Raw genomic sequence first — 144,179 nt, 5'->3', positions numbered from 1 at the left:
TGCCTATCTTGTCATATGCCTCCAGGTACTCTGTAACCTCATCCTTGACAATCAACTCCAACAACTTCCCAACCACCGACGTCAAGCTAAAAGGTCTATAATTTCCTTTTTGCTTCCTTGCCACCTTCTTAAATAGCGGAGTGACATTTGCAATCTTCCAGTCTTCCAGAACAATGCCAGAATCTATCGACTTTTGAAAGATCATCGCTAATGCCTCCGCAATCTCCACAGCTACTTCCTTCAGAACACAAGGGTGCATTCCATCTGGTCCACCAGATTTATCGACCTTTAGCCTATTCAGCTTCCTGAGTACCTTCTCTGTCGTAATTGTGACTGCGCACACTTCTCTTCCCTGCCACCCTTGAGTGTCCGGTATCCTGCTATCTTCCTCAGTGAAGACTGATGCAAAATACTTGTTCAGTTCCTCTGCCATCTCCTCATCTCCCATTACAATTTCTCCAGTATCATTTTCTATCGGTCCTATATCTACTCTCACCTGTCTTTTACTCTTTATATACTTGAAAAAGTTTTTAGTATCCTCTTTGATATTATTTGCTAGTTTCCTTTCATAGTTAATCTTTTCTCTCTTAATGACCTTCTTGGTTTCCTTTTGTAAGGTTTTAAAGACTTCCCAATCCTCTGTCTTCCCACTAATTTTTGCTTCCTTGTATGCCCTCTCCTTAGCTTTAACTTTGGCTTTGACTTCTCTTGTCAACCATGGTTGCATCCTTTTTCCTCTCGAAAACTTCTTCTTTTTTGGAATATACCTGTCTTACACATTCCTCATTTCTCGCATAAACTCCAGCCACTGCTGCTCTGCCGTCTTTCCCGCCAGTGTCCCTTTCCAGTCAACTTTGGCCAGTTCCTCTCTCATGCCACTGTAGTTTCCTTTACTCCACTGAAACACCGACACATCAGATTTCGGCTTCTCTTTTTCTAATTCCACAGTGAACTCAATCATGTTATGATCACTGTCTCCTAAGGGTTCCTTCACCTCAATCTCTCTAATCACCTTTGGTTCATTACACAATACCCAATCCAGTACAGCCGATCCCCTAGTGGGCTCAACAACAAGCTGTTCTAAAAAGCCATCTCGCAGACATTCTACAAATTCTCTCTCTTGAGATCCAGTGCTGAACTGATTTTCCCAATCTACTCGCATGTTAAAATCCCCCACAATTATCATAACACTGCCCTTCTGACAGGCCTTTTCTATTTCCAGTTGTAATTTGTAGTCCACATCCCTGCAGCTGTTTGGAGGCCTATAAATAACTGCCATCAGGGTCCTTTTACCCCTGCTATTCCTTAGCTCAACCCATAAAGATTCTGCACCTTCCGATCCTACATCACCTCTTTCTAATGATTTAATATCATTTCTTACCAATAAAGCCACGCCTCCCCCTCTGCCTATCTTCCTATCCTTCCGATACATCGTGTATCCTTGGACGTTCAGCTCCCAGAGACATGCATCCTTTAGCCACGTCTCAGTGATGGCCACAATATCATACCTGCCAATCTGTAGCTGTACAACAAGATCATCCACCTTATTCCTTATGCTGTGTGCATTTAAGTACAACACCTTAAGACCAGTATTTGATACTTTTTGCTTTGATTTCATTGCAACTTTATTGCACTGCAACTCATCCCAATGGCTACACATTTGCCCCATCACCTGCCTGTCTTTCCTGACATCTTCACTGCTCACTATCTTAGATTTATTTCTGTTTTCCCCTTCCTCCGCTCTATCATTCCAGTTCCCATCCCCCTGCCAAATTAGTTTAAACCCTCCCTAACAGCTCTATTAAACTTTCCCGCCAGGATATTGGTCCCCTTCGGGTTCAGGTGTAACCTGTCCTTTTTGAACAGGTCATACTTCCCCCAGAAGAGATCCCAATTATCCAAGAATCTGAAGCCCTGCCCCCTACACCAGTCTCTCAGCCAGGCATTCATCTGCCTGATCCGACTACTCTTGCCCTCGCTAGCACGTGGCACAGGTAGCAATCCTGAGATTACTACCCTGGAGGTCCTGCTTCTCAGCTTCCTTCCTAACTCCCAGAAATCTCTCTTCAGGACCTCCTCCTTTGTCCTATCTATGTCATTGGTACCAACATTTACCAAGAGAACTGGCTGCTCACCCTCCCCCTTCAGAATATTCAGGACCTGATCCGAGACATCCCGTACCCTGGCACCTGGGAGGCAACACACCATGCGGGTATCTCTGTCAGGCTCACAGAATCTCCTGTCCGTTCCCCTGACTATGGAATCCCCCATGACTACCGCATTTCCCTTCTCCCTCCTTCTCTCCTGCACAACAGCGCCAGGCTCAGTCCCAGAGACCCGGTCACCGTGGGTGTCCCCTGTCAGGTCATCCCCCTCAACAGCATCCAGAACAAGATATTTGTTGCTGAGGGGGACAGCCCAGGTGTGCTCTCCACTATCCGGGCATTTCCCTTCCCTCTCTTGACAGTGACCCAGTGTTCTGACTCCTGTAGCCTAGGGATGACTACCTCCCTGTAGCTCCTGTCTATCACCTCTTCACTTTCCCTGATATGTAAATAATGCCAGTAAATTATGAAATAAGTCCAGGACCAGCCTATCGGCTCAGGGTGTCTGACCCTCCAAGGGAGGAGTTGTAAAGTTTGATGGCCACAGGCAGGAATGACTTCCTATGACGCTCTGTGTTGCATCTCGGTGTAATGAGTCTCTGGCTGAATGTACTCCTGTGCCCACCCAGTACATTATGTAGTGGATGGGAGACATTGTCCAAGATGGCATGCAACTTAGACAGCATCCTCTTTTCAGATACCACCGTGAGAGAGGCCAGTTCCATCCCCACAACATCACTGGCCTGACGAGTGAGTTTGTTGATTCTGCTGGTGTCTGCTACCCTCAGCCTGCTGCCCCAGCACACAACAGCAAACATGATAGCACTGGCCACCACAGACTCGTAGAACATCCTCAGCATCATCCGGCAGATGTTAAAGGACCTCAGTCTCCTCAGGAAATAGAGACGGCTTTGACCCTTCTTATAGACAGCCTCAGTGTTCTTTGACCAGTCCAGTTTATTGTCAATTCATATCCCCAGGTATTTGTAATCCTCCACCATGTCCACACTGACCCCCTGGATGGAAACAGGAGTCACCGGTACCTTAGCTCTCCTCGGGTCTACCACCAGCTCCTTAGTCTTTTTCACATTAAGCTGCAGATAATTCTGCTCACACCATATGACAGTTTCCTACTGTAGCCCTGTACTCAGCCTCATCTCCCTTGCTGATGCATTCAATTGTGGCAGAGTCATCAGAAATCTTCTGAAGATGGCAAGACTCTGTGCAGTAGTTGAAGTCCGAGGTGTAAATGGTGAAGAGAAAGGGAGACAAGACAGTCCCCTGTGGAGCCCCAGTGCTGCTGATCACTCTGTCAGACACACAGTGTTGCAAGCACACGTACTGTGGTCTGCCAGTCAGGTAATCAAGAATCCATGACACCAGGGAAGCATCCACCTGCATCGCTGTCAGCTTCTCCCCCAGCAGAGCAGGGCAGATGGTGTTGAATGCACTGGAGAAGTCAAAAAACATGACCCTCACAGTGCTCGCTGGCTTGTCCAGGTGGGCGTAAACACGGTTCATCAGGTAGACGATGGCATCTTCAACTCCTAGTCAGGGCTGGTAGGCAAACTGGAGGGGATCTAAGTGTGGCCTGACCATAGGCCGGAGCAGATCTAGAACAAGTCTCTCCAGGGTCTTCATGATGTGGGAGGTCAATGCCACCGATCTGTAGTCACTGACGCCGCTGGGGCGCCGTATCTTCGGCACAGGGACGAGGCAGGACGTCTTCCACAGTACAGGACCCCTCCGGAGCCTCAGGCTCAGGTTGAATACATGGTGAAGTACTCCACATAGCTGAGGGGCACAGGCTTTGAGCACCCTGGTGCTGACACCATCCGGTCCTGCAGCCTTGCTTGGGTTGAGACGTTTCAGCTGTCTTCTCACCTGTTCAGCCGTGAAGCCCACCATGGTGGTTTTGTGTGGGGAAGGGGTATAGTCATGAGAGCAGGGCGGGGGACTGTGAGGAGGGGTAGGAGGGGAGAGTGGAATATGTGTTGGTTGGGGGCCGACAACAGATGGCTCATGTGGTGGATGGGCAGGGGTCACAATGTCAAATCTGTTAAAGAACAGGTTAAGTTTGTTGGCCCTGTCCACACTGCTTTCAGCTCCTCTGTTGCTAGTTTACTGGAACCCAGTGATGGTCCTCATCCCCCTCCAGACCTCTCTCATGTTGTTCTGCTGGAGTTTCTACTCAAGCTTCCTCCTGTACCTGTCTTTAGCCTCCCTGATCCTCATTGTCCTTACAGCCATTCTTAAATAAAGGCGTGACATTATCTACCCTGCGGCCTTCTGGTATGTTGCCTGTGGCTAAGGGAGATACAAAAACCATTGCCAAAGCCCCAGTACTTTCTTTCCTGGCTTCCCACGTCATCCTAGGATGCACTTGGTCAAAATCAAAGTCAAGCTAAATCCATTAACAAAGCACCTGTACAGTATGTCACCACAGATCACCTTGAGATTCATTTTCTTGCAGGCATTTATATGAAAATAAAGGAACACAATATTTATGAACAACTAGCTATTTATGAATAGCCAGCTTGAAAAAGTCACTAAATAATTATCATCAACAAATCACTTGTAATACCAGAGGAACTAACACACTGGATCACTGTTACACTAAGATCAAGCACTATCCCACCTCACACTTCGGCAAGTCTGATCACCTGGCTGTACTTCTACTCCCTGAGTACAGGCAGAGACTGAAGACTGCAGCACCAGCAGTGAGGACCGAGAAGGTTTGGACAAGGGAAGCACGGGAGCGCCTACAGGACTGCTTTGAATCGGTGGACTGGACTGTATTCAGGGATTCATCTTTGAATCTGGATAAGTATGCAGCGTTTGTTTCTGATTTCATTGAAACCTGTGCGGATGAGTGTGTGCCTATGAAATTTTGCTGTACCTTCTCAAACCAAAACTCGTGGATGAACCAGGCGATTTGTGGTCTGCTGAGGGCTAGGTCTGTGGCATTTAAGTCTGGCGACCTAGACAGAAAACCAGGTATGATGTGTGGAGGGCTACTTCAAGAGTGAAGAAACAATTCCAAGCGAGGTTGGAGGCAACATCAGATGGACATCAACTCTAGCTTAACTTACTAACATTAACTTACTACAAGGCCTGAATGGCAGTGACGCTTCACTACCAGATGAACTCAACGCCTTTTATGCCTGCTTGGAAAGGGAGGATGTAACTACAGCTGTGAAGATCCCTGCTGTACCCAGTGACCCTGTGACACCTGTCTTGGAGGCCAATGACAGGTTGTCTTTCAGGAGGGTGAACCCTCACAAGGCAGCAGGCCCCGATGGAGTACCCAGTAAGGCTTCGAAAACTTGTGCCAACCAACTGTCGGGTGTATTAAAGGAATTTTTCAACCTCTCTTTGCTACGGTTGGAAATTCCCACCTGCTTCAAAAAGGCAAAAAATTATACCAATACCCAAGAGTAGTGTGAACTGCCTTAATAACTATCGCCTAGTAGCACTCACATCTATGGTGATGAAATGCTTTGAGAGGTTGGTCATGGCTAGAATCAACTCCTGCCTCAGCAAGGACCTGGACCCACTGCAATTTGCCTCTTGCCACAATAGGTCAACAGCAGATGCAATCTCAGTGGCTCTTCACGCGGCCTTAGATCACCTGGACAGTACAAACACCCAGGGCAGGATGCTGTTTATTGACTATACCTCAGCGTATAACACCATCATTCCTACAGTCCTGATTGATAAGCTACAGAATCTGGGTCTCTGTAGCTCCCTCTATAATTAGATCCTTGACTTCCTAACCGGAAGACCACAATCTGTGTGGATTGGTGATAACATCTCCTCCTCGCTGACGATCAACACCGGCACACCTCAGGGATGAGTGCTTAGCCCCTACTCTACTCTCTCTATATCCATGACTGTGTGGTTAAGTATAGCCGATGGTGATACAAATACTGTTGGCAGAATCTCAGATGGAGACGAAAGGGCATATTGGAGCGAGATATACCAGCTAGCTGAGTGATGTTGTAGCAACAACCTTGCACTCAATGTCAGTAAGACCAAAGAGCTGATTGTGGATTTCAGAAAGGACAGGACAAGGGAACACAAACCAATCGTCATAGAGGGATCAGAAGTGGAGAGAGTGAGCAATTTCATGTACCTGGGTGTCAAGATCTCTGAGGATCTAACCTGGTCCCAACATATTGATGCAGCTATAAAGAATGCAAAACGGCAGCTATATTTCATTAGGTATTTCATCTAGTCAAGAAGAAATGAAAAGCTCACAAAAAGTTCAAAAAACTAGATGATAGAGATCTGGAAGATTTTAAAGCTAGCAGGAAGAAGCTTAAGAATGAAATTAGGAGAGCCAAAATGGCTGGAGACAGGAGACTAGAGGCGAGGCCGGAGGCTGGAGAATAGAGGCGACGCTGGAGTCTGTAGAGTAGAGGCAAGGCTGGAGGCTGGAGACTAGAGGAGAGGTTGGAGGCTGGAGGCTGGAGGCAGGAGACTAGAGGCGAGGCTGGAGTCTGGAGAGTAGATGCAAGGCTGGAGGCTGAAGACTAGAGGAGAGGCTGGAGGCTGGAGGCTGGAGACTAGAGGCGAGGCTGGAGGCTGGAGACAGGAGACTGGAGGCGACGCTGGAGGCTGGAGGCTGGAGACTAGAGGCGAGGCTGGAGGCTGGAGACAGGAGACTAGAGGCGAGGCTGGAGGCTGGAGGCTGGAGACTAGAGGCGAGGCTGGAGGCTGGAGACTGGAGACTAGAGGCGAGGCTGGAGGCTGGAGACAGGTGACTAGAGGCGAGGCTGGAGGTTGGAGACGAGAGGCCAGGCTGGAGACTGGAGGCAGGAGACTAGAGGCAAGGCTGGAGTCTGGAGGCGGGAGACTAGAAATGAGGCTGGAGGCAGGAGACTAGATGCGAGGCTGGAGGCAGGAGACAAGAGGCGAGGCTGGAGGCTGGAGGCAGGAGACAAGATGTGAGGCTGGAGGCAGGAGACTGGAGGCGTGGCTGTAGGCTGGAGGCAGGAGATTAGAAACGAGGCTGGAGGCAGGAGACTAGAGGCGAGGCTGGAGGTTAGATGCACGGGACTAGACTGAAGGCTGGAGGCTGGAGGCAGGAGATTAGAGGTGAGCCTGGAGGCTGGAGACTAGAGGCGAGGCTGGAGTCTGGAGAGTAGAGGCAAGGCTGGAGGCAGGAGACTAAAGGAGAGGCTGGAGGCTGGAGGCAGGAGACTAGAGGCGAGTCTGGAGACTGGAGGCAGGAGACTAGAGGCGAGACTGGAGGCAGGAGACGAGAGGCCAGGCTGGAGACTGGAGGCCGGAGACTAGAGGCAAGGCTGGAGGCTGGAGGCAGGAGACTAGAAACGAGGCTGGAGGCAGGAGACGAGATGCGAGGCTGGAGGCTTGAGGCAGGAGACAAGAGGCGAGGCTGGAGGCTGGAGGCAGGAGACAAGAGGCGAGGCTGGAGGCTTGAGGCAGGGGACTAGAGGCAAGGCTGGAAGCAGGAGACTGGAGGCGAGGCTGTAGGCTGGATGCAGGAGACTAGAAGCGAGGCTGGAGGCAGGAGACTAGAGGCGAGGCTAGAGGTTGGATGCAGGGGACTAGAGTCAAGGCTGGAGGCTGGAGGAAGGAGATTAGAGGTGAGGCTGGAGGCTGGAAACTAGAGGCGAGGCTGGAGTCAGGAGAGTAGAGGCAAGGCTGGAGGCTGGAGACTAGAGGAGAGGCTGGAGGCTGGAGGCTGGAGGCAGGAGACTAGAGGCGAGTCTGGTGGCTCGAGGCAGGAGACTAGAGGCGAGGCTGGAGTCTGGAGAGTAGAGGCAAGGCTGGAGGCTGAAGACTAGAGGAGAGGCTGGAGGTTGGAGGCTGGAGACTAGAGGCGAGGCTGGAGTCTGGAGACAGGAGACTAGAGGCGAGGCTGGAGGCTGGAGGCTGGAGACTAGAGGCGAGGCTGGAGGCTGGAGACAGGAGACTAGAGGCGAGGCTGGAGGCTGGAGGCTGTAGAGGCGAGGCTGGAGGCTGGAGACAGGAGACTAGAGGCTGGAGGCTGGAGGCTGGAGACTAGAGGCGAGGCTGGAGGCTGGAGGTTGGAGACTAGAGGCGAGGCTGGAGGCTGGAGACAGGTGACTAGAGGCGAGGCTGGAGGCTGGAGACGAGAGGCCAGGCTGGAGACTGGAGGCAGGAGACTAGAGGCAAGGCTGGAGGCTGGAGGCAGGAGACTAGATGCGAGGCTGGAGGCAGGAGACTAGATGCGAGGCTGGAGGCTGGAGAATAGAGGCAAGGCTGGAGGCTGGAGACTAGAGGAGAGGCTGGAGGCTGGAGGCTGGAGACTAGAGGCGAGGCTGGAGGCTGGAGAGTAGAGGCAAGGCTGGAGGCTGAAGACTAGAGGAGAGGCTGGAGGCTGGAGGCTGGAGGCAGGAGACTAGAGGCGCGTCGGGAGTCTGGAAGCAGGAGACGAGAGGCGAGGCTGGAGGCAGGAGGCAGGAAACTAGAGGTCAGTCTGGAGTCTAGAGCAGGAGACTAGAAGCGAGTCTGGAGGATGGAGGCAGGAGACTAGAGGCGAGTCTGGAGGCAGGAGCTGAGAGTCGAGTCTGGAGGCAGGAGACTAGAGGCGAGGCTAGAGGTTGGAGCTAGGAAACTAGAGGGGAGGCTTGAGGCTGGAGGCAGGAGACTGGACGCGAGGCTTGAGGCTGGAGGCAGGAGACTAGAGGCGAGGCTGGAGGCCCGAGACGAGAGGCCAGGCTGGAGGCCCGAGACGAGAGGCCAGGCTGGAGGCTGAAGGCAGGAGACTAGCAGCAAGGCTTGAGGCTGGAGGCAGGAGACTAGAGGCGAGGCTGGAGGCAGGAGACTAGAAGCGAGGCTGGAGGCAGGAGATTAGAGGCGAGGCTGGAGGCAGGAGACTAGAGGTGAGGCTGGAGGCAGGAGATGAAAGGCGAAGCTGGAGGCTGGAGGCAGGAGATTAGAAGCGAGGCAGGAGGCAGGAGACGAGAGGCGAGGCTGGAGGCTGGAGAGGAGAGGCGAGGCTGGAGGCTGGAGACGAGAGGCGAGGCTGGAGGCAGGAGACGAGAGGCGAGGCTGGAGTCTGGAGACAGGAGTCTAGAGGCGATTATGGAGGCTGGAGGCAGGAGACTAGAGGCGAGGCTGGAGGCCGGAGACTAGAGACGAGGCTGGAGGCTGGGGGCAGGAGACTAGAAGCGAGGCTGGAGGCAGGAGACTAGAGGCGAGGCTGAAGGCTCGAGGCAGGGGACTAGAGGCAAGGTTGGAGGCTGGAGGCAGGAGACTAGAGGCGAGGCTGGAGGCAGGAGACGAGAGGCGAGGCTGGAGTCTGGAGACAGGAGTCTAGAGGCGATTATGGAGGCTGGAGGCAGGAGACTAGAGACGAGTCTGGAGGCTGGAGCCAGGAGACAAGAGGCAAGGCTGGAGGCAGAAGACTAGAGGTGAGGCTGGAGGCTGGAGGCAGGAGACTAGAGGCGAGGCTGGAGGCAGGATGCTAGAGGCAGGAGACTAGAGGCGAGTCTGGAGGCTGGAGGCAGGAGACTAGAGGCACGTCTGGAGGCAGGAGACTCAAGGCGAGGCTGGAGGCTAGAGGCAGGAGACTAGAGGGGAGGCTGGAGGCCGGAGACTAGACACGAGGCTGGAGGCTGGGGGCAGGAGACTAGAAGCGAGGCTGGAGGTAGGAGACTAGAGGCGAGGCTGAAGGCTCGAGGCAGTGGACTAGAGGCAAGGTTGGAGGCTGGAGGCAGGAGACTAGAGGCGAGGCTGGAGGCTGGAGACTAGAGGCGACGCTGGAGGCTGGAGACTAGAGGCAAGGCTGGAGGCTGGAGGCTGGAGGCAGGAGACGAGAGGCGATGCTGGAGGCTGGAGGCTGGAGACTAGAGGCAAGGCTGGAGGCTGGAGGCAGGAGGTAGGAGACTAGAGGCGAGGCTGGAGGCTGGAGGCGAAGCTGGAGAACAGAGGATAGAGGCTGGAGGCTGGAGACTAGAGGCAACGCTGGAGGCTGGAGACTAGAGGCAAGGCTGGAGGCTGGAGGCTGGAGGCTGGAGGCTGGAGGCTGGAGGTAGGAGACTAGAGGCGAGGCTGAAGACTCGAGGCAGTGGACTAGAGGCAAGGTTGGAGGCTGGAGGCAGGAGACTAGAGGCGAGGCTGGAGGCTGGAGACTAGAGGCGACGCTGGAGGCTCGAGGCAGGGGACTAGAGGCAATGTTGGAGGCTGGAGGCAGGAGACTAGAGGCGAGGCTGGAGGCAGGAGACTCGAGGTGAGGCTGGAGACAAGGCGAGGCTGGAGGCAGGAGACTAGAGGTGAGGCTGGAGGTTGGAGGCAGGGGACTAGAGGGAAGGCTGCAGGCTGGAGGCAGGAGATTAGAGGTGAAGCTGGAGGCTGGAGACTAGAGGCGAGGTTGGAGTCTGGAGACTAGAGGCGAGGCTGGAGTCTGCAGGCTAGAGGCGAGGCTGGAGGCTGGAGACTAGAGGAAAGGCTGGAGGTTGGAGGCTGGAGGCAGGAGACTAGAGGTGAGTCTGGAGGCTGGAGGCAGGAGACGAGAGGCGAGGCTGGAGGCAGGAGGTAGGAAACTAGAGGCGAGGCTGGAGGCTGGAGGCAGGAGACTAGAGGCGAGGCTGGAGGCAGCAGGCAGCAGACAAGAGGCGAGGCTGGTGGCTGGAGGCAGGAGACTAGAAGCGAGTCTGCAAGCAGGAGGCAGAGGACGAGAGGCGAGGTTGGAGGCTGGAGGCAGGAGACTAGAGGCGAATCTGGAGGCAGGAGACAAGAGGCGAGGCTGGAGGCAGGAGACGAGAAGCGAGGCTGGAGGCTGGAGGCAGGAGATTAGAGGCAAGGCTAGAGGCTGGAGGCTGGAGGCAGGAGACTAGAGGTGAGGCTGGAGGCTGGAGGCAGGAGACTAGAGGCGAGGCTGGAGGCTGGAGGCAGGAGATTAGAGGTGAGCCTGGAGGCTGGAGACTGGAGGCGAGTCTGGAGTCTGGAGAGTAGAGGCAAGGCTGGAGGCTGGAGACTAGAGGAGAGGCTGGAGGCTGGAGGCTGGAGGCAGGAGACTAGAGGCAATGGTGAAGGCTGGAGGCAGGAGACTAGAGGCGAGGCTGGAGGCTGGAAGCAGGAGACTAGAGGCGAGGCTGGAGGCTGGAGGCAGGGGACTGGAGGCAAGTCTGGTGGCTGGAGGCAGGAGACTAGAGGTGAGGCTGGAGGCAGCAGACTAGAGGCGAGTCTGGAAACTGGAGGCAGGAGACTAGAGGCGAGACTGGAGGCAGGAGACTAGAGGCGAGGCTGGAGGCAGGAGGTAGGAAACTAGAGGCGAGGCTGGAGGCTGGAGGCAGGAGACTAGTGGCGAGTCTGGAGCCAGAAGACAAGAGGCGAGGCTGGAGGCAGGAAACGAGAGGCGAGGCTGGAGGCAGGAGGTATGAGACTAGAAGCGCGGCTGGAGGCAGGAGACTGGAGGCGAGGCTGTAGGCTGGAGGCAGGAGGCATGAGACTAGAAGCGAGGCTGGAGCTGTTTCCCTGGGATAAAGGCTCAGCTCAAGATTAGGGAGAGAATCAGGATTGGGGAAGAGCCCAAGATCATAAGACCATAAGACAAAGGAGCTGAAGTCAGCCATTCGGCCCATCAAGTCTGCTCTGCCATTTTATCATGAGCTGATCCATTCTCCCTTTTAGTCCCACTCCCCCACCTTCTCACCATAACCTTTGATGCCCTAGCTACTCAGATACATATCAATCTCTGCCTTAAATACACCCAATGACTTGGCATCCACTGCTACCCGTGGCAACAAATTCCATAGATTCACCATCCTCTGGCTAAAAATATTTCTTCGCATTTCTGTTCTGAATGGGCGCCCTTCAAGCCTTAAGTAATGCCCTGTAGTATTAGACTCCCCCATCATGGGAAACAACTTTGCCACATCCTCTCTGTCCATGCCTTTCAACATTCGAAATGTTTCTATGAGGTCCCCCCTCATTTTTCTAAACTCCAAGGAATACAGTCCAAGAGCGGACAAACTTTCCTCATATGTTAACCCTCTCATTCCTGTAATCATTCTAGTGAATCTTCTCTGTACCCTCTCCAACATCAGCACATCCTTTCTTAAATAAGGAGCCCAAAACTGCCCACAGTACTCCAAGTGAGGTCTCACCAGCGCCTTATAGAGCCTCAACATCACATCCCTGCTCCTATACTCTATTCCTCTAGAAATGAATGCCAACATTGCATTCGCCTTCTTCACTACTGACTGAACCTGGAGGTTAACCTTAAGGGTATCCTGCACGAGGACTCCCAAGTCCCGTTGCATCTAAGAACTTTGAATTCTTTCCCCATTTAAATAATAGTCTGCCCGTTTATTTCTTCTGCCAAAGTACATAACCATATACTTTCCAACATTGTATTTCATTTGCCACTTCATTGCCCATTCTTCTAATCTATCCCAGTCTCTCTACAGACTCTTTGTTTCCTCAGCACTACCGGCCCCTCCACCTAACTTTGTATCATCAGCAAACTTAGCCACAAAGCCATCTATTCCATAATCCAAGTCATTGATGTACAACATAAAAAGAAGCCGCCCGAACACGGACCCCTGTGGAACACCACTGGTAACCGGCAGCCAACCAGAATAGGATCCCTTTATTCCCACTCTCTGTTTCCTGCCAATCAGCCAACGCTCTATCCACGTATGTAACTTTCCTGTAATTCCATGGGCTCTTATCTTGTTAAGCAGCCTCATGTGTGGCACCTTGTCAAAGGCCTTCTGAAAATCCAAATATACAACATCCACTGCATCTCCCTTGTCTAGCCTACTGGTAATTTCCTCAAAAAATTGTAACATGTTTGTCAGGCAGGTTTTTCCTTGAAAGAAACCATGCTGAGTTCTGCCTATCTTGTCATATGCCTCCAGGTACTCTGTAACCTCATCCTTGATAATTGACTCCAACAACTTCCCAACCACCAACGTCAAGCTAACAGGTCTATAATTTCATTTTTGCTTCCTTGCCCCCTTCTTAAATAGCGGAGTGACATTTGCAATCTTCCAGTCCTCCGGAACCATGCCAGAATCTATCGACTTTTGAAAGATCATCGTTAATGCCTCCGTAATCTCCACAGCTACTTCCTTCAGAACACGAGGGTGCATTCCATCTGGTCCGGGAGATTTATCTACCCTTAGACTATTCAGCTTCCTGAATACTTTCTCTGTTGTAATTGTGATTGCGCACACTTCCCTTCCCTGCCACCCTTGAGTGTCCGGTATACTGCTGATGTCTTCCTCAGTGAAGACTGATGCAAAATACTCGTTCAGTTCCTCTGCCATCTCCTCATCTCCCATTACAATTTCTCCAGCATCATTTTCTATCGGTCCTATATCTACTCTCACCTGTCTTTTACTCTTTATATACTTGAAAAAGCTTTTCGTATCCTCTTTGATATTATTTGCTAGCTTCCTCTCATAGTTCATCTTTTACCTCTTAATGACCTTCTTAATTTCCTTTTAAAAACGCAAACACGAAGAATTCTGCAGATGCTGGAAATTCAAGCAACACACATCAAAGTTGCTGGTGAACACAGCAGGCCTGCTGCATTCACCAGCAACTTTGATGTGTGTTGCTTTGGTTTCCTTTTGTAAGCTTTTAAAAACTTCCTGTTACATAACCGGCAACAATGAATATCAATCGAGACAGGTTATATAAAAACAACCAAACGATAAGGAAAAAACAAACGAAAACTTTAACCGGAAGTTAACCGTTATGCAGCCGTTCACCAACTCGTCACTCGGCACTGGTTCTTAAAGCGTTAAATGCAAAAACAGTTCTTAAAGTGATACCGTCAGATATAGTTCATAAAGCAATAAATTCGAAATTCCAACAGATTTATACATTCAATTGGGAGAGACTTCTCTGGAGAAGGATTTCTTCACAGATGCGACTTTCCTGCTGGTTCTGTCCACAGGATTCACGATGCCAAAAATAAACAGTTTAAACCAACTGACCTTAAATTCCCTTAGAGAGAGAGCAAACCTTTGCATGAACTCCTTGCTCTTTTTGGCAAGATTTATCCTCGATGCAGGTCGCTACTCCTCCAACGAAGACTCAATAAGGTCGATCCTTTATTAAACTGCCAAACGATGCTGACTCCTCTCGATCCTTCAATCCTGTGCTTCGATAAATTCTTCACTCTCCCTTCTACTGTTGGAATTGGGTAAAATCAACACATCTAGCAAAAATTTCCAGTCCAATAATATGGTATCTTGCAATAGAACACAATACTCCATTTTAAAAATGAAACTGCATCACAAAAACAAACACGCAACAGAAATGGAGACACAGCATGTTCGACCTGGAAATCTACAAACTAAAAACCTACTGCATCACCTAGGTCGACCCTTATATACCCATGGTGCACATGTGACTTCACATCGGCGTGAAAATCACATCAGGTGACCTCCAAAAGACCATTGTATCATTCTCACAAAATAAAACAGATCTCCTTGAGCATGTAACACCTGCCTCCAAAAAATATTTTGGTCTTTTAAAGAACAAAATTTTAACAATTAACAATTTATACAAAAAAAATACAAAGGTATAAAATTTACAAAATACACAATATATACAATCTTATCTTTCAGCCATTTACAAACTAATGTACAGTAGGAGTGTTACAAATGTTAAAATATCACTCCAAAAAAACAAATTTTCATTGTACATTTAACATCTATACAAACAATCAGCGATCACATTGTCTTTACCCTTAATATGAGTGATGAAAATATTGTACTCCTGTAACAGTAGATTCCAATTTAATAATCTTCTATTTTTGTTTTTCATCTTACTCAAAAACACTAATAGATTGTGATCGGAATAAACTGTGAGTGGTTTATGAGTAGTACCAACTTACACTTCAAAATGTTGTACAGCCAAAACAAGAGATAACAATTCTTTTTTTATTGTTGAGTAATTTCTTTGATGGGCATTAAATTTCTTAGAAAAATAAGCTACTGGACATTCAACTTCATCACCATCATCTTTTTGAAGTAACACTGTTCCTGTAGCTTAATCACTAGCATCTACAGCTAACGAAAATGGTTTTCCAAAGTCAGGAGATTTAAGTACAGGTTGACTACATATTTTATAGCTTTCAATTTATCAAATGCCTTCTGACAAGACTCTGTCCAAACAAACTTCTCATTTTTCTTCAAAGGATTAGTTGATGGAAGAGCAACGTTTGCAAAATCCTTACAAAATTTTCTGTAATATCCTACCATACCCAAGAATCTTCTGAGAGTTTTTCTACCAGTTGGAGCGGGTACTTCTAAAATTGCCTGAACTTTTGCTTGAACAGGTGCTAATTTTCCCTGACCCACAACATAACCAAGGTAAGTCACTGTGACATGACCAAATTCACTTTTAGCTAAGTTAATAGTTAAGTTAGCTTTTGAAAGTCTCTCAAATAATTTCTCCACAGCCATAATATATGCTTTCCATGTATTATTTCCTGTAACTAAATCAGCAGGGTATCTTTTAATCCCTGAATCACGCTACTAATCATCCTCTGAAAAGTACCTGGTGCATTCTTCATCCCAAATGGAAGAACATTATATTCATAGAACCCAGATGGGGTTACAAATGCTGAAACCTCTCTACCTCTATCCGTCAATGGAACACACCAATAACCTTTTAACAAATCAATTTTTGTAAGGAATTTGGCCTGTCCAACTTTATCCACACAATCATCTACTCTAGGGGTTGGATATGCATCAGATTTTGTCACAGCATTCACCTTTCTGTAATCTGTACAAAACCTAATACTATTGTCTGGCTTAGGCACCATAACACACGGTGAAGTCCAATTCGAATTAGAATGTCCAATAATATCATTCTCTAACATATACTTGTCTGTCTGTTCAGCAAGTTCACGTTTTTCCCTGTTCATTTGATACGGATGTTGTGTTATGGGTTTTGCATCTCCAACATCTACATCATGCGTAGCTGCGGTGGTTCTTCCAGGGACATCTGGAAATAAATCTCTATATTTAAAAATTAACTGTTTCATCTGCTCTCTCTGCTCTGGCTGTAAATGAGCTAATTTTTTATCAATATTTTCCAGGATTTTTGAATTTGGTAACTTGGCTGAAATAATGTTGGGTTTAAAATGGGTTTCGGATGAATCCTCTATTAAGTTTCTATCAAGATCAGACTCATTATTGATCACAACAGTCATAGTATAGTAGCAACTTCTCTCTCATAATACGGTTTTATCATATTTATATGACACAGCTGTATTGTCTTTCTCCGATCTGGGGTTTTTACCGCATAATCCATATCATTTACCTTAGATTTAATTTCATAAAGACCATGAAATTTGGCTTGTAATGGGTTCGTTTGCACTGGAAAAAGAACCAACACCTTATCTCCAGGCTTAAATGACCTCATCCTAGCTTCCTTATCATACCACGTCTTCACCTTCTCCTGAGCTAACTTTAAATTTTCCTTGGCCAAACTACAAGCTTTATACAATCTTTCTTTAAATTTCAAAACATAATCTCGCAAATTAGTATGTACTTCTTTATTAATCCACTGTTCCTTCAACAAAGCCAAAGGTCCTTGAACACTATGCCCAAACACAAGTTCAAAAGGACTAAAACCTAATGATTCCTGTACTGCCTCCCTTACTGCAAAAAGTAGTAAATGTATACCTTCATCCCAGTCCTTTTCATTTTCCACACAATATGTCCTAATCATAGTTTTTAGTGTACAATGAAATCTCTCCAAGGCTCCTTGTGATTCTGGATGATGGGCTGAGGAAATAATCTGTTTTGCTCCCAGTTTATAAACTATCTGCTGAAACAACCCAGACATAAAATTACTACTTTGATCTGTTTGTATTTCCTCAGGCAACCCAAAATAAGTAAAGAATTTTATAAGAGCCTTTGTCACAGTTTTGGCTGTTATATTCCTAAGAGGTACTGCCTCTGGAAACCTAGATGCTGTGCACATAATAGTTAATAAATATTGATGCCCAGTTTTAGTTTTTGGCAAAGGACCTACACAGTCTACAATGATTTTTGAGAACGGCTCACCAAATACAGGAATTGGTTGCAGTGGGGCCACTGGAGTAACCTGATTAGGTTTACCCACAATTTGACACGTATGACACATTCTACAAAATGTCGCCACATCTTGTCTTAAACTAAACCAATAAAAATGTTTAGAAACTTTGTTCATAGTATTCTTTACACCTAAATGACCACCCAAAGGAATACTATGAGCCATAGTTAAAATCTCATTTTGGTAAATTTTAGGAACAACAACCTGATGATTAACTTCCCATTCCTCACTAGCAGGAATTGTAGGCGATCTTCACTTTCTCATTAATACCCCCTTTTCAAAATAATATCCAACTGGTACTTTTTCAATTTCACTATCTGGAAGAGCTTGTTCTTTTAATTTAACTATCTCAGGATCTCTACCCTGCTCTGCTATCATCTCCTTCCGAGATAAAGACAAATCTTCCTGGTCAGACTTACCACCAAATTCCTGATCAAATAATGTAGGTAAGAAAGTTTCTGATACATCCTCAAAATTCGAATCTTGATTTGAACTGTCATGGGTAACAACCTCATCCTTTACGTCAGTCTTTTTAACCATAGCTCTTGTTACAACACAGGAAGAATCTGTGTTAGAATCCCTCTGTGGTTCCTCAGAATTTGAATTTATTGTCAAATGCACTTCAGGAAAAACTTGTCCACCTGCTAAATCATTCCCTAACAAAAGAGAAACATCCTTCACAAGTAAACTGGATTGTAATCCTACTTTAACAACTCCTGTAACTAATCCTGACCTTAAATTTACTCTATGTAAATGTACTGGCATAAGGGCACTCCCAACTCCTCTTATATAATTTACCTCAGCAATGTCAGACTCATCACTAAACCTTAGCACACTGTCTAATATTAGTGATTGCGAAGCTCCAGTATCTCTAAGTATCCTTATTGGTACTGAATTGGATCCTTCTTTCAAGGATACAAATCCTTCTGTTATAAAAGCTTCAAATCCCTTCTTAACTTGGTCAGACTCTGACACATCTTCATTAGTATTTTCTAAACCCTGTGGTTTTACAGGTTTTCCAATATGCTGCACACAAGTATCTGGGACCACTTCTTTCTCTTTCCTCTTCAATTGGAAGCAATTAGCTACTACATGTCCAGGTTTCTTATAATAATTACAAATAATACCAAAATGTTTTTCCTTCACATGTCTCCCTTCATCCTTAATTTTCTCACTAACTTCAGATTTACTTTCTGGTTTACTTTCTCTGTGCTGTTTTTCCTTTTAAAAATTTTACCTGGAGAAAATTTATTCTTGTGAATTAAAACATACTCATCAGCTAATTTAGCAATCTCCTGCAATGTAGCATTGTCCCATTCATTTAAGTATGTTCTCACTTCAACAGGAATGCTTCTTTTAAATTCCTCCTGCAAAATCAGCTCTTTTAATTTATTATACTCCCCATTCACATTTTTAGAGGAAACCCATCTCCCAAAACACACAGATTTCTCATAGGCAAATTCCACATAAGTTTTTTCCACCGATTTCTTCAAACTTCTGAATCTTTCTCTATACACTTCCAGAACCATCTCATATGCCTTTAATATATGCTGCTTAACAATATCATAATTCAGTGCTTGCTCAGCATCTAAAGCTGTATAAACTTGTTGTGCCTTGCCTTTAATTACACTTTGTAACATCATTGGCCACTGGTCTTTTGGCTACTTTAAACTCAGAGCAATAGTTTCGAAATATCAGAAATATTTGTCCACTTCAGCTTCATTAAGTGGAGGAGCCAAAATAACCTCACAACTAGCAATAAACTGTTTCATAGAACCAGAAGACTAACTCCCAGACTTTTATTTCTGCATCTCTAGCTCAAATTTCCTCTGGTTTTCAGCTTCTCTTTCTTTAAATTCCCTTAATTTAATAGCCTCCATAGCCTCGAATTCCTTCTGTTTATTTACAGCTTCTAACTGACTCTTTTCCAAATCAGCTTCTAATTGCTTTAACCTTATTTGTTCAAGATGTAACCGCATTTCCAGATTACTCATTGGAAACTTATCTAACACCTCCTCATCAAATAAATTCAAAGTAATATAATGTTCAGCAATTTTTCTTTGTATGAAAGCCTTGGTGGAATTCCTCGTAATTCCTTTAATATCCAACTTCCTAGCAATCTCCAATACCTCAGGTTTTCTCGCATTCTCTAAAGATCCCAAGTCAGGCGTCTCCATAAACCCGTCAATATTCATTGTTGCCGATTGAAATGTATAAAATGTATAAAATGTATAAAACACACACCAATCAAACCAAAAAAAAAATCGGATATTTCCTTTCTCCAAATCAAAATGGCAATTACTAGCACTTAAACTCAAATTCGGAACATAACCCAACGAGCCTCCGCAGATTATGTTACGTAACCGGCAATAATGAATATCAATCGAGACAGGTTATATAAAAACAACCAAACATTTATTAAACACGGGTAAACGATAAGGAAAAAACAAATGAAAACTTTAACCGGAAGTTAACTGTTCTGCAGCCATTCACCAACTCGTCACTCGGCACTGGTTCTTAAAGCGTTAAAGCGTTTCCCCTAACCTGAGGAAAGACATCCTTGCCATAGAGGGAGTACAAAGAAGGTTCACCAGATTGATTCCTGGGATGGCAGGACTTTCATATGAAGAAAGACTGGATGAACTGGGCTTGTACTCGTTGGAATTTAGAAGATTGAGGGGGGATCTGATTGAAATGTATAAAATTCTAAAGGGATTGGACAGGCTAGATGCAGGAAGATTGTTCCCGATGTTGGGGAAGTCCAGAACGAGGGGCCACAGTTTGAGGACAGAGGGGAAGCCTTTTAGGACTGAGATTAGGAAAAACTTCTTCAGACAGAGAGTGGTGAATCTGTGGAATTCTCTGCCACAGGAAACAGTTGAGGCCAGTTCATTGGCTATATTTAAGAGGGAGTTAGATATGGCCCTTGTGGCTCTGGGGGTCAGGGGGTATGGAGGGAAGGCTGGGGCGGGGTTCTGAGTTGGATGATCAGCCATGATCATAATAAATGGCGGTGCAGGCTTGAAGGGCCAAATGGCCTACTCCTGCACCTATTTTCTATGTTTCTATGTTTCCAAATGCGAAAACAGTTCTTAAAGTGATACAGTCAGATATAGTTCTTAAAGTGATAAATTCGAAAGTCCAACAGATTTATACGTTCAATTGGGAGAGACTTCTCTGGAGAAGGATTTCTTCCTAGACGCGACTTTCCTGCTGGTTCTGGCAAGAGGCTTCACGATGCCGAAAATAAACAGTTTAAACCAACTGACCTTAAATTCGTTTAGAGAGAGAGCAAACCTTTGCATGAACTCCTTGCTCTTTTTGGCAAGATTTATCCTCGATGCAGGTCGCTACTCTTCCAACGAAGACTCAATAAGGTCGATCCTTTATTAAACTGCCAAACGATGCCGACTCCTCTCGATCCTTCAATCCTGTGCTTCGATAAATTCTTCACTCTCCCTTCTACTGTTGGAATCGGGTAAATCAACACATCTAGCAAAAATTTCCAGTCAGATAATATGGTATCTTGCAATAGAACGCAATACTCCGTTTTAAAAATGAAACTGCATCACAAAAACAAACACACAACAGAAACAGAGACACAGCATGTTCTACCTGGAAACCTACAAACTAAAAACCTACTGCATCACCTGGGTCGACCCATATATTCCCATGGTGCACATGTGACTTCACATCGGCGTAAAAATCACATCAGGTGACCTCCAAAAGACCATTGTATCATTCTCACAAAAAAACCCAGATCTCCTTAAGCATGTAACATTCCCAATCCTCTGCTTCCTGTCTGCCCTCTCCTTTGCTTTAACTTTGGCTTTGACTTCTCTTGTCAGGCACGGTTGCATCCTTTTTCCATTCGAAAATTTCTTCCTTTTTGGAATATGTCTGTCTTGCACCTTCCTCACTTCTCGCATAAACTCCAGTCACTGCTGCTCTGCCATCCTTCCCACTAGTGTCCCTTTCCAATCAACTTTGGCCAGTTCCTCTCTCATGCCACTGTAATTTCCTTTACTCCACTGAAATATCGACACATCGGATTTTGACTTCTCCTTTTCAAATTTCACAGTGAACTCAATCACGTTATGATCACTGCCTCTTAAGGGTTCCTTCACCTCAATCTCTCTAATCACCTCTGGTTCATTACTCAATACCCAATCCAGTACAGCCGCTCCCCTAGTGGGCTCAACAACAAGTTGTTCTAAAAAGCCATCTCGCAGACATTCTACAAATTCTCTCTCTTGAGATCAACCTAAGATAAAGGATAGATTGGGCTGAGGAAGAGATCCTGGGATTAAGGTGGCTGGGGGGGAGGGGAGAACAACCTTGGGGAGTCCAGGATCAGGGCTCACAATTGGGAGCTCAGCCTGGATTTCAGGGTTGGAATTGGGACAAGGAATAGAATCCAGAATCAAGGAGGGAGCTGGGATGGAGAGAGCCAGATTGGATGCACAGCCTGGGTTGGGGTAACCTGAGGTTGAACTGGTTGCTGTGAATCTCTCTTGCCAGTCCCAGCTGCCCAGAGGTTTGTTTCATCAGCAGCAATAACCTGGAGTCCATTCCACACAGAGAGGTCACTGACGCAACAGATGAGCCACAGAATAAATTGCCAAGAGATCACCAGCTGGTCTCTACACTATGATGGTGTTAGTGGAGCCAGCCACAGGTCCTTGCCCTGAGACATTAAGAGTGATGGAAGGGTCAAAAATGTATGGGGTTTCCACCCAGATGGTCAGTGACCCATTCTCCCACGGCATGTGAAAGCCCTGAGTGTGTGTGTGTGTGTGTGTGTGTGTGTGAGAGAGAGAGAGAGAGAGAGAGAGAGAGTGTGAGAGAGTGAGAGTGATCAATATCTTCCAGACAACCCAGTGCTGCCCTCTACTGCGTTTCACTGAATGTTTCGATGTACACTTTTTAATTTTTAAAATTAATTTTTAATCAACTGCTTCCAACCTAATGTGTTTTCATTGCATTTATGTTCCACGCCTAGTTATTTAACATGGGTTGTTTGTTTCTTTGTGTGACAGTAAGGTGTTGGCCAAGATATGCGCTGATTAATGGCCTAGTTGTTGTACTCGTTATTTGAGAGTTTCCTGTTTTGTTTGGGTAACATTAAGTTGTACATTACTGGGTCCTAGTTTCACATGGTAAATTGTAAACAGTGAAACAGTGTTGCCCTGGAAGAAGGCACAGACTGTCTCCTGGATCTTTCTGCATTAGCTCCAATGCAGTAACACAGATACGTGCCCTGCAGTGCCTCAGGGTAATGAGAAAGACTACGGTTACCTACAGTAGGTCCCTCCCCCACCCCTTTATCTTTCCCCTTACTGGACACCTCCCCCACCCCTTTATCTTTCCCCTCACTGTTTTTCACCTTTAACCTATCAGCCTTCTCCTTCTCACCCTCCCCCCACCTTCTTTATAGGGCCCCCGCCCCCTCCCTCTTCAGTCCAGACGAAGGTTCCGGCCCGAAACGTTGACTGATCATTTCCACGGATGCTGCCCGACCTGCTGAGTTCCTCCAGTGTGTTGTGAGTGTTGCTTTGACCCCAGCATCTGCAGAATATTTTGTGTTCTACCACCCCGCCCTTGTCAATTTTCTTGGTCACCTCTGGAAAAACCTCAGATTTGTAGGGCATACTCTCCCACACACAAAGCCATGCTGGCTATCTCTAATCAGTATTTGCCTTCCCAAATGTGTAGGTAGATTTTGTCTTTCAGAAACACTTCCAATAACTAATCTCAAACTCAGTATAGCAATTCTATGCCTTTTTAAAGTTTTACATTACAATTGACATTGATTTTTTCTGATTTTGGGCTGCTTTGTAATTGTACTCCTGCTTGTAAAAATTGTGTATAATTTATGTTTTCCTTGTGAATCGGTGATGCTGCTGCAAGTAAGTCTTTTATTGCACACGTGCACACACGTACTTGTGCACATGACAATGAATTTGACTTTGATGTTGCCCACTCTTGAACTCATAGTCATAATCATACTTTATTGATCCCAGGGGAAATTGGTTTTTGTTACAGTTGCACCATAAATAATAAATAGTAATAGAACCATAAATAGTTAAGTAGTAATATAGACCATAAGACCATAAGACAAAGGAGCAGAAGTAGGCCATTCAGCCCATCGAGTCTGCTCTGCCATTTTATCATGAGCTGATCCATTTTATCCTATTTAGTCCCACTGCCCCGCCTTCTCACCATAACCTTTGATGCCCTGGCTACTCAGATACCTATCAATCTCTGCCTTAAATACGCCCAATGACTTGGCCTCCACTGCTGCCCGTGGCAACAAATTCCATAGATTCACCACCCTCTGACTAAAAAAATTTTTTCGCATTTCTGTTCTGAAAGGGCGCCCTTCAATCCTGAAGTCATGCCCTCTCGTACTAGACTCCCCCATCATGGGAAACAACTTTGCCACATCCACTCTGTCCATGCCTTTTAACATTTGAAATGTTTCTATGAGGTCTCCCCTCATTCTTCTAAACTCCAAGGAATACAGTCCAAGAGCGGACAAACGTTCCTCATATGTTAACCCTCTCATTCCGGGAATCATTCTAGTGAATCTTCTCTGTACCCTCTCCAACGTCAGCACATCCTTTCTTAAATAAGGAGACCAAAACTGCCCACAGTACTCCAAGTGAGGTCTTACCAGCGCCTTATAGAGCCTCAACATCACATCCCTGCTCCTATTCTCTATTCCTCTAGAAATGAATGCCAACATTGCATTCGCCTTCTTCACTACCGACTCAACCTGGAGGTTAACTTTAAGGGAATCCTGTACGAGGACTCCCAAGTCCCGTTGCATCTCAGAACTTTGAATTCTTTCCCCATTTAAATAATAGTCTGCCCGTTTATTTTTTCTGCCAAAGAGCATAACCATACACTTTCCAACATTGTACTTCATTGGCCACTTCTCTGCCCATTCTTCCAATCTATCCAAGTCTTTCTGCAGACTCTCCATTTCCTCAGCACTACCGGCCCCTCCACCTATCTTCGTATCGTCGGTAAACTTAGCCACAAAGCCATCTATTCCATAATCCAAATCGTTGATGTACAATGTAAAAAGAAGCGGCCCCAACACGGACCCCTGTAGAACACCACTGGTAACCGGCAGCCAACCAGAGTAGGATCCCTTTATTCCCACTCTCTGTTTCCTGCCAATCAGCCAACGCTCTATCCACATATGTAACTTTCCCGTAATTCCATGGGCTCTTATCTTGTTAAGCAGCCTCATGTGTGGCACCTTGTCAAAGGCCTTCTGAAAATCCAAATATACAACATCCACTACATCTCCCTTGTCTAGCCTACTGGTAATTTCCTCAAAAAATTGTAATAGGTTTGTCAGGCAGGATTTTCCTTTAAGGAATCCATGCTGAGTTCTGCCTATCTTGTCATATGCCTCCAGGTACTCTGTAACCTCATCCTTGACAATCAACTCCAACAACTTCCCAACCACCGACGTCAAGCTAAAAGGTCTATAATTTCCTTTTTGCTTCCTTGCCACCTTCTTAAATAGCGGAGTGACATTTGCAATCTTCCAGTCTTCCAGAACAATGCCAGAATCTATCGACTTTTGAAAGATCATCGCTAATGCCTCCGCAATCTCCACAGCTACTTCCTTCAGAACACAAGGGTGCATTCCATCTGGTCCACCAGATTTATCGACCTTTAGCCTATTCAGCTTCCTGAGTACCTTCTCTGTCGTAATTGTGACTGCGCACACTTCTCTTCCCTGCCACCCTTGAGTGTCCGGTATCCTGCTATCTTCCTCAGTGAAGACTGATGCAAAATACTTGTTCAGTTCCTCTGCCATCTCCTCATCTCCCATTACAATTTCTCCAGTATCATTTTCTATCGGTCCTATATCTACTCTCACCTGTCTTTTACTCTTTATATACTTGAAAAAGTTTTTAGTATCCTCTTTGATATTATTTGCTAGTTTCCTTTCATAGTTAATCTTTTCTCTCTTAATGACCTTCTTGGTTTCCTTTTGTAAGGTTTTAAAGACTTCCCAATCCTCTGTCTTCCCACTAATTTTTGCTTCCTTGTATGCCCTCTCCTTAGCTTTAACTTTGGCTTTGACTTCTCTTGTCAACCATGGTTGCATCCTTTTTCCTCTCGAAAACTTCTTCTTTTTTGGAATATACCTGTCTTACACATTCCTCATTTCTCGCATAAACTCCAGCCACTGCTGCTCTGCCGTCTTTCCCGCCAGTGTCCCTTTCCAGTCAACTTTGGCCAGTTCCTCTCTCATGCCACTGTAGTTTCCTTTACTCCACTGAAACACCGACACATCAGATTTCGGCTTCTCTTTTTCTAATTCCACAGTGAACTCAATCATGTTATGATCACTGTCTCCTAAGGGTTCCTTCACCTCAATCTCTCTAATCACCTTTGGTTCATTACACAATACCCAATCCAGTACAGCCGATCCCCTAGTGGGCTCAACAACAAGCTGTTCTAAAAAGCCATCTCGCAGACATTCTACAAATTCTCTCTCTTGAGATCCAGTGCTGAACTGATTTTCCCAATCTACTCGCATGTTAAAATCCCCCACAATTATCATAACACTGCCCTTCTGACAGGCCTTTTCTATTTCCAGTTGTAATTTGTAGTCCACATCCCTGCAGCTGTTTGGAGGCCTATAAATAACTGCCATCAGGGTCCTTTTACCCCTGCTATTCCTTAGCTCAACCCATAAAGATTCTGCACCTTCCGATCCTACATCACCTCTTTCTAATGATTTAATATCATTTCTTACCAATAAAGCCACGCCTCCCCCTCTGCCTATCTTCCTATCCTTCCGATACATCGTGTATCCTTGGACGTTCAGCTCCCAGAGACATGCATCCTTTAGCCACGTCTCAGTGATGGCCACAATATCATACCTGCCAATCTGTAGCTGTACAACAAGATCATCCACCTTATTCCTTATGCTGTGTGCATTTAAGTACAACACCTTAAGACCAGTATTTGATACTTTTTGCTTTGATTTCATTGCAACTTTATTGCACTGCAACTCATCCCAATGGCTACACATTTGCCCCATCACCTGCCTGTCTTTCCTGACATCTTCACTGCTCACTATCTTAGATTTATTTCTGTTTTCCCCTTCCTCCGCTCTATCATTCCAGTTCCCATCCCCCTGCCAAATTAGTTTAAACCCTCCCTAACAGCTCTATTAAACTTTCCCGCCAGGATATTGGTCCCCTTCGGGTTCAGGTGTAACCTGTCCTTTTTGAACAGGTCATACTTCCCCCAGAAGAGATCCCAATTATCCAAGAATCTGAAGCCCTGCCCCCTACACCAGTCTCTCAGCCAGGCATTCATCTGCCTGATCCGACTACTCTTGCCCTCGCTAGCACGTGGCACAGGTAGCAATCCTGAGATTACTACCCTGGAGGTCCTGCTTCTCAGCTTCCTTCCTAACTCCCAGAAATCTCTCTTCAGGACCTCCTCCTTTGTCCTATCTATGTCATTGGTACCAACATTTACCAAGAGAACTGGCTGCTCACCCTCCCCCTTCAGAATATTCAGGACCTGATCCGAGACATCCCGTACCCTGGCACCTGGGAGGCAACACACCATGCGGGTATCTCTGTCAGGCTCACAGAATCTCCTGTCCGTTCCCCTGACTATGGAATCCCCCATGACTACCGCATTTCCCTTCTCCCTCCTTCTCTCCTGCACAACAGCGCCAGGCTCAGTCCCAGAGACCCGGTCACCGTGGGTGTCCCCTGTCAGGTCATCCCCCTCAACAGCATCCAGAACAAGATATTTGTTGCTGAGGGGGACAGCCCAGGTGTGCTCTCCACTATCCGGGCATTTCCCTTCCCTCTCTTGACAGTGACCCAGTGTTCTGACTCCTGTAGCCTAGGGATGACTACCTCCCTGTAGCTCCTGTCTATCACCTCTTCACTTTCCCTGATATGTAAATAATGCCAGTAAATTATGAAATAAGTCCAGGACCAGCCTATCGGCTCAGGGTGTCTGACCCTCCAAGGGAGGAGTTGTAAAGTTTGATGGCCACAGGCAGGAATGACTTCCTATGACGCTCTGTGTTGCATCTCGGTGTAATGAGTCTCTGGCTGAATGTACTCCTGTGCCCACCCAGTACATTATGTAGTGGATGGGAGACATTGTCCAAGATGGCATGCAACTTAGACAGCATCCTCTTTTCAGATACCACCGTGAGAGAGGCCAGTTCCATCCCCACAACATCACTGGCCTGACGAGTGAGTTTGTTGATTCTGCTGGTGTCTGCTACCCTCAGCCTGCTGCCCCAGCACACAACAGCAAACATGATAGCACTGGCCACCACAGACTCGTAGAACATCCTCAGCATCATCCGGCAGATGTTAAAGGACCTCAGTCTCCTCAGGAAATAGAGACGGCTTTGACCCTTCTTATAGACAGCCTCAGTGTTCTTTGACCAGTCCAGTTTATTGTCAATTCATATCCCCAGGTATTTGTAATCCTCCACCATGTCCACACTGACCCCCTGGATGGAAACAGGAGTCACCGGTACCTTAGCTCTCCTCGGGTCTACCACCAGCTCCTTAGTCTTTTTCACATTAAGCTGCAGATAATTCTGCTCACACCATATGACAGTTTCCTACTGTAGCCCTGTACTCAGCCTCATCTCCCTTGCTGATGCATTCAATTGTGGCAGAGTCATCAGAAATCTTCTGAAGATGGCAAGACTCTGTGCAGTAGTTGAAGTCCGAGGTGTAAATGGTGAAGAGAAAGGGAGACAAGACAGTCCCCTGTGGAGCCCCAGTGCTGCTGATCACTCTGTCAGACACACAGTGTTGCAAGCACACGTACTGTGGTCTGCCAGTCAGGTAATCAAGAATCCATGACACCAGGGAAGCATCCACCTGCATCGCTGTCAGCTTCTCCCCCAGCAGAGCAGGGCAGATGGTGTTGAATGCACTGGAGAAGTCAAAAAACATGACCCTCACAGTGCTCGCTGGCTTGTCCAGGTGGGCGTAAACACGGTTCATCAGGTAGACGATGGCATCTTCAACTCCTAGTCAGGGCTGGTAGGCAAACTGGAGGGGATCTAAGTGTGGCCTGACCATAGGCCGGAGCAGATCTAGAACAAGTCTCTCCAGGGTCTTCATGATGTGGGAGGTCAATGCCACCGATCTGTAGTCACTGACGCCGCTGGGGCGCCGTATCTTCGGCACAGGGACGAGGCAGGACGTCTTCCACAGTACAGGACCCCTCCGGAGCCTCAGGCTCAGGTTGAATACATGGTGAAGTACTCCACATAGCTGAGGGGCACAGGCTTTGAGCACCCTGGTGCTGACACCATCCGGTCCTGCAGCCTTGCTTGGGTTGAGACGTTTCAGCTGTCTTCTCACCTGTTCAGCCGTGAAGCCCACCATGGTGGTTTTGTGTGGGGAAGGGGTATAGTCATGAGAGCAGGGCGGGGGACTGTGAGGAGGGGTAGGAGGGGAGAGTGGAATATGTGTTGGTTGGGGGCCGACAACAGATGGCTCATGTGGTGGATGGGCAGGGGTCACAATGTCAAATCTGTTAAAGAACAGGTTAAGTTTGTTGGCCCTGTCCACACTGCTTTCAGCTCCTCTGTTGCTAGTTTACTGGAACCCAGTGATGGTCCTCATCCCCCTCCAGACCTCTCTCATGTTGTTCTGCTGGAGTTTCTACTCAAGCTTCCTCCTGTACCTGTCTTTAGCCTCCCTGATCCTCATTGTCCTTACAGCCATTCTTAAATAAAGGCGTGACATTATCTACCCTGCGGCCTTCTGGTATGTTGCCTGTGGCTAAGGGAGATACAAAAACCATTGCCAAAGCCCCAGTACTTTCTTTCCTGGCTTCCCACGTCATCCTAGGATGCACTTGGTCAAAATCAAAGTCAAGCTAAATCCATTAACAAAGCACCTGTACAGTATGTCACCACAGATCACCTTGAGATTCATTTTCTTGCAGGCATTTATATGAAAATAAAGGAACACAATATTTATGAACAACTAGCTATTTATGAATAGCCAGCTTGAAAAAGTCACTAAATAATTATCATCAACAAATCACTTGTAATACCAGAGGAACTAACACACTGGATCACTGTTACACTAAGATCAAGCACTATCCCACCTCACACTTCGGCAAGTCTGATCACCTGGCTGTACTTCTACTCCCTGAGTACAGGCAGAGACTGAAGACTGCAGCACCAGCAGTGAGGACCGAGAAGGTTTGGACAAGGGAAGCACGGGAGCGCCTACAGGACTGCTTTGAATCGGTGGACTGGACTGTATTCAGGGATTCATCTTTGAATCTGGATAAGTATGCAGCGTTTGTTTCTGATTTCATTGAAACCTGTGCGGATGAGTGTGTGCCTATGAAATTTTGCTGTACCTTCTCAAACCAAAACTCGTGGATGAACCAGGCGATTTGTGGTCTGCTGAGGGCTAGGTCTGTGGCATTTAAGTCTGGCGACCTAGACAGAAAACCAGGTATGATGTGTGGAGGGCTACTTCAAGAGTGAAGAAACAATTCCAAGCGAGGTTGGAGGCAACATCAGATGGACATCAACTCTAGCTTAACTTACTAACATTAACTTACTACAAGGCCTGAATGGCAGTGACGCTTCACTACCAGATGAACTCAACGCCTTTTATGCCTGCTTGGAAAGGGAGGATGTAACTACAGCTGTGAAGATCCCTGCTGTACCCAGTGACCCTGTGACACCTGTCTTGGAGGCCAATGACAGGTTGTCTTTCAGGAGGGTGAACCCTCACAAGGCAGCAGGCCCCGATGGAGTACCCAGTAAGGCTTCGAAAACTTGTGCCAACCAACTGTCGGGTGTATTAAAGGAATTTTTCAACCTCTCTTTGCTACGGTTGGAAATTCCCACCTGCTTCAAAAAGGCAAAAAATTATACCAATACCCAAGAGTAGTGTGAACTGCCTTAATAACTATCGCCTAGTAGCACTCACATCTATGGTGATGAAATGCTTTGAGAGGTTGGTCATGGCTAGAATCAACTCCTGCCTCAGCAAGGACCTGGACCCACTGCAATTTGCCTCTTGCCACAATAGGTCAACAGCAGATGCAATCTCAGTGGCTCTTCACGCGGCCTTAGATCACCTGGACAGTACAAACACCCAGGGCAGGATGCTGTTTATTGACTATACCTCAGCGTATAACACCATCATTCCTACAGTCCTGATTGATAAGCTACAGAATCTGGGTCTCTGTAGCTCCCTCTATAATTAGATCCTTGACTTCCTAACCGGAAGACCACAATCTGTGTGGATTGGTGATAACATCTCCTCCTCGCTGACGATCAACACCGGCACACCTCAGGGATGAGTGCTTAGCCCCTACTCTACTCTCTCTATATCCATGACTGTGTGGTTAAGTATAGCCGATGGTGATACAAATACTGTTGGCAGAATCTCAGATGGAGACGAAAGGGCATATTGGAGCGAGATATACCAGCTAGCTGAGTGATGTTGTAGCAACAACCTTGCACTCAATGTCAGTAAGACCAAAGAGCTGATTGTGGATTTCAGAAAGGACAGGACAAGGGAACACAAACCAATCGTCATAGAGGGATCAGAAGTGGAGAGAGTGAGCAATTTCATGTACCTGGGTGTCAAGATCTCTGAGGATCTAACCTGGTCCCAACATATTGATGCAGCTATAAAGAATGCAAAACGGCAGCTATATTTCATTAGGTATTTCATCTAGTCAAGAAGAAATGAAAAGCTCACAAAAAGTTCAAAAAACTAGATGATAGAGATCTGGAAGATTTTAAAGCTAGCAGGAAGAAGCTTAAGAATGAAATTAGGAGAGCCAAAATGGGCCAAGAGAAGGCCTTGGCGAGCAGAATTAAGGAAAACCCCAAGGCATTCTACAAGTATGTGAAGAGCAAGAGGAATATGTGAGAGAATAGGACCTATCAAGTGTGACAGTGGAAAAGTGGGTAAAGAACTGGAGGAGATAGCTGAGGTATTTAATGATGTGACGAGAATACACATAGATTAAGATGTTAGCTGGCCTGTGCTGACACCAGTGGGATCACCAGTTGGTCTGCCACCTGTCTTCAGGAGAAAGAGAGATAAGGAAAACAATGGAGCAGTATTTGAAGATGTTAATGAAGGGACGGGAGAGTTTAACGGAAGGAGAGCTGTCAAGATCAGCTCCCCCTATGAACCCTGAACTGTTTGAAGTGATGGACAGGCGATACCCCAGCAGGGGGATAAAAAGGGACAGGTTCGCTAAGGCAATACACACACGACACCCCGAGGTAACGAGACCCTGGAAGCGGTGCGTCTCCCACAAGTCGGTGGGAAGCTTTGGACGGCTGGTCGCGGGACCAAGCCATAGACGCACAGGGTGGAAAGGCACGATCAGCGGGAACCTGGTGTGTGTCCACCCTTGCCTGGGTGCCAGGTTCACCTAGAGAAACGATCGTATCTGGAAACGGAGGGGTCAAGGTCGGTGACCTCAGAAGACATCACAAAGGGCTCGCCTGAAAGCTGACTGCGAAGAATGTCGAAGGTCTGTGTGGAAGCCGTTTGAATATTCATTAGTTTTGCTCTCTCTCTCCTTCCCCCCACACTGTCCATCTCCCATGACAGTGATTACTGCGAACTGAACAATTCAATTGAACTGAACTTTGCGTCACTTTGAAACTGGTCATTTACCCCTAGACGACGATAGAGCTTGATTGATCCTGTTATCTTAATTCTGTGTAGATGTGTGTTTATCATTGCCGAACTGTTGCATTTATTATCCTTTTGATTAGAGTACTGTGTTGCTTGTTTCTTTAATAAAACTTTCTTAGTTCTAGTAATCCAGACTCCAACTGAGTGATCCATTTCTGCTGGTTTGGCAACCCAGTTACGGGGTACGTAACAATGAATACTTTGCTTCAGTATTCACTACGAAAAAGGATCTTGGCAATTGTAGGGATGACTTACAGCAGATTGAAAAGCTTGAGCATATAGACATTAAGAAAGAGGATGTGCTGGAGCTTTTGGAAAGCATCAAGCTGGATAAGTCTCCGGGACCAGACGAGATGTACCCCAGGCTACTGTGGGAGGCAAGGGAGGAGATTGCTGAGCCTCTGGCAATGATCTTTGCATCATCAATCAGGACGGGAGAGGTTCTGGAGGATTGGAGGGTTGCAGCTGTTGTTCCCTTATTCAAGAAAGGGAGTAGAGATAGCCCGGGAAATTATAAACCAGTGAGTCTTACTTCAGTGGTTGGTAAGTTGATGGAAAAGATCCTGAAAGGCAGAATTTATGAACACTTGGAGAGGCATAATATGATTAGAAATAGTCAGCATGGCTTTATCAAATGCAGGTCATGCCTTACAAGCCAGATTGAATTTTTTGAGGATGTGACTAAACACGTTGATGAAGGTAGAGCATTAGATGTCGTGTATATGGATTTCAGCAAGGCATTTGATAAAATACCCATTCAAGGCTTATTGAGAAAGTAAAGAGGCACAGGATCGAAGGAGACATTGCTTTGTGGATCCAGAATTGGCTTGCTCAGAGAAGGCAAAAAGTGGTTGTAGGTGGGTCATATTCTGCATGGAGGTCAGTCACCAGTTGTGCACCTCAGGGATCTGTTCTCTTCATGATTTTTTACAAATGACCTGGATGAGGAAGTGGAGGGATGGATTAGTAAATTTGCTGATGACACAAAGGTTGGGGGTGTTGTGGATAGTGTGGAGGGCTATCAGAGGTTACAGCGGGACATTGATAGGATGCAAAACTGGGCTGAGAAGTGGCAGATGGAGTTCAACCCAGATAAGTGTGAGGTGGTTCATTTTGGTAGGTCAAATATGATGGCAGAATTTAGCATTAATGGCAAGGCTCTTGGCAGTGTAGAGCATCAGAGGGATCTTGGGGTCCGAGTCCACAGGACACTCAAAGCTGCTATGCAGGTTGACTCTGTGGTTAAGAAGGCATACGGTGCATTGGCCTTCATCAGTCGTGGGATTGAGTTTAAGTGCTGAGAGGTAATGTTACAGCTATATGGGATCCTGGTCAGACCCCACTTGGAGTATTGTGCTCAGTTCTGGTCACCTCACTACAGGAAGGATGTGGAAACTATAGAAAGGGTGCAGAGGAGATTTACAAGGATGTTGCCTGGATTGGGGAGCATGCCGTACGAGAGTAGGTTGAGTGAATTTCGCCCGGGATTAATAAAGTATGACTATGACGATGACTATGACTTTTCTCCTTGGAGCGACGGAGGATGAGAGATGTATAAGATGATGAAAGGCATTGATCGTGTGGATAGTCAGAGGCTTTTTCCCCAGGGCTGAAATGGCTAACACGAGAGGGCACAGTTTTAAGGTGCCTGGAAGTACGTACAGAGGAGATGTCAGGGGTGAGTTGTTTTTTTTACGCAGGGAGTGGTGAGTGCGTGGAATGGGCTACCGGCAATGGTGGTGGAGTCGGATACAATAGGGTTTTTTTAAGAGACTCCTGGATAGGTACATGGAGCTTAGAAAAATAGAGGGCTATGGGTAACCCTAGGTAATTTCGAAAGTGAGTACATGTTCAGCACAGCATTGTAGGCCAAAGGTCATTGTATTTGCTGTAGGTTTTTTATGTTTCTCTCAGGAGTTTGAGGAAATTTGGTTTGTCACCTGAAATACTCAAAAATTTCTACAGATGTACCACAGAGAATTCTGACAGCCTGCCTGGTTTGGGGGTGGGGGGGGGGCCACAGCACAGGATTGAAAGAAGCTACAGAAAGTTGCAAGATTAGTCAGCTCCATCTTGGATACTAGCCCCCAAAATATCCAAGTCACCTTCAATGAGTGATGCCTCAGAAATGCATCATCCATTATTAAGGACAGCCATCACCCAGGTTATGCCATGTTGTATTGTTACTATCAGGAAGGATGTTTCGATGTCTCAAGAACAGCTCACACTCAGGAACGGCTTCTTCACCTCTGTCATCCAATTCCTCAATGGACATTGAATCCATGAACACTACCTCACTTTTATTATATTTGTTTTGCACTACATTCAACTTAACTATTTAACATACATTTAACATATATAAGTGCTATAACTGATTTACTTTTTTTTCTATATTATCATGTATTGCATTGTACTGCTGCTACCAAGTTAACAAATTTCACAACAAATGCCGGTGATACTAAACCTGATTCTGATTCTAAATAAAGGCTGACAAACCACTAATGTGCAGATAAAGACAAAAAATGCAAATAAAACAGGTCCTGGGAATGTGTTCTCATTTAATGTCAATAGGTTTCACGGATCCCAGCTTCATTCGGCTCTGCCCATTATCGTAGGTTGTGCATTCACAGCTGCGTCAGGTGTCCTGTCCTTCCAACTACACCGAGCTCCCCGAGAACTCCGAGCTCTTGAACTGGTACTGATATTGCAGAGGATGTGATCGGCTCCTGAGTCTGAACCCCCACCCATTCTACTTCTCCAAGTAACTATTCCCCAGAAACACTGCCATCTCTCAACTGCGTTCACCACAGAGCTTTCTGCTTCCAATTCCACCCTCCAACCTCACACAGGACCCTCTTTCCACTACCTCCTCCCACATCCCAACTTCTCACAGGAGCTCCCTCATGCCCCCCTCCCTCCCACTTGCCTCTCCCTCTCACTTCCTTCCCTCCTACCTCACTCAGGACCCCACTCCCTCACTCCCTCCTCCCACCCTCACACGACACTATTCTCCTCTCTCCCCACCGTTCCCCGTCCCCATCCCTTTTTTCCATCAGCCCACCCCACCAAGGACCCCCTCCTGCTCTGCCTTGCAACCTCAAACAGGGCACCCTCCCTCCTCCTCAAGATCTGGCCCTTCTGGGGCAGACACCCAGAGTGGAGCCTCTTCAATTGTCACAGAACTTGTTGTCCATCTGACTGCTCCCTTACTCTTGTGTTTCACATAACAACCTGATTGCAACTTCCCAGTCACAGAGGCATGCTTCCGCAAATACTGTATACCACAGTCTCAGAGCCATACAGCAAGGGGTCTTCAGCCCATCACTACTATACTAGCCCCTCTATCTGATGTTCCATCCTCTGCCCTTTCATCCTATTGCCACCTCCTATTGGCTCCACCTCCATCTGCCATCACACACCTACATCATGTGATCCAGTCACACACCCCTCCTTATTTCTGATATTGACCCAAAGTTTGTGTGTCTTTGGCAAGTTTTGTCTTTGTGCCTAGGGAGATATGTGAGCTGGAATTACAGCCAGAGAGTGATGCGTCTGATTCAGGAGGTGTGAGGAGGAGGAGGAATTCTGAATATTACAAAAGTCTAAGGATACCAAACAAGACTCTGGGGTTGTTGCTGGGATCTCAGTCATCAGGGCTCAGTTGTAGGGCCAGGGGGTGGGATGTGAGGGTGGGTCCTGAGACCAGACACATTGGGAATGTTAGAAAATTGAAGAGATAAGGTATTACAGGGAAGATTCTAACATGGATAAAGCAGTGGCTAATTGGTAGGAGGCAAAGAGTGGTAATAAAGGGACGTTTTTCTAGCTGTCTGCCAGTGACTAGTGGTGTTCCACAGAAGTCTGTGTTAAAACCAGTTGGCATCCTGGGCTTTTCTGGGTACCTTGAACACAGCTCAACAATCAGCCAATTGCTCTGCAAGGCCAGACAGAAGAAAGGTGACCTGACAGTCATCTGGTTAGACCTAGCCAATGCCTACCGATCAATTCCACAAGTCCTCATCTGGGTTGGCCTGGACCACTACCATATCCCACCAGTAACTCAGGACATGATCACAGTTACTAAGGACGATCCAAACTATGCTTCACTTCCGCCCACTTTACAACCAGGTGGCAAGACCTCCAAAAAGCGATTCCAACTGGTGTACCATCTTGTTCATCATGGGTATGAAACTCCTCATAACAGCAGCAGCAGACATAACCCGAGGCCCAGTGTTGGAGCTCGGCATCCAATACGGGGGGGGGGGGGGGTTCATGGATGATATCACAGTAACCACTGTAACCCATGTTCAAGCAAGATGGGTATTAGAAACCCTGGACAATGTAGCCACCTGGGCTAGGATGACCTTCAAGGCCAGGAAGTCCAGATGCACAGTGATCAAAAAGGGTAAGGTTACTAGCAAGTTTACTCTTCAAGTGAAGGGGGAAGCCATTCTATCCACAGAGGACAACCCGTAAAGTGTCTTGGAAAGTGGTTTAATGAAGCAATGACGGACAGCGCCAACATCACAGACTGAACAGTTGCTGAAAAGGATCGACAAAACTGGACTCCCTGGTAAATTTAAGACATGGCTGTACCAAAATGGTCTACCAAGGCTATTCTGGCTTTTCACAGTGTACAAGTTCCCCATGACCACTGTAGAAGGCATTGAGAGGAAAGTCAAGCACCTGCGGAGGTGGCTGAGGATCCCTCCAAGTTTTTCCTCTTTGGGGCTATACGAAAGATCAGGCCAGCAACAGCTCTCATTGTCATTGGTAGTGGAGAAGTTCAAGGTGGAAAAGTGTAGAGTTATATTAACACTGAAGATCTCCGATGACAAGCTACCAAACCAAGTAGGAGTCACAACACGAGTGGGCCACCAACTCGGCCATAGACCAGGCAGTGAGCTACCTGCAGTTGACTGAAATCATCGGCAACCTATGCCTGGGACAGCTCTGCACGCTTCCAACGATGAGGGAGTGCGTGTGCAAGGGGTAGGCGGGGCATGGCCCGGGCAAAGATACAGAACTGCGAGGATGAAAGGTAGGTATTGAAAGAAGTGGAGACAGCGCCTGGATGAAACGGGACCTTCCCAAGCACAAGATCACTTGGGTAGGGGTTTGGAGTCTGGAGCCCTTCTGCATTTCTTTCCTCCTGTGGTCTGTGTATGACACTCTCCCTACACCAACACAGCTGCACACATGGAGGCTGAGAGCGGATCCCATCTGCAAGGTTTGTGGTCAGCGGGGTTCACTGGCACGCGTACTGCCAGGATGCAAAACAGCTTTAACACAAGGACGGTGTAGATGGCACCACAGCAACATCCTGGTGTCCCTTGCTGACACACTGGAGCAGGAGAGGTATAAAAAGAGACCAGCTGGCAGAGAGACATACAGGGCAGTCATTTTCATCAAGGAGAAGGCCACACCGGTCATATCAAAGAGGCCTAAATCTAATCTGCTGCAAACTGCCAAATCATAGAAGACGAGGCTCGATGTTGGGAGGAAGCTGCAGTTCCCGGCACTGTGCAAACCACACCTCGACCAGACATCATACTGTAGTCCACCAAAGACAAGAATCTCATCCTGGTGGAGCTCACAGTGGCACGGGAGGAAGGATGTGAGGAGACTCACAAGAGGAAGGCCCTGAAGTACCAGTCCTTATTCCAGGAGTGCAGGGACAAAGGATGGCAGACCTGGCTATTCCCCATAGAGATCGGTTGTCGAGGTCGGCATGGAGGTTGTTGTCTGTGCTGGGCCTTGACGAAAAGAGCAAGAACCAAGCAGCCCACAGGATGGGGGAGGAGCCTCTTGCTGGACATAGAGCAGATGAAAGGAGTTGAGCTAGAAGTCAGTAGCAGATGGACAGTGGCTTGGTCACCACCGCTGACCCGCCAACTGGAGAGTGTAGTGCTCAGTAAAGGCAGGGCACCTCCTGACGAAATCTGCTCCTGGCCAAAGGCTATGGTTACCTCATCAGGAAACTGAAGAGAGCACCCTGGGTGTACGACGCAGGTAACCTGTCAGGAATGTACCTCAGTGTTGTTCACCTACCTTGTCTGCACTGGTTGCCTTCTGCTGCTTTGTCAAAGAGAACCATGCCTTTTGACAACTATTCATTCAGTGAGTGAACATTTCCTAGATTACCCCTCGCATAGCCAAACACTAATTTTACAGCAATCTGCCCTCACACAGAAACTCACCTGAAAATAAAGGTTCTACCAATTCCCTTCAAGGCTCCATACATTTCCGACAACCTCTCCCTTAATTTCCACTTGATTTAATCTCTCCATTAACTTCCACACATCTCCTGATCTAACCCCTCCCTATAAATTACCGTTAGGATACCCAAGGACATCCTGGAGTTGGATGCAATGTAGGTAGGACAATGGTTCCAAGTCAGAGCCCTGGTGACACCCAATCCACCACAGCAGGTCCCATCAAGTTCAGATATACGAGGGATGATTGTTAAGTTCATGGCCTAAGGTGGAAGGAGATGAGGAGAAACTTCAAATTGTCTGCATTTTCACTCAAAGAGTTGAACTGCACATGTATGTAACGAGAGCTATATAACTCATCCCCTTCTACCTTAGGCCACGAACTTATCAATCACCCCTGCTGTGGACCACTTCTACAAAGAAGGGATCCGTATGCTCCACGGCCGCTGGACTAAGTGTGCACATGTAGGAGGGGACTATGTTGAAAAATAAATGTGCTAGATTTTCTAAAATTGACTCCTTCTACCTTAGGCCACGAATTTATCAATCACCCTCATAACTACCTCATCAAAGGTATTGAGGTTAACACACTACTGGCTTGCTCCTGACTACCAGAACTTACAAGGCTACGTATGGGCAGGGAGGCAAATAACAGAAGCTGGAAATTGCAGTCTGCAGTTGGGCCCCATGCGGACTGGACCCTGGTAAGGGTTAAAGGGCAACGAACCCCAAACCTCTAAACCCACATTCAGGAGAACCTGTAGCTGCCTCTAAGGCCCCTTAACCCCAGCCGCTGGAAGTCTCCGCACAACAGGGTTCTTCAATTCCTACGTCCTGGCAACACAACGCCTCAGCAGCTCAGGATCATTTGGTCACCTTCGTTTCACCACTACGTGTCATAAGGTAGGCACTGGGAGCGGACCCAAATACAAGACACAGACACTGAAGTACCAGGAACAGGGCTTGACTGGAGAGCTGGGTTAGGGATGTGACTGGATGCAGACTAGGATCTGGGACAAGAACACAGACTTGGGCTAGGACATTGGCTAGGCAAGCAGGACCAGGACAAGGAACTAGGAACTGGGAGCCTGGACTTGGACTCTGAGCCGGAGACTGGACAAGGACCCAGAACCCGGGTCTTGACTCGGGCTCAGACCCCGGAACTGGGCAAAGACATGACTTGGTCTTGGGAGACAGTACTAGGCGAGGCTACAGGACAGAACAAGAGACTCCTGGGCAGGACAAGGGAACTCCAGCACAGGACGAGGCACATGGACAGGACGAGGCACATGGGCAGGACGAGGGAACTCCAGCACAGGACGAGGGAACTCCAGCACAGGATGAGGGAACTCCAGCACAGGACAAGGGAACTCCAGCACAGGACGAGGGAACTCCAGCACAGGACGAGGCACAGGGACAGGACGAGGCACATGGGCGGGACGAGGGAACTCCAGCACAGGACGAGAGAACTCCAGCACAGGATGAGGGACATGGACAGGACGCAGGAACTCCAGTACAGGACGAGGGGGCACATGGACAGGACGAGGCACATGGACAGGACGAGGCACAGGGACAGGACGAGGCACATGGACAGGACGAGGCACATGGACAGGACGAGGCACAGGGACAGGACGAGGCACATGGACAGGACGGGACGAGGCACATGGACAGGACGAGGCACATGGACAGGACGAGGCACATGGACAGGACGAGGGGGCACAGGGACAGGACGAGGCACAGGGACAGGACGAGGCACATGGACAGGACGAGGGGGCACATGGACAGGACGAGGGGGCACATGGACAGGACGAGGGGGCACAGGGACAGGACGAGGCACAGGGACAGGACGAGGCACATGGACAGGACGAGGCACATGGACAGGACGAGGGGGCACAGGGACAGGACGAGGGGGCACATGGACAGGACGAGGCACATGGACAGGACGAGGCACATGGACAGGATGAGGCACATGGACAGGACGAGGCACAGGGACAGGACGAGGCACATGGACAGGACGAGGGGGCACATGGACAGGACGAGGGGGCACAGGGACAGGACGAGGGGGCACATGGACAGGACGAGGCACATGGACAGGACGAGGCACATGGACAGGATGAGGGGGCACAGGGACAGGACGAGGGGGCACATGGACAGGACGAGGCACAGGGACAGGACGAGGCACATGGACAGGACGAGGGGGCACATGGACAGGACGAGGCACAGGGACAGGACGAGGGGGCACATGGACAGGACGAGGGGGCACATGGACAGGACGAGGCACATGGACAGGACGCAGGAACTCCAGTACAGGACGAGGCACAGGGACAGGACGAGGGGGCACATGGACAGGACGAGGCATAGGGACAGGACGAGGCACATGGACAGGATGCAGGAACTCCAGCACAGAATGAGGCACATGGACAGGACGAGAACACGAAGTCTTGCCTTGGTACTCAGGAACAGCCGAGCCTTGGACTTGGAATGACAGGAACCTCAGAATCTTGGACCTGGGATGATAGGAATGCAGAACACAGAGCCTTGGTCTAGAGTACAGGAACGTGGCACCTTGGACTTGAAAGACAGGAACACATGGACATGGAACAGAGCCGGGACCCCTCCTTGGGAACAGGACTTAGGGCCGGGACTAGTACACGGAACACAGAGCTGGGACCCCTCCTTGTGAACAGGACTTGGGGCCGGGGCTCTACATAGAATGTTGAACATGACAGGGTGGTTCCCAACACTAGGTAGCAGCAAATGGCCGGACCTACCTAGCGAAGGCGTGGACACCGAGACGGTTCCCAACACTAGGTAGCAGCAAATGGCCGGACCTACCTAGAGAAGGCGTGGGCACAGAGACGGTTCCCAACACTAGGTAGCGGCAATCGGCCAGACCTACCTAGCAAAGGTGTGGACACAGAGACAGTTCCAACTCAACGATAGACAGTTCCCTGTCTTGACACAGCAAGGCTCCGATCTCACTCCGGTGGTAGAACTTGACAAGGCTGCAAGGCAAAGTCTCCAGACACAGCAGCAGAACAAAGTGACCTGGGAATACAAGTCTATAATCCTTTGTAAGTGGTACCACAGGTAGACAGGGTGGTAAAGAAAACATTTGACTCATTAGCCTTCATAAATGAGGACACTGAGTACAGGAGTTGGGATGTTATGTTGAAGTTGTATAAGATGTTGGTAAGGCTGAGTTTGGAGAAGTCTGTGCAGTTCTGGTCACCTATCTACAGGAAAGGTATCAATATTATTGAAGGAGTGAGTTATAGAGAGAGGCTGGGTAGGCGAAGACTTTATTCCTTCGAACACAAAGTGATCTTCTAGAGGTGTATAAAATCATGAGGGGCATTGATAGGTGAAAGCACTTAGCTTTTTGCACAGGATTAGTTAATCAAGAACTGGGGGGCATAGGTTTAAGGTGAGAGGGGAGGCATTTAATAAAATTTAAGAGGGGCAGAGTTTTTGACACTAATGGTGGAATCATTTGCCAAAGGAAGAGACTGATGCAGGTATGTTAACATCTTTTGAAAGAATCTTGAATTGGAACATGGATTAGAAAGGTTTTGAAAGTCATGGGCCAAACAGATCGATCCCTGACTAGGTTATAAGCTTGAAACAACATCATGGGCAGAAGGACCTGTATTGTGCTGGACTGTTCTATGTTCTATTTTCTAAACACTGGCAAATGGGACTAGCTTGGATGGAGCATCTTGGTCAGCATGGACCAGCTGAGCCGGGGGACTGTTTCTGTGCTGTATGACTTGTGACTCTTTGACACAGAACTGGTAAGCAAAACCATGAAACTTCTGATAATATTTTGAAATCGTGGAAGAAAAGAGGAAGGAAAACAATATGTGAGTTAAAAATAAAAACAGCTTCCACCTCGTCTTTGCAACAGTAACCCTTCATGTCATTGTTTGAGAGAGTGATGGCGCCCACAGGAACCCACCACTGAAGATCTCGCTGGATCTCTTTCAGGAGTGCAAAGACCACTCTGTGTCCTTGCAAACCTGTGTCCCTCTGATCCTCTGGGTCACTTTATGGGCCAGTGTTGTCCTACAGGAAAGGGGAATTATCTGAACTTATTAGCATTGAAGAGGAAGTTAGCTTCACAAAGATAACTGTTCACAGAGAATCCATCTTGAGCTTCATCATTTTCGCCCTGAGCAACAGCTCCCACTGTCCCTGACACAAAAATTCAAATGTATAATCGGTGTTGTAACACACAATACTAACTGTCCATGATTTCATACCACACCTCCACTCCACCGTGGTAATGGCTATAAATGCAGAATCTTGGGTCTTGATACTGTGATCGTTTTAGGAGGTTTTAAAAAAAACAAAAAGTCATTTTTTTTTCCCAGAGCAACATACATAAAATGCTGGAGGAACCCAACAGGTCAGGCAGCATCAATGGAGAGGAATAAAGAGTCAATATTTCTGACCGAGACCCTTCATCAGGACATGTTTTTTTATTCAATCTTTGTTCTTTTTCTCTGTATTTTTCTCTCTCTCCATGCTCCTACATTTCATTCTCTCTCTTCATTTCTCTTTCTGTCTCTAATTTGACATTGAATTCATCTAGCTCTCTCCTTCCCATTTGCTTCCTAACCCTTCAACCTCTGAGGTTAAAGATATACCCTCTCTGTGCCAGTTTTCACCCAGAAACTCATTGCCTTCTCCACGCTCTTCGTTATTTGCTCCTGGTCAGCAGAAAACACGAATTCTGTGATGGCAAGTCAAACGGATCCAGTAAAACACATCCGACTAAACCTCGAGCCAGACCATTCTGAAGAGGGATGAACATTACACAAAGGTTTTTGCAAAGTAGGAGCTCCCTCCCAAGAGTGCTGGGAGATGGGATCCAACTGAAGCTGCCAAGAAGAGCTGAATACTATCAGTTTAATATGGAAGCAGAGGCAGTGTAGATATGCGGGTGAAGAGAGGGAGTGAAACATTATACACAATGCAAATGCCTTGCGTAGGAGCATGCCAGAGGGGTACATTTATGGGAAGCTGCTCAAGGGAACACCACTTTACCCCTCAGCACCCCTCAATAACCATCAGCACCATGAGCACCCATCAGCACCTCTCAGTGCACATCGGCACTCCTCTGTGCCCATCAACACCAATTGGTACCCCTCAGCATCTCAACACCCATCAGCACCAATCAACACCTATTGGCACTACTCAGCACCCTGTACAAACTTCTGCAGGCACCTAGCACCACCCCATTGCCCCGAGCAGCAGCATTGCTGACTAGATTAGCTGTAAGGTGACTATTTGATGCAGCTGGCTGGTGGGCCAGCTGTTGTTTTCCAAACAAGAAGAGGATGTGGGCAGGGCTAGCGGGGAGAGAGGCTACAGAGCCTTCGCAGGTGCTGGCTTTTCAAACCACTGCTGGTAAGCCAGCCTTCAAACAAACTCTGAGGCTGAGTGGGTTTCAGCGTGCTCCTGAGCCTACCAATGTTACACAGATTCACAGTGGCCCCTCCTCACTCTGGAGTATTGTTGCAGCCCCAGATTTCTCAAGCACACTGGGGATGACAGCCTCACATCCGATAGTACCAGCACTCTGAAATAGTGTAAATGGGATAAAGCAGCCGTTGTGACCCAGTTACTAACGTCTCTCAGAACTAAGATTTATGACAACCACAGAACTACAGAGACCCTCGAACATGATAGCAATCACAGTCATCTTTCTGCATCTGGATTAGAGAGTGGTGTCTATAACCTTTGGTAGAACAAAGACATTCCTGGACAACCTGTTGAATGTTGGATCGAATGACATAACCATCCACTTGCCAAGGAAAGATTTAAAGGTACGTAAAGTGATTTATTTTCTGGGAGAGTGAGGTGAATGCTCACCGTTTGTGTTAGACACAACAAACAGCCAAATATGATCCCATCCAAACAGCAAACAGCCAAACAGCCAAATACAATCACCAATGAGAGGGAACTTGATGATGGTGAGGACAATATGAGTGAGGTTGATGTTCTGGAGCATGTTGATATTAAGGGAGAGGAGGTGTTGGAGATGTTAAAATACATTAGGACGGATAAGTCCCCGGGGCCTGACGGAATATTCCCCAGGCTGCTCCACGAGGCAAGGAAAGAGATTGCTGAGCCTCTGGCTAGGATCTTTATGTCCTTGTTGTCCACGGGAATGCTACCGGAGGATTGAAGGGAGGCGAATGTTGTTCCCTTGTTCAGAAAAGGTAGTAGGGATAGTCCGGGTAATTATAGACCAGTGAGCCTTACGCCTGTGGTAGGAAAGCTGTTGGAAAAGATTCTTAGAGATAGGATCTCTGGGCATTTAGAGAATCATTGTCTGATCAGAAACAGTCAGCATGGCTTTGTGAAGGGCAGATCGTGTCTAACAGATAGAGTTCTTTGAGGAGGTGACCAGCCATATAGATGAGGGTAGTGCAGTGGATGTGATCTATATGGATTTTAGTAAGGCATTTGACAAGGTTCCACACGGTAGGCTTATTCAGAAAGTTAGAAGGCATGGGATCCAGGGAAGTTTGGCCAAGTGGATTCAGAATTGGCTTGCCTGCAGAAGGCAGAGGGTCGTGGTGGAGGGAGTACATTCAGATTGGAGGATTGTGACTAGTGGTGTCCCACAAGGATCTGTTCTGGGACCTCTACTTTTCATGATTTTTATTAACGACCTGGATGTGGGGGTAGAAGGGTGGGTTGGCAAGTTTGCAGATGACACAAAGGTTGGTGGTGTTGTGGATAGTGTAGAGGATTGTCAAAGGTTGCAGAGAGACATTGATAGGATGCATAAGTGGGCTGAGAAGTGGCAGATGGAGTTCAACCCGGAGAAGTGTGAGGTGGTACATTTTGGAAGGACAAACTCCAAGGTAGAGTACAAAGTAAATGGCAGGATACTTGGTAGTGTGGAGGAGCAGAGGAATCTGGGGGTACATGTCCACAGATCCCTGAAAGTTGCCTCACAGGTGGATAGGGTAGTTAAGAAAGCTTATGGGGTGTTAGCTTTCATAAGTCGAAGGATAGAGTTTAAGAGTCATGATGTAATGATGCAGCTCTATAAAACTCTGGTTAGGCCACACTTGGAGTACTGTGTCCAGTTCTGGTCACCTCACTATAGGAAGGATGTTGAAGCATTGGAAAGGGTACAGAGGAGATATACCAGGATGCTGCCTGGTTTAGAAAGTATGCATTATGATCAGAGATTAAGGGAGCTAGGGCTTTACTCTTTGGAGAGAAGGAAGATGAGAGGAGACATGATAGAGGTGTACAAGATATTAAGAGGAATAGATAGAGTGGATAGCCAGCGCCTCTTCCCCAGGGCACCACTGCTCAATATAAGAGGACATGGCTTTAAGGTAAGGGGTGGGAAGTTCAAGGGGGATATTAGAGGAAGGTTTTTTACTCAGAGAGTGGTTGGTGCATGGAATGCACTGCCTGAGTCAGTGGTGGAGGCAGATACACTAGTGAAGTTTAAGAGACTACTAGACAGGTATATGGAGGAATTTAAGGTGGGGGCTTATATGGGAGGCAGGGTTTGAGGGTCGGCACAACATTGTGGGCCGAAGGGCCTGTACTGTGCTGTACTATTCTATATGTTCTATGTTCAGTCATCTTGAGCACAAGTGGATTTGCCCTTGGGGTAACGCAGTCCCACAGCATGTATCAGATTCCAGATTCCAGACTTCAGATATTCATATTTCATATTTTAGTTTAAAGGTTTCAGATCAATTTATTATCACATTTACATTGAAACATACAGTGAAATGCATTCTTTGCATTAGCAACCAAAACAACCCAAGAAGGTGCTGGGGCAGCCCACAAATGGGACCAATATAACATGCACCATGTTCAGCAGATCAATACAAGTAACATTGACAACACCACCAACAAGAGAAAAAAGAAGCAGAACACACCCCTTTCCCACCCTCCCACCCACTCACACACACACAGGCCTCCACCCATGGACAGTCCAACTCTTAGTCGACCTTGCAGACTTGCAGACACGGATGTTGGGCATCCAATATCCAGACATGCTGATCCAGGGGCTTCAAACTTCAGCCCTCAATCTCCAGTATCAACACCAGAACTCATCAATCGTGGGAATTAGTCTGGACTCACGAGGACCTCCAACCCCAGGACTCATAGGCCTGGAGGGGTCACCAGCCCTAGTTCTTGGAGCCCATCAACTAGGATCCTTGACACAGGGTACACTGGTCTTCGTCCTCACTAATCTTGACCTGAACCCCAGAGAATCCTGGACGCCTGCCCCCTCCCCCTCACCCCCATCCATAAATCCCAGACGGACCTCTAAAACAATGCACTGACCCCAAGACCATTCTAACGAACCTGAGAAACACAGAGATTTAGCTACAACCTCAATGGGCATCACAACTTGGCACCACCTCTATCATAGAGCATTACGAAATTCTGATGTAACTCTTTCAAAAGCCACAGATTTCACACATCTTGTTAACGCACTGAGTACTGGCCTTACTGGTGGAGAAGAAGTAACAGAGATGAGAAAGAGTTACTTGGCATTCCTCGGTAAGTGAAATCGATAACTGCTACCTTACCGGTAACTGCTGCTTCACTCATTATGTTCCACCATTTTGGACTGTGCAGGAAGCTGACATGTCATGGTGTCCAAATGACAAGGAGAAGGTAATACTTTAAATTCAATCTGCAATTACTCTTGGATTGAGAGGTACAAACAGCAAGTGAAAACTTAGGCAGAGTAAAAGGACAATGTACCTGTGTTAAGGCGACCCTTTTGCAGACACAGTATACACTCATCCACTGGAAACAGTCAACACACATTCTGATACAGTCTGCGTCTCTGAACCACTTTGTGTGTCTCTCTACACAGTACACATTTTGACACAGTCTCTGATTCTCTGAAACACTCTGTGTCTCTCTCCTATCAACACATTCTGAGGTGGTCTCCAACCTGAAACCCATTCTCCATGTCTCTCCCCAAAACACATTCTGACACAGTCTCGGACCTGAAACACGATCTGTGTGTGTCTCTCTCCACAGACATATTCTGACACAGTCTCTGTGTCTCTGTCACAGTACCTGTGTGTCTCTCCCCATAACACGTTCTGACACATACTCCAACCTGAAACAATTCCTCCATGTCTCCCTCCACAGCACACATTCTCACACTCTGTGTCTCTGAGACAATATTTCTGTGTCTCCCTCCACAGCACATTCTGACATGATCTCTGCCTCTCTGAAACAGTATGGTGTGTCTCTCTCCACAGCACACATTCGGACAGCCTCAGTGTCTTTGAACCAGTATCTGTGTATCTCTCTCAGCAGCATAAAGTCTGACACAGTGTCAGACATAAAACATTATCACTGTGTCTCTCTCGACAGTACACATTCTGACACAGACTTCGACTATCTGTGCATCTCACTCCATGGCACATTCTGACAGTCTCCAACTTGTAACACTTTCTCCAGGTCTCCAAATGTCTCTCCACAGCACACATTCTCACAGTCCCTGTGTCTCTGAAACAGTATGGGTGTTTCTCTCTCCACATCACACATTCTGACAGTCTCCAATCTGTAACACTTTCTCCAGGTCTCCAAATGTCTCTCCACAGCACACATTCTCACAGTCCCTGTGTCTCTGAAACAGTATGGGTGTTTCTCTCTCCACATCACACATTCTGACACAGACTCAGGTATGAAAAAGAAACACGGATGGTAGTTTGCCTCCCAGGTGCCAGGGTCCGAGATGCTTCTGGATGCATCCCAAAATATCCTGAAAAGGGAGAGTGAGCATCCAGAAGTCATGGTACATATTGGTACCAATGACATAGGTACAAAAAGGGAGGAGATCCTGAAAAAAAAGGGGTTAGCAGGGAAGCTGAGAAGCAGGACCTCAAAAGTGGGAATCTTGGGTTTGCTGCCTGTGCCATGTGACAGTGAGGATAGGAATAGAATGACGTGGCAGATAAATATGCGGCTGAAGAATTGGAGCAGGAGGCAGGGATTCCGATTTCTGGATAATTGGGATCTCTTCTGGGACAGGTGGAACCTGTACAAAAGGGATGGGTTGCACATGAATCCGAGGGGAACCAATATTCTTGTGGGCTGGTATCCTGGAGCTGCTGGGAGTGGTTTAAACTAATATGGCAGGGGGATGGGAACGGGGATGATAGAGCCGAGGATGAGCCAGCAGGTTTACAAATAGATGATGGAAGTAACATGAAGGTAAGGAAGGACAAGCCAATGATTGGATACATATGCAGACAGAGCAAAAAGTTAAATTGTACCACAGAGGCAAAATGCAAAAGGTTGAAGAATTCAGGACTGAAGGTGCTGTGTTTAAATGCACGTAGCATTTGGAATACAGTGGATAAACTCATGGTGCAATTAGAGATTGGCCTGTATGACATTGTGGGCATCACTGAATCATGGCTAAAAGATGGCCATAGTTGGGAACTTAGCATCAAAGGAGATATATTGTATTGAAAGGAAAGTCAGGAAGACCTAGGTGGTGGTGTGGCTCTGTTGGTAAGAGATGGAATTACATCTTTAGAAAGAGATGACCTAGGGTTAGGGAATGTTGAATGTTGGTGAATGAAGTTAAGAAACTGCAAAGGTAGTTATGGAAATCATATATAGGCCTCCAAATAGTAGTCAAGGTATGGGGTTAAGATAGCAAAGGGAGCTGGAAAAGGCATGTAAAAAAGGTAATGACACAATTATAATGGGCAACTTCAATACACAAGGGGATTGGGAAAATCAGGTTGGTATTGGATCACAAGAGAGGGAATTTGTTGAATGCCTACAAGATGACTTTTTAGAGCAGCTTGTGGTTGAGCCTATTCGGGGAAAGGCCATCTTAGATTGGGTGTTGTGTAATAACCCAGATCTTATTAGGGAGCTTAATGTAAAGGAGCCCTTAGGAGGCAGTGATCATAGTATGATTGAATTCATACTGCAACTGGAGAGGGAGAAGCATAAGTCAGATGTATTAGTATTGCAAAGGAATAAAGTGAATTACAGAGTCATGAGAGAGGAGCTTGTGCAGATGAATTGGAGGAGGATACTGGCGGGGATGATGTCAGAGCAGAGGTGGGTGAGGTTTCTGAGAAAAGTTCACAAGCTGCAGGATAGACATGTCCCACAGAGGAAGAAGTTCTCAAATGGCGGAGGGAGGCAACTGTGCCTGACAAAGAAATTTAAGGACTGCATTAGACAAGGAAAGGGCAGAAAAGGTAGCAAAAGTGAGTGGGAAGTTGGATGATTGAGAAGCTTTTCAAATCCAACAAAAAGCAACTAAAAATACAATAAGAAGGGAAAAGATGAAATATGAGGGCAAACTAGCCAATAATATAAAGCAGGATATAACACATAGCCATTTAACAATTACAGCACGGAAACAGGCCATCTCGGCCCTTCTAGTCCGTGCCGAACTCTTACTCTCACCTAGTCCCACTGACCTGCACTCAGCCCATAACCCTCCATTCCCTTCCTGTCCATATATCTATCCAGTTTAACCTTAAACGACAACATCAAACCTGCCTCAACCACTTCTGTTGGAAGCTCGTTCCACACAGCTACCACTCTCTGAGTAAAGAAGTTCCCCCTCATTTTAGATTATGAAGACACACAGTCCTCTTTTATTGTCATTTAGTAATGCATGCATTAAGAAATGATACAATAATTCCTCCGGTGTGATATCACAAAACACAGGACACACCAAGACTGAAAAAAAACTAACAAAACCACATAATTATAACATATAGTTACAACAGTGCAACAATACCATAATTTGATGAAGAAGTCCATGAGCACAGTAAAAAGTTCAAAGTCTCTCAAACGTCCCACATCTCACACAGACAGGAGAAGGAAGAAAAACTCTCCCTGCCATGCCCGACCACAGTCCGACTCTGAGTCATCCGAAAACTTCGAGCCTCCAATCAGCTCTCCGACACTGAGTACTGAGCGCCATCTCTGTCCAAACGATTCGACCTCAATCTTGGTCGCCAACAGCGGGCAAAGCCAAGGATTTTGAGGCCTTCCCTCTGGAAGATGCCCGACCGCACAGTAACAACAGCCGTGAACTGGCATTTCAGAAATTTCTCAAGATGTTCACGTCTGTCTCCATCAAATCAGAATTGTCCATGGGCCCTAGTTTACCCCTAAACTTTTGCCCTTTAACTCTCAACTCGTGTCCTCTCGTTTGAATCTCCCCCATTCTCAATGGAAAAAGCCTATCCACGTCAACTCTATCAATACCCCTCATAATTTTAAACACCTCTATCAAGTCCCCCCTCAACCTTCTACACTCCAAAGAATAAAGACATAACTTGTTCAACTTTTCTCTGTAACTCAGGAGATGAAACCCAGGTAACATTTCAGTAAACCTCCTCTGTACTCTCTCAATTTTATTGACATTCTTCCTATAATTCGGTGACCAGAACTGTACACAATACTCCAAATTTGCCCTTACCAATGCCTTATACAATTTCAACATTACATCCCAACTCCTATACTCAATGCTTTGATTTATAAAGGCCAGCATACCAAAATCTTTCTTCACCACTATATCCACATGAGATTCCACCTTCAGGGAACTATGTACCATTATTCCTAGATTCCTCTGTTCTACAGCATTCCTCAATGCCCTACCATTTACCATGTATGTCCTATTTTGATTAGTCCTACCAAAATGTAGCACCTCATATTTTTCAGCATTAAGCTCCATCTGCCATCTTTCAGCCCACTCTTCTAACTGGCCTAAATCTCTCTGCAAGCTTTGAAAACCAACTTCATTATCCACAACTCCGCTTATCTTAGTATCATCTGCATACTTACTAATCCAATTTACCACCCCCTCATCCAGATCATTAATATATATTATAAACAACATTGGACCCAGTACAGATCCCTGAGGCACACCGCTACACACCCTCCTCCAAACTGACACACAGTTATCCACCACTACTCTCTGGCATCTCCCATTTAGCCACTACTGAATCCATTTTACTACTTCGATATTAATGCCTAACGATTGAACCTTCCTAATTAACCTTCCATGTGGAACCTTGTCAAAGACCTTACTGAAGTCCATATAGACAACATCCACCGCTTTACCCTCATCAACTTTCTTAGTAACCTCATCAAAAAATTCAATAAGATTTGTCAAACATGACCTTCCATGCACAAATCCATGTTGACTGTTCCTAATCAGACCCTGTCTATCCAGATAATTATATATACCATCTCTAAGAATATTTTCCATCAATTTACCCACCACTGACGTCAAACTCACGGGCCGATAATTGCTAGGTTTACTCTTAGAACCCTTTTTAAACAATAGAACCACATGAGCATTATGCCAATCCTCCAGCACCATCTCCGTTTCTAATGACATTTGAAATATTTCTGTCAGTGCCCCTACTATTTCCACACTAACTTCACTAACTTCCCTCAAAGTCCTAGGGAATATCTTGTCTGGACCCGGAGACTTATCCACTTTTATATTCCTTAAAAGTGCCAGTACTTCCTCTTCTTTAATCATCATACTTTCCATAACTACCCGACTTGTTTCCCTTACCTTACACAATTCAATATCCTTCTCCTTAGTGAATACCAAAGAAAAGAAATTATTCAAAATCCCCCCCATCTCTTTTGGCTCCACACATAGCCGTCCAATCTGATTCTCTAAGGGACCAATTTTATCCCTCACTATCCTTTTGCTATTAATATAACTGTAGATCCTTTCGCATCTCCTCAAAGTTAGCCTTTCTCCAATCAAAAATCTCAATCCTAGGTCCAGTCCTATCCTTCTCCATAATTACACTGAAACTAATGATATTGTGATCACTGGACCCGAAGTGCTCCCCAACACATACCTCCATCACCTGCCCTATCTCATTCCCTAACAGGAGATCCAACACGACCCCTTCTCTAGTTGGTATCTCTATGTATTGCTCCAAAAAACTATCTTGCACACATTTGACAAACTCCAAACCATCCAGCCCTTTTACAGAATGGGATTCCCAGTCTATGTGTGGAAAATTAAAATCTCCCACAATCACAACCTTGTGCTTACTACAAATATCTGCTATCTCCTTACAAATTTGCTCCTCCAGTTCTTGGTCCCCATTAGGTGGTCTATAATACACCCCTATAAGCGACACGACACCTTTCCTATTCCTCAATTCCACCCAAATAGCCTCCCTAGACGAGTCCACTAATCTATCCTGCCAGAGCATCGCTGTAATATTTTCTCTGACAAGCAATGCAACACCTCCCCCTCTTGCCCCTCTGATTCTATCACACCTGAAGCAATGAAATCCAGGAATATTTAGTTGCCAATCACACCAAAATGATACCAAAAGATTTTCAGTTATATAAAGAGTGAAAGGCGGGTGAGAGTTGATATTGGACCACTGGAAAATCATACTGGTGAGGAAGTAACAGAAACATAGATTTGTGATTTTTCTTTTCAAATCTTTTTATTGTTATATTATACAGAAAAAATAACATGAGTACATTGAAGTAACAACACATAATGTCTCAAAAAAGACATTATCTTAAAGATTGAAAAAAAAATTTTGTGATAACAATAAAAACCTACTAAGCAGAAAAGTGAGAAAAAAAAAAGAACCCGTTAGGTGTACAACCCCGGAGTCAGGCGTCATACAAAAAGCTTCTAAAAAATAATCATCAAACTGCCAGCAAGAAAAGAAAATATACTAAAAAATTTACAATTAGATCATGGAAAAATTATATCAATTAGCTCAAATGATAATAACGAGCAAATGAGCTCCATCTTTTCTCAAAATCAAATAAAGGTTCAAAGGTTCGACTTCTAATTTTCTCTAAACCAAGACATAGCATCACTTGAGAGAACCATTGTGACAAAGTGGGAACTGATGGGAACTGTGACAAAGTGGGAGCTTCCACTTCAACAAAATGGCCCTCCTAGCTATCAATGTAACAAATCCAATAACATGTTGGTCAGACACAGAAATACCATGAATATTTTGAGGAATTATTCCAAAAAGCACAGTTAATTTATTAGGTTGTAGATAAATAATTTTAAGTGCTTTAGAAATTGTTGAAAAAACCGACTTCCAGAACTGTTCCAATATAGAACAAGACCAAAACATATGTGTCAGTGTAGCTATCTCAGTTTTACATCTATCACAATGACTATCAACATTAGAAAAGATTTTAGAAAGTCTCTCCTTTGTCAAATGATAACGATGTACAATTTTAAATTGAATCAATGAATGGCTAGCACAAATTGAAGAAGAGTTAACCAACTTCAAAATCCGCATCCAATCCTCCATCATAAAAGTCAAATTAAGTTCCTTTTCCCAATCCTGTTTAATCTTCAATAAAGGACGCTTATCCCATTGTAATAATAAATTATAAATTCTTCCAATAGAACCCTTAATCAAAGGATTCATGCTCATAATAGTATCTAACAGGTCAGCCTCCAATATGCAAGGAAAATTACTTAAATATTTTTGTAAGAAATGTCTAACTTGAAGGTGTTGCAGAAAGTGTGAGTATGAAAAGATTTGTGATTTTTATAAATGACCTGGATCAGGAAGTGCAGGGATGGGTTAGGAAGTTTGCTGATGACACAAAGGGTGGGGGTGTTGTGGATAGTGTGGAGGGCTGTCAGAGGTTACAATGGGACATCGATAGAATGCAAAACTGGGCTGAGAAGTGGCAGATGGAATTCCACCATATAAGTGTGAGGTGGTTCATTTTGGTAGGTCAAATATGATGTCAGAATATAGCATTAATGGCATGACTCTAGGCAGTGTGGAGGATCAGAGGGATCTTGGGGTCCGAGTCCATAGGACACTCAAAGCCGCTGTGCAGGTTGACTCTGTGGTTAAGAAGGCATATGGTGCATTGGACTTCATCAATCGTGGAATTGAGTTTAGGAGCCGAGAGGTAATATTGTAGGACCGTGGTCAGACCCCATTTGGAGTACTGTGCTCAATTCTGGTCACCTCACTACAGGAAGGATGTGGAAGAATAGAAAGGGTGCAGAGAAGATTTATAAGGATGTTGCCTGGATTGGGGAGCATGCCTTATGAGAATAGGTTGAGTGAACTTGGCCTTTTCTCCTTGGAGTGACGGAGTATGAGAGGTGACCTGATAGACATATACAAGATCATGAGAGGCATTGATTGTGTGGATAGTCAGAGGCTTTTTCCCAGGGCTGAAATGGGTAGCACGAGAGGTCATTGTTTTAAGGTCCTTGGAAGTAGGTACAGAGGAGATGTCAGGGTAAGTTTTTTATGCAGAGAGTGGTGAGTGTGTGGAATGGGCTGCCGGCGGCGGTGGTGGAGGCGGAAACGATAGGGTCTTTTAAGAGATTCCTGGATGGATACAGGGAGCTCAGAAAAATAGAGGACTATAGGTAAGCCTAGGTAGTGTCATGGTCCCTTCTGGCAATCCCCCACCATGCCATTTACCTCAGGAATTGGGCCTCAATCACCTCATTTAAATTCCAATCATTCCCAGGTTCCACTAACTACACACACCTGCTTCCCATCAGAACCTGCAGGATAAAGACCCTGTGACCACAACAAGGAGCTGCCAGTTTGTTGGTTGACTCTTGTATGAGTAGCCTTGTTCCATGGTTCTTAGGACTATCAGTTCTAATTCTAGCATCGTTCCTGAATTCTCTACTAAAATCAAGACTTTGGCTAAACACTCTCTCCGGACACCAGTTCCACACTCCCTACGACCATAACGCTTCTCAAGCCTCTGTGCCTGTGTTCAGCACTTGGTTTCATACCATTGCCACGTCCTTGCAACAGGTTGTTCTAAGGTAAGGACATGTTCAGCACAGCTGTGGGCCCAAAGGCCTGTATTGTGCTGTATGTTTTCTATGTTTCTGAGCTGTAATAAATTTATTACAAAGGCTGTAATAAATCTAGTCAAGAAGAAAAGAAAAGCTTACAATAGGTTCAGAGAGCTAGGTAACATTAGAAATCTAGAAGATTAAGTCTAATAGGAAGGAGCTAAAGAAGGAAGTTAGGAGAGCCAGAAGGGGCCATGATAAGGCCTTGGCAGGCAGGATTAAGGAAAACCCCAAGGCATTCTACATGTTTGTGAAGAGCAAGAGGATACGACGTGAAAGAATAGGACCTATCAAGTGTGACAGTGGGAATATGTGTATGGAACCAGAGGAAATAGCAGAGGTACTTAATGAATACTTCAGTATTCACTGTGGAAAAGGGTCTTGGTGATTGTAGTGATGACTTGCAGCAGACTGAAAAGCTTGAGCATGTAGATATTAAGAACAAGGATGTGCTGGAGCTTTGGAAAGCATCAAGTTGGATAAGTCACTGGGACTGGATGAGATGTACCCCAGGCTACTGTGGGAGGCAAGGGAGGAGATTGCTGAGTAGGTTGACTCTGTGGTTAAAAAGGCATACGATGTGTTGGCCTTCGTTAATTGTGGAATTGAATTTAGGAGCCAAGAGGTAATGTTGCAGATATATAGGACCCTGGTCAAACCCCACTTGGAGTACTGTGCTCAGTTCTGGTCACCTCACTACAGGAAGGATGTGGAAGCCATAAAAAGAATCCGGAGGAGATTTACAAGGATGTTGCCTGGATTGGGGAGCATGCTTTATGAGAATAGGTTGAGTGAACTTGGCCTTTTCTCCTTGGAGCAGCGGAGGATGAGAGGTGACCTGATATAGGTGTATAAGATGATGAGAGGCATTGATCGTGTGGATAGTCAGAGGCTTTTTCCCAGGGCTGAAATGGTTGCCACAAGAAGACACAAGTTTAAGGTGCTGGGGAGTAGGTACAGAGGAGATGTCAGGTGTAAGTTTTTTACTCAGAGTAGTGAGTGCGTGGAATGGGCTGCCGGCAATGGTGGTGGAGGCAGATATGATAGGGTCTTTTAAGAGACTTTTGGATAGGTAAATGGAGCTTAGAAAAATAGAGGGCTATAGGTAAGCCTAGTAATTTCTGAGGTAGAGACATTTTTGGCACAACTTTGTGGGCTGAAGGGCCTGTATTGTGCTGTAGGTGTTCTATGTTTCTATGGAATGTACCTATGCAGAACCCCGAGCAAATATCGCTTGAACGTTTGTCACATTTCTTCCATATGTTTCTTTGAGAACATCTGTTTCCAATTTACGCTTCCAAGTCTCTGCCTGCTAGCCTCATATTTCCCCTTACTCCAATTAAACGTTTCCCTAACTTGTTTCCTATCCCTCTCCAATCCTATGGTAAAGAAGATAGAAATGTGATCAATATCTCCAAAATGCTCTCCCACTGAGAGACCTGACACTAGTTCATTTCCCAATACCAGATCAAATACAGCCTCTCCTCTTGTAGGCTTATCTACATATTGTGTCAAGAAACCTTCCTGAACACACCAACAAACTCCACTCCATCAAAACCCCTCACTCCAGGGAGATGCCAATCAATATTTGGGAAATTAAAATCTCCCACCACAACAACCCTGTAATTATTACACCTTTGCAGAATCTGTTAGATAGAGCTCTTAAAGATAGCGGAGTGAAGGGATATGGGGAGAAGGCAGGAAAAGGGTACTGATTATGGATGATCAGCCATGATCACAGTGAATGGTGGTGCTGGCTTGAAGGGCTGAATGGCCTACTCCTGCACCTATTGTCTATTGTCTGTCTCCCTATCTGCTCCTTGATGACCCTGTTACTATTAGGTGGTCTATAAAAAAAACCAGTAGAGTTATTGACCCCGTCCTATTACTAACTTCCACCCACAGAGACTCCGTAGACAACCCATGACTTCCTCCTTTTCTGCAGCCATGACATTATCCCTGATCAACTGTGCCATTCCCCCACCTTTTTGCCTCCCTCTCTGTCCTTTCTGAAACATCTAAAGCCTGGCATCTGAAGTAACCATTCTTGCCCCCGCACCATCCAAGTCTCTGCAATGGCCACAACATCATAGCTCCAAGTACTGATCCGCGCTCTAGGCTTGTTCATAATACTCCTCACATTAAAATAGATGCCTCAAACCATCAGTCTGAGTATGTCCCTTCTCTATCACCTGCCTATCCTCCCTTTCGCACTGTCTCCAAGCTTCCTCTATTTGTGAGCTAACCTCCTTTTCCTTCTTCACTTCAGTTCAGTTCCCAACCCCCAGCAATTTTAGTTTAAACTCTCCCCAATAGCCTTAGCAAACCTCCCCACCGAGATATTGGTCCCCCTTGGATTCAAGTGCAACTGTCCTTTTAGTACAGGTCACTCCTGCCCCAAAAGAGGTCCCAATGATCCAGAAATCTGAATCCCTGCCCCGCTCCAATCCCTCAGCCACGCATTTATCCTCCACCTCACTCTATTCCTATATTCACTGTCACGTGGCACAGGCAGTAATCCCGAGATTACTACCTTTGAGGTCCTGCTTCTCAATTTACTTCCTAACTCCCTGTAGTCTGCTTTCAGGACCTCTTCCCTTTTCCTGCCTGTATTGTTGGTACCAATATGTACCACGACCTCTGGCTGTTCTCCTTCCCACTTCCAAGATATTGTGGATTGTGATCAGAAACATCCTGGACCCTGGCACCTGGGAGGCAAACTACCATCCGTGTTTCTTTCCTGTGTCCACAGAATCACCTGTCAGACCCCCTAACTATAGAATCCCCTGTTATTGCTGCCATCCTCTTCCTTTCCCTACCCTTCTGAGCCACAGGGCCAGACTCTGTGCCAGAGGCGCGACCACTGTTGCTTCCACCAGGTAGGCCATCTCCCCCAACAGTACTCAAACAGGAGTACTTACTGTTAAGGGGGACAGCCACCGGGGTACTTTCCAGCATCTGCCTCTTGCCCTTCCCTCTCCTGACTACTACTCACTTATCTGTCTCATGAGGTCCCAGTGTGACTACCTGCCTATAGCTCCTATCTATCACCTCCTCACTCTCCCTGACCAGACGAAGGTCATCGAGCTGCATCTCTAGTTCCCTAACGCGTCAGGGTCAGATGTCAGATCTGTCAGTGGGAGAGCATTTTGGAGATAGAAATCATAATTGAATTTCCAGCATCTGCAGAATTCCTGTTGTTTTCCTTTACCATATGTAGCCCCCTGTAAGCCTCAGGCTCGCTCAGCTCACTTTCATCTAGGGGGAGCAGCCTTTGGCCTCGCCAAACTGGGTAATCAAGATTGTGTGGATGCCGTGTGGTGTATCCCACACCGCCAATTAACAGACAGCACACAATGTATGATTTGCAGTTTACACTTTATAGATCTTACAGGAACTATATAATTAATAGAGATACAATATAAAAGGAAAGTAAAAGGTGCCAAACTTATCAAAGTTCAACCACTTTGTGCACAACCGTTGGAGCTCAGGTAACAGAGTCTTCTTTCCCACATTTGATCTCTTCTGCCCTCCTCGACCTGTCGCCTGAGACCAACCACGGTAGTCGACCAAAGCGTGACCAGCATGTCCTTCCTCTTCGGTTCTCCTCCCGAAAAACCCTGGGCCTTGGACTCCCGCTCGGGGTCTGTTCCATCGCCCAGCTTACAGCATCGCGTTTCCCCTCTCTATCCTCATCACGCCTTCTGCCCAAAGCCCGCGAAAACAATAACTTACAGACACACAAGAAAAAATAACATCTATCCCAATTGGTTAGCAAATGAATACAACTCTCGTTATCAGTAATTATAAGCCAAAAAAGCTGCTAGAGAGAGAACCACTGTCTCAGCAGTTAACATCACAGAGAAGCCATTTTATTTTTAACATAACAAAGAAGCCATTTTATTAGCCTTAGCAATAACATAAAAGAAGAAACCCCTTACACATCGCATTGGAGAGGGATAGGAACAGACAAGTTAGGAAAGTGTTTAATTAAAGTAAGGCGAAATATGTGGCAGGAACTTGGAAGCATAACTTGGGAACAGATGTTCTCAGGGAAATGTATGGAAGAATGCGGCAAATGTTCTGGGGATACTTGCATGGAGTTCTGCGTAGGTACGTTCCAATGAGACAGGGAAAGGATGGTAGGATACAGGAAACATGGTGTACAAACGCTGTTGTAAATCAAGTCAAGAAGGAAAGAAGAGCTTACAAAAGGTTCAAAAATCTAGGAAATGATAGAGATCTGGAAGATTATAAGGCTAGCAGGAAGGAGTTTAAGAAAGAAATTAGGAGAGCCAGAAGGGGCCATGAGAAGCCCTTGGCAGATATTTCTACAAGTATGTGAAGAGCAAGAGATAAGACATGAGAGAATAAGACCAATCAAGTGTGACAGTGGAAAAGTGTGTATGGAACTGGAGGAGATAGAGGTACTGAATGAGTACTTTGCTTCAGTATTCACTATGGAAAAGGATCTTGGCAATTGTAGGGATGACTTGCAGTGGACTGAAAAGCTTGAGCATATAGACGTTAAGAAAGAGGATGCGCTGGAGCTTTTGGAAAGCATCAAGTTGGATAAGTCGCCGGGACCAGATGGGATGTACCCCAGGCTATTGTGGGAAGCGAGGGAGGAGATTGCTGAGCCTCTGGCGATGATCTTTGTGTAGCCCCCCCGGCCAACCTCAGGGTCGCTCGGCTCGCTGTCGTCTAGGGAAACAGCCCTCGGCCCCGCCAAACTGGGTAATTAGTTTGTGTGGATGCTGTGTGATGTACCCCACCCTGCCCAAATAACAGACAATACACCAGATACGATTAAATGATTTACAGTTTATAGATATTGCTGGAACTATTTAATTAAGAGAGTAAAATAGAAAAGGAAAATAAAAGAGGCCACTCTTATCAAAGTTCAATCTCTTCGTGCACAAACAGTTGGAGCTCAGGACCCTTCTTCTTCACCCTTCTTGGACCACCTCGACCGGCCGCCTGGGACCAACAACAGTGGTTGACTAGATGCTCCACACAAGTCCATCTCCGTCTCCTCGCCGAACGCCCTCCTCGGGGTCCGACCCCGTTAGCGGACATCACAGCACCTGGTCCATCCTCTATCTCTCTCTCCCGACTTCTGCCCCAAAACCCCGCGCATACAGTATCTTCAAATACATCAAAAACATAACAACTATCCCAATTGGTTTGTAACATATTCTTATCACACTCTAAACCAAAACAAGCTGTTAACGCAAAAACTTTCTCAGCATTTAACATAACAAAAGAAGCATTCCCAAGTATAACATAACAAAGAAGCCATTCTAATTGGTCTATGCAGCAACATAAAAGACGAAACCCCCTTACATTTGCATCATCAGTGAGGACGGGAGAGGTTCCGGAGGATTGGAGGGTTGCAGGTGTTATTCCCTTATTCAAGAAAGGGAGTAGAGATAGCCCAGGAAATTATACACCAGTGAGTCTTAATTCAGTGGTTGGTAAATTGATGGAGAAGATCCTGAGAGGCAGGATTTATGAACATTTGGAGAGGCATAATATGATTAGGAATAGTCAGCATGGCTTTGTCAAAGGCAGGTCGTACCTTATGAGCCTGATTGAATTTTTTGAGGATGTGACTAAACACATTGATGAAGGTAGAGCCATAGATGTAGTGTATATGGATTTTAGCAAGGCATTTGATAAGGTACCCCATGCAAGGCTTATTGAGAGAGTAAGGAGGCATGGGATCCAAAGGGACATTGCTCTATGGATCCAGAACTGGCTTGCCCACAGAAGGCAAAGAGTGTTTGTAGATGGGTCATATTCTGCATGAAGGTTGGTGACCAGTGGTGTGCCTCAGGGATCTGTTCTGGAACCCCTACTCTTCATGATTTTTATAAATGTCCTGGATAAGGAAGTGGAGGGATGGGTTAGTAAATTTGCTGATGACACAAAGTTTGAGGGTGTTGTGGATAGTGTAGAGGGCTGTCAGAGGTTACAGCAGGACATTGATAGGATACAAAACTGGCTGAGAAGTGGCAGATGGAGTTCTACCCAGATAAGTGTGAGGTGTTCATTTTGGTAGGTCAAGTATGATGGCAGAATATAGTATCAATGGTAAGACTCTTGGCAGTGTGGAGGATCAGAGGGATCTTGGGGTCCGAGTCCATAGGACACTCAAAGCTGCTACGCAGGTTGACTCTGTGGTTAAGAAGGCATACGGTTCATCAATCGTGGGATTGAGTTTAAGAGCCGAGAGGTAATGTTGCATCTATATAGGACCCTGGTCAGACCCCACTTGCAGTACTGTGCTCAATTCTGTCGCCTCACTACAGGAAGGATGTGGAAACCATAGAAAGGGTGCAAAGATGACTTACAAGGATGTTGCCTGGATTGGGGAGCATGCCTTATGAGAATAGGTAGAGTGAACTCGGCCTTTTCTCCTTGGAGCAACCGAGGATGAGAGGTGACCTTATAGAGGTGTACAAGATAATGAGAGGCATTGATCTTGTGGATAGTCAGAGGCTTTTTCCTAGGGCTGAAATTGCTAGCATGAGAGGGTATAGTTTTAAGGTGCTTGGAAGTAGGTACAGATGAGATGTCAGGGGTAATTTTTTATGCAGAGAGTGGTGAGTGCATGGAATGGGCTGCCGGCAACGGTGGTGGAGGCGGATATGATAGGGTCTTTTAAGAGACTCCTGGATAGGTATATGGAGCTTAGAAAAATAGAGGGCTATGGGTAAGCCTAGGTAATTCTAAGGTAAGGACATGTTCGGCACAGCTTTGTATTGTGGTTTTCTATGTTTCCGTGTTTCTACCTGACCGGGTTCATTTCCCAATACCAGATCAAGTACAGCCTCTCCTCTTGTAGGCTTATCTACATATTGTGGATGTATATATAATGGGGGACACAGAAATGGCAGATGAACTTATTGAGTACTTTGCATCTGTCTTCACTGTGGAAAATACTAGCAGTGTGCCAGAGGTTCGTGAGTGAGTACCATTGCTACTACAAAGGAAAATGTGTTCGGCAAACTGAAAGATCTTAAGGTGGATAAGTCAGCTGGGACAGATGGATTACATCCCGGAGTCCTGGGAGAGGTTGCTGAAGAGATACACTGGTCATGATCTTTCAAGAATCACCTGATTCTGGCAAGGTCCTGGAGGACTGGAAGATTGCAAATGTCACTCCACTCTTTAAGAAGGGAGGAAGGCAAAAGAAAGGAAGTTATAGGGCAGTTGGCCTAACTTCAATGGTTAGGAAAATGTTGGAGCCTATTATTAAGGATGAGGTTTCAGGGTACTTGGAGACCAGTTGCAAAATAAGTCAACGTCAGTATAGTTTCATTAAAGGGAAATCTTGCCTGACGAATCTGCTAGAGCATTTGATAAAGTGCCACACATGAGGCTGCTTAAGAAGATAAAATCCTGTGGTATTAAAGGAAAAATAGTGGCATTGACAGAGGAATGGCTGACAGGCAGGAGGCCGTAAACAGGAATAAAAGGGGCCTTTCCTGGTTGGCTGCCAGAGAATAGTAGTCAGTGTTGGGACTGCTACCTTTGCACATTGTTTGTCAATGATTTAGCTAATGGAATTGATAGCTTTTGGAAAAGCTTGCAGGTGATGCAAAGATAGGTAGAGGGGTAGGTAGTGATGAGGAAACAATGTGATTGCAGCAGGACTTAGACAAATTGGAAGAATGGGTAAAAAAAAAAGTGGCAGATGGATTATAGTGTTGGGAAATGTATGGTAATGCATTTTGGCAAAAAGAAAAATGTGGACGATTATCTAAATGGGGAAGGGGTTCAAACATCCGAGATGCAACAGGACTTAGGAGTCCTCGTGCAAGACTCCTAGAAGGTTGAGTCTGTGGTAAAGAAGACAAATGCAATGTTGGCATTTATTTCAAGGGGAATAGAATATAAAAGCAGGTTGATAATGTTGAGGCTTTATATGACACTAGTCAGGCCAACAGCTTTGGGCCCCATAGCTCAGAAATGATGTGTTGTCATTGGAGAGAGTCCAGAGGACGTTCACAAGGACGATTCCAGAGATGAAGGGGTTAACATATGAAGACCGTGTGGAAGCTTTGGGCCTGTACTCACTGGAATTTAGAAGAATGTGGGGTGTTCTCATTGAAACCTACCGAATGTTGAAAGAACTAGATAGGCTGGATATGGAAAGGATGTTTCCTATGGTGGGGTATCCAGAACAAGAGGGCACAGCTGCAAAATTGAGAGGGAACCTTTTAGATCAGAGGTAAGGAGGAAGCTCTTTTACCCAGGGAGTAATGAATGTGTGGAATGCTCTGCCACAGTCTGCAGTGGAGACCAAGTCCATGGGTATATTGAAGGCAGAAGTCGATCAGTCAGGGCATCAAAGAATATGGCGAGAAGTCAGGTGTATGGGGTTGAGTGGGCTCTGCGATCAGCCATGGTGGAATGGTGGAGCAGACTTGATGGGAGAATAGCTTAATTCTTCTCCTGTATCTTATGGTCTTATGAAACACTATTGCCATGTCTCCCTCCACAGCACAAATTCTGACAGGCTCTGACCTGAAACACTCTGTATGTATTTGTCCGCAACACATGATCTGACAGTCTCTGACCTCAAACAGTGTGTGTGTGTCTGTGTGTGTGTCTGTGTGTGTGTCTGTGTGTGTGAGTGTCTGTGTGTGTGAGTGTGTGTGTGTGAGTGTCTGTGTGTGCCTGTGTGCATGTGTGTGTGTGTGTGTCTGTGTGTGTGTGTGTCTGTCTGTGTGCGTGTGTGAGTGTGAGTGTGTATCTGTGTGTGTGAGTGTGTGTGTGTGTCTGTGTGTGTGTGTCTGTATGTGAGTGAGTGTCTGTGTGTTTGTGAGTGTGTGTGTGAGAGTGTGTCTCTATGTGTGTGTGCGTGTGTGTGAGTGAGTGTGTCTGTGTGTGTGAGTGTATGTGTGTGAGTGTGTGTGAGTCAGTGTGTGTGTGAGTGTGTGTGTGTGTGAGTGTGTGTGTCTGTGTGTGTGAGAGTGTCTGTGTGTGTGAATATGCCTGTGCGTGTGAGTGTGTGTGTGAGTGAGTGTGTGAGTGAGTGTGTGTGTGAGTGAGTGTGTGTGTGTGTGAGTGTGTGTGTGAGTGTGTGTGAGTGTGTGTGTGAGTGTGTGTGTGAGTGGTGTGTGAGTGGTGTGTGAGTGGTGTGTGAGTGGTGTGTGAGTGGTGTGTGAGTGGTGTGTGAGTGTGTGTGTGAGTGTGTGTGTGAGTGTGTGTGTGCCTGTGCGTGCGAGTGTGCCTGTGCGTGCGAGTGTGCCTGTGCGTGCGAGTGTGCCTGTGCGTGCGAGTGTGCCTGTGCGTGCGAGTGTGCGTGCGAGTGTGCGTGTGAGTGTGAGTTTGAGTGTGTGTGTGTGTGTGTGTCTGTGTGTGTATGGGTCTGTGTGTGTGTGTGAGTGTCTGTATGTGAGTGAGTGTCTGTGTGTGTGTGAGAGTGTGTCTCTATGTGTGTGTGTGAGTGTGTGTGAGTGAGTGTGTCTGTGTGTGTGAGAGTGTGAGTGTGTGTGAGTGTGTGTGTGTCTGTATGTGTGGGAGTGTGTGTGTGTGTGTGTGTGTGTGAGTGTGTGTGTGAGTGGTGTGTGAGTGGTGTGTGAGTGGTGTGTGAGTGGTGTGTGAGTGGTGTGTGAGTGGTGTGTGAGTGTGCCTGTGAGTGTGCCTGTGAGTGTGCCTGTGAGTGTGCGTGTGAGTGTGCCTGTGCGTGCGAGTGTGCCTGTGCGTGCGAGTGTGCCTGTGCGTGCGAGTGTGCCTGTGCGTGCGAGTGTGCCTGTGCGTGCGAGTGTGCGTGTGCGTGCGAGTGTGCGTGTGAGTGTGAGTTTGAGTGTGTGTGTGTGTGTGTGTCTGTGTGTGTATGGGTCTGTGTGTGTGTGTGAGTGTCTGTATGTGAGTGAGTGTCTGTGTGTGTGTGAGAGTGTGTCTCTATGTGTGTGTGTGAGTGTGTGTGAGTGAGTGTGTCTGTGTGTGTGTGAGTGTGAGTGGTGTGTGAGTGGTGTGTGAGTGGTGTGTGAGTGGTGTGTGAGTGGTGTGTGAGTGTGCCTGTGCGTGCGAGTGTGCCTGTGCGTGCGAGTGTGCGTGTGAGTGTGAGTTTGAGTGTGTGTGTGTGAGTGTCTGTATGTGAGTGAGTGTCTGTGTGTGTGTGAGAGTGTGTCTCTATGTGTGTGTGTGAGTGAGTGTGTCTGTGTGTGTGAGAGTGTGAGTGTGAGTGGTGTGTGAGTGGTGTGTGAGTGGTGTGTGAGTGGTGTGTGAGTGGTGTGTGAGTGGTGTGTGAGTGTGCCTGTGCGTGCGAGTGTGCCTGTGCGTGCGAGTGTGCGTGTGAGTGTGAGTTTGAGTGTGTGTGTGTGAGTGTCTGTATGTGAGTGAGTGTCTGTGTGTGTGTGAGAGTGTGTCTCTATGTGTGTGTGTGAGTGTGTGTGTGAGAGTGTGTCTCTATGTGTGTGTGTGAGTGTGTGTGTGAGAGTGTGTCTCTATGTGTGTGTGTGAGTGTGTGTGTGAGAGTGTGTCTCTATGTGTGTGTGAGTGTGTGTGTGAGAGTGTGTGTGAGTGAGTGTGTGTGTGTGAGAGTGTCTGTGTGTGTGTGAATATGCCTGTGCGTGTGAGTGTGCCTCTGTGTGTGTGAGTGTGTGTCTGTGTGTGTGAGTGAGTGTGTGTGTGTGAGTGTGTGAGTGCGGGTGTGAGTGTGTGTGAGTGAGTGTGTCTGTGTGTGTGAGTGTGTGTGTGTGAGTGTCTGTATGTGTGTGAGTGTGTGTGGGTGTGTGAGTGTGAGTGTGTGTGTATCTGTGTGTGTGAGTGGTGTGTGAGTGTGTCTGTGTGTGTGAGTGTGCCTGTGCGTGCGAGTGTGCCTGTGTGTGTGAGTGTGAGTGTGTGTATCTGTGTGTGTGAGTGGTGTGTGAGTGTGTGTGTGTGTCTGTGTGTGTGAGTGTGCCTGTGAGTGTGCCTGTGAGTGTGCCTGTGAGTGTGCCTGTGAGTGTGAGTGTGAGTGTGAGTGTGAGTGTGTGAGTGTGAGTGTGAGTGTGTGTGTGTCTGTATGTGTGTGAGTGTGTGTGGGTGTGTGAGTGTGAGTGTGTGTGTATCTGTGTGTGTGAGTGGTGTGTGAGTGTGTGTGAGCGTGTGAGTGTGTGTGTGTGTGTGTGAGTGTATGTGTGTGAGTGTGTGTGTGAGCATGTGAGTGTGTGTGTGTGAGTGTGTGTGTGTGTGTGGGGGGGAAGACTGTTGCTGTTTCTCTCTACAGCACACATTCTGATATAATCTCAGACCTGTGTGATTTTCCTGAGTGAGTGTCCCCAGCAGTTTACTTTTAATTTTCAATTCAAGAATATGCAATCATTTTGAATTTCACCCTAAGAGCACATTTCCTACCAAGATTGTAGATTTACCAATAAAACATTAGGTATTGCCACGGAACAAGAAAGGAGTCAGATAACCAACATGGCTGCTATCCATGCTCCTTCTCCAGCGACACGGGCATAGCTCTGGGAGAGTAGCAACGTTGTAACTCTGGTAGTTGCCTCAAAGAGAGCCCTCAACTGCCCATTGTCACAGCTTGTTGCGATCAACCATTCTTGCTAGCTCCCTCCCCCCACCTCCACTGCCAAGTCCCTCTATCTATTACACACATCACTGTACTGCATTGTGAATACTTTAAACCACTGTTTGTAATGCTGTAAATACATACTGGGACTTAGGATCTGTGCACATTTTATTCTATATTCATTCTTTTATCTAATTCCTTAATCTTTATAATTGTTAAATGTTATTTTTTGTTGCATGTCGTGCCCTGAGCAACACAACACAGTGAACGCCTAATACATGTAATCGTATATGGCACATAAAGTTGATCCTTGATGTTCCCCTGTCTCGTTGAAGTTAATGGCTGAGCCCCAAGTTCCAGACGTCCCATGATAAACTTCTTCACCTCTGTCCTTAGCTACCAAAGGAGAGATCCAATGTGGGAAGCTGGTTACTTTAAGTGAATAACAACTATCACTCATCAAGAAGAGCAAGGCTGATTAATTGTTGTACGTTAATTTGTGACCCCACTTGGAGTACTGTGCTCAGTTCTGCTCACCTCACTACAGGAAGGATGTGGAAACCATAGAAAGGGTGCAGAGGAGATTTACAAGAATGTTGCCTGGATTGGGGAGCATGCCTTATGAGAATAGGTTGAGTGAACTCGGCCTTTTCTCCTTGAAGCGACGGAGGATGAGAGGTGACCTGATAGAGGTGTATAACATGATGAGAGGCATTGATCGTGTGGATAGTGAGAGGTTTTTTGGACAGGTACATGGAGCTCAGAAAGAGAGAGGGCTCTGGGTAACACTAGATAATTTCTAAGGTCGGACATGTTCTGCACAGCATTGTGGGCCGAAGGGCCTGTATTGTGCTGTAGGTTTACTATGTTTCTATGTTAATGTTATTCCTAACTCATGTATGATTCATAGCTCTCAGTGTTTAATATTTTACCCTGCTTCTCCATGCCAGGGGTCTGTCTGTGCAGCATCTGGGATCAGGAAAGCTCTGCCCATCCACCTGTTGGTGCTGGTAAGTCCCAGCTCTCTGTGAAGTGAATGTAGAAACCGCGAGTGCCCAGTGACTGGGATAAGTGGCAAATTTGTACAGGTATTACAACAAACCGCAAGGACCAGACCCTCTGCCTCATCTTGGTGTACTATCTCCTGGTACACCCTGATTATGTGCTAATGAGACCTCTCCCTGTTATAGACCAGAACCTGTGCCTCACTGAGAGCTGTGGGCCCAATACAGAATGTCACAATGTCCCGGGAAGCTTCTACTGTACATGTAAGGCTGGATTTTACTCTGATTCTGGAGACAGAAGGTTTGCAGATTCCACGGAGTCCACCTGTAAAGGTAATGTTCTATCCTGTACTCCATCTCCTCACCTCTGGGCATCGCTATCACCCAGACCGGGTTCGCCACCAACGGACCAATGGGGGGAGGGAGGATCCCTGTATGACATGGCCTCAGTTGGTTTCTGATGTTGTACATCTATTCAATACTTGAGTGGGCTCACTGAGTGGGGCTGGAGAGATGGATCAGTGTTAACCATTCCTTCCTTAGGTCTCTCACAGCATAGTGCAGATCACCGACCCCAGTTGCTCTCATCGAAGTAAAATTGCTCCACTTCAATGACAAGTGGCCAGTCCTGCTATAAGGGTTCCATCTGTGACAGAGACTGGCTCTTCTCTCTCCTGATCTACAGAGGTTTGCAAAATCCTCCTTTTGGTTTACATCACACCAAGAGCTATCACCCGAAATCTACAGCTTTTACCTCTCCTTCATCTCTTTTCTCCCTCTCTTTCCTGGAATCACCAGGACAGTACTGACCGCAGTCTATTTCCTCTCCTATTCATCCTCTCTGCTACCTGGCAAAGAGTCTTGGCCCAAAACATCGACTGTACTATTTACCATGGATGCTGTCTGGCCTGCTGAGTTCCTCCAGCATTTTGTGTGTGTTGCCTAGTACCTGACCTGTTCACTCAGACTGACTGACCTGCTGAGTGCTTCCAGCATCTGCTTTTCCAGTTGTTCAAGAGGAACTGTAACAGGAGTAAGTGGCCAGTTGTGTCTATGCACTTTTCATGAAGTCACTGAGCCCAGAGACAGGTCTTTCAACCCACCATGTCCACGCTGACCATTGAACCTACCTATACCAGTCCTCAGGTTCCGCAATGGCCGATGCCATTGGCAATCCTTCTGCTGATCACTGGGGAGGGTGTTGCTGTACTGATGCCTCCCTTTCGGGTTACAGATTACAATGAGTGTTACACTGTTAAAACAATCTGCGGCACGGATGCCACCTGCTACAACACGATGGGAGGTTTCTATTGTCTCTGCCATGCTGGCTTTGCTCGAGCTTCTGGTGAGAGGAAGTTTACTGGTTACGGCGCCGGGTGTGAAGGTAAGGACAGGGAGGGTCCCTGGCAGCCCACACTCCCTAAGTTGACCACCTCTTTTCCCCTGTGACCTACGCTCCCCCTCAGTCCCCCCCCCCCACCGATCAACTCCTTTAATCATCTTAAAAACTTCAGTGTGCCCCCTTCCCTTCACCTCTCCAGGGAGAACAACTCCTGTCTATAATGCTGGTCCACAAAGTACGCCCACTTCATATCACTCAGTCTGCCCCACCATTCCCCAGCCCCCATCAGATTTATGAATCCTTGAACGCTATGAACCATGTTTACACAACCGACAACATTCACATTACTCAAAGAGTTTTAGAGCTTTCGATACTTTACCTATGTTTAACCAGCTGTGGTCATGATGCTCTCCAATAACATCCATGCCAAGAATTGTCAGTAATTGCAACTACAAACAAACTTGGTGCTGACTGCAGGCACCAATGACTCTTCTGTGACTGTGGGAGGGTGAACCAGGTATCCAGTGGTGGTCCCAAGGCCAAGACTGACCATGTCTCCTTCTTACTGCAGATATCAATGAGTGTTTGCAGCAACCCTGTGGCCCCCAGGAAGTCTGCCACAACACCAAAGGAAGCTTCTTCTGTTCTCACACAACACAGCATGTGACCAGCAGACTTAAAACCACTCTCAGTAAGAAAAGACAATCACATTGTTCAATTCTAATTGATGAAAATGGAAAAACAATGCACTTGTGTAAGAATGGAGGATTAATGAAGCAGTAATGTAGCAGCCGCAGTCATACAGAATAGGAGGAGACTTGGAGAGAACTAAAGGTCCTCAGAGAAATTACAGCAAGGAATCTCGTAGGTGTCTATCTTCTTGGAAGAAGACACAAAAACCTTCAGGAACAATTGGATGACCAAGGGACCCCTGTAGGTGAGGCAGTAAGAGATGTAAATGAGCCCAAAGACTGGGAAATGCTGAGATGACTGCATCCTTCCCAGGCCTTTGTGCAGGAAGTCTGTGGAGGGCCGTCCAGAATGACTCCAGCAGATAGCAGGGCAAGGAATGAGACCTCAGTATTTACAAACAGGGGGAAAGGACCACATTGGTCATTGGGAGAATGCTGGACTCTACAATTAGGGGATAGGCAGATAATGGGAAAATAATAATGACTAAAAGGGGAGAACATAGATCTACAGAGGAAGCCATGTGAATGTATGGAGTGGAGAGGTGCTCAGGGACCAGGGAAGGAGAGAGGAGGAGATGGAATTGGGGAAGACACTAGCATGGACAGAGTTGATCAATGTTCTCAAAGTCCTAAATGCTGTGGTAATGTAATATTGTTCAATGCTGTCAGGAGAGGGAAAGGGAACAGGCAGATAGTGCAGAGCATCCATGTCGCTGTTCCTTCAATAATAAACATACTGCTTATTGGAAGGGACAGCCTACCAGGGAAAGCTGCAGTGACTGAGTCTCTGGCACTGTGTCCGGCTCTGTGGCTCAGAAGGGAAGTGGGGAGAAGAAGAGTGCAGAAGCAATAGGGGACTCTATAGTTCAAAGTTCAATATGCATTTATTATTAAAGTGTGTATGCTGCATACAAACTTGAGATGTGTCTTCTTGCAGGCAGCCACAAAACAAAAAACACAACAGAACCCATTTTTTAAAATAACACACAACAAAGACCATCAAACACTCAATGTGCGAAAAGAAGAACAAATCATGCAAACAATAAAAAACTAATATCACACAGGACATTAACTGCAGAGTCCCCAAAAAGGAGTCCACAGCCTCAGAGCCAATTCAGTGCAGAGGCAAGTGAAGCCGGTCCAGAAGCCCAATGGCTGCAAGTCATAACCACAAGGACAGTTCAGCGCTGAGGCAGCTGCTGATGGCTGCAGGCCACAGCTGCAGAATCAGTTCAGCACTGAAGCAAGTAGACGTTGCAGAGCAGTGAGCTGAACACTTGTTCATCCTTCATCCTCAGCCTTGATGTATTGATCAAATCACACAAATAGTAAACAAAAACACTCAGAACATGAACTGCAGAGTCCCCAAGAGTGAGACCACAGCTGCGGAGCTCGTTCAGCGATGAGGCGAGTAAAGCCCGTCCAGCAGCCCAATGGCAGCAGGACAACAACTGCTCTGAGCCTGGCGGCCTGGGAGCCAAGATTCCTGCATCTCCCGCCCAACAGTAGTAGTGAGAAGAGAGGGTGACCAGTCAAATGCATGCAGATGGCACTGGACACCTATTTGATTTTAACCTTGCTCAATGCTTTAATCAGCACAGAGTAACGGAGCCGACTATGGATTTGTCTTCTGCCACTAGGCCTTTACACAGTGTCCACACCCAGCGATAGGAATCCCGGCTGTACCTGCACTCTCGAGAATTGAATCTGTCAAATTCCCCAGGAGATCGCAAAAGTGCCAGGTCATTTAGTCAGTTCAAAACATCCTTAAAAGGGAAATTACAGGCTGCAGACTGCAGTGATCACAGAGTGATTGGGCTGAGGATGGGGCTGTTGATATACCAGTAGATAAAATGTGTAGTGGGACTGTGAGGAGGGTCAGAAAGATGATTGGGCAAAATTGCAGTCACTGGGATGAGGCAAAGTGTAACATGGGGGCAAAATCAGAAAGGGTGATGAAAACAGGAGTTAAGGTGTTATACTTGAATGCTTGCACTATAAGATAGACGACCTAGTAGCGCAGTAAGAGATTGGCAGATATGATGTGAGTGCATCACTGAGCCATGACTGAAAGATCATTGTCGAGAACTTAACATCCAAGGATACATATTGTATTGAAAGGATTGACAGGTAGGCTGAGGTGGTGGGGTGGATCTGTTGGTAAAAAAGTAAGTCAAATCCTTAGAAAGAAGTGACACAGAATCAGAAGATGTAGAATCTTTGTGGGTAGAACTAAAAATCTGCAAAGGGTTAAAAGACCCTGATGGGAGTTATATACAGGCCGTTGAACAGTGGCCAGGAGGTAGGTGAAAATTACAATGGGAGATAGAAAAGGCATGTTAAAAGGACAATGTGACAGTAGTCACTGAGGTATTTAAACATGCAGGTAGATTGGAAAAAACAGTTTCATGCTGGATCATAAGAGAGAGAGAATTTGGAGAATGCCTATTAGGTGGCTTTTTTAGACCAGCTTGTGGTTGAGCCCACAAGGGAAAAGGTAATTCTGGATTTGGTGTTATGCAGTGAACGAGAGATTAGGGAGCTTAAGGTAAAGGAACCCTTAGGAACCAGTGATCATAATATGGTTGAGAGAGAGAAGCTAAAGTCAGATGTATTAGTATTACAATGGAGTAAAGGAATTACAGAGGCATTGAAGAGAAGCTAGCCAAAACTGATTTGAAGGAGGCGCAGCAGGGATGGTGGCAGGTCAGCAATGGCTGGAGTTTCTGGAAGCAAATCAGAAGGCACAGGATGCATACATCCCAAAGAAGTGTTTTAAAGGGAGGATGACACATTCGTAGCTGACAAGGGAAATCAAAGACAGTATAAAGGCAAAAGAGAGGACATATAATAGAGCAAAAATTAGTGGGACGTTAGAGGATTGGAAAGCTTTCAAAACCCAACAGAAGGTAACTAAAAAAGTCATAATGAGAGAAAAGATGAAATATGAAGGTAATCTAGCCAATAATGTAGAAGAGGATACCAAAAGTTTTTCTCGGATATATAAAGAGTAAAAGAAAGGCATAGAACAACAGGAATTCTGCAGATGCTGGAAATTCAAGCAACACACATCGAAGTTGCTGGTGAACGCAGCAGGCCAGGCAGCATCTCTAGGAAGAGGTACAGTCGACGTTTCAGGCCGAGACCCTTCATCAGGACTAACTGAAGGAAGAGTTAGTAAGAGATTTGAAAGTGGGAGGGGGAGAGGGAGATCGAAAATGATAGGAGAAGACAGGAGGGGGAGGGATGGAGCCAAGAGCTGGACAGTTGATTGGCAAAGGGGATATGAGAGGATCATGAGACAGCAGGTCCAGGGAGAAAGACGGGGGGGGGGGACCCAGAGGATGGGCAAGGGGTAGAGTCAGAGGGACAGAGGGAGGTAAAGGAGATAGAGAGAAAGAATGTGTGTATAAAAATAAGTAACAGATGGGGTACGAGGGGGAGGTGGGGCCTTAGCGGAAGTTAGAGAAGTCGATGTTCATGCCATCAGGTTGGAGGCTACCCAGACGGAATGTAAGATGTTGTTCCTCCAACCTGAGTTGGAAAGAAAGGCGTAGACTATTTTCTAAATGGGGAGAAAATTCTAAAATTTTCTAAAATAAAAGTGCAAAGGGACTTTAGGAGTCCTTGTGCAGGATTTGAAACAGTGATGAAGGCGGCAAATGCAACGTTAGTAATCATTTCAAGAGAACTCAAATGTAAGAACAAGGACATAATGCTGAGACTTTATAATTTTATTTTATTTAGAGATACAATGCACACTAGACCCAGATAAGGCATTGGTCAGACTGCAACTAGAGTATTATGAGCAGCTTTGGGTGCCTTGTCTCTGAAAATATGTGCTGGCATTGGAGAGGGGCCAGAGGAGATTCACAAGAGTGATTCCAGGAGTGAAAGGGTTAATGAACAAGGAGCATTTGATGGCTTTGGGCCTGTACTCACTGGAGTTTAGAAGAAAATGGGGGAATCTCATTGAAACCTATCGAATATTGAAAGGCCAAGATAGAGTGGATGTGGTGAGGATGTTTCCTATAGTGGGGAATCTAGGACCAGAGGGCACAGCCTGAGATTAGAGGGACATCCCTTTAGAACAGAGATGAAAAGGATTTTTTTTTGCTAGAGGGTGGTGAATATGTAGAATTCATTGCCACACACGGTCGTGGAGGCCAGGTTATTGGGTTATTTAAAGCAGAGGTTGATAGGTTCTTGATAAATAAGGGTGTCAAAGGTTACTGGCAGAAGGCAGCGGAATGGGTTTGAGAGGAATAATAAGTCAGCCATGATGGAATGGCAGAGGAAATTCAATGGGCCAAATGTCCCAACTCTGCTCCTATGTCTTATGGTCTTAGGGGAAATCTTCCACTGAAATATCATAACCGAAATGACTCATTTCTAACTCACAGGCCCATTTCTGAATTGTCTGACTAACCTCCTGAAGAACCAATCCATCATTGACAACTGTTTCGCCAAGGAACAGCAGCAGGTACTTTCATGTTTATTCATGAGCCTAAACTAAAATACTCTGCGGGTGCTGGGATCAAAGCAACACTCACAACACGCTGGAGGAACTCAGCAGGTCGGGCAGCATCCGTGGAAACGATCAGTCGACATTTCGCGCCGGAACCCTTCGTCAGGACTGAAGAGGGAAGGGTCAGGGGCCCTGTAAAGAAGATGGGGGGAGGGTGGGAAGGAGAAGGCTGGTAGGTTCCAGGTGAAAAACCAGTAAGGGGAAAGATAAAGGGGTGAGGGAGGGGAAACAGGGGATAGGCAGGAAAGGTGAAGAAGGAATAGGAGAAAGCACAATGGGTAGTAGAAGGAGGCAGAACCATGAGGGAGGTGATAGGCAGCTTGGGGAGGGGGCAGAGTGAAACTGGGATAGGGGAAGGGAGGGGGAGGGAATTACCAGAAGTTGGAGAATTCAATGTTCATACCACGGGGCTGGAGACTACCTAAAGGGTATATGAGGTGTTGCTCCTCCAACCTGAGTTTAGCCTCATCATGTATGGACATATCTGAATGGGAGTGGAAAGCAGAGTTGAAGTGGGTGGCTACTGGGAGATCCTGTCTGTTGTGGCGGACGGAGCGGAGGTGCTCGACGAAGCGGTCCCCCAATCTGCGTTGGGTTTCACCGATGTAGAGGAGGCCGCACCGGGAGCACCGTGGTTCCAGTCAGGGTCAGAGTCAGAGGTGGATGGGTCTTCCACCTGCGGAAGGCCTGAGAAGTCAAGGTCCGAGGGGTTGGGGTCCGGGCTGGAGGCGGTCGTCGTCGTGGGCTCCAGGCGGGCGAGCTTGTGGTCCTTCTTGGACACGAGGAAGGAGAAGAAACGGCAGTTGGAGGCGTGAATCCGGTGGAGAATGAAGTGTAGGAGAGGTCCATGGCAGACGGTGGAGAGCGCGGCCCAGAGTGGTGGCAGAGAGAGGGACAGGGCCCGTAGGTATCTGGAACCTACCAGCCTTCTCCTTCCCACCTCCCCCCACCATCTTTATAGGGCCTCTGCCCCTTCCCTCTTCAGTCCTGATGAAGGATTCCGGCCCGAAACGTTGACTGATCATTTCCACGGATGCTGCCCGACCTGCTGAGTTCCTCCAGCGTGTTGTGAGAGTTGGTTATTCATGAGCCTTCCTCCTGATGGTGTGTTTCAATAGGTGATTGGATATCAGGCAGATAAAGCCGAGTGCAAATCTCCTCCCACCTTTCTAATCAGTGCCAACATCCAGTCAGTTGGTTTTTGAGAGCAACAGAGAAGGGAGCTCTGTGGGAACCCTTGCCACATTAAAATAAACATTTAGATGTCGCTCACCTTTAAGACAGAAAAACTTCCCAGGGTATCTATATAAGATCATTATCAAAGTCCAGGAATGGTCTCACAACTCCAGACACCTGGGTTCAATCCTGACCTCCTGCACTATCTGTGTGGTATTTGCACATTCTCCCTGTGGCCACATGGGCTTTCCCCAGGAGTTCTAGCTTCCTCCCACATCTAAATAATGTGCTGAGCAGTTAATCAGCCATCGTGAATTAACCCTTAATGTAGCTGAGTTGGGGGGGGTGGGGAACAAAAGGAATCAGGAGGGCATTGGGGAATGTCCCTTACTGGAAAAAAAACATTGGGAGCCCTCCAAAGGAGGGTCTGGAGCTAAAAGGATTGTCCTCTCATGAGAGAGTTAATAGGTTCTGTATTTCTTTGGGCTCAGAGAATGAGGGGAGACGAAGGTAAGCTAGCCAAGGATATAAAGGAGGATAGTAAAAGCTCCTTTAGGTATGTGAAGAGGAAAAAATCAGTTAAGACCAAAGTTGGGCCCTTGAAGACAGAAACGGGTGAATTTATTATGGGGAACAAAGAAATGGCAGACGAGCTGAACAGGTACTTTGGATTTGTCTTCACTAGGGAAGACACAAACAATCTCCCAGATGTAATAGTGGCCAGAGGACCTAGGGTAAAGGAGGAACTGAAGGAAATTCACATTAGGCAGAAAATGGGGTTGAAAATGTTCTATAGATTCAGGATCAGTTCCTGAGGATTGGAGGGTAGCTAATGTTATCCCACTTTTTAAGAAAGAAGGGAGAAAACAGGGAATTATAGACCAGTTAGCCTGACATCAGTGGTGGGGAAGACGCTGGAGTCAATTATAAAAGATGAAATAGCGGCACATTTGGATAGCAGTAACAGGATCGGTCTAAGTCAGCATGGATTTATGAGAGGGAAATCATGCTTGACTAATCTTCTGGAATTTTTTGAGGATGTAACTATGAAAATGGACAAGAAAGAGCAAGTGGATGCAGTGTACCTGGACTTTCAGAAAACCTTTAATAAAGTCCCACATAGGAGATTAGTGGGCAAAATTACAGCACAAGGTATTGGGGGTAGGGTACTAACATGGATAGAAAATTGGTTGGTAGACAAGAAACAAAGAGTGGGGATTAACGGGTCCCTTTCAGAACTGCAGGCAGTGACTAGTGAGATACCGCAAGGCTCGGTGCTGGGGCCGCAGCTATTTACTTTATACTTTATACTTTATTGTCACCAAACAATTGATACTACAATGTACAATCATCACAGTGATATTTGATTCTACGCTTCCCACTCCCTGGAGTACAAATCGATAGTAAATATTAAAAATTTAAATTATAAATCATAAATAGAAAATAGAAAATGGAATGTAAGGTAGTGCAAAAAAACCGAGAGGCAGGTCCTGATATTTGGTGGATACGGCCCAGATCTGGGTCAGGATCCGTTCAGCAGTCTTATCACAGTTAGAAAGAAGCTGTTCCCAAATCTGGCCGTACGAGTCTTCAAGCTCCTGAGCCTTCTCCCAGAGGGAAGAGGGACGAAAAGTGCATTGGCTGGGTGGGTCACGTCCTTGTTTATCCTGGCAGCACTGCTCCGACAGCGTGCGGTGTAAAGTGTGTCCAAGGACGGAAGATTGGTTTGTGTGATGTGCTGCGCTGTGTTCACGATCTTCTGCAGCTTCTTCCGGTCTTGGACAGGACAACTTCTATACCAGGTTGTGATGCACCCCAGAAGAATGCTTTCTACGGTGCATCTATAAAAATTAGTGAGGATTTTTGGGGACAGGCCAAATTTCTTTAGTTTTCTCAGGAAGTAAAGGCGCTGGTGGGCCTTCTTGGCAGTGGACTCTGCTTGGTTGGACCAAGTCAAGTCATTTGTGATATTGACCCCGAGCAACTTAAAGCTTTTGACCTGTTCCACTTGCGCACCACCGATGTAAATTGGGTCTTGCTGTCTGGTACTCCTTCTGAAGTCAACAACCAATTCCTTCGTCTTGCTGACGTTGAGGGATAGGTTATTGTCTTCGCACCATGCCACCAGGTTCATAATTTCCTCTCTGTACTCAAACTCATCATTACCCGAGATACGGCCTACAATTGTTGTGTCATCAGCAAACTTATATATTGTGTTTGATGGAAACTTGGCTACACAATCATGGGTGTACAGTGAGTACAGCAGGGGGCTGAGTACACTGCCTTGTGGGGTACCGGTGCTCAGAGTGATTGTAGAGGAGAGCTTGTCCCCTATTTTTACAGCCTGGGTCCTGTCTGTGAGGAAGTTGAAGATCCAGCTGCAGATCTGAGTGCTAAGGCCCAGGTTCCGGAGCTTAGGAATCAGTTTATTTGGCATGATGGTATTAAAGGCAGAGCTGTAGTCAATGAAAAGGAGCCTTACATATGCGTCTTTATTCTCCAGGTGTTCTAAGGAGAAATGTAGGGCCTCAATATACATTAATGATTTAGATGAAGGGATTAAAAGTAACATTAGCAAATTTGCAGATGACACAAAGCTGGGTGGCAGTGTGAAATGTGCGGGGGATGTTGAGATAATGCAGGGTGACTTGGACAGGTTGGGTCAGTGGGCAGATGCATGGCAGATGCAGTTTAATGTGGATAAATGTGAGGTTATCCACTTTGGTGGCAAGAACAGGAAGGCAGATTACTATCTGAATGGTGTCAAGTTAGAAAAAAGGGGAAGTACAACAAGATCTAGGTGTCCTTGTTCATCAGTCACTGAAAGTAAGCATGCAGGTACAGCAGGCAGTGAAGAAAGCTAATGACATGCTGGTCTTCATAACAAGGGGAGTTGATTATAGGAGCAAAGAGGTCCTTCTGCAGTTTTACAGGGCCCTAGTGAGACCATACCTGGAGTATTGTGTGCAGTTTTGGTCTCCAAGTTTGAGGAAGGACATTCTTGCTATTGAGGGAGTGCAGCGTAGGTTCACGAGGTTAATTCCCAGGATGGCGGGACTGTCATATGTTGAAAGATTGGAGTGACTAGGTTTGTATACACTGGAATTTAGAAGGATGAGAGGGAATCTGATTGAAACATATAAGATTATTAAGGGATTGGACGCACTAGAGGCAGGAAACATGTTCCCGATGTTGGGGGAGTCGAGAACCAGAGGCCACAGTTTAAGAATACGGGGTAGGCCATTTAGAACGGAGTTGAGGAAAAACTTTTTTACCCAGAGAGTTGCGGATCTGTGGAATGCTCTGCCTCAGAAGGCAGTGGAGGCCAATTCTCTGGATGCTTTCAAGCTCTTAAAGATAGCTGAGTCAAGGGATATGGGGAGAAGGCAGGAACGGGGTACTGATTGTGGATGATCAGCCATGATCATAGTGAATGGCGGTGCTGGCTCAAAGGGCCAAATGGCCTACTCCTGCACCTATTGTCTATTGTCTATTAATTCAAACATACAGTACAAGCCCCTGAGAAAATCTGACAGGGTAGTTGCTGGGATGGTCTTACTAGTGTGAGAGTTTTGGACAAGGGATCACAGCTACAAACTGAGGCACTGAGAAATCTCTTCTGGCTGAGTGGTTGATTCTCTGATCCTGCAGGTGATGAGAGCTGCATCATTGGAAATACTTAAAATGTAGCTGGGTTAATAATGGAATAGGAGTGTATCAGGAGAGTGCTACAGAGCAGTGAACAATAAGACATTAAGACACAGGAGTAGAATTAGGTCATTTGGCCAATGAGTTTGATCTGCCATTCCATTGTGGCTAATTTATTATACCTCTCCACCCCATTCTCCTGCCTTCTCTCTGTAACCTCGGATGCCCTCACTAACCAAGAACCTATCAACCTCCATTTTAAATATACCCAATGACTTTGCCACACTACCCAGCAACCCTGATAACCCCAATTTACCCTAACCTAACCGGAATAATTTACAATGACCAATTAATCTACCCAGCACACCTTTGGACTGTGGGAGGAAACCGGAGGACCTGGGGAAAACCGACACATTCCACAGGATGGACCGTGCTAACATGGAGAATAGCCATGGGCATATTAAGAGGCCATGTGTTTGTAGTGAGAGAGATCTGAGGTGTGGTGCTGCAGGGACACAAGAGTCTGACAGAAGTGCTCTAATGGGGCTGGCATGAATGCAATGTACCAAATGGCCTCCATCTGTGCTGTAATTCATTTGGACTCAGTACACCAGATAACTTTCAGCTCCTTCTGTAGTTACTCACTAACTGGACGCCTTGGTGCATGAGGCAATGACTTGCCAAGTTAGCCAAAGGTGTCAGTGTCAGGAATAGGGAAAGGAAGCCGTTGGAAAAGTCAGGAGGAAATTCTATCCTGAGGGAGCTGAAGGCAGAGCTCCAGGAGAGGTTTGACAGTAGAGATGGAAAGAAGACCTGGGGGTGCGGACAGTTGGGCTTTCAGGAAACAGGAAAGAGATCAAAGTGAGAATTGAGACCACAGAAGGGAGTCTTTAAAATGTGATACCACTGTCTGTGAGAACTTATGCTTATACATTCTGGAAACTGTTCCCACAGTTATAGAGCCTGTCGGATTAGGATGTAGAATTGTAGTTTAACTTTCCTATACTTATTTGTATATTTTTATATATCAGTTATATATACCTGTATGGTTTAGTAAAGGGTATGGGGTGAAAGCAGGGAAGTGGGGATGACTGGAAGAATTGGATCAACGAATGATTGAATGGCGGAGCAGACATGATGGGCTGAATGGCCTACTTCTGCTCCTATATCTTATGGTCTTATAGTAAATTTACCAGTAATTACAGCACAGTTGCTTTTGCATTTTTCTAGAAATGTCTTAGTTTTCAGTAGAAGGAGTCGCGCCACTTGAATCTGGCTATTTTAATAGGTTAATTCTTACCAGTAGAATTTTGTTTACTCCAGTCCAAGTATGAGACAACCATGACTTCTTTTTCCTTTGTCTTTTCTTTGTTCTGTCAGCTCCTCTTTCTGCTTTTGCAACACTTAATAAAATTATTGTAAACCGTAAATGTTATGCCTCTTTCTTGACTTCTGAAGAAACTTTGGATAACAAAAGTATCAGCATCAACAAGCCTTACAGTAGGCAAGGTCATGGGATTGTTCACCCAAACACAGGCTGGGCTGTAACTCCTAATCCACAGGTTTTCCCCTGCCTCAGTCCCAGGCAGATCCTACAGCCTGCTCATGTCTCTGGAAAAGGTGGACATTTGACTCAAGATCAGAGCTGGCACCCTCTCCTGCCAATGATCCACACAGTGGGATACAAACCTGTCAATGAAATGTTTGATAACAACATTCTTTTCCCTGTCCAGCAGTTTACAGCACATGAATTCTGTTCCCTCATCAACTCCACCCTTACATTTGCGAAGAGGATGTGTGAACAAACCGACCAGGCCTACAAGACACAAACAAGCCCTGTAACTTTAAAAGTAAGTTTCTGAAGCTCAATAACCTTAGCTCTGGGTAAAGGCAAAGTATAAACCAAGGGGTACAAATGTAAAATCCTCTGCACAGGGTCAATTGGGAGCTTAGGTAAAGTGTCTACCCTCAGAGTGGTGGGAAAAAGTGAAGGTGATCTAGCCAATAATATAAAAGAGGATACCAAAAGCTACTATCCATATGGAGCCCCTCCCTCGCCCACCCACAATCAAAAAGCTGGGATACAGAGCAACACACATGCACAAATACTGGAGGAACTCAGCAGGTCAGGCAGCATCTATTGAGGGGAATGAGCAGTCAATGATTCAGATCAAGGCCTTTCATCAGGACTGGAAATGAAGGGAACACAAGCCAAAATAAGAAGGTGGGGAAAGGGAAGGAGTACAATCTGGCAAGTGATAGGTAAGGCCAGGTGAGAGGGAAGGTGGGTGGGTGGGGGAGAGGAGATGAAGTAGGAAGCTGGGAGGGGACAGGTGGAAAAGGTAAAAACCTGAAGAAGGAATCTGACAGGAGAGGAGAGTGGACCGTGGGAGAAAGGGAAGGAGGAGGGGCACCAGAGTGAGGTGATGGGCAGGGGAGGAGAAGAGAAGCGGTGAGAGGGGAACCAGAATGGGGAATGGAAAAAGAGAGAAGGAGGGAAGGGGAAGTAATTATTGGAAGCTAGAGAAATCTTTGTTCATGCCATCAGGTTGCAGTTGGAGAACTGTACAATAGAAAGTTTTGAGTTAGGGTGAGGAAGGATGGGTGGGGGTGACCTCTATAGACATGTATACTCTGTATATAATTCAGAGGAGATTGATTGGGGAAAGATGGAAAGGAATAACAGGATACGCTGTGGCATTGAACATATCCATAAAGGACAATGAATCATTAGACATTGGCAGTATGGAAGCTGGATACCTAATGCAGTTTAAGCATCAAACCAGAGGACATAAGGCCAAAGGACAAATCCCAGGGGATCTCTGAACCACTCATGGGGCTTCAAGATCATGAAGCTATGAAGGGGGAAGGAATCTTGACCTAATCATTAAATGTCTCTCACACACAGGACGTCACGTCATTTGGAAATAAATTCATTGCCGATGATTCTGGAGTGGAGCCAACCTCCGTCTTCCTGGATGCCATGGAGAGTTTTGCATTAGTTGCTGCACTGACCTCACCTTCTGAAGATCTCAGACCTATTATCACTGCGCACCTGGGTACAGTCTGCTCCCTGAACACTGACACAGCTGGTTATAGGGTGGTACATGGGCTCACATCGTCCTAAACATTTCTACTGTTTCATTATTTCTGGAACTTTTATCTCATCTGGTCAAAGTAACAGAGCAAACAAGCTCAAGGATCTCAACCCAAAATGTCGACTGTTTATCTCTTCCGTGGATGCTGCCTGACCTGCTGAGTTCCTCCAGTTGTTCTGGATTTCCAGCATCTGCAAATTGTCCTATGCTTACAAAAGTTCGTACAGAACATTTAAGAGGCTCTGAGATAGGCACGTCAACGCATAGAGAGTGGAGGGATATGGATCATGTGCAGGCAGAAGGGATTACTTTAATTACTAGTTTAATTGGTGGTTGCCGTCATGTCCGACGATGACAGAAAACCTGTGCAGGAGAGTTTTTAAAGTGGAGAAGCTGATGCACTGGGCAGTTCCACTTTCTGAACCTCAGATCCAGTGGTACGAACAAGGGTCACAAACTGTGCTCTTCCCTGGTTGCAACTGGTGACCATGACATCTTTTGTGCCTTTTGCCCTGCACAGAGTGTTGCAGTACTGGCTTCCAGGCCATCAGATCTCACTGTAGATCTTATCCGCCCGGAGCGCTGGAGCTGGCCCCACATACTGGGATAGGCATGTTCCTATCTCACCGGCCAGCTACCCTGACCTGGTTTAACCTGTTGGATGAAGTGCTGTGTCAGGAGTGTGGCCACTGTTGCATCCAAACAGCTACTTGGAGCCACAGGTAAGTGGCTTCGGTCCCCACTGAGCACAAGTGAGTGAGCTGCCCCAGAATGGATATAACAAGCCCCTTCACCAGCGGTGCTACCCATTCCTGGACATCCCATACATGCTAGAATAATCAGTTCAGCACAAGATTATGGGCTTGAAGACCTCTTCCTGTGCTGTACTCTTCTATGTTCTATGTACACCCTGATCAAGTCTCTCATCATCGTGAGCTGTCCCAAGGTTAACAAAGGCTCTTGCTGTCATCATCAATGTTGGATCCAATTTGCTAAATTCCCCTCAGCTAATCACTGACCTCTTATTCCAAAACTTTTTTTGGAATATACACTGAGTGGCCACTTTATTAGATACACCTGTATGCCCTCTCATTAATGGAAATATCTAATCAGCCAATCACATGGCAATAACTCAATACATAAAAGCATGCAGGCATGGTCAAACAGTTCAGTTGTTGTTCAGACAAAACATCAGAATGGGGAAGAAATATCATCCAAGTGGCTTTGACCTTGGAATGATTGTTAGTGCCAGTCTGAGTGGTTTGAGTATCTCAGAAACTGCTGATCTCTGGAAAGTTTCACCCATAACAGTCTCTAAACTTCACAGCTAATGGTGCAAAAAAAAAAAAATCCAGTAAGTGGCAGTTCTGAGAGCAAAATGGATTGTTAAAGAGAGGGGTCAGAGTAGAATGGCCAGACTGGTTCAATCTGTCAGGAAGGTGACAGGAACTCAAATAACCACACATTACAACAGTGGTGTGCAGAAGAACATCTCTGAATACATATTGAACACATTGAACCTTGAAGAGGATGGGCCACACCAGCAGGTGACCACAAAGATGGTGGTATAACACAACAGTGAGGCATTAGGTTAGATTGCAACAGTTATAGACAGAGGAAGCTCATCACATTTCCCACTAGTGAATGACTTGTTTCTCTTGGATCCTAGGTCTTGACGTGCGCATAGTTCAGGTGAGTGACCAACGCTCTCAATCGAAGGCGCCCGAGAGAATAACACTCCTGGCAAAGGGAAATGTGCTGGATGTTTATGCAACAAGTGTGGTTGGCGATAAAAAAGCAGGTAAATTGTCAGCTCATTGCTTGAACGTAAGGATGAGCAGAAACAGCTGCTCGGCCCTTTGATAAAGATATAAAAGAGATAAAGACTAGCTTTATTTCTTGTATGTATCTCAAAACACAGAGCGAAATGCATCATTTGTGTCAACAGCTGAGAGAGTACGAGGATGTGGCAGGGGCAGCACACAAGCGTCTACTTGATTCCAGCAACGAGATAACCTGTCCACAACTTAACCCATACGTCTGGGATATGGGAGGAAACCAGCGCACCTGAAGGAAACCCACATGGTCATGGAGAGAAGATATGAACTCCTTATAGACAGTGGCTGGAATTGGACCCCAATCAGTGATCACTAGCACTGTAAAGCAATTGGCTAACCTTTATGTCACTGTGCCGACACGGTACAGCGGTTGGTGCATGTCAGCAGATCTGATGCACCTCCCTTCCTGTGGCCCAGAACTCTCTCTCTCCACAGTGGACTAGACGCTGACTATCTCTAAATTCCCTCGCACTCTCTAGGGAAGAGATGCTGAATAATCATGACTCGTCAGGAGAAGAAATCCCTCCAACCCCTTTTTGAATTCAGGATCCACAGAGGCAGTTTCCACTACTTATCAACCCCCAGGAATGGTTTTAAGGCCATAAGACCATAAGATATAGGAGCAGAATTGGGCCATTTGGCCCATCAAATCTGCTCCATCATTCCATCATGGCTGATTTATTATCCCTCCCAACACCATTCTCCTGCCTTCTCCCTCTAACCTTTAACTTGTAATAATACTATGAATATTTAGAATGAAAATTGAAAAATCACATTCTTTTGATTTTGTTTATTAATTGATGGGTGTACTGAAATACAGTACAACAAAGAAAATCTTTCAAGTTTCGTACACTTTTTCTTGCTGCATCCAAATCCAGCTGTGCGGCAACAAAGGCTATGTGCACGGGAGCATTTCAGTTACGGTGCAGCCGCCCACCCGCACAGTTTACAGAGAACAATGATGCTTGCTTTCGTTACTGTGTCAGTGAGTGGCACCTTTCCTTGTGAAAACTGGCCGTCTCCGGGAGATCAGTGGTCTCCGAGAAGACAAACCACTGACCCACTGACCTGGGGCTGGCTGGTTGATGATGGTTCTGCTCTCAAATGCTGACTGACCAACTCTGTGCCTTCTGCCCCTCTCTCATACAGGAGCAGCCATTATTGTCTTCCTCTCCTACAAGGAGCTGAAGTCTCTGCAGTCAGGGGAATTTATCAAGGAGGGGAGATCGAGACCCTTCCAGATGCGGTCAGAGGTGGTCTCAGCTGTTATCGGAAACCAGAGGAACCAGCACTTCACCGAGAGCGTCAACATCACCCTGAGGCACACAGAGGTGAGTGCCAGAGGAAAGGATGGTACCACAGGCTGTGGTAACTGATCCAGGGTTTTACTCACGCTGAGGTGGGTAGGTGGTACAAGGAGACAGGACGGAATGACAGACTCTAGATCATCACGGGGTTCTACTCTGGACACTTGAGAGGTGGATAGGTGGTGCGAGGGGACGGGACGGTACCACAAACTCTGGGGACTGTCACAAGATTACACTCCAAATGTTTCAGGTCATTCACACATCAGTTCCCAAGTCCTCTCCTGTCAGATTCCATCTTCTTCAGTCCCTTACTTCTCCCAGCTTCTCAATCACTTCATAGCCATCCACCCACTTCCTGGCACCTAGTCTTACCTATCAGCTGCCAGTTTATACTTCTCCTCTCCCGCCCCCCCCACCTCCTTATTCTGGCATCTTCCCCCTTCTCTTTCAGTCCTGATGAATGGTCTCGGTCAAAATGTTGACTATTTATTCCCACCATCATTTTGTGTAAATTCCCAAGTCTGAACTTGCACTGTCCCATTTGCACAGTACTCTGACCCGTACACTGCTCCACACACTGACCTGTACGCTGACCCAGCACAGGCCGGCCAGTATGCCTGTCCACGCACTGACCTTAACCCACCGACCCATACACTAATCCACACACTGTCCCGTCCCTCGGGTCAGGTTTAATTATTTTTGCCTTCCTCTCAATTGCCCCACCCTTCTTTAGGGACTCTGCGGTCTGGTAATCAGGGTCACCTTTACTTCACCCGCGTCCCCTTCTCACTGCTACTATCCATGTCTCCAGCTCACTCCTCCCCAAATTCTGGGATCACCTCCCCAAGCCTTGCCTCCTTTAGCTTCTTCCCTAAGCCCATCCTCGTGTACCTACTGAGTGTCCACTTCCATTAGGCCAGACCCTCGGGAAGGACGTTGTGAAGTTTCATGGTGTTGAAGGTGACATTAACTCAAACTTTGATGCTGTGAATGTGTGTCCTGTGCAGGATCCGGTGATGGATGGATGGATATTTTGCGTTTACTGGAACCATTCCGGACATGCTAGTCACTGGTCACCCGAAGGGTGTAAAGTCTTTCAGTCCAACGACACACACACTACCTGTGGCTGCCACCATTTCTCCAGCTTTGCTATTCTCGTCTCAACCAGTCAGGTACAATCATGGCAAACTTACTGCTGTTTACTACAGTGGCTAGGTTATCAAAACTGACAGCATAATCCCACTCATCCGGAAGGGACCTAGATTTATCTACTGATTGTTTCTTACCATTAACATTGCTGCCAGTAATCAAATAAATTCAATGTTTCATCAATGCTCTCAATTGCAGGAACAATTTTCATTTTTGTTCTGATTAATCTGTAGCAGGTGGTGACCTGGTTTCATTCCTGGACTCCTGACCCTTGCTCAGGATCCAAGTGTTCGCAGGGATCATGTCCGCTCATGCTTTCCCAGTCAGGCATAGTTATACTCCAAGTCACAGAAGCAGCTTTTCAGAACTTTAGACCAACATGTGAATGGGTAGGGAATGGTGGGGTCTGGCAGACACAATTAGTTAGTCTGGCATCCTGGTCAGCACAGACAGGGCCTGTTCCTGTGCTCTTCTGTTCTATGCTTTGTGCTGTATGAGGCAGGAATCCTTGTCATTGTCATAGAAAAGTACAACACAGAAACAGGCCCTTTGGCCCATCTAATCTAGTCAAGCCAGCCTTCTCCTATCAACCAGTACTGGGACCATCGCCCTCCATACCCCTACCATCCATGTACCTATCCAAACTTTTCTAAAATTTTGAAATCAAGCTCGCATGCACAACTTGTGCTGGCAGTTCATTCCACACTCTCACAACCCTCTGAGTGAAGAAGTTTCCCCTCCTGTTCCCTTTAAACATTTCACCTTTCACCTTAACCCATGACCTTTTGTTGTAGTCCTACCCACCTCTGTGGAAAAAGCCTGCTTGCACTTACCCTATATATACACCTCATAATTTATATATTCTAACCTATTCAATCTTTCCATATAACTCAGGTCCTCCAGACCCAGCAACATCCTTGTAAATTTTTTCTGTACTCTTTCAACCTTATTTACATATTTTCTGTAGGCTGGCAACCAAAATTGAACAGAATACTCCAAATTAGGCCTCACCAATGTCTTAAACAATTTCCACATAACATCCCATCTCCTGCACTCAATACATTGATTAACAAAGGCCAATGTGCTAAGCTTTCTTTACGGCCTTATCAACCTGTGACGCCATTTTCAATAAATTATTCCTAGATCCCTTTGTTCTGCCGCACTCCTCAATGCCCCCGTCCCCCAAAGTGCAAAACCTCACACTTGTGTTCATTAAATTCCATCTGCCATTTTTCAGCCCATTTTTCCAGCTGATCCAGATCCTGCTGCAGGCCATGATAGACTTTTTCACTGTCCACTACACCCCAAATCTTAGAGTAATTCTCAAAATTACTGATCCATTTAACCACATTATCATCCAGATCTTTGACATAGATGACAAACCCAGCACCGATCCCTGCAGTAGTACACCACTAGTCACAGGCTTCCAGTCAGAGAACCACCCTTTGGCTTCTCCCACAAAGCCAATATCTGATCCAATTTACTACCTCATCTTGAATGCTGAGCGACTGAACCACCTTGGCCAACCTCCCATGTGGGACCTTGTTAAATGCCTTGCTAAAGTCTATGCAAACAACATCCATCGCCTTTCTTTCATCCATTTTCCTCATAACTGCCTCGAAAAATTCTGTAAGATTGGTTAGACATGACCAACCATGCACTAACACATGCTGACTATCCCTAATCGGTCCATGATTATCTAACTACTCAGACGTCTGGTCCCCTGGAATCCCTGCCAATAACTTTCCCACTCCTGAGTCAGGCTGACTGGATGTTGGAGTGGTGTACCAATCCAGAGCTGTAGTTGCTTGGTCTCAGCTGCCTCATTCACTGAGTCCCACACTCCTTCCACAAAAGGAGGAAGCTGACAAGCAGAGTGTGATCCCACCTTAACCCTGTTTGTCCCCATTCCCTGGTTCCTGGGAATCTGGAATAACAACATAAAGTGCAGTGGATCAACATGTGGCAGATCAGGCAACAGCTGTGGTGACATTATCTGTCAGAGTCATGGTCAGACAGCACAAAAACAAGTCTTTCAGTCTATCATCAGCCAGCACTCAGGCCTTAGCCTTGATGAAGAGACTGTTTCACCCTCCAAAGCTGCTACCCAACCCGCCAAGTCTCCCTAAGACATCCCCCTTTAGTTCACATTTCCTCTGCTGCTTCTCCAGCAACCCCCCCCCTCCGCCGAGGGAGGGGTCACCAACACAGTCCGCCTCCTGAATGAGAAAGAGCCAGGTTTGTTCATGCCCTGTGTGGAACCACAGATCTGAAGGTGCAGGGGTTAAAATGTAATGGAACATGGGGTCCAGTCCCTCCCCCAACTGCTCCCACCATCCTTTCCATGCCTCTGATCTTCCCATTCACATATCCCGTGCAGATTCCCCAGCTGACACACCTTCCTGAGTGGGTAACAACAGCAAGTCCCCCACTGTCACTGGGTCTAGACCGCCAAACTCCCTTCCCTCTGACAGAGTACTTTCCCCGGAAGGGCTGCAAGGGTTTGGAACAATTTCTCACCCCCACCTTTTCATGGGATAACTGTGGATGGGCAAGAAATGCTTGCCTTCCTGCGCCTCAGGGTCGGAGTTGGGCCAATACTCAGAGCAGACTCGCTGGGCCAAATGGCCTAATTCTGCTCCTTTAACTTATGGTCCTTTATCCATGATCAGTCCTACCTTACTTGAGTCATCTCCTATTCTTTACGTACAGAGGAGATGTCAGGGGTAAGTTTTTTACCTAGAAAGTGGTGAATGCGTGGAATAGGCTGCCGGCGACAGTGGAGGAGGCGAATACGATAGGGTCTTTTCATAGACTCCTGAACAGGTATATGGAGCTCAGAAAAATAGAGGGCTATGGGTAACCCTAGGTAATTTCTCAGGTAAGGACATGTTCGGCACAACTTTATGGATGGAAGGGCCTGTATTTTGCTGTCAGTTTTCTGTTTCTAAACATGTAGATATGACTAGATATTCCATATCTTTTGTCAACCACAGTCCCTTCACCCTACCATCATTTCTCTGCCTCAATGGGACAAACCTATCCAGAACCCCATGCAAGTGCTCCCTAAACTATCTCCATATTTCTATTGTGCATTTCCCTGAGAACATCCATTCCAAATTTACGTCCCCAAGTTCCTGCCTAATCATATCATAAGTTCCCTTCTTCCAATTAAATTAACTATTTTCCAATATTCCATCCCTATGTTGTTGATCCGGTGTAACCTGGGGAGTGTGTGGAGGTGAGTGTACTGGGAGAGAAGATGATGTGCAGGAAGGGAGGGGGAGTCACTGGGCTCTCTCAGTAGTGCTGGGAATGACGGAGGAATTGTGTTTCAATGACCCTTTGGTTCGTTCCTGTGTGACAGGTGTGGGAAGACAATGATAAGTCCCTCAGCTGGATAACTCTAGTCGGACTGACCACATCTCTCTTGTGCCTGGCCCTCGCCATCTCCACATTCCTGTTCTGCGTCCAGACAAAGAATTTCAACATCACCATCCACATCAACCTGTGTGTCAGCATGTTCCTGGGAGAACTGCTCTTTCTGCTTGGGATAGAGAGGACCAACAGCAAGGTGAGATGGCACCAGTCCTTCCCTCAACTCATCCACCCAAATGCTCTGGTTAAATCCATCAATTTACCCAAACCTTCTTTATTAGCTTCCCTCAAATATGCCCATTAAGCCTCTTAGCGCCTTCAAACACATGGCTTCCAAACTGCCCATTTCCCTGTGCATTTTCTTATCCATCCTCTGTGAAGGCCAGTTCCTGCTATCACTTTAACCACAGCATACTCTTACCTCAAGTTTGTGGGCTCAAGTCCCATTGTACCTGGGCTGTCTTTCTACCGGCTGAGACACTTCCGATGCTCTAAACCTCTGCTGCTTGGGCAAGATGGTCTGTATCATAGTGACCAATTACTGACCAACAAACAGTTCCAGGCTACAGTAAGGGGCCAAGGCATCACCCCCGACTGGTAGGAGATGGCTTGATCTCTGAGGTCCTAGTGAAAGACAAAGCCCTCTCCTGATGAAGGAAGAATGAATGAAGGGGCATCAAGACCTCAAAGCCAGTGAGATGGACAGGAGGAATCGATTGTGTGGGTTGGCTATGGATGAGAGTCTTGTGTTTTTACCAGTGTGTTACACCAACACAAATTATGCTCAGTACCCTCAGCCCAAAATTTACCCCCTAATCAACATCTCTGGATGCAGTTGGCCATTTGTGGGAGGTTGTGCACAAGTTGGCCACAGCTCTTCCTTGGTTAGAACAGAGAATACCAGCTGCCGTTTGGGCCATGGTGAAGGGTGGAAAGTGCTGAGAAGACCCAGGCTGTTCCGTTCCATGGGAACCACAGCTGAGAGCAGAATGGAAGAGGCCTTAACTGCTGGTCAGTGCCCCCAACCAATCAGCATCTTTTCAAGTTATAAGCTGGCCCCTGATTGGTTTGGTGGTTGACACCAGGCCCTCCGATTGGCCCAGTAGCTGGAAACAGGTGGTAGTCTGGAACCAGGGCCTCTGACTGGCCCCAGTGGTTCCCTCTTTCTGGGACTTGACTCTGTCCTCATCCCTGGCAGCCCACCTGGGATGAAGGTGAGGGTGAGAAAAGTGATGTGAGGATCCAGGGGGGAATGTTCCAGAGAACATGCTAACCTTAAACTGCTATGTCCTTCAGGTTGTGTGTGCATTGGTGGCAGGGTGTCTGCACTACCTGTTCCTCGTAGCCTGTGCATGGATGTGTGTAGAGGGCGTTCACCTCCACCTCATAGTCAGGAACCTCCAGAGGATCAGCAATGCCGGTGTCCACAAGGTGCTTAGGTGCTTCATGTACCCATTTGCATACGGAGTACCTGCTGTGATTGTCATTGTTTCCGCGGCAACCTACCCGGCTGGTTATGGATCATCCCTGTAGTAAGTAACTAACAAAGTCACCCAGGGCAGATCCTCATCTGCTCCCAGCGTGTTCGGTTTCTCCTCACACTTTCACTGAAACCATATCCTAGGAGGGGCAGAAACAGGAAACTCCCAGAGCCAGTGAGGAACTTAGCATCAACAGTTCCCCTCAGCAAAGTGAAATTAGTCCAGAGGCTCCAACGTCAGATCTCAGTCTTCTGTGGCTACAGGAGGGATGCCCAAGAACTGGATGATGAAGTCCAGTCAACTTTGATGGTCTCATTATTGGAATTCAGCCTAAACCTTCATTTGGGGAGGTCATCAAAGACAATCAACATGGGCTCAGGGATGGGTTGTGTCTGACCAACCTAGAATTGGTAATGAAGAGGGCCAGTGGTGGGGAGGGGGAGGGGTTGAAGTGGTCCATGTAGATTTTAGTGAGGCCTTCAATGAGGTCATAAAGTCCACAAGATCCAAGGGAGAGGCAAAGGGAATTAGTGCAAAGTCAGGAATAAAAGGCTGGTGTTGATGATGTCTTTGTGGCCAAAGGCTTGTGACCACTGGGGGTTTCCTGTGATACATATCATTGGTTGTTTGTGAATGTAATGAGAGAGATGGAGATTATTAACAATCAGCTGTACGGTGGCACAGACAAGGAAATCTTTAGACAGCAGAAGGACAATTAGACACAGCCAAGTCTGTAGGGTAGAACACAGAAAACAGCACAGGAATCGGCCCTTTGGTATACAATGTTGTGCCAAACTAACTTAGTAATCAAATGCTCAACTAAACCAATGTCTTTATCCTTCCATTCCCTGCTCACTCATGTGCCTATCTAAGATCTTCTTGCTTGTGGTTATCGTATCTACCTCCACCACCACACGGCAGCACATTCAAAACACTCACCACTTTCAATGTGTATAAAAGAACTTACCCCACCTACAGCCTTTCACCTTTAATTGCACTCCCTCTGGTATTAGGCATTTCATCCCTGGGAAAAAGATACCAGCTATCTACTCGAACCCTCTCACAATCTTATAAACTTCCTCAACCTCCACAACCCCAGAGAAAGCAATCCAAGTTTGTCCAAATTCTCCTCATAGTACGTGCCCTCTAATCCTGGTGAACCTCTTCTGCACCATCTCCAAAGTCTCAACATCAATGTAATACTCCAGATGTGGCCTAACCAGAGTTTTGTAAAGCTGCAACAGAACTTCTTGACTCTTGGACTCAATTCCTTCACTAATAAAGACAAGAATGTCATAGGCCTTCCTCAGCTCCATATTGACTTGTGCAGCCACATCCAGAGAGCTATGAACTTTGATGCCTAGACCCCTCTATATATCAACACTCTTAAGGGTTTTGCCATTAACTATATAATGTCACTTTACGTTTGATCTCCCAAAAAGAAACACATCACATTTGGCTGGGTTAACCTCCATCTGCCATTTCTTAATCTACAAATCTACAACTGATATAGAGTATATATCCTGCTGTAACCATTGCCAGTCTTCTACATTATCTGCAAACACCACCAATCTTCATATTGTCTGGGTATAAAGGTGTCAGAGCAGGGAACGTGGGACATGAGAATGTATGATACAGAGGGCCATGGAGGGACCGAGGGCTGACACAGAAGATGAGGTGGGACAGATAGCCATGGCCATATATAATAACAGGACAGGCTTGAAGGTTCTTGTGTTCTTGCGTTAATGACGGCTCTCCAATCATTTCTCTGTCTTCTGTTTCAGCTGTTGGCTGTCGGTCAAGAAAGGACTAATATGGAGTTTCATTGGGCCCATTTGTGCCATCATCCTGGTAACCGTCCTCAAATACCTGGGCAGAAAATTTGATCCCGACTACAAACACACCTAATATTCTGTCCAGTACAACTTCCCACACTCACCAGCCTGTGGCTGCATGATGGGTAGGGAGGGTTTACTGACAGTGATAAACAGAGTCGTGAGTGCATCGATCGCCCTGCCAGGGGTGGTGGTAGAGGCTGACACATTAGGGACATTTAAGATACTCTTAGATAGGCACATGGATGAAAGTAAGATAGAGGGCTATGTGGGAGTGAAGGAGGGGAAGGGAGATGGCGAACAGCTGAGGGTTGCGCCAGGGCCGACTGCTTGCCCCTTCTGGGCATACGTTCGCTCATTGGAGAGGGAGCATGCGGTCACGATGGGTACAGGGGGGATTTCTGGGAACAGTGGGCACCCCAGGAAATTGATTGTTTTATAGACAGTAATAATCATATTTTAATTTGGACTTGTTTACTGTCTTGTATATATTTGATGTTTGTATTTTGTGTATTTTTGTGTAAATAATTTTTTGTAGCTTTGTAAAAAAAAAAGGGAAGGATTAGATTGATCTTGAAGTAAGACCACAAGGTATAGGAGCAGAAATAGGCCTTACGGCCCATTGAGTCTACTCCACCATTCAATCATGGGCTGACCCAAGTCTTCCAGTCATTCCTACTCCCCTGCTTTCATCCCATACCCTATGATGCCCTGGCTAATCAAGAACCTAACTACCCCTGCCTTAAATACACCCAGTGATTTGGCCTCCACAGCCGCTCATGAGAACAAATTCCACAGATTTACCACCCTCTGACTAAAGTAATTTCTGCATATCTCTGTTCTAAAAGGACGTCCTTCAACCCTGAAGTCATGCCCTCTTGTCCTAGAATCCCCTACCATGGGAAATAACTTTGCCATATCTGATCTGTTCAGGTCTTTTAACATTTGAAATGTTTCTATGAGATCCCCCCTCATTCTCCTGAACTCCAGGGAATACAGCACAAGAGCTGCCAGATGTTCCTCATACAGTAGCCCTTTCATTCCTGGAATCATTCTTGTGAATCTTCTCTGAACCCTCTCCAATGTCAGTATATCCTTTCTAAAATAAGGAGCCCAAAACTGCACACAATACTCCAAGTGTGGTCTTACGGGTGCCTTATAGAGCCTCAACATCACATCCCTTCTCTTATATTCTATACCTCCAGAAATGAATGCCAACATTGCCTTCTTCACAATGGACTCAACCTGGAGGTTAACCTGTAAGGTATCTTGCACAAGGGCTCCCAAGTCCCTTTGCATCTCTGCATTTTGAATTCTCTCTCCATCTAAATAATAGTCTGCCCATTTATTGCTTCCACCAAAGTGCGTGACCATACACTTTCCAAAATTGTATTTCATTTTCCACTAAACTATCTAAGTTTCTCTGCAGGCTCTCTGTTTCCTCAACACTACCCACTCCTCCACCTATCTTTGTATCGTCGGCAAACTTAGACACAAATCCATTAATACCGTAGCCCAAATCATTGATATACATTGTAAAAAGCAGCAGTTCCAACATCGACACCTGTGGAACTCCACTGGTAACCGGCAGCCAGCCAGAATAGGATCCCTTTATTCCCACTCTCTGTTTCCTGCTGATCAGCCAATGCTCCACCCATGCTAGTAACTTCTCTGTAATTCCATGGGCTTTTATCTTGCTAAGCAGCCTCATGTATGGCACTTTGTCAAAGGCCTTCTGAAAATCCAAGCATACCACATCTACTGCATCTCCTTTGATTAAACTGCTTGTAATTTCCTCAAAGAATTGCAGTAGGTTTGTCAGGCAGGATTTTCCTTTCAGGAAATCATGCTGGCTTTGGCCTATCTTGTCATGTGCCTCCAGGTACTCTGTAATCTCATCCCTAACAATCGATTCCAACAACTTCCCAACCACTGACATCAGGCTAACAGGTCTATAGTTTCCTTTCTGCTGCCTCCCACCTTTCTTAAATAGCGGAGTAACATTTGCAATTTTCCAGTCATCCGGTACAGTTCTAGAATCTATTGATATCGGAAAGATCATTGTTAATGACTCCTCAATCTCTCCAGCTACTTCCTTCAGAACCTGAGGGTGCATTCCATCAGGTCCAGGAGATTTATCCACCCTCAGACCATTAAGTTTCCTGAGCACCTTCCTAGTCGTAATTTTCACTGCACAAACTTCACTTCCCTGACACTCTTGAATGTCTGGTATACTGCAGATGTCTTCCACTGTGAAGACTGATGCAAAATACATATTCAGTTCCTCTGCCATCTCTGCATCTCTCATTACAATATCTCCAGTGTCATTTTCTTTTGGTCCTGTATCTACCCTTTATATACTTAAAAAATCTTTTAGTATCTTCTTTGATCTTATCACCAGCTTCCTCTCATATTTCATCTTTTCCTTCTGAATGACCTTCCTAGTTTCCTTCTGCAAGTTTTTAAAAGCTCCCCAATCCTCTGTCTTCCCACTAGCTCTGGCTTGCTTGTATGCCCTCTCTTTTACACTTACTTTGGATCTGACTTCACTTGTCAGCCATGGTAGTATCCTTCTTCCCTTTGAAAATTTCTTCTTATTTGGAATATATCTGTCTTGCACTTCCCTCGTTTTTCGCAAAAACTCCAGCCATTGCTGCTCTGCTGTCTTTCCCGCAAATGTTCCTTTCCAGTCAACTTCGGCCAGTTCCCCTCTCATGCCATTGTAATTTCCTTTATCCCACTGAAATACTGACACATCGGATTTTATTTTTTCCCTCTCAAATTTTAATGTGAACTCAATCATATTGTGATCACCGTTCCCTCAGGGTTCCTTGACCTTAACCTCTCTTATCACCTCTGGATCATTGCACAACACCCAATCCAGCTCAGCTGAGTAGGTTAAAGGGTTGGCACAACGTCGTAGACCAAATGGCCTGTACTGTGCTGTACTGTTCCATGTTCCACATGATTCTAACACCAACTTTTGACCTTACTATAAAAGGAGGTGGGAGGACTCAGAGTCCAACAGAGAAACAGACAACTTCACTGCCACTGGATGAACAAAAGGATAATGGGACTGGTCAGGGGGATTTTACAACACTGACCAAATCACAAGAGGACAGCTATTGTTGTAGTCAATGTGGAAATAAAAGCTGCCCATCGGCTGCGCAGAGACTGTGGGGAGAAAAGAGTTAATGTTTCAGGAAGAAGACCTTCCATCTGTTTCGATACTCCTTAACTCCCTCATGTCCTGACTGCATCAACACCTCCACAATCTCTGCTCTTCATTCAGGAATTCAAACAGATGCTGTTTCATTTCTCAGAGAACTAATGGCAGATTTGCCAGCGGAACCCACACCTAAAGGATGGATAAATAAATCCAGCACAGACAGTACAATCTGATGGAGGTTGCTGTGGTCAAGTGGAACAGGATCTCAACATAGTTAATTGATGAGGTCAAGGCATGTGACTTTGGTCAGTGGAGAAGTTAAATATTTCCCACAAAACAAGGATCCTGAATCTTTTTGTGCTTCTAATTCTTGGCAGTATGTCAGCTGAGTTTACGATGTGATAGGAAGGATGTTGGATGTTTAGCAGAGAAACTGCAAAGAATCAGGTTTATTATCATTGGCATATGTTGTGAAATTTTATCCAGGATGTTCAGTGTTCCTTATACCTTTTACCCAAAGCGTCCTGCATTTGAAATCCATCAAATGTAAATACTTCTTCCATTGTGCCCTGTTGACCATCGTTTGATTATGTTGCTTCAGGTCACATCAGCCTGAAGTCCAATGGTTCAAAGGTAAGATCACCATGGAATCTGAAGTTAAACAACAAGGTGAGGATGTCTTGAAGAGTTGAGTTCAATGGTTCTGCTCATGCCAGTCTCATCACAGGAACAATAACCCTGAGGGCATCTCCTGAGACTCCAGAGATATGAAACCAGCTTGATATGTTTCCTGGATGAGGGGCAGGACACAATGAAGGTGCTGACTACAGTTAAAACACCTGTTGAATTAGGAGCAGGGTGACAGCACTTGAAACAAGACACACACTCCTGGAGACAGTGCGAGACCATGAGGGCGAATGTCAGGGCCAGGATATACTGGGGGAGCTGCCTCAAGAAAGCTGTTGACGTTGAACTGATGATTGAGATTGGTAGGTTTATCTTACACAGAGAGCGCTGGATGGCAAATGGAAAGGTTGAGTAGAGAGCCCAGATCAGGCCTGAGGTGAGATGGTCCAGTCTTGTTCCTGAATCTATGGAAGTGCCTCAAGGAGAGACTGTGTGACCTTGTGAACGAGATGCACTCTGTATGAAGGAGAGGGTTTATGGCAGAATATTACTGATAGGGGTCACTGATACACTGACCCCTGGTGCACAGAGGGAAGCCAGATAAACACAGGAGGAGCTAGGAACAGGGCTGGAACAGAGAGATGACTGGGGGAATGTTTATGTTGGCTACAGGGACTGGGGGACTGATTCTGTGCTCTATGAAAAACATAGCAGGAGTATCCAGACACACTGATGACAACAACAGCACCCAGCACAGGGTGAGCTTTCCTGTTGCTTTAACCCATGGTATTCCTTCTTGCCCCCTCTCCAGTTTAACATGATTCTGTTCATGGTGACAATGCAGAAGCTGAGGATGCAGATCACCCACCTGAACACTGAGGTCACCAAGATCAAGGACACAAGGTGAGTGCAGCCAGCGTCAAGGAGCTGGTGGAACAGGAGGTCTCCCAACCACATTAAGACTAAAACTTCTGCCTGTCCACATGGAGCTGGATGGAGCAATCATTGTAGGTAGTGGGAGGATGAGGTCTACGCAGTGGCAGTGGATTGTTGTTGGGTTGAGATAAAACAGAAGAGATAAATGGGATTAAATTTCAACTCTGCCAATAAGTAACAGAAAAAACACAGAGCGCTGGGTGCATAGAATGCACTTCCAGCGGTGGTGATGGAGGCATATTCGACAGAGGTATTTAAGAGGTTCTTAAATAGGTACGTGAATGTACAGGGAATGTAAGGATATGGTCATTGTGTAGGATTAGTTTTGCCAAGTGTTTAATTACTCGTTTACTTAGTTCCACAAAACATCATGCACCAAAGAGCCTGTCCCTGTATTTCCCATGTTTTGTAAAACCAAAGACACTGATCAACAGGCAGAAGTTGAAAAGTGAAGTCAACGTCAGGTTTATCATAATCCGAACAAATTTATGTGTGAAGAGATGCAATGAAAAACTTATTTGCAGCAGCATCACAGGCACATAGCATCAGATAAGCAGCATTTTCAAAAGAAATTAAGCATAAATTATATATAGTTTTTACAAGAAAAATCTTTGTGTTCGTAAAGACTGTGTATCATTTATGTTTAATTTGTTTTGCTTGTGAATGCTGCTTCTCTGATGAAGAATAAGAGGTTTTAAATTAAGGGACCTGAGGGCAGTTGGGCCCTGGTCAATAGGACCATGTAGATAGTTGGAGTAGTGTGGGGTAATGTAAGAACTAGGAGCAGGAGTAGGTTATCTGGCTGGTCCCTGCTTTGCCTTTGAGCCATTTAGACCACAGCTGCTCCGGCCGTGGACTTCAGCTCTGCCTACCTGCCTTTTCACCATAACTCTTAATTCCCTTGCTATGCAAACATCTAGCTAACTTTGTCTTAAATGATTGTACGTTCTAGTATCAATTATTTGGTGACAGTAAAGTATAAAGTATAAATATATTTACTGAGGTAGCCTCCACTGCTCCCCTGGGCAGAGATTTCCCCTCATTTCCATCCTAAATCTACTCCCCAGAACCTTGAGGCTATGTACCCTAGTTCTAGTCTCACTTGCCAGTGGAAACAACTTTTTCCTGCCTCTATCTTATCTATCCCTTTCATAATTTTACATTGTTTCTATAAGATACTCTCTTATTCTGAATTCCAGCGTGTACAGGCAACTCGATCTCTCCTCATAGGTGAGTTGGGCCTGTTTTTGTGTAAAACCACAACTCCATGGCACATGGGCAAAGGTTCAAACAGAAGGTTGCACAGAGTGAAATTGTTAGAATATTGATCCAGTGGTGACAATTAGAACTGCAGTTGTGACAGAAGCCCACCTCATTCACCCAGACCAGTGCTGTATGTCAACATATGACAGGAACTCAGTAGGTCAGGCAACAACTATGGAGAAGAATAAAGAGACACTGTTTTGGGCCGACACCCTTCAACAGGTCTCGACTGCTTATTCTCTTCCATTGGTTCTGTCTGACCTGCTGAGTTCCTCCAGTAGTGTTGCTCTGGATTTCCAGCATCTACTGTATCGCTTGTGTTTACAAACAAAGATATCTCGTCTTCAACATACAAAGCATTAGCAGGAACTACAGTACCCTCAGTGAGGGGACTGTACTTATACAGCTCTCCCTCAAGTGCTGCAACCAGCCCTGGATGGAGTAATGCACACTGAGCTATGGGTGTGTGGAGCAGGTGTACAAAACACCACCATTGGTGTTTCTCAGCTGAGGGGCTTGTATTAGTTTCACAGCTTTTCCTGAGAGGTTTGGCAGGGGTTCTGAGTGTTAATGTTAAAGAGAAAGATGTATTTCTGGAGCACCTGTCACAGCCAGTGAATGTCCTGAGGCATCCCACAGACAGGTCTGTGCTTCTTCAAACATTGTTGTTGAAATCTGGTGCACAACAAGATCCTATAAACATGAACATGAACATCAGTCTCATTCGTCTGAAGGATAAACATGGTACTCTCAGCTCCCACACCGTGTCAAAGACCAGCCCCCGCCCAACCAGCATCTGCACGGGATACAAGGTGGTCCCAGACTCTAACGATGAAGAGGGAGTTGGGGAAGGAGAGGTCATTCCTCACTTTCCTGCCATGCTGGTTAGTTTGCAAAGACTTAAATTCGATGTACATAATGGTGATTCAGTTGGCACCATCAACACATCTAGCACAAGAAGAGATTTGGAGCTAATCAGTTTCGACCCAAAACATTGACTGTTATTCCTCCTTACCCCACCCCACAACCTACTGCTCAACCTACTAATTTCTTTCAGTAAATTGTTTGTAGCTCCAGATGACCAGAGCTAATCACGTCTCGTTGAATTCTTCACAGAACACTGATCTTCAAAGCCATTGCACAGGGGTTTGTCTTGGGCTGCACCTGGATTCTCAGTTTGTTTCACTTCCACGGCACAACCACCATCCTCACCTACCTCTTCACCATCATCCACAGTTTCCAGGGAACCCTCATCTTCCTCATTCTCTGTCTGCTGAATCAACAGGTACGATTTATCCCTGACTGACTGCATTCCCTGCAAGAGATGTCCATCCTGTTTCTGTCTCCCTCCCCCTGAAGTGACAGTAGGAGCCACACCACTGTAGTGTGTGGGTTCAAGTCAGCAGATCCAGCAGCACCCATTCCACAGGCTTTCGGGGCTCCAGGCTTGGGAGTAGCCTGTCCATGAGGAAACCTTTGAAGATGACAGAGCTGGACATGAAATCTCAGAACACTGATGTCATGGTGTCAGTAAGCTTTCTTATCTCCTCTTTCTCCTCATCCTTCACCCTCCCCTGTGCTCTCCCTCTCTTCATGCCCTTTCCCTTCTCCTCCTTGTACCCTCTCCTGATTCTCTCTACTCCCCATCTTCAATCCATCCTGCCTCTCTCATACCATCCCCTCTCCTTTCCTCATCTCACTAATGAACAGTGTCTCTGGAACAACAGATGAGGATTTATTTTCTGCCTACCTGCCTTTCCTTCAAACAACTTCAATGTAGCAAAGCAAATCTCTCCACGTGTAAAGGGAGTTAGCCACATTACTCTTCACTGCCTGTGGTGGGGCCAAAACACCAACCCCAACTCTGGACAGACAGAGAATGGGGATCTGCTGGAGTTCACTGTCAGAGAGACTGGCAATGGCCTTTCTAAGCTTTTGGCCTCCAGGCTCACTTCCAAGGGCTTTTTACAACTCATATTCTCAGCATTATTTTTATTGTAAAATTATAGATGCTCTGATGATTAATCTGTTACATTTACAGATTACTTTTTTAATCTCATCTTGACAATTTAAGTAATGAATTTAGAGGTTAAAATGTTATCTTACTAATTTAAATTCGTATGTTTTAAAAGCCTAGATAACCCTCTCACTCCTCCACCTCTCTGTTTCTCACCCACCACTTCCTCTCCGTCTCCCGACCTCCCTTCCTTCCATCTCCCACTTCCCTCTTTGCCCCTCTCCTTTCACCACCTACCCCTTCACCACCTCCTCCACTACACCCTCCCTCACAACCCCTCCATCTCCAACCTCCCTGCCACTTACCCCCTCCATCCCCTCCTGTGGGGTTAATTGATGTGTTGTTACCTGACCCACGTCTGTAGGTGAGGGACGGATACCGTTCCTGCTGGAACAGAATGTGCAGAAACTGGAAGAGATCAAGCCTCACAGATTCAGCCTCCACCAGCATGCCAATGATCACAGTGTCGGTGAGTCCGCTGTCCAACAGTGGGGTAAGTCCCAAGTGTTTACACTCTGTCCTTACATCCCTTACCCTCAATACTACCACCCCCCCAGCTTCACCAGCACACCAATTACCAGTACATTGGTGAGTACACTGCCCAATGGGGAGGCGGAGGGGGGGGGGGGAGGCTCTAGTGTTTACCCTGCCTCCTTATAGCCCTCGCCCTTAATACTCCACCCCATCAGAACAAAATTCCTGTAAGAATGTTCAGGAACACTCCATTCACTTTTCTTTACTTGGAGCATTGACTGCAAGGGTCAAGAAGTCACAGTCAAGCAGCTGTATAAAGCTTTGGTTAGGCCAGGCTTGAAGCTTTGTGTTCATTTCTGGTCATCCCATTACAGGACATGAATATGGTTGAAACAGTTCACCAGAATGCTATCTGGATTAGAGAGCATGAGCTACAAAGAGAGGCAGGACAAACTTGGGTTGCTTTCTCTGGAGCAGAGGAGGGAACCTGATGGATGTTTATAAGATTATGAGAGGCATAGACAGAGTAGACAGCTGGTATCTTTTTTCCAAGGGTTGAAATACCTAATTCCAGACAGCATGAAAGTGGGTAAGGTGAAAAGGGATAAGTTCGAAGGGAAAGCTTTTTATACCCAATGGTGGTGCTTGGAAAGCACTGCTGGGCTGGTGGTGGAAGCGAATACTATACAGGCATTTAACGGCCTCTTAGATGATTGTGCAAAGAATGGAAGGATATGGACATTGTTTAAGTAGAAGAGATTTAGCTGAATTCAGCATTGTGTTCAGCACAGACATTGTGGTCCACAAGACCTGTTCCTGTGCAATAGAGTCATAGAGCAATACAGGACAGATGCAGGCCCTTCAGCCTAACCAACCAGAGTGCCCACCCAGCTAGTCTCAACTTCCTACATTCAGCCTATATCCCTTCAAGCCCCATTCCTCCATGTACCTGTACAATTGCTTCATAAATGATATAATCGTACCTGCTTCAACTACTTCCTCTGAATGCTCATTCCACATATGCACCATCTTTGGCATGAAATATTTTCCTCTCAGGTCCCCTTTAAATCTCTCTGTTCTCACCCTAAACTTATGCCCCTAGTTCTGGAAACAACAGGAATTCTGCAGATGCTGGAAATTCAAGCAACACACATCAAAGTTGCTGGTGAGCGCAGCAGGCCAGGCAGCATCTCTAGGAAGAGGTGCAGTCGACGTTTCAGGCCGAGACCCTTCGTCAGGACTAATGTCAGGACGAAGTCAGGACAAGGGTCTGACGAAGGGTCTTGGCCTGAAACGTAAATTGCACCTCTTCCTAGAGATGCTGCCTGGCCTGCTGCGTTCACCAGCAACTTTGATGTGTGTTGCCCCTAGTTCTGGTCTCCTTTACCCTGCAGTAAGAGGCTGCTACCATCCAGTTCATAAATTTAGACATTTAAGGTCATCCCTCATTCTCCTACACTCCAAGTATTATAGACCTGGCCTGGTGAACATCCCTCTATAACTCAGCCCCTCAAATCCCAGCAATATCCTTGTAAATCTTCTCCACATTATTTCCAGCTTAACATTGTTCCTGTAATAGGAATGCATTATTTTACCTTCCTACACTTTACCCAGCACCCAGCCAAAGAAGTTTCACGCCCATGGTCTGTGATTCACACATACAGACCTTTGTGTGGATGAAATGGCAGGTGCCAGCTGTCACTTTGTTGGTTTTGCTCTTGTCCTGTGGTCTGGGGGCTTGTGCAGTGCAGTGGGGACTGAGTAATTATGTCCTTTAATGATGCTAAAGAAAGGACTCTTCTGCCTTTTGAACAGGTATAACAGATGCAGTGGTCCCTCTGGACAGGTCAGGACCTGACTCCTCAGCCAATATCACAAAGTGAGTGGTGTGTGGACCGTGGACAGACCTCAACTAGAATTCAAACTGGACTGTCTTTCGGACCTCGCTCTCCATCGCCTGCTCGTTCACCAAGACTCTTCTCTGAGACCAGGTGTTCAGTTATATCCAGAATGTGGCTTTGTAAAACATGGTCCATCCCTGCTCCAATACAGAGATGTGGAAGGTTAAAAGTCATGTAAACAAAACCAGCTTGAATCACAATGAATTCTGGTGTTAACATTCACTAGAACCAGGCAGACTTTGGGAATGCTGGAAAAATAATCTGAAATATTGCCTAAAGTTTGCAGTGTTAGTATTTTAAAATTCCTGTACACTTCCTGAATTATAAAAATAAAAAACATGACAAAATGATAATTAAAGATAAGCTTTATCTGTCACATGTCCATTAAAACATGCAATAAAATGCATCACTTGCATCAAATGAAATCAGCAAGAATTGTGCTAGGCAGTCCATGGGTGTCGGCATCCACCCAGTGCCAAGAAAGTAGACTCACACTCACTAACCCTAACTGTGTGTCTTTGGAATGTGGGAGGAAACCCACACAGTAATGGGGAGAACATACAAATTCTTTACAGATAGTGGTGGGAATCGAAACCCAGTCTTATACTGTTTCACTAACCATTCTGCTACCTTGTCACTCATTTTGGAAAAATGGTTTTATTGGTGCATCTTTTTGTTTTTAATAGGGAAGGCAAATATCAGAGGCTTTTGTATGTTCTCCATAATGGATTGGTATTGATCCAAGATGAATCTCTTCAAACACAGGTCAACTGTGAAACTTCACCCTCTGAGCAGAGGTCAGCAGTGGATTCCGAAGGCTGGTGAAATGCTACAGGTGCTCTCTTCCTGATGGCATGACAAATCAGTTCTCAATCTGCATTCCGAGGCACCATGTGGAGGAGCATTACTCCCACCTGTCCAACAGCATTGGAAATGAACGGCTCCATTCATTATCTCAGAGCAGTAAGCACTCTGCTTACCACAGTGGGCAAAGCTTTGGTAAAGGTGTAGCAGATGCAAAACACCTTTGACCACAGAGGTTGGGAAATGTAGTATAGCAACTTGGAACACACACAAAATCCTGGTGGAACGCAGCAGGCCAGGCAGCATCTATAGGAAGAAGTACAGTCGACGTTTCGGGCCAAGACCCTCGTCAGAACTAGCTGAAAGAGTTAGTAAGAGATTTGAAAGTGGGAGGGGGAGGGGGAGGGGAGGGGGGGGTAGATCCAAAATGAAAGGAGAAGACTGGAGGGGGAGGGATAGAGCTAAGAGCTGGGAAGTTGATTGGCAAAAGGGATACAAAGGTGGAGAAAGGAGAGGATCATGGGACAGGAGGCCTAGGCAGAAAGAAAGGGGAAGGGGAGCATCAGAGGAAGATATAGTGAGAGGAACAGAGGGAGAAAGAGAGAGAAAGAAAGGGGAAAAATAAAAAATAATAAATAAATAAATAAATAAATAAATAAGAGATGGGGTAAGAAGGGGAGGAGGGGCATTAACAGAAATCAGAGAAGTCAATGTTCATGCCATCAGGTTGGAGGCTACCTAGATGGAATATAAGGTGTTGTTCCTCCAACCTGAGTGTGGCTTCATCTTGACAGTAGAGGAGGCCATGGATGGACATATCAGAATGGGAACGGGATGTGGAATTATAATGTGTAGCCACTGGGAGATCCTGCTTTCTCTGGCAGTCAGAGTGTAGGTGTTCAGCGAAACAGTCCCCCAGACTGTGTCGGGTCTCGCCAATATATAGAAGGTCGTACCAGATGCAGTATATCACACCAGCCGACTCACAGGTGAAGTGTCGCCTCACCTGGAAGGACTGTCTGGGGCCCTGAATGGTGGTAAGGGAGGAAGTATAAGGGTATGTGTAGCACTTGTTCCGTTTACAAGGATAATTGCCAGGAGGGAGATCGGTGGGAAGGGATGGGAGGTACGATTGGACAAGGGAGTCACGTAGGGAGCGATCCCTGTGGAAAGCAGAAAAGTGGGGGAGGGAAAGATGTGCTTAGTGGTGGGATCCCATTGGAGGTGGCGGAAGTTACGGAGAATTATATGTTGGACCCGGAGGCTGTTGGGGTTGTAGGTGAGGACAAAGGGAACCCTATCCATGGTGAAGTGGCAGAGGACAGGGTGAGAGCAGATGTGCGTGAACATATACTGCGTCCAGTGCTCCCGGTGCGGCCTTCTATATATTGGCGAGACCCGACACAGACTGGGAGACCGTATCGCTGAACAACTATGCTCTGTCCAGCAGAGAAAGCAGGATCTCCCAGTGGCCACACATTTTAATTCCACATCCCATTCCCATTCTGTTATGTCCATCCACGGCCTCCTCTACTGTCAAGATGAAGCCACACTCAGGTGGAGGAACAACACCTTGTATTCCGTCTGCGTAGCCTCCAACCTGATGGCATGAACATTGACTTCTCTAACTTCCGTTAATACCCCTCCTCGCTTTCTTACCCCATCCCTTATTTATTTATTCCCCCCCTTTCTTTCTCTCTTTTTCTCCCTCTGTCCCTCTCACTATAACTTCCTCTGATGCTCCCCTTCCCCTTTCTTTCTGCCTAGGCCTCCTGTCCCATGATCCTCTCCCTTCTCCAGCCTTGTATCCCTTTTGCCAATCAGCTTTCCAGCTCTTAGCTCCATCTCTCCCCCCCTTTCAAATCTCTCACTATCTCTTCTTTCAGTTCATCCTGACGAAGGGTCTCGGCCCAAGACGTCGACTGTACCTCTTCCTATATATGCTGCCTGGCCTGCTGCATTCCACCAGCATTTTGTGTGTGTTGCTTGAATTTCCAGCATCTGCAGATTTCCTTGTGTTTGCGTTTAGAAACTTGGAGACTCGTTTATCATTTCCACATCCTCTAACTGAATGTGTACCACCCCTGTAAATGGAACCAACCAGGTACCAACAGCTCTGGATAGAGTGGATGGTGAGAGGAGGTGTTTCCTTCAGAAGGAGAGTCTAGGACCTGAGGACACAGCCTCAAAATAAAGGGATGCCCCTTTAGAACAGAGATTGAGGCTATTCCTTCAGCCAGAGAGTGGAAAATTTGTGGAATTCATTGTTGTGGCAATTAAGGCAAGGATTGAAAGATTCTTGATATATAAGAGGGTTAAGGGAGAAGACAAAAAAACGGGGTTGGAAAAACCAGCCACGATTGAATAGTGGAACAGACACCATTTTCTGTATCTCAGCTCTGTTATTAAACGTGGCACACTAACCAATAGTCAGCACTAAACTAAGACCCCAGTGTTAGTTCATCAGAGTACTGGGTTGTTGGCAGAATCCTCCTTCTACCTAGCAGACTTTTGGAAAAACCCCAACATATTACAGAAGCAACTGAAAACATGCACCAAAGCAAATCTTTAACTCATCCTGATGAAGGCTCTTGGCCTGAAACATCAACTGTTTACTCCCATCCAGCTGCAGAATCTAATGTGTCTATAATTTGTTATGTTCTGTTTATGCATGTGGTAGAAGTACCTGTGTCCTCCAAAGTTTCATACGTTATTGTCTCTAGCTGTCACAACTCCGAATCCAGTAATGTGACACAATCACCCACCTGTCAGTGAGATGGGTTTGTGGTAAGGCAAGTGCTGGAAGACTGCAGCCCAGAAATTGTAGTGCATTGGAAGAGGACAGGAAGGGCTGGATCAGAAATTGCATCATTGTGATGGGTGAAACCCCGGAGCTGCACAAAGTGACACAGGGATTATTATCCTGTTTTATCCCAAGAAAATCACCAAACCCTGGAAATAACAGGATTGTTTTAATTGGAATATTCAGTGGGTTTCCCATGGCTGAGGGGCCTGTCCTCAGGGAGAGACACAGGCTGCTGTGGCTGTTATCTCAGGTTCTCCATCCAAGGGCTGTGAGGACTGAGGATAATGAGTTCCAGGGAACAAAGAGACGTGGGGATCATGCAAGGACATGCAGAGGACCTGATGAAGCCTCGAGAAACTGAAGTATCTCCTCCTCCTGTACCTGCTATTCCGTGAAATTATCATTCTGTCTGAGGACTGGATCCAAGGGCACATTGCTTTGTGGATCCAGAACTGGCTTGCCCACAGAAGGCAAAGAGTGGTTGCAGACGGGTCATATTCTGCATGGAGGCCGGTGACCAGTGGTGTGCCTCAGGGATCTGTTCTGGGACCCCCTACTCTTTGTGATTTTTATAAATGGCCTGGATGAGGAAGTGGAGGGATGAGTTAGTAAATTTGCTGATGACAAAAAAGGTTGGGGGTGTTGTGGACAGTGTGGAGGGCTGTCAGAGGTTACAGCGGGACATTGATAGAATGCAAAACTGGGCTGAAAAGTGGCAGATGGAGTTCAACCCAGATAAGTGTGAGGTGGTTCATTTTGGTAAATATGATGGCAGAATTTAGCATTAATGGTAAGACTCTTGGCAGTGTAGAGGATCAAACGGATCTTGGGGTCTGAGTCCATAGGACACTCAAAGCTGCTATGCAGATTGACTCTGTGGTTAAGAAGGCATACAGTGCATTGGCCTTCATCAATTGTGGGATTGAGTTTAAGAGCTGAGAGGTAATGTTACAGCTATATAGGACCCTGGTCAGACCCCACTTGGAATACTGTGCTCAATTCTGGTCACCTCACTACAGGAAGGACGTGGAAACCATAGAAAGGGTGCAGAGGAGATTTAGAAGGATGTTGACTGGATTGAGGTTGACATGTCTTACGAGAATAGGTTGAGTGAACTCGGTTTTTTCTCCTTGAAGCAACGGAGGATGAGAGGTGACCTGATAGAGGTGTACAAAATAATGAGAGGTATTGATCGTGTGGATAGTCAGTGGCTTTTTTCCAGGGCTGAAATGGCTAGCACAAGAGGGCATAGTTTTAAGGTGCTTGGAAGCAGGTACAGACGAGATGTCAGGGGTAAGTTTTTTTATGCAGAGAGTGGTGAGTGTATGGAATGGGCTGCTGGCGGCGGAACGATAGGGTCTTTTAAGAAACTGCTGGATGGATACATGGAGCTTAGAAAAATAGAGGACTATGAGTAAGCCTAGGTAGTTCTAAGGTAAGGACATGTTCGGCACAGCTTTATGGGCTAAAGGGCCTGTATTGTGCTGTAGGTTTTCTATGTTTCTATCTCAGAGTTCCTCAAAGCCAGTCACAGCTTTGCGCATGCAAGGCAGTGCTGCTTTAAGAGTCCCACCCTGGTTATTATTCAAGCTGCTGAGCTTGGGCCAGTCATATACAAGTGCAAAGCTTCCTCGCAGACTCTGACAGCCACACTGTCTGCTGTTACTGGAGCCTGTTCTTCAGCAGAGCAGAACCATGGAGTGGAGATGCAGCAGAACCATGGAGTGGAGATGCAGCAGCCCGGAGTGGGGTGAGTACCAACCATGGGAGAACAGAGAGAGCTGTAAAATGCAAGCAGCCTCCTCTGCCCGTTAATACCTCACTCTCTTCCCTGTCCACATTTTCATTACCCACCTCACTCAGAGCAGCTTGTCTGATCAGTAACTCACTTCTTTAATGGAAGCTTGCTAGACATCCCACAGAGCAACAATTGTGGTACTCTACAGGTATTTAATTGCGTGTAAATGGCACGGACAACCGGTTGACTGTTACCAAGCTTTGTTTTTCTCAAACTACTAATGAATTAGCTATTCTCTGTCCTCTGATCAACCTGCATCCAGTCTGGCAATGTCCATTACCCAATGTCCCATCACCCAGATTGTCAAAACTCTCAGTAATGTAAACAGCTTCATTCAAAGGAGCTCACTTCTCAGGTGAGAGTCAATGTCACCCGTGGGTGGCTGTGGAATGAGAGGGATCACAGCCAGTGACCAGACATTCACATTTCTCACCCAGCCATGAGACTCCAGGGACACCACCAATAATGAGATGACCAATCCGACTGGGTCTGGAGACGTGCAATGGCGTGAATGTAACTGTAACTCATCAGTTACCCTGCCCCAGGTCTCTCCTACACCTGAGCTTCACCGACACAATGGTACTCCCCTATCTAGCCCCTGGTTGAGCCTGAGCTCCAGTAACCCATCCTCTAACCTCTCCGTCCCAACCACCCACAACATTATATTAAAAAAATTGCCAACTATACGAAGATAGGTGGAGGGGCAGGTAGTCTTACAGAAGCAAGGAATGTGCAGAATGACTTGGACAGATTAGAAGAATAGGCAAAGAAGTGACAGCTGGAATACAGTGTAGAGAAGTATATTGTCATGCACTTCGGTAGAAGGAATGAAGGCATAGACTATTTTCTAAATGGGTAGCAAATTCAAAGTTCAGAAGTGGAAAGGGACTTTGAAGTCCTCGTGCAGGATTCCCTAATGAATAACTTGCAGGTTGTGTTGATGGTAAGGAATGCAAATGCAATGTTCACATTCATTTCATAAGGAATATTAAAATCAAGGACGTAATGCTGAGGCTTTATAAGGCATTGGACAGACTGCACTTTAGACTATTGTAAGTCATTTTGGGCCCCTTTATCTAAGAAAAGATGTGCTGGCATTGGAGAGAGTTCAGAGGTTTAAATGAATGATACAGGGAATGAGCATTTGATGGCTCTGGGCCCATACTCACTGGAGTTGAGAAGAATGAGGGGAGAATTTCGACAGGGAACCCACACAGAGTGCAGAGTTTGTCAACGTGCAAAGTCTTCGTACTTGCTGGGGCCAGTTAGTATCTGGGTCACCAATTTGTTCAGGGATGGAGGGGCTGGGGGGGGGGCTTGCAGGTGGGGTTCCAGTTTGAATACCATTGGCAACAGTATTACTGATAAAAATAACATTCCACAACATGACTGGGGAAGTTAAATAAGGCAGGAACTTCCTGTTTCCTTTTATTGTTATAAAAGTATCTTTGGAAATATGTTTTCTTAAACGATCTCCAAACAGGAGTCAAGGAAAATCTGCCCCTCCCACCAGTTCTGACAAAACAGTTCATGGGAGAATTCTCTTCCCCCTGCTTTCCAGGAGGACATTCCTGTGAATGTGGGAGGATGTCATCCTTGGCAGCCCAACACGGCAGTAAGTAGGGAAGAAGTCCGAGATTGGAGATACCCTACAGCTAACAGCCCCTTTTGGGTTTGGCAGTGCTGGCGTTGAACATTACACAGTGTTTTGAGAAGTTAGTGGATTTGATAGATTGTTCATTGATACAGCTTCTTTCAGCCCCCCAAGGTATCTGTATTCCAACAATCTTCGGCCTCTTCACCTGCATTCCGTTTCACTGCTCCAGCGTTGATGGAACTGCCTTCAGCTCAGGAATTCTGTCCTTGCAAATTCCCTCTCCTTCTCTCCAAAACCGATAGTGCCCAGAAAGGCGGGGGGCAGGGGGAGGACATTCAGCCCACGGGTTCTGTGCTGTGACCAGAAGAGCGGGCCCACCTGCCCTGTTTCCCACATCCTCACTTCCCTGCAGCCCTGTCGTTCACTCTTTCTCTCAACCATCAGCTCCCTGTGATTCTTTGTTATTTGCCTACCCAGTGTGTTATTGACCTCCACATGGGACGATTGACAGATCTTCAGGGGAACCCCACATGGTCACATAGAGAAGATCCAAACCCAATACAGACATCGCCAAAGGTCAGAATTGAACCAGTCATTGGCCTATAATTACCTGCATTATCCCTATTTTCCTTGTTGAACAAAGGCAGGACATTGCCACTCTCCAGTATTCCAGGACTTTGCCCGGCGCTAGTGACACAAGTATTGTTGTCAAAGCCCCAGCAATCTCCTCATTTGCTTCTTTCACTATTGTAAGATATATGCCATCAGGTCCTGGAATCTTATCCATTGTATTGCTTTTCCTAAGTCCTAGCACTACTGCTCCTTAATCTCAACATGTCTCTGCACATCAGTGTGCTCCACTGTATCCACTCTCTTCCAATTCCTTCTCCTTGGTAAATAGCAACACAAAATACTCATTTTGTACCTCAGCAATTTGCTCTGAGTCCAAGCACAACATTCTTCCTTCCTGCTTTCTCCTGACTCACCCTCTTTTTCCGAAGAGGATGAGTCAGGAGGAAGTGTAAAATGCCTTGTGATTATCCTTGATCCCGCTTGCCAAGGACATTTTATGGTCCCCTATTTGGCCTTTCTAATCACCTGTTTGAGCACATTCCTGCTATCTTTGTATTCAAAGAGGATCCAGTCTGATTTTAACCTCCTGAACCCTTTCAACTACGCTGTAGAAGGCTCTAGAAGCATAGATCTGCTTGTTGGTAAAATCAGCAGGCCTTCATTCCTGACCACTGCTCAGCGGTTTTGCCCACCCATTCCCCCAAACTCTCCCCCCGCCCCCACCAACCACTCTACCCACACCCTCCTCCAACCCCTCAGCAGATCAGGTAGTATCTATGAAGGGCACTACACAGTCATGTTTCTGGACAATACTCTTCATCAAGACTAAAAAGGAAGGGACCAGAAGCCAGAATGAGAAGGTGAGGGAGAAGAAAGTATACCAAGCTGGCAGGTGATAGTTGAGACCAGGTGAGGGTGAACATGGTTGAAATAATGAGCTGGGAGATGACAGAAGAAAGAGGTAAAGGCTGAAGGAGGAAATTAATAAGAGAGCAGAGTAGACCATGGGAGAAAGGGAAGGAAGAGGGAAACCAGGGGTAGGTGAGGAGTAGAGAAAGAGTGAGAGGGTAACCAGAATGGGGAATGGAAAAAGAGGTCTCAGGTCTATACCCAAAATATCCACTGTTTATTCCCCTCCATAGATGATGCCTGACCTGCTGAGTTCCACCAGCACTTTAGGTGTGTTGCTCCGGATTTCCAGCATCTGCAGAATATCCTGTGAGTAATACAACAAGCCTAAAATTCTGAACAGTCCTCTACTGCAGTGTTCCTGAAAGGGTCTGGATTTCTTTAGGAATAACATCACCAGATTCCGGACTTGATGTATGCTAACGTTAAGGATGCATACAGTTCCTCTCCCCTCCCCCCACTGGGAAGGTCAGATCACAACCTGGTGCATCTCAAACCCTGCTACGTGCCCTCTGGTGAAGAGTAAACCTGCAACCTCGAGGACAGTGAGGAAATAGTCGGAGGAGGCTTATAGACAATAGACAATAGGTGCAGGAGTAGGCCATTTGGCCCTTTGAGCCAGCACCGCCATTCACTGTGATCATGGCTGATCATCCACAATCAGTATCCAGTTCCTGCCTTATCCCCATAACCTTTGATTCCACTATCTTTAACAGCTCTATCCATCTCTTTCTTGAAAGCATCCAGAAACTTGGCCTCCACAGCCTTCTGGGGCAGAGCATTCCATACATCCACCACTCTCTGGGTGAAAAAGTTTTTCCTCAACTCCGTTCTAAATGGCCTACCCCTAATTCTTAAACTGTGACCTCTGGTTCTGGACTCACCCATCAGGCGCTCCAGGGTTGTTTTGAGGTGACAGACTGGCAGGCACTCTGTCAGCCACATGGAAAGGATATTGATGGGCTCACAGAGTGCATCACTGGTTACATCAACTTCTGTGTGGACTGCAATGTTCTGGCAAGAACTGTTCTTTGTTATTCAAATAACAAGCCATGGGTAACAAAGGACATTAAGGACATCCTGAATGCTATAAAGAGGGTGTTTAGAGATGGAAATAGGGAGGAGCTGGGGGCAATACAGAGGGACCTAAAAGCCAGGATCAGAGAGGCTAAAGACAGGTATAGGAGGAAGCTTGCGTGGAAACTCCAGGAGAACAACATGAGAGAGGTCTGGAGTGGGATGAGGACCATCACTGGGTTCCAGTAAGCTAGGAACAGAGGAACTGAAGGCAGTGTGGACAGGGCCAATGAACTTAACCTGTTCTTTAACAGATTTGACATTGTGGCCCCTGCCCATCCCCCACATGGTTCATCTGTTGTCGGCCCCCAACCAACACATATTCCACTCTCCCCTCCTACCCCTCCTCACAGCCCCCCACCCTGCTCTCATGACTACACCCCTTCCCCACATGAAACCACCACGGTGGGCTTCACAGCGGAACAGGTGAGAAGACAGTTAAAACGTCTCCACCCAAGCAAGGCTGCAGGCCTGGATGGTGTCAGCACCAGGGTGCTCAAAGCCTGTACCCCTCAGCTATGTGGAGTACTTCGCCATGTATTCAACCTGAGCCTGAGGCTCCGGAGGGTTCCTGTGCTGTGGAAGACGTCCTGCCTCGTCCCTGTGCCGCATGCCACGCCCGAGTAGCTTCAATGACTACAGACCAGTGGCATTGACCTCCCACATCATAAAGACCCTGGAGAGACTTGTTCTGGAGCTGCTCCGGCCTATGGTTAGGCCACACTTAGACCCCCTCCAGTCCGCCTACCAGCCCCGACTTGGAGTTGAGGATGCCATCGTCTATCTGCTGAACCGTGTCTACGCCCACCTGGACAGGCCAGCGAGTACTGTGAGGGTCATGTTTTTTGACTTCTCCAGTGCGTTCAACACCATCCGCCCTGCTCTGCTGGGGGAGAAGCTGACAGCAATGCTGGTGGATGCTCCCCTGGTATCATGGATTCTTGATTACCTGACTGGCAGACCACAGTACGTGTGCTTGCAACACTGTGTGTCTGACAGAGTGATCAGCAGCACTGGGGCTCCACAGGGGACTGTCTTGTCTCCCTTTCTCTTCACCATCTACACCTCAGACTTCAACTACTGCACAGAGTCTTGTCATCTTCAGAAGTTTTCTGATGACTCTGCCATAGTTGGATGCATCAGCAAGAGAGATGAGGCTGAGTACAGGGCTATGGTGGAAAACTTTGTCACATGGTGTGAGCAGAATTATCTGCAGCTTAATGTGAAAAAGACTAAGGAGCTGGTGGTGGACCTGAGGAGGGCTAAGGCACCGGTAACCCCTGTTTCCATCCAGGGGGTCAGCGTGGACATGGTGGGGGATTACAAATACCTGGGGATACGAATTGACAATAAACTGGACTGGTCAAAGAACACTGAGGCTGTCTACAAGAAGGGTCAGAGCCGTCTCTATTTCCTGAGGAGAGTGAGGTCCTTTAACATCTGTTGGACGATGCTGAGGATGTTCTACAAGTCTGTGGTGGCCAGTGCTATCATGTTTGCTGTTGTGTGCTGGGACAGCAGGCTGAGGGTAGCAGACACCAACAGAATCAACAAACTCATTCGTAAGGCCAGTGATGTTGTGGGGATGAAACTGAACTCTCTGACGGTGGTGTCTGAAAAGAGGATGCTGTCCAAGTTGCATGCCATCTTGGACAATGTCTCCCATCCACTACATAATGTACTGGGTGGGCACAGGAGTACATTCAGCCAGAGACTCATTCCACCGAGATGCAACACTGAGCATCATAGGAAGTCATTCCTGCCTGTGGCTATCAAACTTTACAATTCCTCCCTTGGAGGGTCAGACACCCTGAGCCAATAGGCTGGTCCTGGACATATTTCCATCTGGCATAATTTACATATCATTATTTAATTATTTATGGTTTTATATTGTTATATTTATACTCTATTCTTGGTTGGTGCAACTGTAACAAAACTCAATTTCCTTCGGGATCAATAAAGTATGTCTGTCTGTCATTAGGAACAAAGGAATGCTGGAAAGTATTCCTCCTCCTCTCCCGTGTGAATTACATCAGCCCTCATCCCCCAGACTCCAGAGAGCACTGACCAATCGTGAATCACAGAACAAACCCTCAGCCCCTGAGCTAAGTGTTAAAGCCAAGGCACAGATGCAAACAGAGCTGGTAGAACCAGTTAGCAGACTTACGGGTTGACGTAGATCTGCGATGTCTCATTCCTTTTTACTTTGACAGTGCTTTGCCTGGGTTATATCCTGTCCCTTCTTGTGGTGTCAAGTCAACCCTGCCAACCAGGATTCAAGCTTGAAGCTGATCTAGGCTGCATTGGTGAGTAACACTCCCTCTTTCAATGATCTCTCAGGAGCTGTAGTAAGCCACTTAAGTCTCCTTTGTTATTTAATAAGATTATAGCTGCAAACTGAATGTAAAGGAATACATCATATAAAAACAGAAACTGATGGAAACACTCAACAAATCAAACAGCATCTGTGGAGACGAAAACAGAGGCTGAGTGCAGGACAAGAGAAAAATCAGTAGATGCTGGAAATCAAAGTAATACACACAAAATGCTGGAGGAACTCAGCAGGCCAGGCAACATCCATGGAAAAGAGTAAACAGTTGACATTTTGGGCCAAAACCCTTCATCAACACCAATGAAGGACCTTGGACTGAAACGGCAATTCTTTTCCATAGATGCTGCCTTGCCTGCTGAATTCCTCCAGCATTTTGCTGAGTGCAGGAGCTGTTAAGTCTTGCTGCAACTAGGCAAGCCATTGGTGAGACTATGTTTGGAGAATTACCTGCAGTCACTCCATGATAGAAGGGTATGACTGAACTGGAGACAGTACAGGAGAGTGTTTCACCAGAATGCTGCCGTGATCGGAGGGTCTGAGCTATGAAGAGAGACTGGACAGTCTTCCCTGGAATAAATGAGGCTGAGGTTCATAAAATCATAAGGGGTATAGGTAAGGTGAATGGTCACAGTCTTTTCTTTGGGCTAGGGGAGACTGAAACTAGCGGGCACAGGTTTAAGGGGAGAGGGGTAAGATTTAAAGGGGACCTGAGGGGGCAAGTTTCACATACACAGAGGGCACATGAAATGAGCTGCCAGAGGAAGTGTAGAGACAGGTACAAAAATGTTTAAAAACAGGTACATGTTGATGAAATGTTCAGGGGGAGGAGGTATGGATCCAGATCTACAATGATAACTCATAACTTCAGTGATGACTCAAGTGCAAAGAGGATTACAAGGACCACTTGCATTAACTGGATCCACATTCCCTTGAGTACAGAAAATGAAGCAATGATCTAATTGATCCCTTTAAGGTCACAGCTGAATTTGATTGGCTGAATTGAGAAGAGTCATTTCCCTGGGACACGAAGTGCAGTGCCGAACAGGGGGTGAGGCTTTACCCCTGGAGCCAGACAGACTGCAGTAGATAGGAAGACCATTTTCACAGAGATGGAGACTAAAGTCTCAGTCAGCTGGAAAATTCAAAATGGGAATTGTTGGAGCTTTGGTAAATAGGGACATTATGGGTCACAGAGACCAGATGCATCAACGGACGAGAGATCCAAGACAAGATGTAAGGACCAGGTGGTGGGTTCATTTTGTGCTCAGTGGAACTGCCTCTGAATTTTCAACAGCAATCTGTGTGCCCACCACTCACCCCTCCTCTGATGTCCTGTTACAGCTACAATTACCTACAGGAGAAGAAAGCTCATCCTTATCTCCCTTCTAGTTCTTGACAGAGAATGTGGTGAGGAGGAAGCTGCCTAATTTTCAGGGCGGAGACAAGACCAGAGGTTACTGCATGAAGCTACAAATCCACTTGATCTTGCTATTACAGTTTCTTTGGTACAGGGGCACTCTGCCTCACTAAGTAACTCACAGGTAACTGGAAGTGTGTTGGAGACAGGGATGATTGTCCATTCCCTCTGGGCACCAACCCTTGCACAAGCTGCTCCCATTCCGCAGTGTTGGACATCCTTAACAACCTCACCCATACCGTAGTGGAGCTGACAGTATTGACCATAGGATTCCTCTCACTGACAAAACTATGGGAGAGAGGAAACCAAAAGTAATTTTCTATCCCCAGAACTATATCAGCCATCTGCATTCTCCACTACCCACTGGGAAAGGCTCTGGCAAGCAAACCAAACATGACCATGACCGCATGACATGAGGGACCTAGTACACAGTGACCATATCCATGTAGGATCCAACATACAGTTTTTACAGTGACCAGAGATAATGGACCAGACACATGGTCCTAGCAGTGACTAGACATATGAGCCCCAACACATGGTCCATAGAGTGGCCAGAGATCCGTTTACTCCTATATCCCACAAGCCCAGACCAGCACAGAGGAAGTGCTACACTGTCGGATGTGGCACATCTCAGAGAAGCATGTGCATCTTCTCCTGCAAGTTAAAGGTGCCAAAGCTGGACCAGCTAATCTGGGGACAAAGATCAGCCTTTCCAAATGATCTCCTCCTGGGAATGAATGTATAAAATGTACTGACCGCTATACTGTAAGTCACTGACAACCTGCTCTGTTTGTCTCAGATATCAACGAATGTGCTGAAGTTGCTCAGATATGTGGACCAAACACAAGGTGTCATAACATATTGGGAAGTTATTTCTGTACCTGTATGCAGGGATTCCAGCCTTATATCAATGCCTCCCACGGGACAAGCTGCCAAGGTACGATTCAAGGGCATGCATGGTCTTTGGTGGCACATGGGAGTCAATACATTTCATCAATGTTTTTGGATCATAGCTCCCTCCACCTCAATCATCCCCTCTTCCTACAATCAACATTCGTTCAAAATTCAAGCTGGGGTTCACCAAAGCTTTCCTGGGCTTTTACTCTGTAGTGATGCATGATCGATGCCTTCAGTTTAAAAAGGAGGATGTAAACTGTCGGGCTGAATATAACCAGAAACTTCAGCGGCCTCTCCATTGTTATCAGATATCTCCTATCTCAACAATGGCATCTTTATCTCAGATTTTCATAACACACATCTATGTCTCAAAAGAATTTCAACCATTCCTGTGGTCAAGAACTTTACAAACTCTCCCACACTTCACTTTTAGTATCCTCACTCACAACATCTTGGACTTGCTTTCTCTGTGACCTCCTCTGAATTGTGACCCTGCACTTTGGGAAATGGGGCCAACCTGGGAATGGTCAGGGATGGGTCTGCTGAACTGCTTTCAGTGGGCTATCACACATACTTCCTTCTTCATGTATTCTGATATCCTTCCCCTTTTCCTACAATGTATACAATCTAAAGGCATCAGCATATTAACATTAACCTATTTTCCTCCATTTTAAAACTATGACCTTATCTTGTATTTCTCAGTAACTAAGACCATAAGATGTAGAGCAGAATTAGGCCATTGGGCCAATTGAATCTGCTCCACCATTCCATCATAGGTGACTTATTAGCCCCCCGCAGCCCCTTTCTCCTGCCTTCTCCCCATAACCTTTGATGACCTTACTAGTGAAGCATAGCAGTTAGTGTAACACTATTACAGCCCAGGGTGTCAGAGTTCGGAGTTCAATTCCAGTGTCATCTGTACGAAAAGTTTATACATTCTTCCCAGCGCATGGGTTCTGTCCCACAGTCCAAAGATGTACCAGAGAACAGGTTAATTGGTCATTGTAAGTTATCCTGTGATTAGGCTAGGATTAAATAGATGGGGTGCTGGGTGGTGCGGCTGGTCGGGCCAGAAAGGCCAGATCCTCTCTGTATCCATAAATAAATATTTCCAATGATTCGGCCTCCACAGGTGGCTGCGGCAATGCATTCCACAGATCCACCACCTTCTGGCTAAAGAAATTCCTTCTCATCTCTTTTCTAAAATCCTTGGATTCTAAGACTGTGCCCTCTGGCCCTAGATTCCTCCACTATTGGAAACATGCTCACCACGTCCACTTTGTCTCGGTCTTTCAGTATTGTAGGTTTTAATGAGATCCCCCACCATTCTTCTGAACTCCGGTGTCTCCAGGCCCAGAGCCCTCAAATGCTTCTTAAACTTTAACCCTTTCATTGCTGGGATCATTCTGGTGAACATCCTCTGAACACTCATCAATACTAGCACATCCTTAATTAGCACATTAATGTTTACATCGCATTCTGGCCTATTATTAGAGATCAGATCTATTTCTTCCTGCTGTTACTGAGACTTACTCACCTATAACGTCACCATTAAAAAGTCTGATATAGCCAAGTGGTCATCAAACCAATTGTGTCAATACTGAATAGGGCTGTGGCTTTTTCCATTTAAAATTCCAGAGGTTGCAAGACACACACGACTGAGGAAACGGGCCGCACTTGTTGGACAGGACTTCAAGGCACCGGATCATGGGAACAACACGCCATCTGAACACAGGACTACAACGGCACCTGATCATGAAAGCATTCCTGATAACAGGAACACACTCGAGCCAGGAAGTGGGAACTTACCAGAGCCGGGGAATGGGAACACATTCAACCTGATCATGCAGAGCACATCAGAGTCAGATAACAGGAATATAAATGGGCCTGAAAATGAAAATGCAACTGAGCCAGGTAACCTGAGAACAGCTGAGCCAGGTTACAGGAGCGCAGCTGAGCCAGGCAACAAGAGCTCATCTGATCCATATAACCAGAACACATCTCAGCCAAGTAAAGGGAGCATGCCTAGAACTGAAAATGGCTATACACCTGAGCCAGGTAACAGAAGCACACCTGAAGCTGGAAATGGGAGCAAACGTGAGGCTACAACAGAGCTAGGTAACAGAGAAAATTATGCATCCTATTCTCTATCTGTGTGATCGCTGTACTAACAGCTTCAAATGCTTCTCAGTTCCAGAAAGGAAGTGAGGACACTCATTACCTCATCATCTCTCAGCTTTTGTTATTCTTTCCCTAAAATGTTAATCTGTTTCAGAATTTGAAGAAACCAGCATCCCCTTCCCACCCTACAACTTTCTCTGCTCCAGGACAATCCAACTCAACAAGTCCAGTCTATCCTCATAACTGTACACCCCACCCCAGGCCACATCATAGCAAATCTCCCCTTGCCCTCTCCAGCACACTCATGCCCTATAGTGACAACCCCAAACTGTACACAGTACTCCAGATGTGACCTCAACACTGTTTCACACCATTCTACATAACCCCCTGTTCTTAACTTCTGTGCTCGAACTAATGGAAGCAGATCCCATACAATATCTCAACCAATGCCAGGGGTCCCTGCAGCTGCACCAGGTCACCTCCACCCTCTGTTCTGCCCAGGATCCAATCACTCAATGGATATTATTTGCCCTTACTCTTCCCAATTTGCACCACCTCAGATATCAGAATTAAATTCCCTCTACTCTGCCCACCTTACTAACCAGTGTTGTTTACCATTCAACTGGGTCTTCTAATATAAATTAACAAACTCAGAGTGGATCAAAATATGAGCACATTTACTATTTTACTTGCAAGGGGAAACTACCTCCAAACAACACGCCCGAAAACAGTTTCCGATCATAGGTTTCAACCAAAGCACTTTTATACTTCTTTTTACAAGAGAACAGTAATTAGGATGCTCCATTACATTCCTCCATTATCTTTGTCTAAACATCTGCTCTTTAGAAGCCCCATCCTGTTTCCCTCTGTTGTCTTCTCCGGCCACAAAAAAAAATCACGTCTTAAAAAAAACAACTTCCTCCCATAAAACAGACTTGTGCAAGTTTTCCCACGCAAGCCAGCACAGTATTTTGGGATTTCTTGGACCTTCATTTTGTCACATTACATTTTACAGAAGTTACAAACTCATAAAGACTTCAGGGTTAGAGATATATTTCATCATCAGTCAGTATCATCCTGGGGCAAAGATTATGCTCCTCGCTGTTAGCAATGCCACAAATCTCAATCAACCTACATCACCTCCAAAGTGTAAGTGAGTACAACAGACAGCATAGGTCCCAGCACATCCCCAAGGCACACCACAGGTGATGGGCTTCCAATCACAGTGATAAGCCCCCACCATCACCTGCCCTTCCTGTACCAACCTTCCGCGATCATCCTCCCTCTTCAACCACACCGCATCAGCCCTGTAAGTCCATCACATTGCACCTGTGCTGCAACCCATCAACCTCCTGGGATGAGTGTTGTCCCAGAGAGGAGGGAACTTTGGAAGGGGATCTAAGAGGTTTCATGGGAACCTAATGGTTAACATTTTCATCCAGAGGGTGGTTAGTGCTTGGAATGAGCTACCAGCAGAAGTGGTTGAGGCAGATAAAATAATAATATTTACAGGTATATGGATAGGAAAGGTTTAGATGGACAGGTGTAACAAATAGGATTAGCTAAGGTGGGAATCTTGGACCACCTGGACCAGTTTGGCTGAAGGGCCTCTTCCATGCTGTGTGAGTCTATGACTCGTTCTGCTTGGAGGGGCTGGATCCACAATTGGGCCACATCTCCTTTCCTGAGGCGAATGTACCAAAGGAAGATTTATAATGATCAGTAGTTTGACTGCTTCCCATTATCAAGGTGAGCTTCTACAATAATTCCCTGAAGCTCCCTGGTGCTGGGACAAAACTCCTGTCTCTCGGTCAGTGAAGAATGAAGTGTATTTCTCAGTGTGCTACAAAATCCACAAGTCCGAGGACGTGTTCTTCAGTGAAGTAGCCATTCTGCCTGCTGTCATTTCAGACCCTGGTCCATCTTCCACTCTGTCCACTGATGTCAGGAACCACAGTGATCCTGCTAGACAGTGGGATCCTAGACTGACCACTACCCTGGAGCAGGTGAGTTCATATGGACGTTTCTCGTGCGGCCTAGTGTCATCCCCTTCACAAACAGGGAGGCTGTTCCCACTCACTGTTTCCTCTAGGGTGCACGGCAGCACTGTAATTGAAATGCTCCCTTTATTGCAGCTGGAAAAAGTTTAGGAAACATGAAAGATGTTCTTTGTTGTACTGTAATTCATTATACCTTCTAATGAATAAAATTAAAAAACATGATTTTTCAATTTTTATTCTAAATATCCATAATATGCATATTGCAAAAAAACATTTAAAGTACTGTACCGCAGAGTTTTCAGGCCATGTAAAAATTTCCCGCTTGGAGCAATGGTTGGTCCACGCTGCTGTAAAGAAAATTTAGAGGGAATGTTGTCCCCACTCTTCCCCAGCTGACAATTCCTCCCATATGAATGTCACAGGCGCTAACGCTGGAACCCTGCCCCATTCCTCCCCTCCCTTGCACAGCCTTTCTGGCCATTTCACATCCAGGCTGAGGTCACGGAACTCCTGTGTCCCACTCTCCAGCACTGTTACCCCCAATTGCTTTATCAGTGCCCAGCACCAGACGTTATGTTGTAATTTACACAAAGAGGCTGTGCAATGAGACATGCATGTAATGGTAGCAGGGACACCAAAGCATCAGAGTCAGGAACAGCTGCTTCTCTTCAACCGTTCTTCAAACAACGAACACAACCCTAATCACTGCCTCAGTAAAGCAACACTGTCACATTACCACTACAATGGACTTTAAAAAACATCAGACACTACAGCACAGTACAGGCCCTTCAGCCCATGATGTTGTGCTAACCTTTTAACCTACTCCAAGATCAATCTAACACATCCCTCCCACAAAGCCCTTCATTTGTCTTTCATTCATGGGCTTATCTAAGAGTCTCTTAAATGTCCCGAATGTATCTGCCTCTGTCACCACTCTGGCAGTATGCTCCATGCACCCACCATTCTGTGTGTCACAAAACTACATCTGACCTCCCCAATCCCCTCCGTACTTTCCTCAATCACCTTGGAATTCCACCTTCTCGTTTGTTGGCTGTTTTCTTTCTGTTCTGATTGTTTCTCTTTAAAAGTTGTGTACGATTTTTTTTTTACCTCGTAGATGTTACTTATCTGTTACTGTGTGCCTGTGATGCTGCTGCAAGTAAGTTTTTCACTGCACATGTGCACACACATACGTCTGCACAAATTCTTGATGTTCACTTTGACTTTAGCAGACACTGACAGACCACAAAGGTAAACTTAAACCTCTCTCTCTCTCTCTCATATCTCCTTAGCCATCTTCACCTGGGAGACTATTTTGCTCCATGATAACGAATGTGAGTCACCTCTTCAATAAACCATGCTATAACCCCATCAAAGGATCACCATTTAAGGTGAGCAGTAACCCATCAAATTTGGACGATAGACTAGAATCCAGATTATGCAACTGTGTACATCACCCCAGTATCATCACCCATCGCCCCAGCAGTCATTTCCACACTCACCTCTCTCGGAGCTAAGTTTTTTTCCCCCCCATAAACTTTCCTCCAATCACTTTAAAATTACACCCCTTCATATTAGCCACTTCTCCCCTGTCTACTCCATATATTTGCTTGTGGTTCTTTACCCAACTCCATGGGAAATTTGTTCCCGCTCAGCGAGCCACATGCCCCTGAAAAAAACACTCCTCACTCCATCAAATGCCTGATGATGTTGATCAGCCATTTCACACCTCCCCCTGCAGGTTTCCCCCTGATGTTATGACATGGATCTTTAGTAACCACTCTCAGCACCCTTTCTGAGCCATTAAACATCTGTGGAGAGTGCATTTGTCTCTTCTACTCCCTACTGCCCCCATTGCCTAGGGCTTTCTGCTGAGATGCTGAGGCCTAGGTGTACAACTCCTGATGAGACCGACACCACACCTCAGGAGGAGACTGACACCACACCTCAGGAGAAGACCTCAGCCCAAAGGTGGAGCCACATCTGTTCAGTATGGGGAGGTGAACCAGCTGTTTGTCCTGCCTCACCCAACAGACTTGCCACGCTAATGAATGATCAACTGTTTCCTTTTGCAAATGAAATATTAATGGGGGATGGTGCTTGAAACTATCTCCCTGCACTGAATGCAGGAGATCGCGATAGCGTAAAGCAATCTGAAGTCCTTTGAAAGCAATCACGGATGTTCACTGTGGAAGAGAAACACAGGAAACAATGTTTGTCACTTGGCCAAAAATCCCATTTGGGTTTTGACTGTCTCCAAGCTTTAGATGATCCTGATGAAGGGTCTCTGCCTGAAACGATGACCATTTCTTCCCCTCCATAGATGCTGCACCACCTGCTGAGTTCCTCCAGCATTTTATGTGTTTTGCTCTGGCTTTTCAGCATCTGCAGAAACTTTTGTGTTTAGGTGCACTTTGTGGTGGGCCTCATCCCAGGGAAATGACCCCTGAGAGATGTTCCCTCCTGGATCCTGTGGAGAGAAGTAGAAGAGGCAAGAACTCAGCCTGGAGCCAGGTGGTTAAAGTGTCCCAACCCGTATGATGCAGGACATGTGAGTCATGGGGACATGGGTGGACACACCACGTGTCCCACACCACAGGCACTGTTGGGACAGAAACAAACACTGGGTGCAGAGAGAATCTCTTGTTTTTCACCTACTGAAGTAACTTTTCTTTGCGCAGGATGTTGTCCAATACGTCACTCAACTGCTGATGGAGGACTTCCCACTGGCGGGCATGAGGCAGGATGAGCGGATAAACTCGGCCTCCAGTATCCTGATGGCGGTGGAGAGAATGGCCATCACACTGGGGTTGACCTCAACCCTGGACCAAGTGATGGCCATGTCCAGGCAAGAAATGGGTAAAGCTGCACAGCACCCGTTCCCAGCACCTGCAGCACAAGGGGAGAGCATTACCAAGAACATCAAGCCAGTGAAGGTCCTTCCTCCTGCTGGCGGAGCCGTCATACAGATTAGGGCTCAGAATTTCACCAAGTAAAAGTGGTGGGCTCTGGAGACAGGAGGAAGAATAAATGGCCATCATGTGAAAAATAGGCTGAACGGTCTCAAATTGTGCTGTGAAATTCTAGGAAGAGAAATGACTGACAAATAGAGACCACTTGCGAGAGGCAGCCCTTGTCAGTTGTGTGCCGGTGATCCACAGGAGTCAGACATCAATCAGTGGATGAGGAGGTGGGAGTGACACGGTGGGGAACAAAGGAAGGGAGGAGGGAGTGTGATGCCTGGTAGATGAGAACAAGGCTCAGCTCCAGCCTCACCAGTGCGCAGAGGGTGGGGTTTCATTCCTGCTAAGGTTTGTTGTCCAAGTAGCAGAAGGTCATCACTCCCAGGCTAGGCTACTACTGGGACGTGGGAAGTAAGTTCCTGAGAATGGAAGAGGCTTCTACTCATTGGTTTCACTCTTAGAACTGCAGGTTATTCATGTGGACAGCTCCCCCAGTGCTGGCGGTATACAGCTACAAGCTAAGGACAATGCCCTGGGCGTTTCATGGACGACAGCCAACAAGACCTTCGGGAAAGGTACCATACCCTTCTGCTCTCTCTCCACAAGGCACTGCCTCCCTTTCTCACATCCTAAAAAGTCCACACTGTCCCTCCTGGCTGCAGTGTTTACCTCCACTCCAGGCCGTAGATTACAGCCTCACCTCCTCACTTCACGTTTGTTCGTGCAGCATTTAGAGACAACCAGGCTGACCCATGACAGTGCAGATGGGGCTTACCATAGTCACCGTTCAGTTTACCAGCTCTTGTTCAGTTCCGATGTCAAGTTCATTTTATCCAAGTATCTTTATTATCTCAGTCACGTGCTTTTGTCCCAGACAACTGAGGTTCCGCTGGTGAATTCAGCTATCTAAGATCTTCCTCACTGAGGATAATGTGGACCATGTTCCAGACAATCTAACGGGGATGTACCGTGGAAGAGAGGTTTTAAACCTATTTCAAGACCAAATTCCACAACCCTGCTTGCCTTTTCACAAAAATGTCATAAGAGTCATAGGGCACCACAGCACAGAAACAGACCACCTAGTCTCTGCTGTTGGCCCACACCCAGACCACAGCCCCCATACCCCTCCCAATGTGGAGATAGAGTCTGGTGGCTACTCCCTGAGACTGTGGGGGTAAGCTGCACCGTGAACTGCTATGGTCCATCTGCAGTAGATACCTCTCTACTGGGGAGGGAGCTCTGAAATTTAGATGATGTAAGGCTGCCAATACACTTCCACGGCAGGATGGTGTGTGATAAGGAGGGGAATTTGCAGGAGGTGGTGCCACTCTCCAAGGAACGGGTGAGAGGATACACTGATGGACACCTCAAAGAGAAACGATGAGAGAGAGGGACTGCTTCAGGTGGGGTTGGGTGGGGATCTGCTGTATGATAGGTACTGTGGGAGGGATCAGGTGTATGATGAGGGTTTTGGATGGGGGTCAGGTGCGTGATGTGAGCTGTGGGAGAATCAAAGTTAGTTTCCACTGTTTCCTCTCTAATGGTACATCCTCACTTCCCTCTGGTGTTTCCTGATTGATTTCTTCTCCTTCTCCCAGGTTCTGCTGTGTTTGCTTTCATTGTATACGACAATCTGGATCCAGTGCTGCAGGGAGCATGCTATAGAGACGAAGAGAGCGAAGACTTTCAGGACAATGTTCAACTCCACTCTAAAGTGGTTTCAGCTGCTCTGGAGTTCTCACCCAGAACCAGCTTTTCTGTGGTTGTAAAATTTGTCTTGAAGCGTAAAGAGGTTTGTGAGATTAGCAAGATCAGCTCAGTACAGCCAAGCACCTGGTACATTGAATGTAACTTAATACCCAAGGCAGTTATTGATCAAGGCAACACACACACAAAGTACTGGAGGAACCCAGCAGGTCAGACAGCATCTTTGGAAAGGGAAAATCAGTCCAACTATCACTTGCCAAGCTTGTATTCCTACCCCCTCTCTCAGGGTTTCAGCCTGAAACATCAACTGTTTATCCCCTCCAACCTGCTGAGTTCCTCCAGCATTTTGTATGCACTGCTCTGGATTGCCCGATCATCAAAAATGCTGCAATATAGGATCTTAAATTCATTAAATACATCAGGAATAGAAGGCATGTGTTATTGACAGGAATTGCTGGAGTGTTGTGCCCAGTTCTGGGGTCCACACTGTAACATGGAGGCTTTACAATTGGATACTTGTATGAAAAGGCCTGTTTTACCTCCTCTAGGGCAGCACCCGAGACTGCAACATCAGACTTGAGGGTACTGCTAACAGATTTGTCTGAAAGCGAGGCCTTTGAAACAATCTCATTGTGCACCGTCAGTAACTGTCGTTCTGCTCTCCATACCTCCCCCTTCACGTCATTCCACCTTAAGTCACCATCCAGAGCTGGACAAGAGCTGACTGTGTCACGTCATGTTCTGCAGGTAGGGACCACTGCTGGGAGATTGTCCTGTGTGTACTGGCACCACACCCCGACAAGGAGTTACTGGTCCATGAGCGGCTGTGAACTGGTGCAATCCAACTTTAGTCACACGACCTGCCAATGCAACCACTTGTCCAGCTTTGCCATCCTGATGTCTTTCAACGAGCAGGTGCGTGTTTGTCCTTCCCTACGAGTCACTCCTCTTTCAGAGCCTGAGCGATACACAAAAACTGAGAAGCCAATGTAAGGAAGGAAGTAAACATTTGTTTTACAAAGTAACGTCCAGAGCTGCCGGGGGTTACTGGGCTTATTCTGAGTGCCGATCTGTCATCAGGGACAGTTCAAAGTAGATTTATTATCAAAGTACAAATATATCACCTTGAGATCCTTATTCTTGAGAGCATCCAACTTTGGTTCGGCCAACAATGGGGCAAGTGATGGGCAACAAGTCGTGTGACAAACCTGCAGCAATATGTACTGGGAGCCAGGAAGAGAGTGTACACTGATGGTGAAGACAAGGCTAAGCTTAGGTGGTCAGCAGCCCAGTCTGTGAAGATTGTGTGCATGTACTGGCAGGCATACTCTCATCCAGGGACACATTAAAATCCACCCCAAACACTGGCTGGAGCAATCCCTTCAGGTAGTTTCAAGAAGGAGCTCAGCAACTTCCTAGTGTCCCGGATTCACTTCTACAGAATAAATCTTCCCTGAGCATCTTTGCCTTGTTTGCTCCTTCTCCTGGGGACTGGATTCAGGAAGTTTGGAAAGAAGTGTAAAGTGGTACATTTTGGGAAGTTATACAAGGACAGGACTTACACAGTGAATAGCAGGGATCTGGGGAGTTTTGTATAACAGGGAGACCCAGAGGTAAGGCTTCATCGTTGTGGACTCGCTTTCAGGGACTCTGCAGTTCATTTTCTGTGTATTGTTTGTTTACTTTTTATTGTTTACATGATTTATTCTTTTCTTGCACTTTGGATGTTTGTCAGTCTCGGTTGTGTGAGGTTTTCATGGACTCTATTGTGTTTCTTGGTTTTGTGGCAGCATGCAAGAAATCTCGAGATTGTATATGGTCTAGATTCTTTGATAATACTTTGAACAGAGTTCCCTGTAAGTGGAAACACAGGTAGACCAGGTGGTGAAGGATACATATGGTATGCTTGCTTATATCGGAGGGGCCATTGAGTACAACAGTACGTGACATTGGAGAGACCATACCTGGAATATGGGTGCCATTCTGGTTGCCCAGCTGTAGGGAGGATGTGATGAACCCACAGAGGGTGCAGACAAGATTCACATGGAAGTTGCCAGAACTGGAGGGTTTGAGTGATAAGGAGAGATTAGACCAGCTGGGACTGTTCTCCCTGGACAGCAAGAGACTAAGGAGTGATGTTGTAGAGGTTAATAAAACCATGAAGGGTGTAGATAAGATGGATGGTCACAACTATTTCCCCAGGATAGGAGAGTCTGAAACTTGAGGGCACAGATTTAAGGTGAGAGGGGAAAGATTTTAAAGGAGACCTGAGGGGAAGGCTTTTCACAATGAGGTGGGTTTATGGAACCAACCGCCAGAGGAAATGGTAGAGATGGGTACAATTACATTTAAAAGCCATTTGGCACATACATGGATAGAAAAGGCTTAGACAGATATAGGTCAGACCTAGGCAAATGGGACTAGCTTTGATGTGAATCTTGGTTAGGATGGATAAGTTGGGCCAAAAGGCCTGATTCTACGACCAGCTCCTACTGTGTATGATTGGGTTCTGAGCGGGAGAGTTCAGCTTAATTTGCTCCCTGATTCTATGGTCAAATTGGAAGGCACACTCACTTCTTCTGGACCAAGTAGCTCAGAACGATTCCATTCCTCTGCTCCCCCATGGAACTGTGACAGCTCTCTCCCAGTGACCCAACAGCCACCCTCCTCTCCTCCCACAGAACTGTGCCAGCTCTATTAGGTGATCCAACGATCACTACCCACCCCCCACCAACTCCTTCCCTCCTTCTCTGTATTTTTTTGTTCCTTCTTCATCTAATTTCAAGTTCGTCAGTTTCTGTACGTTTCAGTGAGCACTGGACCCCACTGGGCTGTATTTCTTCCTTTAGTCTCCAGTGGAGTTAGTGGACACAGTGAGCACTCACCTGGAACATAGAGTCATAGAGAACTACAGCACAGTAGACCCTTTTGGCCTATCTAGCCTGTACTGAACTGTTATTCTGTCTAGTTCTATCAACCCGCACCTTGAACGATAGCACACCATGCCCCTCCCATCCGTGTATTTACCCAAACTTCTTTTAAATGTTGAAATCTAAACCACATCCTGCATTTCACTGGCAGCTGGTTCCACACTAGCACCATCTTCTGAGTGAAGTTTCCCCCGAGGGTTCCCCTTAAATATTTCAGTTTTCACCCTTAACCTATGACCTCTAGTTCCATTCTCACCCAACCTCAGTGGAAGAAGCTTGTTTGCATTTAACCTGTATTATCCTGTCATAATTTTGTATACCTAAATATACTTAATTATAAATCTTCCTTTAGTAACAACTTGACAAGTTCTCCAGCACAGGGAGTGGTGCGGAGTGGCGCACAGTGACAGATATGGTAACTCTGCCTGTGTCTGTGTGATGTTTAACTGCTCACTGATGGGGGAAGAGGAGAGTTGTGGTGGAAAGCAGGAAGATGGTTTAAGCTACTGTTGATTTGTGGTATCAATCAGACGTTGGGGAGAGTGAGGGAACCATGGGTGGGTTAAGGACTGTCAGCTCAAGACCACCCACTGAAACATCTGCAGCCCTAACCCATCACTTCCTTCCACAGCTACAGGACTATTCGCAGGACTGCCTCTCAGTGATTACCTTCATTGGGATCCCGATATCACTGGTGTGTCTGCTCACTGCCCTTGCCACCTTCACCTTTTGCTCACAGGCCAGGAACGCTGTGAGCGCCACCCACACACACCTGTGTCTCAGCCTCTTCCTGGCCGAGCTGCTCTTCCTGGTGGGAATCAACAGGACTGTCAACCGGGTGAGATACTGGGGTGAAAGTCAACGTCAACCAGGTGACTCACGTGTGTCATTGCTAGCGAAGCTGTGTTAGTGGTTGTTTACTTCACTAACAAAGTGATGAAATGGTGGGAATTACCCAGGAGATCCTCTGGTCTACCATCATTATCACAATTTCATCAGGACTAACTAACCAATCAGGGAGAGCATGTGAACTCCATACATGCATCGCTAGAAGTTGGGATCGAATCTAGGTTGCTGCAGTCATAAAAGCACTCCAGCACGGAAATACGCTCTTCATCCCATCTAGTTTGGACTGACCGGTTTTCCTGTCTGGTCCTATTAACTCGCACATGGACATAGCCCTCCATACTCCTCCCATCCAAATACTTTTTCAAACCTATCTTAGATGTTACAATTGATCTGCATTCATCACTTCCACAGGCAGCTCATTTTAAATTTACAATACCATTTGAATGAAAATTAACCCCTCAGGTTCCCATTAAATATTTCACTTTTAACCCTAAACCTATGACCTCTAGTGTCACCCGACCTCTAGTGTCACCCAACCTCAGTGGAAATACGTTGCTTGTATTTTCCCTATACATACCCCTCATAATTTTGAATACTTCTATCAAGTCTTCCCTTATTCTGCTATACTCCAAGGAACAACGTCCTAATATATTCAACCTTCCATTATAACTCAGGTCCTCAAGTCCTGGCAATATCCTTGTAAATTTTCAATGCATACTCTTTCAATCTTATTGATCTCTCTCCCATGCGTAGGACTGAACACAATATTCCAAATTTGGCCTCACCAATGCCTTGTGCAACTTCAACGTAGCATCTCCTGTACTCGTTGTTCCGATTTATGAAAGCCAATCTCTCTCTTTGTGACCCTATCTACCTATGACGCCACTTCCTAGATCCTGCAATTCTTTCACACTTCTTAGTGTTTTACTTGCTACACCACACACTCTAAGATGACTCCAAAGTAACATAAGAGAGGGTAATGATCAATGGGGGTAGGGAGTATCCAGTCTTCCGCCAAAGGGCCTTTGAAGCTGGAGATGAATTGGCACTTGGAACGTTACTGTCAGATGATGGCATTAAACACATGGAGGTCAGGACAAACACCAGTGGAAAGGTGGCACAACCCAAGGGAACTCCTCCATCACTTTTTATGTCTGACTTTTATGTGTGTTTGTTTTGTAGGCAATGTGTGGCATTGTCGCAGGGTGCTTACATTACTTGTTTCTGGTGGCCTTCACTTGGATGAGTTTGGAGTCAACTCAGCTGTATCTGATGGTCAGGAACCTCAGGAAGATGAGAGTGTCTAATTCCAGCCAGTTGGGGAAGGTCATCTACCCTCTGGGATATGGAAGCCCCGCGCTGGTAGTGGCCATCTCTGCAGTGATTTACCCCAATGGATACGGATCAGAGCGAAAGTAAATGTGGTGATTTATTCTTCCCTGGCTCCGATAATTACTCTCTGCCCCAGCTCATGCTAACACAAGCTCTGACTACCCCTATCTCCATCAAATGGCACAGCATGAGCAACGAGCATATCAGCCCGAACTTCAGAAGGAACTAGGTCCATGACACTCTCGTGTGCTATTGGGCCAGTCCAGGGAGACATGTACCCATTTGTAGGAGTGGGAGATAGGAATCCTCAGCCACTCTGGGCTTGGGAAGTTTCCCCCTAAATGAGATGTGAAGTGGCCAACTGTTAACTGAAAGCAGTTCCTCAAGCTCCTAGATTTATTTGATATCAATGAATTCTAACCACTTTTCCTCAACGTGCTTCTCTTTGAATTTTAGCTGCTGGTTACAGGTGAAGAATGGTTTTGCCTGGAGCTTCCTGGGACCGGTTTACTTCATCATTTTGGTAATTACTTCTTAAATTCCTGATATTGACAGATTATTTCTCATTGAATATCTTTTTACAAAGAATTTCACAATTAACTTTCTGAGCAGTTCATTTAACAATTTCTCTGATAACTAATTCTTGACTGCCTCTGGTGTGGATATGAGCGGTCATGTCCTGCCTTCAGAGATACCAAATCGAGCCTGTCATTCCTGGGGATAGAGACCACTGCACCTGAGGGAAGTTTACCAACTTGGCAGGGTGGGAACCAAACTGAAGAGACGGAGGAAGAGGCGATTAGCTCACAAATAGGGAAAGCTTGGAGACAGTGCAAGAGGGAGGATAGGCAAGTGATAGAGAAGGGAGGTGCTCAGACCGATGGTTTAAGATGTGTCTATTTTAATGCAAGGAGTATTATGAACAAAACAAACAAGCTTAGCGCATGGATCAGTACTTGGAACTATGATGTTGTGGCCATTGCAGAGACTTGGATGGCTCGGGCAGGAATGGTTACTTCGCGTGCCAGGCTTTAGATGTTTCCAAAAGGACAGGGAGGGAAGCAAAAGAGATTGGGGCGTGGCACTGTTGATCAGAGATAATGTCATGACAGCAGAAAAGGAGGAAGTCATGGAGGGATTTTCTACGGAGTCTCTGTGGGTGGAAGTTGGGAACAGGAAGGAGTCAATAAATCTACTGGGTGTTTTTTTTTAATATAGAGCACCCAATGGTAACAGGGACATCGAGGAGCAGATAGGGATACAGATTCTGGAAAGATGTAATAATGACAGGGTTGTTGTGGTGGGAGATTTTTATTTTCCAAATATTGATTGGCATGTCCCTAGAGCAAGGGGTTTAGATGGGGTGGAGTATGTTAGGTATGTTCAGGAAGGTTTCTTGACACAATATGTAGATAAGCTTACAAGAGGAGAGGCTGTACCTGATCTGGTATTGGGAAATGAACCTGGTCAGGTGTCAGATCTCTCAATGGGAGAGCATTTTGGAGATAGTGATCACAATTCTATCTCCTTTACCATAGCTTTGGAGAGGGATAGGAACAGACAAGTTAGGAAAGCGTTCAACCGGAGTAAGGGGAAACATGAGGCTATCAGGCAGGAACTCGGAGACGGATGTTCTCAAGGAAACGTACGGAAGAAATGTGGCAAATGTTCAGGGGATATTTGCGTGGAATTCTGCATGGGTATGTTCCAATGAGACAGGGAAAGGGTGGTAGGGTACAGGAACCGTGGTGTACCATGATCAAGGAGAAAAGAGCTTATGAAAGGTTAAAAAAACTAGGTAATGATAGAGATCTGGAAAATTATAAGTCTAACAGGAAGGAGCTTAAGAATGTAATTAGGAGAGCCAGAAGAGGCCATGAGAAGGCCTTGGCAGACAGGATTAAGGAAAATCCCAAGGCATTCTAAAAGTATGTGAAGAGCAAGAGGATAAGACATGAGAGAATAGTATCTATCAAGTGTGACAGTGGAAAAGTGTGTATAGAACTGGAGGAAATAGCAGAGGTACATAATGAATACTTTGCTGCAGTATTCACTACAGAAAAGGATCTTGGCGATTGCAGGGATGATCTACAGCAGACTGAAAAGCTTAAGTATGTAGATATTAAGAAAGAGGATGTGCTAGAGCTTTTGGAAAGCATCAAGTTGGATAAGTCACTGGGACTGGACAAGATGTACTCCAGGCTACTGTGGGAGGTGAGGAAGTAGATTGCTGAGCCTCTGGCGATGATTTTCAATGGGGACAGGAGAGGTTCTGGAAGATTGGAGGGTTGCAGACGTTGTTCCCCTATACAAGAAAAGGAGTAGGTAGCCCAGGAAATGATAGACCAGTGAGTCTTACTTCAGTGGCTGGTAAGCTGATGGAGAAGATCCTGAGAGGCAGGATTTATGAACATTTGGAGAGGCATATTATGATTAGGAAGAGTCAGCATAGCTTTGTCAAAAGCAGGTTGTGCCTTACCAGCCTGATTGAATTTTTTGAGGATGTGACTAAACACATTGATGAAGGTAGTGCAGTAGATGTAGTGTATATGGATTTCAGCAAGGCATTTGAAGAGGTACCCCATGCCAGGCTTATTGAGAAAGTAAGGAGGCATGGGATCCAAGGGAACATTGCTTTGTGGATCCAGAACTGGCTTGCCCACAGAAGGCAAACAGTGGTTGTAGACAGGTCACAATTCTGCATGGAGGTCAATAACCAGTGGTGTGTCTCAAGGATCTGTTCTGGGACCCCTACTCTCTGTGATTTTTATAAATGACCTGGATGAGGAAGTGGAGGGGTAGGTTGGTTAGTAAATTTGCTGATGACACAATGGTTGGGGGTGTTGTGGATAGTGTGGAGGGCTGTCAGAGGTTACAGCGGGACAATGATAGGATGCAAAACTGGGCTGAGAAGTGGCAGATGGAGTTCAACCCAGATTAAGTGTGAGGTGGTTCATTTTGGTAGGTCAAGTATGATGGCAGAATATAGTATTAATGGTAAGACTCTTGGCAGTGTACAGCATCAGAGGGATCTTGGGGTCCGAGTCCATTGGATACTCAAAGCTGCTGCGCAGGTTGATTCTGTGGTTAAGAAGGCACATGGTGCATTGGCCTTCATTAGTCGTGGGATTGAGTTTAGGAGCCCAGAGGTAATGTTGCAGCTATATAGGACCCTGGTCAGATCCCACTTAAGAGTACTGTGCTCAGATCTGGTCGCTTCACTACAGGAAGGATGTGCAGAAAGGGTGCAGAGGAGATTTACAAGGATGTTGCCTAGATTGGGGAGCATGCCTTTTGAGAATAGGTTGAGTGAATTTGGCCTTTTCTCCTTGGAGCAACGGAGGATGAAAGGTGACCTGATAGAGGTGTATAAGATGATGAGAGGCATTGATTGTGTGGATAGTCAGAGGCTTTTTCCCAGGGCTGAAATGGCTAGCACGAGAGGATACACTTTTAAGGTGCTTGGAAGTAGGTACAGAGGAGATGTCAGGGGTAAGTTGTTTTACGCAGAGAGTGGTGTGTGCGTAGAATGGGCTGCCAGTGACGGTGGTGGAGGCGGATATGATAGGGTCTTTTAAGAGACTCCTGGATAGGTACATGGAGCTTAGAAAAATAGAGGACTATGGGTAACTCTAGGTAGTTTCTAAGATAAGGACATGTTCGGCACAGCCTTGTGGGCCGAAGGCCCTGTATTGTGCTGTAGATTTTCTATGTTTCTAAACACAAATGATCTCCAAAATAAAGCAATTTAAAAAACAATATCTCCCCTCAACTGGAGTTGTACAGGATGGACCTAGGCCCTTTGGTCCATCACACCAACACTTACCCATTCCCTTCATTTGATGCCAAAGGGGACCCCAATCTCTGGCTGTTTACCCGCCCCTTTTAGAATGTCCTGTAACTGAACAGAATTGAATTGACTTTATTTCTTACATCCTTCACATACAGGAGGAGTAAAAATCTTTACGTTACGCCTCCATCTAAATGTGCAATGATAGTAACTTATAATAAATAGAACACTCAATGTAATATACACTCAAATTAGCGTGAGTTCATCAGCCTGATGGCCTGGTGGAAGAAACTGTCCTGGAGCCTGCTGGTCCTGGCTTTTTTGCTGCGGTACTGTTTCCCAGATGGTAGCAGCTGGAATAGATTGTGGTTTGGGGTGATTCGGGTCCCCAATGATCTTATGAGCCCTTTTTACACACTTGTCCTTGTAAATGTCCTGAATCATGGGTAGTTCACAACTACAGATGCACTGGGCTGTCCGCACCACTCTCTGCAGTCCTGCAATTAAGGGAAGTACAGTTCGCATACCAGGCAGTGATGCAGCCAGTCAGCATGCTCTCAATTGTGCCCCTGTAGAAAGTTCTTAGGATTGTGGGCCCATACCAAACTTCCTCAACCGTCTAAGGTGAAAGAGGTGCTTTTGTGCCTTTTTCACGACACATCTGGTGTGTACAGACCACGAGGTCCTCGGTGATGTGGATGCCAAGGAACTTAAAGCTGCTTACCCTCTCAACCTCAGATCCATTGATGTCAATAGGGGTTAGCACGTCTCTATTCCTCCTGTAATCCACAACCAGCTCCTTTGTTTTTTCAACATTGAGGGAGAGGTTGTTTTCTTGACACCACTGTGTCAGAGAGATGACTTCTTCCCTGTAGACCACCTCGTTATTGTTTGAAATAAGGCCAATCAATGTAGCATCATCAGCAAATTTAATTAGCAGATTAGAGCTGTGGGTGGTGATACAGTCATGGGTATACAGGGGCCAGAGGACGGGACTCAGTACGCAGTGAGAGTATTGAGAGGGGCTCCCATATTGAGAGTCAGAGGGTTGAAGGTGAGGGAGCCCACTCTTACAACCTGCTGACAGGAAGTCCAGGATCCAGCTGTACAAGGCAGGGTCAAGGATGAGGTCTTTGAACTCTGAACTGTCCAAGAGCTTCTTAGACCCTAGCACCAGAAAAGCCAGACTCCATCCTGAATTCACTTCTGTAGAAACGTTCATCCATTAAGTCTCGTGCTCGCTAGGACACTTGTACATCTGAGCTACCCACAGTGTTCATTCAACACACTACTTTCCAATGGGACTTTGTAGAGAGACACACTCAAGGATGTCCCGGCCATGATCCTGGGGTGTCTATTCACCCACACTTTCCGACACAGCTTTGCTGGGAGATACACTCAGAGATGTCCTGAAAAATCTGCCTTCTACCTGGTGAACACAGGGCAATCAGTCGTAAAGATGTGCTGTGTATGTACGTTTCTGCCTTCACACCACAGGGTCTCCAGTTAGTGCTCAATATTCTGGCTAAAATGAAAGTTTCGATCATAGAACATTACAATATAGTACAGACACTTCAGCCCATGATGTTACACTAACCTACTAAGATAAATCTAATCATTTCTTCCTGCATAGACCTCCATTTTTCTATAATCCATGTGCCTATCTAAGTACCTCTTAAACGCCCCTATCTGCCTCTACCTGCACCCCTGGCACCCACCATGCTCTGTGTAAAAAAAAAACTACCTCTGACATGGCCCCATACTTTCCTCCAGTCACCCTAAAATTATGCACCATCCCATTAGCCATCGCTGCCCTGGGAAACAGTCTCGGACTGTCCACTTGATCTATGCTTTTCATCATCTTGTGCACCTCTGTCAAGTCATCTCTCATCCTATAGATGCTGGCATCAAGATCATAAAGTGTGTCTTAGAGGGAGAAGTAAGGGGTGAGAAGTGGGGGGAGGGGATGGATGAGGGAGTCTCTACTCAAGGTGTCATGTTCTTAGGGAACTGACCCTTATCAGACGCAGAGCAGAGGTTCCCTGGGCTCAGTTCTGTTGTGGAGGGGTCAATGTCCAAGATTGGGAGTTTAGAAAGCTTGAGATTCTGAGGGGAGGATTTGGTCAGAGTTGATGCAGAGATGTTGCCCCACCTGGAGGGAATCCAATATTAAGAACATATTCTCTTAACAGCATATGAAAGCACTATAGGACTATTAAAACAAACTTCACACCATCACCCTGAGGCAATTAATATGATCACTATTCTAGTTACTACACCACACCCTTCTATCTAATTACCGCACTGTGCACTACACCAATTTATGTACGATTACATTGAAAATACATGCTGTTATTTATATATTTATGCACATTTTATTCCATATCTATACTTTAACCTTTAACTTTATCTTTTACATAATTGTTATTATTGTTGAACATTATTTTTTTGTTGCATGTTGCTCCCTGACCAAAACACTGGAGCAAATTACATACCTAATAAAGTTGATCCTTGATATTTTCAGAGGTAGAGGCCACCCGCCTAAATCAGTGGAGACAGGTTCTTCTCCCAGAGAGCCATGGCTGTTGTAGTGGGAGTCTTATCTCATTGGATAGCGGAAGAAGATCAAGAATCCCTAAATTCTGGAATGGCTCCAGAGGACTGCAAATATCACTCCACTCTTTAGGAAGTGAGGGAGACAGAAGAAAGGAAATTGTATGCTAGTTAGCCTGACTTCAATGGTTGGGAAGATGTTAGAGTCCATCATTAAGGATGAGATTTTGGCATACTTGAGGGCACATGATAAAATAGGCCAAAATCAGCATGTTTCCTTAAGGGGAAATCTTGCCTGACAAACATGTTGAAATTCTTCAAGGAAATAGCAAGAAATATAGACAAAGGAGTCAGTGGATGTTGTTTACTTGGATTTTGAGAAGGCTTTGACAAGGGGCTGCACAGGACACTTCTTAACAAAATAAGAGTCCGTGGTATTACAGGAAAGATATTAGCATGGATAGAAGATTGGCTGACTAGCAGGAAGCAAAGAGCGGGAATAAAGGGGGCCTTTTCAGTTGTGTTTCATGGCCATCAGTATGCTTACTTTCACCTTGTATGACAGTTGTCTGGATGATGGAATTGATGGTTTTACAGCCAAGTTTCCAGATGATACAAAGATAGGTGGAGGGGCAGGTAGTGTTGAGGAAGCAGGGATTCTGCAGGACAGACTGGGAGAATGGGCAAAGAAGTGGTAGATGGAATATAGTGTAGAAAAGTGTATTGTCATGCATTTTGGTAGAAGGAATGAAGGCGTAAATAGACTATTTTCTAAATCAGAAGAAAATTCGGAAATCAGAGGTACAAAGAGACGTGGGAGTCCTCGTATAGGATTCAACAAAAGTAAATTCACAGGTCAAGTCAGTGGTAAGGAAGGCAAATGCAATGTTAGAATTCACTTCAAGAGGACTAGCTAGAATATAAAGGCAAGGATGTAATGTTGAGGCTTTATAAGTCCGCATGGAGTATCGTGAGCAGTTTTGCACCACTTATCTAAGAAAAAATATGCTGGCATTGGAGACAGTCCAGTGGAGCTTCACAAGAATGATTCCAAGAATGAAAGGGTTGATGAATGAGGAGCACTTATTGGTCCTGGGCCTGTAGAACTGAAGTTTTGAAGAATCGGGGGTGGGGGGGGGGGAAAGAGAGGATTTCATTGAAACCTATAGAATATTGAAAGGTCTAGATAGAGTGGAGAAGATATTTTCAATTGGAGGGGAGTCTAGGACCACAGGTCACAACCTCAGAATAGAGAGAAGAAATCCATTTAGAACAGAGATGAAGGGGAATTTCTTTAGCCAAAGGGTAGTGAATCTGTGGAATTCATTGCACAAACGGCTGTGGAGGACCAGTGATTAGATTAGATTAATGTTTTTCCAGAATGATATCATGAAAACACATGACAAACCGACTTAAAAACTAACAAAAACCACATAATTATAACATATAGTTACAACAGTGCAAAGCAATACCGTAATTTGATAAGAACAGATCACAGTACAGTAAAAGTCTCAAAGTCTCTCGAAAGTCCCATCATCTTACGCAGACGGTAAACCTCCAGCGCCAACTTGCTGATGCAGCATCCTGGAAGCATCCGACCACAGTCCAACTCCGAGTCTATCCGAAAACTCCGAGCCTCCGAGCACCATCCCTGCCGAGCACTTCGACCTCAGCCCCAGCAACAGGCAATAGGCAAAGCCGAGGATTTGGGGCCTTCGTCTCCAGAGATTCTCGATCGGCAGCAAAGCAGGCATTTCAGAAGTTACTCCAGATGTTCCTCCGCGCTTCTCATAGCTGTCTCCATCAAATCCGGATTGTGCACGGCATCCTACTTCACAAATACGATATTCATTTGGAACCGCCGCGCCGCCATCTTCTCCTCCCTCCATATATTTAAAGCAGAGGTTGATAAGTTCTTAATTAGTCAAGAGGTCAAAGATAACAAGGAGGCAGAAGAAATGAGGCTGAGGGATAATAAATCAGCTAGGGTGCAATAGCTGAGCAGACTCAATGGCCTAATTCTGCTCCTGTGTCCTTTGGTCTTATTGGTTATGCGTCCATCCCCTCTGCTTCTCAGCTCTGGTATTTTCTGGTGTGGTTCAGTAAGATGATGCCCAGAGCCCTGTGGCCAACATGTGATGTTCCAGCCCTCAGAGTCTCTGCCTGCTTCAACCGGCATAGTTTCCCAGATCCCAAAGTGAAATGTTCCCTCTGCCATTCATTCAGATTGGATAAGTTTCTAGATTATGATCAGGCTTCACCTGAAGAGTCTCATGTCTCCCTCCCAAACATACCCACCCGCTGTACTGAGGTAGATAACATGCATTCCTCTCTGTCATCACATCTAAACTGTAATGTATCCAACAGGCCAACACATTTCTCTTCACCATGACTCTCTACACATTGAATGAAGAGCTTTCCAACCGTGACACAAAAGTGTCAAAGATTAAAGACACAAGGTAAGATTACTGTGATGGGTTCAGGAGACAAAAATGAACCACAAAATTACTGGCAGGCCATTAGCTGTACAATAATGTGCAGCTTACTAAAAGCTGAGAGCAACTGTACCACACAATAATGCATTCCCGGGTGTGTGCATGTGAGGGCGGGGGGTGGGGATTAGCACAATGCCCTACTGCCCCAGCGGTATCACCAATTAGAACTCAATTCCCACTGCTGTCTGAAAGGAGCCTGTATATTCTCCCTATGATGGTGTGGGTTTCCCTTAGGTGCTCTGGATTCCTCCCACATTCCAAACATGTACCTGTTAGGATTAGTTCATTAGTTAGTTTTGGACATGCTAAGTTGGTGCTGGAAACATGGTGACACTGGGCTGTCCCCAGCACATCCTCCAACTATGTTGGTCATTGACAGTAAAGACCCATTTCACTGTTTCAATGTACATGTGACAAATAAATCTAATCATCTTAAGGCTTTCTCACTTTGCTTAAGATGTAAATGATTCTCCATCTGAAGCCTGGGCTTAACCTATAGTAAGTTTAGCTGCTTACACATTGACAATAGGAGTAATGCACAAAAAGCTGGAGGAACTCAGCTAGTCAGGCAGCCTCTACAGAGGGAATGGACATATTGGGCTGAAACTGTTGCTGACAGCTGACAAAGTTACGACGCATGCCAGTGATAGTAAACCCGATTCTGATTCTGTAGTTTCTCTCCATTACAGGATGCTGATATTTAAAGCCATTTCACAGGTGTTCATCCTGGGCTGTACTTGGATCCTTGGCCTGTTCCACTTCCAAGAGGAAACAGTCGTGATGGCCTATCTGTTCACCATCGTCAACAGTTTCCAAGGCACTTTCATCTTCATCATTCTGTGCCTCCTGAATCCCAAGGCAAGTGGTATCATAGTTGATCATTTAAATATTTACAGTGAAATAGAATTACTTATAACCTAGGGATGCAGTTGACTAAATGAGTCAGACACAAATGTGTGTTTCATTCCTGAGATTTTTATACTTCTCTTGCCGGGAGACCAATATCACATCTGCTCTTTATACTTCCTAACATCATCCTAAACAACCTGACTTTAATTATAAGGTCAACCCTCCCTCCCAAACTTCAATGCTTTGGTTGAAGTCTCAGCCAAGAGCACGCAGTCAGGGCCAACAGCTGAGTGTGTTACTGAGAGCCGTACTATCACAGCAGTCACCTTTCAATTGAGATGTTCACCCAGCTAACCAATTACACTCTAGGTGAAAGTCAATCACCACCAGTTGCTATGGGGAATGGAGCAGATGCTTCTCTCCTGGTAACCTGGGCAATATTTACGCCCCACTCAAAAACAAATGTGGACTTTGCAAATATGTGTTTGAAAACTGCCTGGATATCTTTCCCTTTGATCGGGAGGCTTGAAGCTGAGGCCCTAGACTGTAAAAATGACAATAATTTGCCATAAATTGGCTCAATTAGAGTAGAATAGGGCCATTCCACCATGATACTCCCTGTGGTGGGATCAGAACACCAATGGTACCAGGCCAAAGTTCCTACAGGCCACCAATAGCAAACACCAGTCCCGCTTTCAAAATCATAAGCTATTTTGTTAATGGTTAACCAATGAGCTAGTAAAAGTGGTTTCAGGGATCTCAGATGATCTTATTCAGGTGTAATCTCTAATAAATTTCCTTTTTTTATACTTAAGGTAAGGGCTGAATACCAGAAGTGGATTTTCTCCATTTGCAAGACCAGGAGAGTCTTATTCAATTCTGAATCTACCAAAACGACACCATCTGTCACATCAGTGAGTGTGTCCATGTTAGTGACAGCACTTCACAAATTTACAATCCTTGCCAACCAGCACGAGCACATCTCTTACAGCAACACACCATCATTATCTCCTTTATAGTCACTGGGCCAAAAGGTCTGGAACCCCCTTCCTCACAGAGCATCATGATACACACTCCATTCGGGTCTGTCTTTCCAAGGGGCAGTCAGCAGCAGACAGCTGTGTTGAGAAGGAGGAGGGAAGTCAGCAAGTCTAGAACTACCAGCCTGATGACTGTGAGTCGGCAAGTCCACTGGATACTGGGGGCCTGGAGGCTGTCTGCGTGAGCAGCTAGGTGGGTGGGTAGGAGGGTTGGAAAGGGGTTTTGTTTGCTTTTTTAAAAAAATTTTGTTGTTATGGTGGCATTGTTGTTCTACTGAACAATGTGAACATGCTAATTGGATGCCGGAATGCAAGGTGACACTTGCAGTCTGGTCCCAGCACTTCCTTGGGTGTGCTCGTTATTAACTCAAACAATGCATTTCACTATATGCGTTGATGCATACATGATAACTAAACAAATCTAATCAGAGATATAACATTTCACAGTGACAATGAGAGACATCAGGAAATGGGCCGTGTTTACTGGGTTAGTCTGAGCATCAAGTGTGGTGAGGAGGAAATGGTGATTGCTGAGAGACTCATGGATGGGTGGACTTCAGTTCAATCTGTGTAGAGTTTGCAGATTCTCCTGGTGAACAATGGTGGTAAATGGCCAAAGAATCAAAAGGGGATCTGATTGGCGTGGGTGAGAGGGAATAAATGGCAAGGGGTACATGAACACATGGAGGAAGTGATGAACTACTCCCTGGACCTGGTGCTCTCCTCCTGTGTCATAACAAGTGAATACATAGAGGGGGAGTAGGTCTGAACATGAAGGTCTGTCACATCGTTATTGAATGGGCATCCCAGACCAGTTCTGTGACGGTAGCACCGTGGATGATCTTTACCAGAACAGGTCTACATTTCTCCACAGAGTTCCCCAAAGAATGTTGCACGTCATCCTCACCTGTCATATTTCACCCAGACAAAAATCATGTCAGCTGGGTAACACTGGGGAAAGTAGTGTTTGAAAGTAGAATTTTCAGTATGGATACTGGAGTTGTCCCTCTGAACATGGTTAAATCTAAACTTCCTCGCACATTCAGAACTCCAGACTAAAGCCATGTTCTTCTCCACAGGAAACAGTGTGACCAAATGGATCCAGGTTTCTGCTGTTACAGAAAATGCAGCAAGATCTGTTTCAAGAAAATGTGAACGTGCTACTTTCTAAAATGACATTCATCTCTCATATCTGCTCATTCACCAGAACCATCTCCAAATGGGTCCAATGACCATGGCAAGTCACCTCGAAGTGGTCAATTTTACCATGCATTTGTCAAGATGCCTTTCGTTGAAAGTTTATTCCATTAACATTTCTACCCTAAAGGTAGAAGTGAATTTTCTACTGACGACTTTGGAAGGAGACAGCTTAATCCCTATGGATTATTTAGAGTAAAGCAAAGTATTAAAAAGGATTGCCTGATCCTTTAACATAAGAGATTATGTAGATGTTGTAACTCCAGAGCAACACAGCAGGTCAGCAGCATCTATGGAGAGGAATAAACAGCTGATGTTTCATGCCAAGACCCTTTATCAGTACATGATGAAGGGTCTCAGACCAAAACATCAACTGTTTATTACCCTCCATAGACGCCACCTGACCTGTTGAGTTCCTTCAGTACTTTGTGTTGACCATTACTTTTATGCAGAATGTAGCTTATTTATCCTCTGTAAGACATTTCGGGATCTGTTATAATATATGGGTCTGTTATTAGCCAGTTGGTGATTTCTTGCATCTGGTTTTGGAGTTAAAGTGAGATGCAGCAACTTCTTTGTAATCGCTTAAGAATGGCTCCGCATAAGCAAATTAAACATTTGTACGTTTATGGATAAGTGTATGTACTTTTATCCGTACATTGATAAAAGTATGGAACTAATTCAAAGCTGAGTGACTCCAATGGCTGCAGAGTTCTTCCTTCTGGTGAAGTTAATGATCCCACTCCAGTTTAAATACAAAATTTAGTTTGCATTGGG

General features: G+C 46.1%; 1 protein-coding gene across 1 annotated transcript; it reads left to right on the top strand.

Annotated features, from left to right (window-relative positions):
- Nucleotides 1–46,625: 46,625 nt before the first annotated feature.
- On the top strand, nt 46,626–143,261 carry LOC134339298 (uncharacterized). The gene is made up of 35 exons (XM_063035675.1): nt 46,626–46,662; nt 67,454–67,513; nt 67,694–67,840; nt 68,742–68,891; nt 69,421–69,540; nt 73,945–74,024; nt 80,627–80,743; nt 81,802–81,952; nt 83,661–83,792; nt 84,979–85,160; nt 86,144–86,308; nt 89,653–89,859; nt 90,960–91,195; nt 92,929–92,995; nt 97,587–97,678; nt 100,091–100,259; nt 101,356–101,484; nt 104,132–104,187; nt 108,585–108,726; nt 112,087–112,162; nt 115,144–115,236; nt 117,479–117,616; nt 119,215–119,694; nt 121,609–121,703; nt 122,990–123,088; nt 124,379–124,556; nt 125,122–125,235; nt 126,259–126,452; nt 127,115–127,282; nt 129,929–130,135; nt 131,329–131,561; nt 131,935–132,001; nt 140,189–140,280; nt 141,006–141,174; nt 141,981–143,261. Exons 1-35 carry the CDS (start codon nt 46,635–46,637, stop codon nt 142,182–142,184), a joined length of 5,037 nt encoding a protein of 1,678 aa, XP_062891745.1. The 5' UTR covers nt 46,626–46,634; the 3' UTR covers nt 142,185–143,261.
- The last annotated feature ends 918 nt before the right edge of the window (nt 143,262–144,179 follow it).

This window comes from Mobula hypostoma, chromosome 29 (assembly GCF_963921235.1).
Source record: "Mobula hypostoma chromosome 29, sMobHyp1.1, whole genome shotgun sequence".
NCBI classification, from domain to species: Eukaryota; Metazoa; Chordata; class Chondrichthyes; order Myliobatiformes; family Myliobatidae; genus Mobula; species Mobula hypostoma.
Note: the sequence above shows the minus strand (reverse complement) of the source record. Positions and strands in the feature narration are given on the sequence as shown.

Bases quoted from the DNA above. Each gene is read 5' to 3' on its own strand.
- LOC134339298 (XM_063035675.1), top strand. From the start codon at position 46,635: ATGAGAAAGAGTTACTTGGCATTCCTCG. The intron at 86,309-89,652 runs GTACAATCATGG...CCTGTGTGACAG, and splicing joins TTCTCGTCTCAACCAGTCAG to GTGTGGGAAGACAATGATAA. The intron at 123,089-124,378 runs GTGAGCAGTAAC...TTCTTTGCGCAG, and splicing joins TCAAAGGATCACCATTTAAG to GATGTTGTCCAATACGTCAC.